At 39.2% G+C, this 110,784-nt stretch overlaps 12 protein-coding genes, 1 long non-coding RNA gene and 3 gene segments (V, D, J or C); 10 read left to right on the top strand and 6 right to left on the bottom strand.

The window, feature by feature from the left end:
- Window positions 1-6,256: 6,256 nt before the first annotated feature.
- Window positions 6,257-11,106, bottom strand: LOC111608916. Of its 3 annotated transcripts, XR_002752892.1 has the most exons (6): window positions 10,857-11,106; window positions 10,663-10,773; window positions 7,351-9,238; window positions 7,085-7,247; window positions 6,698-6,961; window positions 6,257-6,520 (listed from the first exon to the last, which is right to left on the bottom strand). It is a non-coding gene; the product is annotated as an uncharacterized LOC111608916 (long non-coding RNA). The 3 variants fall into 3 exon arrangements; XR_002752890.1 differs by having other exon boundaries at window positions 7,085-9,238; XR_002752891.1 differs by having other exon boundaries at window positions 7,085-9,238; window positions 10,663-10,770.
- Window positions 11,107-22,735: 11,629 nt separating this feature from the next.
- On the top strand, window positions 22,736-23,515 carry LOC111608892. The segment is given in 2 exon segments: window positions 22,736-22,940; window positions 23,033-23,515. Coding segments are annotated over 2 exon segments (510 nt in total).
- Window positions 23,516-24,143: 628 nt separating this feature from the next.
- LOC111608893 lies at window positions 24,144-25,113 on the top strand. The segment is given in 2 exon segments: window positions 24,144-24,576; window positions 24,669-25,113. Coding segments are annotated over 2 exon segments (510 nt in total).
- A 2,058-nt stretch (window positions 25,114-27,171) lies between these two features.
- Window positions 27,172-32,110, top strand: LOC111608887. Of its 2 annotated transcripts, none has more exons than XM_023335395.1 (3): window positions 27,172-27,828; window positions 31,226-31,531; window positions 31,615-32,110. In XM_023335395.1, exons 1-3 carry the CDS (start codon window positions 27,699-27,701, stop codon window positions 31,872-31,874), a joined length of 696 nt encoding a protein of 231 aa, XP_023191163.1. In that variant the 5' UTR covers window positions 27,172-27,698; the 3' UTR covers window positions 31,875-32,110. The 2 variants fall into 2 exon arrangements, with proteins under 2 accessions (XP_023191163.1, XP_023191162.1); XM_023335394.1 differs by lacking the exon at window positions 27,172-27,828 and adding an exon at window positions 30,358-31,092.
- A 2,980-nt stretch (window positions 32,111-35,090) lies between these two features.
- Window positions 35,091-42,672, bottom strand: LOC111608882. The gene is made up of 7 exons (XM_023335378.1): window positions 42,470-42,672; window positions 42,054-42,377; window positions 40,834-40,932; window positions 40,640-40,741; window positions 38,220-38,333; window positions 35,765-36,064; window positions 35,091-35,674 (listed from the first exon to the last, which is right to left on the bottom strand). Exons 1-7 carry the CDS (start codon window positions 42,642-42,644, stop codon window positions 35,499-35,501), a joined length of 1,290 nt encoding a protein of 429 aa, XP_023191146.1. The 5' UTR covers window positions 42,645-42,672; the 3' UTR covers window positions 35,091-35,498.
- LOC111608891 lies at window positions 40,293-41,245 on the bottom strand. The segment is given in 2 exon segments: window positions 40,293-40,741; window positions 40,834-41,245. Coding segments are annotated over 2 exon segments (513 nt in total).
- A 1,765-nt stretch (window positions 42,673-44,437) lies between the features above and the next one.
- Window positions 44,438-47,867, top strand: LOC102236957 (zinc finger protein OZF-like). Its single transcript, XM_005812864.2, has 2 exons — window positions 44,438-44,669; window positions 45,450-47,867. Exons 1-2 carry the CDS (start codon window positions 44,507-44,509, stop codon window positions 46,430-46,432), a joined length of 1,146 nt encoding a protein of 381 aa, XP_005812921.1. The 5' UTR covers window positions 44,438-44,506; the 3' UTR covers window positions 46,433-47,867.
- A 1,218-nt stretch (window positions 47,868-49,085) lies between these two features.
- LOC111608884 (fez family zinc finger protein 1-like) lies at window positions 49,086-54,332 on the bottom strand. Of its 2 annotated transcripts, none has more exons than XM_023335382.1 (3): window positions 53,712-54,332; window positions 51,030-51,683; window positions 49,086-49,325 (listed from the first exon to the last, which is right to left on the bottom strand). In XM_023335382.1, the coding sequence occupies exons 1-3, from the start codon at window positions 53,908-53,910 to the stop codon at window positions 49,177-49,179; spliced, it is 1,002 nt and encodes a 333-aa protein (XP_023191150.1). In that variant the 5' UTR covers window positions 53,911-54,332; the 3' UTR covers window positions 49,086-49,176. The 2 variants fall into 2 exon arrangements, with proteins under 2 accessions (XP_023191150.1, XP_023191151.1); XM_023335383.1 differs by having other exon boundaries at window positions 51,030-51,680.
- Window positions 54,333-68,425: 14,093 nt separating this feature from the next.
- LOC111608861 (zinc finger protein 37-like) lies at window positions 68,426-73,609 on the top strand. Its single transcript, XM_023335306.1, has 3 exons — window positions 68,426-68,679; window positions 69,653-69,901; window positions 71,271-73,609. The coding sequence occupies exons 1-3, from the start codon at window positions 68,520-68,522 to the stop codon at window positions 73,595-73,597; spliced, it is 2,736 nt and encodes a 911-aa protein (XP_023191074.1). The 5' UTR covers window positions 68,426-68,519; the 3' UTR covers window positions 73,598-73,609.
- A 1,322-nt stretch (window positions 73,610-74,931) lies between these two features.
- Window positions 74,932-78,501, bottom strand: LOC111608864 (zinc finger protein 239-like). The gene is made up of 2 exons (XM_023335327.1): window positions 78,220-78,501; window positions 74,932-76,444 (listed from the first exon to the last, which is right to left on the bottom strand). Exons 1-2 carry the CDS (start codon window positions 78,416-78,418, stop codon window positions 74,946-74,948), a joined length of 1,698 nt encoding a protein of 565 aa, XP_023191095.1. The 5' UTR covers window positions 78,419-78,501; the 3' UTR covers window positions 74,932-74,945.
- Window positions 78,502-80,366: 1,865 nt separating this feature from the next.
- LOC106700085 (zinc finger protein 227-like) lies at window positions 80,367-81,985 on the top strand (the record flags this gene model as incomplete). Its single annotated transcript, XM_023335261.1, has 1 exon — window positions 80,367-81,985. A coding segment is annotated over one exon (1,392 nt), but the record flags the coding sequence as incomplete, so codon positions are not given.
- A 1,881-nt stretch (window positions 81,986-83,866) lies between these two features.
- Window positions 83,867-87,196, bottom strand: LOC102236195 (gastrula zinc finger protein XlCGF48.2-like). Its single transcript, XM_023335379.1, has 3 exons — window positions 86,988-87,196; window positions 85,800-85,900; window positions 83,867-85,319 (listed from the first exon to the last, which is right to left on the bottom strand). Exons 1-3 carry the CDS (start codon window positions 87,184-87,186, stop codon window positions 84,540-84,542), a joined length of 1,080 nt encoding a protein of 359 aa, XP_023191147.1. The 5' UTR covers window positions 87,187-87,196; the 3' UTR covers window positions 83,867-84,539.
- A 534-nt stretch (window positions 87,197-87,730) lies between these two features.
- On the top strand, window positions 87,731-92,989 carry LOC106700084 (zinc finger protein 62 homolog). Its single transcript, XM_014474033.2, has 2 exons — window positions 87,731-87,948; window positions 90,367-92,989. Exons 1-2 carry the CDS (start codon window positions 87,750-87,752, stop codon window positions 91,422-91,424), a joined length of 1,257 nt encoding a protein of 418 aa, XP_014329519.2. The 5' UTR covers window positions 87,731-87,749; the 3' UTR covers window positions 91,425-92,989.
- Window positions 92,990-97,499: 4,510 nt separating this feature from the next.
- LOC102235938 (zinc finger protein 778-like) lies at window positions 97,500-100,552 on the top strand. The gene is made up of 2 exons (XM_023335381.1): window positions 97,500-97,728; window positions 99,046-100,552. Exons 1-2 carry the CDS (start codon window positions 97,569-97,571, stop codon window positions 99,945-99,947), a joined length of 1,062 nt encoding a protein of 353 aa, XP_023191149.1. The 5' UTR covers window positions 97,500-97,568; the 3' UTR covers window positions 99,948-100,552.
- A 1,120-nt stretch (window positions 100,553-101,672) lies between these two features.
- Window positions 101,673-105,096, top strand: LOC111608886 (zinc finger protein interacting with ribonucleoprotein K-like). Its single transcript, XM_023335391.1, has 2 exons — window positions 101,673-101,854; window positions 102,874-105,096. Exons 1-2 carry the CDS (start codon window positions 101,692-101,694, stop codon window positions 103,485-103,487), a joined length of 777 nt encoding a protein of 258 aa, XP_023191159.1. The 5' UTR covers window positions 101,673-101,691; the 3' UTR covers window positions 103,488-105,096.
- Window positions 105,097-105,573: 477 nt separating this feature from the next.
- Window positions 105,574-109,552, top strand: LOC111608873 (zinc finger protein 391-like). The gene is made up of 2 exons (XM_023335353.1): window positions 105,574-105,792; window positions 107,035-109,552. Exons 1-2 carry the CDS (start codon window positions 105,633-105,635, stop codon window positions 108,258-108,260), a joined length of 1,386 nt encoding a protein of 461 aa, XP_023191121.1. The 5' UTR covers window positions 105,574-105,632; the 3' UTR covers window positions 108,261-109,552.
- Window positions 109,553-110,784: the final 1,232 nt, after the last annotated feature.

Below are 110,784 nucleotides of genomic sequence, written 5' to 3'. Positions count from 1 at the left end.
CAAAGAAGGAAAACAAGGAAAATAAATGATCGATTTATTACCGAGAATAACCTGAAAAATGATTTACAAATAGAGGAACGAAAAGATTTATAGATCTTATGAACATAAAACAAAAACATCAAACAAATGTTTTTATTATAAGAAATTAAAAAATATTTTAAATAATAAATGATCACAAATCGCTAAAAGTCCTAAAATCATGAAATATTTAAACCTCACCAATAATTTTAGGTTTTCAAAATAAATATTCAAAAACAAATGTAAAAAATAAAAATGATTTAAATTTAATTTGCTTTGATTCGGCCAGTAATAAATGAATCATGTTTGATTTTAAACATGAATAAAACATTGAAGAAAGAATTTGATGGAAAGTGAAACAATAAAATATTTTAAATCTGATCTAAACTAAAACATCAAGTCTGGATTCTGTCTAAATATTAACAAGTTATGAAAACCTCATGAAGGCGATCATATCTAAAACCCAAATTTATTGGCAAAAATAGGAACAAATATCATCACCAAGTTTTTATATCATATAATTACAGAATTGCAGCTTCGACCCAAAAACATAAAAAGTTTTTCTGTGAACCTGGAGCTGCTGCGCTGCTGCCCTCTGCTGGCGGAAATCACAAACTGCGTTCATCTTACGGTAGTTTTTCTCTAAACTAAGGGCGTCAAACTCATTTTCATCTTGGGCCATATAAAAATCTGAATGTTTTTAAAGGGCCGGTTGCGCCAGAATATATTGAAGAAACCAAATGAGCGGTTAAAATGTCAATAAATAGCCCTTCTTCCAACATTTTGTGATTGTTTTAGTTGTTTTTTGCAATCAAAATGACAGATTTTGTAGTGATAATTTAGAAATGTTTGTAAGGAATTTTTATGATGTTAAATGTGACTTTTTATTACAGACTATGACTTGACATCAAGTAAGGCTGAGGTCACTTAAACTCAATGTTTTAGACCAATCTTGAGAAAATTTGCTGTAAAATCAGAAAAAAGTGTGGAGGTTTGTTGATTTTGTGTGAATTTTGCAGATTTGTGAAAACCTGGAAGGATTTATTGATGTAATTTGGAGTCCAGAGGGCCACATGAAAAGGTCTGGTGGGCCAGATTTGGCCCCCGGGCCTCGAGTTTGACACCTGTGCTCTAAACTTACCGGAAAACTATTTAATACAATAAAATTAAACCCTTTATTTGCTCTAATGTTGCAACGGAAAACAGTTTCAATACAATAAACCAGCAAAATGAAACTTTAAATAAACTAAAATCAGATAAATATATTCTAACAAATCGTTTAAATGTATCAGTAAATGTAGCCAATATATTCTGTGAGTGAGGAGCAGCAGGCATGATGATTATTATTATTCTACAGTGTTTTGTATTGTTTCTGCTGCACTGCGCCCCCTGGCGGCCATCCCTCCTCATTACTCCCATTGGTCATCTTATGATTCTGGATGGAGAAAAATATCATGTACACTTTTTTCTGTAATTTCTGATGAATCAAAGCAGATTCACCTTTAATCCTTTATTTTAGGGATAAATCTGTGAATTCTGAAGGCGAAGCCGCTGCGCTGTCGGGTGATCCGAATAAACGGTCTGAACCACGACCTCAACAGCCGTGTGGGTCCGATTCCTGCCTCAAGTTTCCTTCTGACAACCACCATTAAAGAAAACAAGGCAGAGTCTAAGGAAAGCGAGGTTGCAGCTCACACGGACAGGGTTACATCTTTGGTGCCGTGACCCGGATCGCGGTGCTTCAAGATCACCTAGGCAACAACGCCAGCAGCCCGGTTACCCAACGGTTTGGTTCTGGTAGTTTGCTGAATGTACAACAATCTGAGTTAGCGTGTGAAGCTGAAACATATTATTTTAGTGTCACTTTTATTGCAGTAAGGTAGTCCAAAAAACACAAAACAAAAAAAACAACAGAAAAGCTAACGAAGGATTAGTTATAAATGAAAAGAAGTCGGCAGTCTTATCTCAAAGCAATCTTCATGTCAAATCTCCACATTCAGAGATAAACTTCTACAATTTTCTGCTTTCATTCATTTTTATTTCAACAGATTGTGAGAACATCCCTGTAAAAAAACAAATCAAAATGGGCATGCAAGTCCCAGGAGGTGAAGGGAACCAGAATGGATTTAGATGTAGTTTAGTGGTTCTGATGGGTCTGAAGAAAGGCCACTTTATACATTTTCTTCTTTCTGACCTTTATTTTCAGGTTGTCTGATCTCAAATCTTCCCTCAGCAGCAGCGCCTCAGATGATCGAGTTGTAGCGATGCTATGGCGAACCAGTCACCTTATTACAGACGGTACCAGAGTCCGACTGCATCAAGCTGCTGCGCCACACGATGAGACGCTTCCACTGCTCACAGGACAAAATAAAAACCCAAAACAGAAACTCAAATTAATCCTTTTCAGCTGACTCTTTGTTGAGGAGATGGAAAATAAAAACCCAAAGAAGAAGAAAAATCCTCTTCTTCTGGTCCCAACAGGAATTAAAACACTGATAACCTAATAAATAAAATATTTATTTAACAGACGTAAAACTGTTATAAGAAATAAATTACTCGCACGATAAATTAAAACAAGCTCAATTTCCATTGGTATGATTTATTGTTTCTCTTTTCTCTCTACCAAAAACTGAGTCAAGTGTTTTAGTCTCAACTCGCCATTTTTTGAAGGACAATTTTGTATATATTTATTTTGGATATTTAAAATGTCCTCCCTCCATTTCCAGTTTAAATGTTGATTAGAATTTGAACTTTATTGATATTTGAGGATGTGTTCATGCATTTTGTTATTGCCATTATATCAGTTGAAAATGGTATTAAAAGAATATCATGTTTTATTGCAAGAACTTCTGGGATAATTTATTGTCCAGCAATATGTATGACCCTCAAAATCATTTTACTGAATGATAAACTATCCCAAAGGTTATTGCTATGAACCATAATGTTCCTTTTAAATCATTTTCAGCTAGTATAAAGACAAAACAAAGAATGAACAAATTCTGAAACTTTAAATGCTAATAAACACCGAACACTGGACCTGGAAGTCATTTTAAATAAGAAACATAAAAACAAATAAAAAATAAAATGAATTATGAAGTCTCTGTAAACAAAATTGTCCTTAAAAAAAGTTCAGTTGAGACCAAAACACCAGACTGAAGGTTATTCAACTAGTTTTTGGTAGAAAGAAAAAAATGAATCATGCAAATGGAAATAGAGCTCATTTTAATGAGCTCTATTTCATTAAATGTAAATGAATGCAATTCATTTACTGGTTATTGGGACAGAACAAGAGGCGCCGTCATTTTCTCCAACAACTGGGAATTATCCTAAACAAACAAAAAAACAAACAAACAAATCTGAGGATAAAGTATGAATATTGCTGCTGACCGGGCCGGACTTTAAGAAAAGGCCATCCAGGCCTTCGTCCAGGGCCACAAGTTTTGGGGACCCTAAAGATTCAGGATGTTTTGTAATGAATGTATAATTAATATTGTAGCTTACATAAAACTCATTGGAACATATCGAATGCTTTATTATTGTTTCTTACTGTTTAAGGGGAGTTTTTCCTTTTTACTGTCGCCCCCTGCTGGTCAGGAGGAGAGTGGTTAAAGATAGCAGGCTTCCTTAGGTAGTTTAAAAGTTTCTTAATTTGAATAATGACTAATATCAATTGGAATATATGTATGACTGAAATAAAATACCTTTTTTTAAGTGATGCTTACTGCGAGTTAGCAGTAAAGAGATGCAGTAATGACAGGAATTTAATTCTTGATATAAACTGAAGTAGTCAATAATTCTTGGGACCAAACCAACATCAGTTGACCAAGAGTAAATTTAGCTGCATAGTTGTGATAAAGATCAGGATGAGAATGAAAAGTTTGACTGATTCAGTTTCTAATATGTTTCCAGATGAGGTAACATATTCATTTGCCTAAAGCTAAAACCATGTTCAGATATTTCTGCTCTGCTATAAAGCTGCAGCGCCCGACTCCACAGAGACGTCAGGAAGACAACAGGACGAGTGCAGCTTTCAGGTCAAACCCGTCAACGACTCAGAATCAAACCACCACTTTTCAAAAACTCACTTGTAAATATCACTTAAACATGAATACCTGCAGCATTCTTTAAGGAAGATTGCTAAGAAAGTTTCAAGTCAAAATGCAGAAATGAAACAGGAAGCGTCACCGAGGAACTCTTCCAGGGTTTCCTCCAGAAAACCTGCTGAGCCTTGAGGTAGAGCTGGTCATTAATCAGGCCTGGTGTATGTTTAAGATTAAAAAATGTCAAGTTAAAAAAGAAAAGCCAGAAATAGCAGCGTGTGAAGCCAACAGGCAGCTGAAGGGACGGCACTACTGGTTCATAACCCCTCAGTCAGTTCAGTGCCTCAACTATAAACCTTTAGCTTAATCTGACTTTACTTCCTAATAAAAGCCTGACTTCCATCTATAGTTCTAGTCTTAAACAGGAAAGCCGTCTATATTTCCAAGCGATCTTTGGGCTGCTCTTGGTCCGATCCCTCACCGATTGCCACGGTGAATCTGTGGCAAACGGAGCTGTCAAAGGGATGAAGCCTCTGATGGCTCCTAGGATCACTGGGACACTCAAACCCCTCCACCACGATAAGGCGGCAGCCCACGGAGGGGAAAAAGAAAACCAGAAACCGTTATGGCTCTCTGATGTTAAACCAAAGACCTCACAGTATTAACTGGTCCAAAATGGCTCCCTTGAGTCAACTTGGTTCTGGTTCTGTTGGTTTATTCATGTTCCTTTACTTACAGACTGGCATTGTACAATCTGAATTTTAAAGTTTTATTACACATAGGATCAAACTGGACATTGTGTAGGAGAATAACACCTTTATATGAATGATAGTATTGGTATAAACATAGCTTTAGTTTATTTTCTCCACAGAAACTACACCTGGCCTGGCGTTCTGATTGGCTGTGGTTCCTTCCTGGAGGAGGACGTTGGCTGACATGACGCTGCCAGCCGACCCTTCTCCGTCTCCTGCTGCCAACGTTTCCATGAACGTAGTAAGTTCTCCTGAACAGTTGCTCTGTTGTGTTTCTGCTCCGTCTTCTCTCAGCTCCAGTCGGTCGTGGCAGGTGGCTGCAGATACTGAGCCCGGTTCTGGTTCTGCTGGGGGTTTCTTCCTGTTAGAGGGGAGTTCTTCCTCTCCACTGTCACTACATGCATGCTCAGAATGAGGGACTGCTGTAAAGTCAACAACTCAACACAAGCAGTTTGCCGTCGCCCCCTGCTGATCAGGAGGAGTGAATGGTATAAGTAACGACTCCATACAATCTGCTGGTTTGGTACAAACTACTTTAATAATTAACTGAATCTAAAATATTAAAAAAGTAAAATCAACTGGAATCTGACTGAATTGAAATGACTTTATAAAATGCTTTGACAACAACATTGTGAATTAACGTTATAAATACATATTAATTGAGTTTCTTTATTTTATTGTTTAAGTTTAGTTGTTGGTTTGGGGTTTTTGTATTTTGTTTTGAATGTTTTTGTATTTTGTTTTGAAGGTTTTTGTATTGGGTTTTGGAGGTCTTTGTATTTTGTTTTGAAGTTTTTTGTATTGGTTGTTGGTGTTTTGAACATCTTTATATTGATTTTTGGGGTTTTTAACATTTTTGTTATTGGTTGTTTGTTGTGCATTTGTTGGTTTAAGTATTAAATTTTATATAGCATCAATTCACAAAAATGTTGTCTCAATGCACTGAAATAATTTTAGTTCACCCACATATATTCCAATTTCTATTAATTCACAGTAGATTAAAGTTAATTATAGTATAAGAAGTTTGTACCAAAGAAAATCCAGCAGATTGTATGGAGTCGTTACTTACAGCATTCACTCCTCCTGACCAGCAGGGGGCGACAGCAAACCTCTTGTGTTGAGTTGTTGACTTTACAGCAGTCCCTCATTCTGAGCATGCATGTAGCGACAGTGGAGAGGAAGAACTCCCCTCTAACAGGAAGAAACCCCCAGCAGAACCAGAACCGGACTCAGTATCTGCAGCCACCTGCCAGGACCGACTGGAGCTGAGAGAAGACGGAGCAGAAACACAACAGAGCAACTGTTCAGGAGAACTTACTACGTTCATGGAAACGTTGGCAGCAGGAGACGGAGAAGGGTCGGCTGGCAGCGTCATGTCAGCCAACGTCCTCCTCCAGGAAGGAACCACAGCCAATCAGAACGCCAGACCCAGTGTAGTTTCTGTGGAGAAAATAACCGAGAAACAAAAATGTTAACAGTTGAAAAATGACTGATTTATCCTCCAGTAACCTAAACCAGACATTAAATTCTAACTAATATTTAACAATGAAAGACATTTTAAATGTATAAAAATAAAATTATGAAACTTCTAAACAAAATTATCCTAGACAGAAAAGAAAAAAGAAACTGAGTTGTTTCAAGTTCAGTCATTTTCTTTTGTCCGTCGTTGGGAGGCGATGAAGGACGAAATCGGATGATCCAGGAGGATTCCTGAAGGACCACAGGACACCAACTCAGAATGAAAATGTCACTTTTCAAAAGATCACATATCAATATCACAAAAACAACAACAAAAAAAAGCAGAATCCCAGCAGCACTTCATGAGGACGACTGATGAGAACATTTCAAGTCAAAATGGAGAACCGGATCAGGGAGCATCTGCCTTACCTGCTCATCTGGGAACACTTCTAGGGTTTCTTCCAGGAAACCTGCCGAGTCTGGTGATGGGGTCACTGAGGTCATCCATCAGTGGGAGGCGATGAAGGGCTTTTTCGTCCATCCGTCCATCGGTCCTTGGGAGGTGATGAAGGGCTTTTCCGTCCGTCCATCCTTGGGAGGCGATGAAGGGCTTTTCCATCCGTCCGTCCGTCCGTCCTTGGGAGGTGATGAAGGGTGAAGCCAGAGACGAAAACAAGATGATCGAGAAGGGTTCTTGAAGAACAGGACAGGAAGACAACATGATGGGTGCAGGTTTAAGGTCAAACTAACGACTCAGAATGAAGATGTCACTTTTCAAAAAACACATTTATGAATATCACTTAAACCACAAAATACCTGCAGCATTTCTTGAGGAAAACTGCTGAGCCCGACGGTAGGGTCACTAAGGTCAGCCATCAGCGGAGGGGCGATGAAGATCTTTAGACGGGGTATTATCTTTCCATCATCCTGCCGTTGTTCACACACCTTTACACTTTGTTCTTGACTTTCAATAGGTGACCTTTTAGAATGAATTACACATATTTGATTACAGACTAGAGAATACAGGATCTGTTCTGGTTGCTGTACCCAAGATCAGAACATCTTCCTCTCATATAACCTACCGTGTTTTTCCTGCAGGGAATGGATTTACAGTTTTGTTGTATTCCTTCGTTACCAATTTCCTTTAACTCATCCGACAACTTCAAAGCCTTGACAAGTGGCTTCAAGAAGTAGCACGCAACATTTCCTTTTGTTGGGTTCAGAGTCCAATACCATAGTGCCCATCTTGATACCAACATTAACTACCAGTCTGAGGCCATCTGGTGTTTCCAGTCTCCATCTCAACAAAAACTGCTGACTGGCTTATAAATCCCCTCAGTCCACATCCATGTAGTGTTGACAAGACCTTAAACTCTCAACCATGAGCTCAAAACCAGTCTCCGTCACCGTAAGACACATCGAGGATTCAAGTGGTGACAGTGGAGAAGAAAAGCATCCCTTTCACAAGAAGACTTTCAAAAAAAACAGAAAGAAAATTTAAAAAGAAAACTGCAGTTATCAAACATTGGTTAAAAGTTATGTAAGCTAAAGCAATGCCTCATATAGAGGATGCATGCAGTGACAGTGGAGAGGAAAATCTTCCCTTTAACAGGAAGAACCCTCCAGCAGAACCAGAAGTTGGCTCTATAAGAAAGGCCATCTGTCACGACCCCCGGGGATTGAAAAGATAGAATAAAGAGAAAGACAGAAAAAGAGGATCCAGGAGGATCCTATAGGAGAAAAGAGTTGGCTGCAGCAGAAGGTCCTCTGGTGGCTTCATCTACAGAGAAACAGTTTGTGTGATTTTAAAAGCTAAAGGGAGAAAGAAACAATTAGGTGAACCAACAGGTCATCCAGCAGCTTAGTCTAGGAGGAAAACTGGGTTAAAAACAAACTTAACACTGAAAGACGGGTCCAACTGGATCATCTCTGGAAGGAAACCTGAGTTAATCTCAGATTTAAACCTGCAAATAAGAGGTGGTGGATTAGACTGTGTAAACCTCACCTCTGACCTCTGACCTGCAGCTCCAGCAGATCTCTGTTGACTGTTGTTGTCCAGAAGAAATGAAATGAATCCGTCTGCCGAGTCGACGCAGAAATAAATCGATTTTCACGTTTATATTGTTGTTAAACGCGAATAAAATTTGTTGAGCTATTAGATTATTATAGTAATGACGCCATTTTAAGAATATTTAGATTAGATTTCAAACTAAATATTAAGTAGATACAAAAAATAAAAAAAATGTATGTAGAAATGTAAAAGACCTTATTTTTACCCAAAAGTATATTTGATAATATTCACAGAAAAGATAATTATCTTAATGCAGCTATATTAATGTCAACATAGCCACATTAAATTATCACTAATAATATGCAGGTATGTTATCAAGGATTATGATGGTGATATTTATTATGCCTAAGCTGAATCACTTCCTGCATCCTCTAAAGTGTTGCCAAATCTTTGGCAGCCATTTTTCACATCACAACTGACTTTCAGCCATGAACTTCAGATTCCAACATGCTAGTTACACCTAAACCTTCCCGGGTCACATGACCACAGCAGTAAACAGCAAAAAGACCCAAGACAGAAGGATTTTCAACAGCAGAATCCTTCTCAGCGCATAGATTCTCAGCAGAGAATCAAAACAAACCAGCATAGCCAAACGCTTCAGCATCAAACCCAGCAGCAGCTCTTACTTTGAGATGTCTTCTGGACCCGCCATTGGAACAGTTCTTTGACTTAACAAACCTTTGATGGGTTGGGCGGATCCGCCAGGCACCTTGTAGGGAATCCTCAGCTTGAGGGAAGCGATCCTCAGCTTGATTGAAGGGAATCCTCATCTTGATTGTAGTTTATCCATAATCGATCAACTGCTGGCTCCAGACGCCATTTTTTCCCCATATTTCAGGGACGCCAGCACCCAAACAAACCACCGCTGCGATGCCGTGGTCAGGTGGCCTTCTGCTGCTCTGTTTAATCACAAAAAAAATGGCTTCAATAACTTAACCCTCTTATAAACAACCCGTCGCCGCCGTCAGGATTCGGCTTGTGTACTTCCCATTACCATAATTCCTGAACAGTTCAACATATAAAGAAAAATTTAAAAAGGGCAGAAAAGCTGAGACATTGTGCTTTCATGGCATATATGATACATAACGGTAGCCACCTGGGAAATTTTTGATATGAGCTTGACCAATCACAAGAAAGATTCTCCGTCTTGTTTGTCACCCAAGCTACTCTGCATCATAACTCCTGAATGGTTGGTAGCATTCAAAAAAATCCAAAAGTGTTAGAAAGTGCATAAAAAGGGCTTTTCAACTGTGTATGACATGTGCATGTTGCAGTAAACATTACAGAAAATATTTCTGCTACGAGTTTCCCTGCGGAGCTTCTTATTGTATCTACAGAGTAGCGGAGAGAGAGAGAAGACAGCAGAGGACGATTTGAAATCACACATACAACTATGGAAATGTCTAAAAGAAAATCAACCAGACTGATAAATTATCTCAGAAGAGTAATATCTGAAGGCAGTGAACATGAGAGACATATTACCAGCAAACCAGGTTATGTAAAATGTTTGTACAAAATAAGGTTTTTCATTTGAATGCTACACAGCTACTGGCTAGATGTTAGCTTCATCTTGATTCCTGCACAATTTGTACAATAAATATTTACTATGCTGAAAATAAAATCGTGATCTTCCAAAAAGAATGCCCCAATTAATATTTTTACCAAAAGTGATTTTGGTGAAGAAAAAAAAAACAAAACACACCACTTTTTTTGGCCAAAAGATGAATAGGGGGGGAACCTGTCTTTCGCCCTTTGACCCCTGGAGATGGATACCAGCACCCCTCTGTACCTGCAGTGTGCTAGATAAAGTATGGATGGATGGAAATAAAAATCACTTTTGGCAAAAAATGATTTACACTTTCACTGGTGCCAGCTAGAAAGGAACTGCTGCAGAGCCTACCACAAAAAAAATAAATTAAAACACCTGAAATAATTTAATAAAAAACAGGAACAAAAACGTGTAAATTGGAGGCCAGGTTTCAGTTTTCTCTGAATTTATGTAATATAGTTAAAAGCTGAAACTGCTTGCCTCTGTTATCTTAGTTCTTCACTAATAAACCTGGAAATTTCAATTCTGATTTTTTCCTCTTTAAGCTGTTCACAATTTTTAATAGACAGAAATATTTAATAACTATCAGATACTGACAGCTGAGGTTGTTCTGGAGAAAAGGAGCAAAAATACAGACTCCATGCACATTTCAGAATTTTACAATAAAATTTTAAAATAAAAAACAGGCGGCCCAGTTACAATTATGGCCATAAGACGGTTTTAAACAGGGACAAAACAAACAACTTCAATAAAGGTTTCTGCAATATAACTTACCTTGTAACAAACGCAGCGATTTCAAAGATGGCGGCCCCGCGGCCTGCTTGTCTTCATCAGCAGCCAGACAAACCACCGCTGAGACGCCATGGCCGGGTCGGTCCTCTGCTGCTGTTCAAACACAAAATCACCTCCATAACTTAACCAAGGACAAAACAAACAACTTCGAATAAGGATTCCGAAAAATAACTTACCTTGTAACAAACGCAGCGATTTCAAACATGGCGGACCCGCGGCCTGTTCGCCCACTCCACCTGATTCTCAGCAGGTGTGTTTAGGCGCCAGACTAGTAGGCCCAATCAACACGGAGACGATTTCAGGTGAATCCGCAGAAGTTTGTAGTTTTTAGGCTGGACGTCCACTTCGGCGTCTTGGGAGAAAAGGAGATTTTTAAATCCGGGTTCCAGGGCGGATGAATATCAGAAGGCTGGTTTAGTGTCTCGGTGCGGCCTGGTCGAACCGGGCCTTTGAAACGCTCACGTCGAAACGGCGTCATATTTCTATCCAGCACGGCGCATGCGCATCACGCTCATAAAAAAACAAACATGGCGCCGTTTGGCAGTTACCAGATTTGACAGCTTTCAGTCCAAACTCAAAGTAAAACCCGTAAAACCAGCAGAATAGCAAAAAGGAAATAAATCTGATCCTTAGAAGCAAAAACGCTTTTAAAAATATAGACGTGATTTTTAAATCACGTCTATATTTTAAATCACGTGGTTATCATTGTTCAGCTTATTTCAGCTGAACAATAAGCTGAAATTGTTCTGCTTATTGTTCATTATAAGCTGAACAATTTCAGTTTGGATGGAAACTGTGGACATAGAAAGACAAAAAGAAAGAATGTCCTTGGTGGCGCAGTGAGCTGCTGCATGATGGACTGAATGGATCAGGAGAGGAACCGCAGACCCATCAGAACCTAAAGAACCAGAAATCAGCGTCTCTTCATCCTCAATCATCTCCTGATGCTGACATGGTACAGAACATTTAGTTATGATTGATAAAGTTTATTATTGTGATTTTAGCTGATTATTGTGGTTTGATTATTTGGATGTTGAGTTTGGATGATATTTAATAAATAATAGCAATAGCTAAAATAAGTGGCCATTTAAAGAACAAATCACACAAATAGATTAACAGTAAATACATAAATATTTCCTACATTACATTACTTTCTGTGTGTTTTATTCAGAAATGTTGATATATTTTATGAATAATTGTCCAGTGGTCATTTAATGTTTTATTTCACTAATATTTTATTAATGTAGTTAACCAGTTTGGATAATCTGACTTCCTATCAATGAAGAACAAACATGCTAAGCAAAAATGCCTGCAGGCCAGGGCCGGTTCTAGACGGGGGCCAAGAGGGGCTCTTAAGAAATTATACTAAATAAATGTCTTTTTTCATATTCAGTGGTAGATAGTTTTTCTTCACAATTTTCCTTTTACGGTATTATTAAAAATACATTAAAATTATTTTTAATAAAAATTAATTTAATGAATTAAAAATTATAGTACTGCTCTTTTAACTGCTGTATGGAGATAGGATCACACTTTCCATCTACTAAATCAGGATCTGCAACCTGAATCTCTGGAGACACAAGTGGCTCTTTGTTCACATTATTAAATGATGAAATATTAATCTATTTTTGTTCAATTCTTTTTTTAAGTGTCTCCATAAAAACACTGTCTGCACGGCCCTGTGGTAAATCTGGTCTAGAACCAGCCTCTACAGAAAACAGTAAAGACCATTATATACTGTATATACAGTATATATATATATTATATTTTTAACCAACTATAAGGGGCCAGACTTGTATCATCAACACTTTTATTCAGATGACAATTTGCAATGTAAAATATTATGCTTAGTGATTTTTTGCAATGGGCAATGCAGTACTTAATTAATTTAGAATTATTTTTATATTTATGAATGAAATTGTGTACAGCATTGGCTTTATTTATTTGAAGAGTATTTTGTAGTTCTGTGCAAAATATTGTATAAGTGCAAAATATTTGGATAAATAATGTGTTAGTCTGATCCTGGTCCTTAGCTTTGTTAATTTCTCTTATTGGTCTTTTTTGAAGTTTGATTAGTGACTGTTGTGTTTTGTAATTAATTTCCCAAATATCTCTGGAGTCACTTAAATAAGGTAAAACTAAGGACCAGTGCAGAATGTTGGAATTAGGCTGGAAAAAGGTGTTTTGTCCTGAAACTATGACAGACCCACTTCATGAACTGTGAACTAAAATAGTAAAACCCGACTCATAATTTCTACTTTTCCATAGGTGGACATTCATTGTTGTTTAAAGAGAAAAGGCCAACAGCCACATAGGCCTGTCGCAATAACAAATTTTGCTGAACAATTAATTGTCTCAAAAATGATGGCGTGCTGTGGTGGCTCAGCGGGTCAGCACGCCCCACGTTTGGAGGCCTTAGTCCTCTACACGGACGTTGCGGGTTCGACTCCCAGTGATCTTTGCCGTATGTCTTCCCCCCTCTCCTCACCCTCTTTTCTGTCTGCCTACTGTCAAAAAAATACGAGCCACTAGCGCCGCAAAAAAAAAAGATTACGATAATATTGTTTGAAGACCTTTTTACACCGATTTAATAGAAATGACGTAATAATGCAGGCAATATGATTAACATAATAAACAAAACAACCAAAAACAAAAATAAAATGGATTCTCAGTCTCCATGAACAAAAAATGTACTTGAAAAAGTGCGTTTTGAAAGTCTTACTGTTAAAGTGAAAGTTTTCTCTCCACTTGAATCCTAAATATGAGGCATTTCTCTCAGTAATCTTTAACCAATGTACAAAATTTGTGCAGTTTTAGGAAAAACACAGACTACATTAAAGCAGGTGACCTTATTCTTTTTCACAGCAACACAAACAGATCTTGGTTTTGCTGCACGCAAGAAAAACACGTATTGACTGGCCTGGTTTTCCTTCCTGTCTGGTCGGGTCTTTAGTTGGGTTTATCTTGGTTCTGGTTGGCCTTTCTTCCGGTCTGGTCTTATCCAACAGAACCAACACACGGCTCATTGACAGCTGCCATTGTACACCAGCTCATACTGCCAGACCTAACTCTAGTCTGCCACCTTCAGGCTTCTCCTGATCAGTTAATAACAGTTTCGGGTTTTATTTTTCCCCACCTTACCGTGGTGGAGGGGTTTGACTGTCCCAGAGATCGGAGCTGTCAGGGGCTTCATGCCTCTGGGTGGGGTCCGCTGTGTCAAGCGGCTCCTAGGGGAGGGATCGGACCAAGATCAGCCCGAAGACGACTTGGAGATATAGACAGAAGTCAGAGTTTCCCCAGCGCCTTAAAGCTTGGCGCGCCGCAGGGCTTTATGTTGCCCCTCCAGGCTGAGCTATTTGGAAAGTCTTCCTGTTAAAGGGAAGTTCTCATGTCCACTGTGATAAGAATCCTCAATAGCATTGCTTAACGTTACTTTTAACCAATTTGCATAATTTGTGTCGTGTTAGAAAAACACAGTAGAATGAAATAAACTGAAACATCTTTGTTTAAATCCAGATATGAAGTTTTTTTTTGTTGCTAACATGATGCCTTTAATTTAACTGGTCTTAAATTAACAGCAGATGTTACACCTCAAAATGTTAAAAATAAAATAGAGGCTGAAGTTCATTTTACTTTTAAAGAATGATGGTTCTGGTCGTTTGGACCCTGTGTGTCGTCTGTCAGGCTGTGAGTTGAGAAAACTGGAAACTTGAACGTTTTCTCCCTGCAGCTGCAGCAGCAGGTCTGGTTGGGAATATTTTAGCTCATGTTTGGTGCAACGCAGCTCCTCCCTTTATAACCGGACTTTTCAACTACTGAACAGCTTCCTGTCACGTTTGAATGAAACATCTGAGAAAATGTTTGTAGCCAGAATAAATGTAATATTTTGTTCATGTTTACATTGTGCTTTCATGTCAGGACTGATTTCTATGTGGCAGATATATTTTACTCAACTGTTTTGATCAACTCTGATTTATGCATTTCTACTCCACTTCCCAGGATGCAATGGGTAGTTCCTCTGAGTAGAGCACAAAAAATGGCTCAAGATGCCAACCCTTCAAAACAAAGAAGACATTTTGAAAGTTTAAGACAATAAAATTAAAATAAAAGCTGTATAAAGGGAGTCCTGCTGTGCTAATGTTTGAAGAAACTTTAACCTGCAGTGCCTGGTTGAACCAGCAGGTGGCACAGGAGAGCTGAAACCTGAAATGTGCCGGAAAAAATTTCCTCTCCTGGATTATTCCAATAAATTAAAGCATTTCTTGATGAAAGATTATTTTTATATCCTGCTCACTAGCACACTCATCATCTGTGCAGAATCTGATATGAAATAGTTCTTATTCTACAAAAACCCACATTCACAAAACAAAGTTTTCCACTAAAAATGTATGAACAAGTTTGAACTTCAGACAATAAAATGCTGGCAGATTGTTTGAAACTACATAAAATCAGATAAAGTCAATATTTAATATCTTGGTTCACTTTTTAGATTGACATCAAAATGTAAGTAAATGGGTTTGGCTGCTCCATTTATGTTTATGATTTAATCTCTGAATGTGGTCAGACTTTAGTTCAGGTTGTTAAATAAATTTATGCATAAAAGAAAAATGTCAATTTTCTTAGTTTGTTAGAAAACTTTTATGTTCTGTAGATGCTTGCCGTATTTCCAGTATTTAAGATCATTTGTATCGTAGTCAGGCAGTTATATTTATGTGAGTAACTTTTTTGGGGGGAAAATTTTTTTTATGAGTATTTTTACTATGTTGTACTTTTGAAATTCCTCAATCAGGAAATTAAACTTTTTTTTTGTACCCCTCCAGGGGTCTTTTGTGGCTCTAGTGTCCCTTATATGACAGTAGGCTGACAGGAAACTGCAGGAGAGGGGGGAAGACATGCGGCAAATATCGTCGATCCTGGAGTCGAACCCGCGACGGCCTCGTCGAGGATCAAGGCCTCCAAATATGGGTCGCGCTAACCGCTACGCCACCACGGGACGCCCGAAATTAAACTTTTAATAGGAGAACTGAAGTCTTCAGACATCTTTGGAGAAAAATCCAGGCTTTCCCTGCTGCCAGGTGGAAAACGTTTCCACTTCTGCAAATTAATCTACTCTATATTTTAAAATCCCATCACTGAATATTTTAAAACTCCTTCTGCTGCTTTAAAAATCACTTCCACAAAAGAGGAAAAAAAAGTCCTTTGGCAGCCAATCATAATTTCCTGAGTCCAGCCTCAATCCAGAGTCACTCTCTTCACAATAACATTTTCAAGTAAAAGTAGAAAAAAATACTCCCAAATATATATATATTTTTTAATTTTGACTACTTACTAACCAACTCTGAGTTTTTAGTATTTTAAATTTGGTCTTTAAAAATGCACCAATATTTCCACATAAATCTGTAATTTGGTCCATCTGAGTTTGTAATTTTTAAATATTAAATGTTTTACTTTATTGTCACTTTTTATTTTTTACTAAATACACATCCTTTCTTCTTCTTCTTCTTCTGCTCCTGTGGCTCTGCGGTTGTTGCCACGGCGATGCCGGGCTCTCTGCCCCGTCATGCTGTGGGTCAGTTTCATTATGAAGGATAATTTTAAAAATCTTCACCTCGACATCTAGAAGGTTCTGAAAATGTAAAAGATTCAATAATAAATTGATGAATCAATTCTTCATTATTAATCTGAGAACATTTCCAGCTTTCAGAATCATTCTGATTCTGAGACAGATAATCAGTGAAAAGATCGATCTCCCCCACCTGAGCTGGTAACACCATCTGAAGAAATGCACCAACAACCAATCAGAGCCAGGAGGAGGGGCTTAGCACTGTCAATCATACTTGTGTACTTTAGACTCAATGTTCTAATGGTGGAAAAACAATATTCTAGAAATTTTTTTAGATTAATCTAAAATTTTGAGTGTTTTGGTGAAAATTTTCTAGCGGTTTTTATCTACAGTGACCCTAATACGGCGTCATAGATATAAACTATACAAGTAAAAAGTATTTTCAGTTTTTTCAAAGTCTTCTTACTATCCTCATCAGTGTTACACTCTAATAATACCTCTAGAAACACGAATCAGCTTTTATTTCCCCCTTTAATTCTCCCTGTTTGTCTGCTTCTAAATCTGTCATTCAGCATCTACCTGACGGCTTTGAAGCTTTATTACTATAGTTAAACATTATGGATATTTATCTTTGAAGCTGATTTGATTATTGTCTCCACTGATTGTGAATCAGAGGCAGCATAACAGCGCCACCTTCTGATTGAGAGGCAGACACTGAAAGCAGCAGCAGCATCTTCCTCTGATCGTAATTAAAGTGTCTTATAATACGACTGTCCAATATAAAAAATAGAATATTTTAATGATTATGAAAATAAAATTCTCCTATTGGGCCTAAACTGTTTGGGTTAAAAGCCACGGCTCTATTAGCAGCTTCATCTGGGAGAGAAACAGTTAAACTGATAAACTGTGAATGAGCATGTAAAGCAGAAAACACTTAGTGAGCAGTAAAAGGACCCAGGACAACCTGCTGATTGGTTTCACTGTTAAACCGCTGAAAACAGGAGCAGCTTCCTCTGATGATCCAATCAGCATCTTCCTCTAATGATCCAATCAGCATCTTCCTCTGATTGTCCAATCAGCATCTTCCTCTGATTATCCAATCAGCAGCTTCCTCTGATTGTCCAATCAGCAGCCTCCTCTTCTCTGTGGGCTGCAGGGGCTGATGGGAGCTTTGGTTCCTCTGCTAGAAACCACGTGGCCCTGGTCTGATCTCTCAGCTCGTCCTTGTTTGGCCTCAGCTGCATCAGAGCGCCACTTCTCCCCAGGTTCACCAGAGGAAACTCCACTGCACACAATGCTTTTCCTCCCAGCTGCTGCTCTGTGCTGGCTGGGTTCAGGTGAGTGTTTCCAGCCAATCAGGAGCCAACAAAGCCCACCTGGAACAAACACTGTCACACTAACCTTCACCTGTCTGTCTGTGTCTCTACAGCGCTGGCTGTCATGGCAACACAGCTGGTTCAGGACCATTTAACTCTGACCAGGAGAACCGGGCAGAGCATCTCCATCAGCTGTGGAGGAACTGGACCGTGTTATGATGAATATACATTCTGGTACCAGAAGAAAGAAACAGAAACATTTAAGATCATTTTTCGTTACCATAAAAGTAGCTGTGCAATTATGAACAGGTACGATCATCCTCAGAAAAATGATTTCTCCTCTGAGAAAATTCAGAACGGCTGTTCATTGAAGATTGAAAATGTTAGAGAAGATCATTCAGCCTCCTACTACTGCGGCTGTTGGAAGTCTGGTTCTGGTTCCCACAGTGAGAAATGATTCCTTCAGCCTGAACAAAAACCTCCAGATGATCAGATGTCAGTTTGTGACATAGAGAGCAGTAAACCACAGCCCAGGTTCACTGATTTCACCTCCATCTCACACAGAGACTCTCTGAGCTCTGAAGGTTTCTGGTTTCATTCATTATTTTCAGACTTGATAAATTTATGGTTTCTGTCGTTTTAAAGTTAAAGTTAAGGTGATGATTCTCCCTGAATCGTAAATAATTTATTGTAAGCAATATTAATTTCATACAGCAGAACGTCGTCAGGCAGATCTCTCCTGTAATCTGGACGTGTTACAAACAGAGGAACATATTGAGAACAGCCTGGATTTAGTTTTATTCCCACTGGACTGTTAAGATTTACAGATTAATTTCAGTTAATCTTGTAAATTAACAGAATTTATTACTTTAAAGCAGCCATGCTGCATAATTAAATGTCATAAAGCGGTGTGTTGAGAGTGGTGAGGCAGACGCTGTAGACCCAGGATGTGGTAAATTAATGGTTTTAATGATGAATATGTCTGAATATTCAAACCAGTCCAAAACCCTGTCAGCAGAGCATAGCGGGAAAACAAAGCTCAGCACTGGTAGCACAGGTACACGAATGGACATGAAGGAAAAAACAAATGACTGACTGTTGGTAGACGAGGACCCGACGACGAACAGACACACAGGTGACACTAAATACACTGGGGGTAATCAGGGAACAAGAAACACCTGGGAACTAATCAAGGGGAGGACAGGACAAGGAAAACTCTAAATAAATACACAGACAACACAGAACATGACATTAAAGGGCTGATTACAATAAAATCAAAGATATAGAATATCCTCACGTTGCATTTGCTCAGTTTTTATCCATGAAGTATCAGCTGGATTTTTCTAACTCTTTTATAAAACATGTTATAATTTATGTGCCACCTAACATTTTATAAGATAATTTTGATGTCCAACCCATGCTTAGCCTTTTGAGGAGTTTGAAACATTTGCAGCTCATTAAATTTCCTGTTTCTTCCTGTTTCGGGGTAACAGAGTCAGGTGGGGGACAAAGACCAACCAGATGGAGACATGGAGGCTTGATGCCAGCCTCAGCCCCAGAGAGACGGCAGATTAAATCCTCACAGCCAGAAAAACCTTTAAAGCTCCAGAAATACCACAGTCAGTTTAACCTGATGATTATTTCAGGACTGATATTTGATTTTCAACCTCTGGGACATTTAGACTTTTATTATTAACACAATAAATGATCAATACTTCCTAATCATGAATCAATTCTTCAGTTAACAGAATAAAATGTAGGATGAACATTAACACATTTTAACACATTCAGACAGAAACATTGAACATGAAAGACAAAAGGCCATAATCCTTCATTTGACTCTTTATGTCTGAAGATAATAACTTTAGTTTGGTTTCTGTCCAGCTTTAGAACATTATTATTAAAACTGATTGTTTTCTGTGCATATAATTCAATGATTCACTGGGTTCAGATTCACCTGATGACATCATAATGTAGATCTGTGTATCATCTGAGTTTCTCTTCATGATTTCAGAGAAGGAAGATGCTTCAGAGTTAGATGTTTTCTTCATCGTCTCTCTGTAGGTTTTACAATAAACAAGTCAAGTTTCCCACCATGTTCCCTCAGACTTTTGATGAAGATTTATTTCACTTCTCAGTGGTGGAGCAATTTATTATTACCAGAAACAATAACCACTTACATGGGAGCGTCCAATCAGCAGCTTCCTCTGATTGTCCAATCAGCAGCTTCCTCTGATGATCCAATCAGCAGCTTCCTCTGATTGTCCAATCAGCAGCTTCCTCTGATGATCCAATCAGCAGCTTCCTCTGATTGTCCAATCAGCAGCTTCCTCTGATGATCCAATCAGCAGCTTCCTCTGATTGTCCAATCAGCAGCCTCCTCTTCTCTGTGGGCTGCAGGGGCTGATGGGAGCTTTGGTTCCTCTGCTAGAAACCACGTGGCCCTGGTCTGATCTCTCAGCTCGTCCTTGTTTGGCCTCAGCTGCATCAGAGCGCCACTTCTCCCCAGGTTCACCAGAGGAAACTCCACTGCACACAATGCTTTTCCTCCCAGCTGCTGCTCTGTGCTGGCTGGGTTCAGGTGAGTGTTTCCAGCCAATCAGGAGCCAACAAAGCCCACCTGGAACAAACACTGTCACACTAACCTTCACCTGTCTGTCTGTGTCTCTACAGCGCTGGCTGCCATGGCAACGCAGCTGGTTCAGGACCATTTAAGTCAAACTGGAAGAGTTGATCATGGCGTCTCCTTCAGCTGTGGAGGAACTGATCAGTGTGGTGGAAATGCTGTAGCCTGGTACCAGAAGAAAGAAACGGAAACCTTCAGAGCTATTCTCTATATCACCAGTGGTGGTAGAACAGAAAAGCCTTTCAGTCATCCCCAGGAAGATGATTTCTCAGCTGAAAATATTAAGAATGGCTGTTTGTTGAAGATAAATGCAGTGAAACTCACTCATTCAGCCTCCTACTACTGCAGCTGTTGGAAGTCTGGTTCCCACAGTGAGAAATGATTCATTCAGCCTGAACAAAAACCTCCAGATAATCAGACATCGAACAGAGATTATGATGTAGCACCTTTCAACACTTCCAGGTGTAATGCTCACTGATGTGGGACTTGCTGTTTTCTGGGAAATCACCTCAAAGCATCGAGTCGTCACAGACTTGGTTATAGGAATGGAAAGAAAACCACCAAAAACAGCTTTTCATAACGTCGGATCTCCTAAACGATGCGACGTAGAGACACAAACTTTGACATGATTTCAGTTCAGAATTTCTTGACGCTCAAAATTTATTCTTTTCTTTCAGACCTCTTACAGTTTTGTCACAAATCTTGTCTAAGAGTTGCAAATCAGGCATATTTTTACATCATCACAGCTCAAAGACAGAAAAAGGTACATGCATGAAACGAATCATGATTGTTCGCTGATTCTTCCTGATATTTACGGTGAAGGAATCAAATCGATAGATTTTATATTTCCTGAGACATAGGAAACAGTTTGGAACCTACTAAAGATGGAATTCAGTTTTCTTTCGTTGTCAAAACATCAATTTTGACAACATTTTTTGCATTTAATATATTTTGAGAAAACTGAGAAGGACAGAAGTATATTCGTTCTGATAAAAACGGTGTGAATAACATCCGTAGCCTTTACGGTTCCTGAGATGTTCGCTGTCGTTCCAGAGCTGCGTTTCCCATCATGGAGGTTCTGGGTTCTGGAGCGGATCAGAACCCTGCTCCTCCTGGAGCAGGTCACTGATTGTCCAGCAGCTGGTCACTGATTAAACAGAGCAGCTCCCAGCAGAGCTCCCTCTGCTGGTGGAAAACAGAATGACAACATAGCAGCTCTTTGTTTCACATGTTTCTTGCTTATTGTTACACATTTGTCAGTGAGGTGCTGTGTCACTGTGTCACAAACAAAACATATAAAGGTGAGTTAATGTAGGGCCCTCCCATTTCGAGTGTGAGCGCCCTCTTGTGACAGAATTGAGAATTACAACGCATCGTGAGTTGGAGATTTTCATGCTTCAGTCTAAAGTTGGTCAATGTTCAGTGATTAAACGGAGCAGCTTCAAACAGCGCTGCGTACAGCTCCCTCTGGTGGCGGAATGCAGAATGACCACACATTATGGCTCCTCGTTTTAGGTCAGGTTATTAAATTTTTGGCCTTTTTATGTTAGGTTTTTAAAAGCTTTGTCTGCTGTTTACATGTTGTTTTTCACAATGCATTGAAAATGTTACAGTAGGTCAACATGCTAGTGCTAGCTTAGATGCTACCATTAGTATTTTAGCTAGCTTTAGATGTTTGGCTCATTTTAGGGTTAGGGTTAGGGTTGTTGATGTGATTCATAGTTTAGCTTTGTAATCAGTTTCTAATACTCACTCAGTGGGATCTTAGGACTGACTCAAAGCTTTCACTCCCCTTCAACATTTTTCTATATGTGTTTTGCATACTTTTGATACTTTTGACTTTTTCTGCTGCTTCTACCTTTTCTTACATTTCTGCAAGTTTCCTGCAGTTTTCACCCAAAGCATTCAGCTTACAGCAATCACCCTGCAGTTTCTACTTTCTACCTAGAACAACTCAAGCTGTGTGCTAACACTTGATCTTAATTCTTTAGGTTCAGAAATGATAACTTCACTTTTATTTCTATTCATCTGGAGAAAGTTATAGCATCTCCCAGCACTGACTTGTTCTGAGCTTCTGATTAGGGTTGGATGGTTGTGACCCGGACACAAGTCGGACTTCCTGCCTCAGATCGGTCCACTTTAGATAATGACCTATCATTATTACATTTCTGTAATTATAATCTCTTATGATACCACTGCATACCAGCTAAATGAAAAATATAATAGTTTTAATGATTATAAAGATAAAATGTTAGCATGCTTCAGTGTTAGGTGGCATCTTTGTTGCCACTAACAACTTGTTCTGTTGACTATTAGCAAAGGGATTTCACTGTGATCTCCTATTGGGCCCAAACTGTTTGGGTTAAAAGCCACGGCTCTATTAGCAGCTTCATCTGGGAGAGAAACAGTTAAACTGATAAACTGTGAATGAGCATGTAAAGCAGAAAACACTTAGTGAGCAGTAAAAGGACCCAGGACAACCTGCTGATTGGTTTCACTGTTAAACTGCTGAAAAGAAGCAGAATATTCCTCTGATTGTCCAATCAGCAGCCTCCTCTTCTCTGTGGGCTGCAGGGGCTGATGGGAGCTTTGGTTCCTCTGCTAGAAACCACGTGGCCCTGGTCTGATCTCTCAGCTCGTCCTTGTTTGGCCTCAGCTGCATCAGAGCGCCACTTCTCCCCAGGTTCACCAGAGGAAACTCCACTGCACACAATGCTTTTCCTCCCAGCTGCTGCTCTGTGCTGGCTGGGTTCAGGTGAGTGTTTCCAGCCAATCAGGAGCCAACAAAGCCCACCTGGAACAAACACTGTCACACTAACCTTCACCTGTCTGTCTGTGTCTCTACAGCGCTGGCTGCCATGGCAACACACCTGGTTCAGGACGATTTAACTCTGACCAGGAGAACCGGGCAGAGCGTCTCCTTCAGCTGTGGAGGAACTGATCAGTGTGGTAGTAATTATGTTTACTGGTACCAGAAGAAAGAAACAGAAACATTCAGAGCTATTCTCTATATCTCCAGTGGTGGTAGCCCAACAAAACCTTACAATCATCCTCAGCAAGATGATTTCTCAGCTGAGAGAGATCGGAGCAGCAGTTCGTTGAAGATCAACAAAGTTAAACTGGATCATTCAGCCTCCTACTACTGCGGCTGTTGGAAGTCTGGTTCCCACAGTGAGAAATGATTCCTTCAGCCTGAACAAAAACCTCCAGATGATCAGATGTCAGTTTGTGACATAGAGAGCAGTAAACCACAGCCCAGGTTCACTGATTTCACCTCCATCTCACACAGAGACTCTCTGAGTTTTAGTCTTTAATGTTTCATCATTTTGTTAGAATCCACTGTGAAGGTTTCTGGTGTCTTTAGTGTTTATTTGCTTCTTTCAAAAGAATTTGTATATTGGAGGCGTAATTATTGACAAAAAATACTTAAATTCTGCAAGTGCATCAGGTTTCCATGAAATTTGAGTGTTTTAATGGCTTCAGAAAAGTTGCAACTGAAATGACCAACAGCGCCCCCTGGAAACGTTTAAAACCACTGACTCACCAGCTTACTTTATCATACAGACATGAAGTTTGTAAAACTTGTAGGACTTCCCAAAAATTACAGAAAGTTTCCTCCACCATGCTCTACGACTAACAGGAAGTCGGCCATCTTGGATTGCACTAGCGATATTAACCTAATTTTGTCTGTTTGTTGCTTCTGTATTTGATCAAACTTTTAGAAGTTTTGATCAATTAGCTTGAAAATTGGTGAGTTTTCTCCTAAGACATGGAGGATCTAAAGTTATCAAAATCCTGACATTTTTTGTGCTGATTGAAGAAACGTGGCCTGATCTCAGGCTTTGACTACCAAAAAATAAAAGTTGTTATAACTCCTGCAGAGATAAGGAGAGGGATGAAACCGGTTTCAGTTTTCTACAGACGGAGAGGCTGAGCCGACTGATGTTAGTCATTGATTACCATATTGGAAACGTTCTGATCAGTAATACTGGTCCAATAACCCATAATGTCACCAGATGGATCAGAATCAGGACTCATCATTTATAAATTTTTTATTAAGGTTGTTGTTTCCAGCAGAGGATCAGAGCATCAGTGTTCATAAACTCACCTCCTACCTAACCTGCTTTGCTTAGATATTTAAGATGCTAAGAGCAGGAGAATCTTCCTCTGATTATCCAATCAGCAGCCTCCTCTTCTCTGTGGGCTGCAGGGGCTGATGGGAGCTTTGGTTCCTCTGCTAGAAACCACGTGGCCCTGGTCTGATCTCTCAGCTCGTCCTTGTTTGGCCTCAGCTGCATCAGAGCGCCACTTCTCCCCAGGTTCACCAGAGGAAACTCCACTGCACACAATGCTTTTCCTCCCAGCTGCTGCTCTGTGCTGGCTGGGTTCAGGTGAGTGTTTCCAGCCAATCAGGAGCCAACAAAGCCCACCTGGAACAAACACTGTCACACTAACCTTCACCTGTCTGTCTGTGTCTCTACAGCGCTGGCTGCCATGGCAACACACCTGGTTCAGGACCATTTAACTCTGACCAGGAGAACCGGGCAGAGCGTCTCCTTCAGCTGTGGAGGAACTGATCAGTGTGGTGGAAATGTTGTAACCTGGTACCAGAAGAAAGAAACAGAAACATTCAGAGCTATTCTCTATATCTCCAGTGGTGGTAGCCCAACAAAACCTTACAATCATCCTCAGCAAGATGATTTCTCAGCTGAGAGAGATCGGAGCAGCAGTTCGTTGAAGATCAACAAAGTTAAACTGGATCATTCAGCCTCCTACTACTGTGGCTGTAGGAAGCCTGGTTCCCACAGTGAGAAATGATTCCTTCAGCCTGAACAAAAACCTCCAGATGATCAGATGTCAGTTTGTGACATAGAGAGCAGTAAACCACAGCCCAGGTTCACTGATTTCACCTCCATCTCACACAGAGACTCTCTGAGCTCTGAAGGTTTCTGGTTTCATTCATTATTTTTAGACTTGATAAATTTATGGTTTCTGTCGTTTTGTAATTAAACAGCTTTATTATTCCTCTTGAATCATAAATAATTTATGTTAAATAATATTATATGCATACAGTCGATAGTCATCAGGTATGTTTCTCATACAGGCTGGATGTGTTAGAAACAGAGGAACCGTTGGGAACGGCCTTTTTCCAGTTTAATGTTCTTTGACGGACGGTAGGAGTAATTTTACAGATTAATCATGGTGACATCATAATGCAGAGTTGTCGGTGTAGTTATGGTAACTATTCTTATTATCCGTGTCACGTCCAAGAACCTAGAACATCAAATTCAGACACAAGGAAAGACGAGAGAGTTGGATTCATTTTACTCACAGGAGAACGGACAGAGACGTACTCCAGTTACAATCTCTACCTGCTCTGAAAACACGTCTTGCTGCATCCTCTCTCTTTATTTCAATCATCCCCTGGTTATAATGTACATTTCAGCTCTATCAAAACATATGCAGCTGCAACGTGATTCATGGGTTCATAAGAAAAACTAGAACATTTACTACGAACAGTACGCCTCAATAAGGCTAATCAGCACCATTACGCTATAAACTCTTATTATAAACATGAACGGTCAGGATGTCCAGCTGTCCGATCAGAACCAGCTGGTTCCGGATGTCTCTGCATCCTTCAGCAGGGCTTCTGTCAACATACTCAAACATAGTTAAAACAATTCAACATTCAAGATGCATGAACAAAAGAAGCAAATGTTTGCTAACATTTTTGTTTATACAATTTCTCTAACAACCCATCATAATCTGTTCTAACTGGATGATTAAATAGATAGAAATTAATATTTACAAACCGGAGTAGAATATCAAGGTTAACATCCTTAATGATGACTCAAAATGTATTTATGTTTGGCTTTGGTTCTAGATTGATGTGCAGATTTTAAAAAATTTCCCCATAAATAAGTTGGAGTTTAGATGTTCTGATCACAGGCAGGTTTATAAAACCGTGAACTAAATCAAACCAGGCGGGAGTGTTGTTGGTATTGTTCATTAGTCTAACAGGCGCAGTGTTCAGTAAATTCACATCAATCTCCACCTTGTTTGGGTCTTCAATCAAATATCATAGAAGAGAAAATCTAAAAACAGAAAAAGTTGCACTGCTGTCTCTAATGGCGGTCTTTAGTGTCCTGTGTGATGACATAAAACTGACCGCTTGCTGCAAACGGTTTCAACTTTACTCACAGAAAACATGGCAGCTACTAAATCAGTCAATATCAGATCAATATCAGATACATTTTCCATCAGAGTGTCGTCTCTGATCTGGACGCTGAAGCTGCTGGTGATGAGTTGAAGAGTTATGAACACGAACCGTTCATGATTTCCAGAAAGAGAGTTTCCCTTTGTTTAGTTTAGTGTTTAATGATTCGCTGGTTTATTTGCAGCTTTTATAAAAAGATGAAGTTGAGTTTTACATAATTTATGATCCACAGACTTTCTTCATTTTTTGATCTCATTTGACAGGCTTGGTGGGACAAAACTCATGTTATCAAAAATCCAATCATGTTCACATCATCAACTTCCTGGACCAACTATATGGACAGACACACGACCCTCCACATCCTCCAGGGATCCATCATGTTTCCAGCTGCATGGGCCCCATCAGGGCCAGACGGTTCTGCTTCGCTCTGTCTTCTTCAATTGCATTGAGAGACTAACTGACTGATATGCAAAGAGAAGCTGCAAAAAAGACAGAAAAGCACAAAGATGAAAAGCAGAGCAGATGGAGAGGAAGGAGGAGAAACAAAGTGTCTCACAGAGAGAGAGAAGTTCCTGTTGGGTTAGAATCAGAACATCGAGTCAAAATGTTCACGAGTCAAATTTGGCTGGAAATACATTTTACAGTTTAATTAGTGATGCATCACAGGACACATCCATCCAACCTGTGTGAGTCCTGCTCCGTTTCCCTGCTGCCTCCATCCCAGCCTGATGTGTCAAAGGTCATGACCTCTGCTGCCTCCATCCCAGCCTCATGTATCAAAGGTCATGACCTCTGCTGCCTCCATCCCAGCCTGATGTATCAAAGGTCATGACCTCTGCTGCCTCCATCCCAGCTTGATGTATCAAAGGTCATGACCTCTGCTGCCTCCATCCCAGCCTGATGTATCAAAGGTCATGACCTCTGCTGTCTCCATCCCAGCCTGATGTATCAAAGGTCGTGACCTCTGCTGCCTCCATCCCACCTGATCAGTGTGAGCTTCATGACTCCATCAGCCTCCAGGAAACCACAGACCTCCATGCTGCATTCATGATCTCAGGAGATCTCAGCAGCTGCAGCTCAGACTGAAACACTGAAGACTTTCAGCAAGACGACGTCCCAACAAACCAGGAGACCCACTGGGAGAGATGGGAGCTTTCAGACATGATGTCTGCAGAGCTTCCTTCAGACCTACTTTGGACCTTCACAGCACATTTCTGATGGTTCTGCCAAGGATCCACTCAGAACCTCACAGCAACTTCAGCAGCCATGTTGATGTGAACATCAGAGAAACTCATCATGGAGCTGAAATCTGATCCTGCTGCATCATCTGGACCGGTTCCCCTCAGCCGACCCGTTCAGCAGCAAACTGGTTTCTGTGGAGGATACTGGTACCGCTTTGGTTCTGGAACCAGACTGGATGGAACCGGTAAGAACCAACATTTACTGGTTTCCATTAGTCCAGGTATTGTTGTGAAAATATCAATGATTTAGGAAAAGAGGCTAACACAGCTAAAGTTTGTTTTCATTTCTGTAACTCTGTGATTTTAAGAATCTAATAACTGGAAAACAAACTTTACACTTTTAACATCGACTAAAACTCAGAGTTACACAAAGTGAACAGAGAAACTGAGATAATAAAAGCAGAAAACATCAGAGGGGTTTTTGTATCAGTCTGTCTCACTGTGTAGAGGATTCTCATATCTCTTTGGTTCTGGAACCAAACTGTTTGTAACTGGTAAGAATCAACATTTACTGGTTTTATTAGTAGAAAGTTGTATTATAAAATGTGGACATTTATGAAAACAGATGTAAAATTCACAAACAGCTAAATGTCTTTTTTCAGCTGTTGGAGGTGATTATCTTTTCTTTCTCTAAAGCTGGGATTTTATTATTAAGTCTAATAACTGAAAGACTTAATTTAATATTTTATTTAGGACTAAAACTCAGAGTTACATGAAGCAAACCGAGAAAAACTGAGATAATAAAACCAGAAAGCAGCTCATGGGTTTTTGTATCAGTCTGTCTCACTGTGGGATGAATGGATCTTTGGTTCTGGAACCAAACTGTTTGTAACTGGTAAGAACCAACATTTACTGGTTTCACTGTAGAAGCTAAAATGTGTCTAAAGTCACTTTCTGCTGATTCAGGAATTACATGTTAGTTTCTATCGTTGGTAAATAATTCATCAGACATATCAATAATAAATGAAACATTTCCAAAATTTACTGTGCAATTTTGTTTATAATACCTGAAAACTGTCAGTAACTCTAACCTGGTAACATTTGCTAATATTGCTGATAAATGTCTAATTACTGTAAAATATTCACCATACATTTAATACCTGCTGGAACTCAGTGTTACATTAAACTGACTGTAGTAAGAACAGAAAACAGCTGATGGGTTTTTGTATCAGTCTGTCTCACTGTGTAGAGAATATCTCTTTGGATCCGGAACCAAACTGTTTGTAACTGGTAAGAACCAACATTTATTCATTTCACTGTTAAAATGTCAAAATGGGTTTAAAAATCACGCTCAGCTGTTTTAGTTTTAAAGATGTTTATTATTTTAGCTTTTGATCAATCACGCTTAATCTGTTGAAAATGCATCAAATGAAAATTATAATATAGACAGAAAATGTATAAAACATTTCAGAATTGATCAAATGTTTAAAACGTTAGAAAGTTTACCGATAAAACCCAGAAATAATCTGATCAGCAGAGATGTGAGTCTGTCAGATGATTAAACTTTTAGTTTCTGAGCCTCGTTTTAAGTTCAGAGCAGCAGAAACATTTTCCTGACATCAATAAACTGATTTTACCGTCGCAGCTGTGAACAGAGTGGATCAGCAGAGCAGCTGCTGCATGTTCTCTGTTCACGCAGCTGCTGGGGGAAAAATCCGATTAATGCAAAATATTCCTGATTCATTTACTGGCTGCTGAAACCCAGCGAAACGTGAAACTGATAGAGGAAAACTGGAAATAATAAGACCAGAAACCAGCCGGCAGGTTTTGTGTTTCTCGCTGTTTGGATCTTTGGTTCTGGATCCAAACTGAGGTAAGAAAAAATGTTTTATTGTTTTATTGTAGAAGTTAAAATGCGTCCAAAGCCACTTTCTGAGTTGAAATGTAATTTTTTTCATTAGTAAAAAATTCATCATGAAAATAATTTTTGAAAACATGCTCTTTGAACAACTTCATAAAATATTTACTTCTAGAAGTATTTTAGAATAAAATCATTAAACTCTGTGATATGTTCACAATTTACACCAGTTTTAATTTAGTGAATCTAAAATCTTTCTGTGAAACTAAATTCAGTTTTTCAGCTTCTGAATGTCATTAAAAATATGATTTATTTTTAAAAACTGGTTTTTGTTTTTGCTTTCAGGATAAAATTTAATAATAAATTATGACGTAAAAAAAGTAAAAAGGCTTTTACATTTCATTTAAAAGTAAATTAAATACAAACTTTTCAAAAATGTATGGAAAAATAATCTGGAAAAAATAAAAAGTATTAATTATTTAAGAAAGAAACAATTTCTATAGCCGTATATTGATCAGATATTGATCGGCATTCAGATCGGCTCCAGCCGTAACGATGGATTAACCCAGTTAAAATGTTTCTGTGGAGCCGAGTCCAGGTTCTGTAGTGGACTTTGTTCTGGACTAACGAGTAGATTAGTAAAAAAATTTACATTTATAAATAAAATCTGGGTTAAGAAAAATTCCAGCTTTCGAATAGAATAGAATAGAATATAAGTACTTTATTCATCCCAGCAGGGAAATTAGTTCGCAGTTACAGCATAGAGACACAATAACAACCACTGAGTAGTAGTAGTAGATAAAATAAAAAATAAAAATAAAATATAAAATGCTGTTAATATAAGAAACAACTTAGAGCAGTCCTTGCAAGATTAAAAAAATGCAGATATGTATCTGTAAATATATGTACAGAAATGTGCCACAGTGCAGTTGTGCAATAATTTTGATCATCAGATGAATTTATTGAGACAAAAATACAGAAACAGTTTTAAATGATGATCTTAGTTATTCAGAAGAAAAGCCGTTAATTGAAACCGTCTGTTTTTCCCGTGAGAAGAAATATTCCCACCCGACCCGATAACCGGGTTCAACCAGCAGAACCAGTAAAGAGTTTTAAATCCCAGTGGAGGAACTCTGACCCGCTCTGCTTTGCTGAATTGATTTAATTCAGACACATAGGGCGGGTTTCCAGTAGGAATGAACAGATGAAGGCCATGGTAGAGTCCAGGCTTTGACTAGGCCGCACCTACACTTTTTTCATTTCATGAGCCATTCAGAGCTGAACTTGCTGGAGTTCTTTGGATCGTTGTTCTACCAGGTACAGCAGGTTCTCCAGGTCCTTCAGCAGCTCATCAGTCCCAGAGCATCACTCTGCCACCACCGTGTTTGACTGAAATGTGATGTTCTGGTTCTGACCTGCTGTCAGTTTTACAGCAGATGTAACGGGACGTCCAGGTTCTGGAAGGTTCTCTCCCGACTCATCAGATTGTTTCAGGGATCATAAATGTCAGACGGGTCTTTGTGTTGTTTTGGGTCACATCATTTTTATTCAGCCTCTCCTTGTTCTGGAATCATGACCTCTGACCTCAACCGAGACAGTGAGGTCTGGAAAGGTTTAGATGTTCTGGATTTTTCTAGGACCTCCTGGATGGGTCGGGTCTTTTATTAAATAATAAACAGTTAATAAATGAAATCTTTTATTTTCTCAGTTTATCGTTTCCTGACATTAAATGTGTTTGATGACCTGAAATATTTCTCTGTTCTGTTTGTTTCTGCTGTCTTCAGGTAGAGCAGTGAAGAAACCCGAGGTGACTGTGTGTCCGGTGAAAACAGAAGGCCGTGTGGAGGGAGACACGGCTCTGATGTGTCTGGCCTCGGCCATGTATCCTCCTCTGGTCCGGATCTCCTGGAAAAGACAGAAGGGCAGCAAGGAGGAGCCGGCCCCCGCTGAGGAGAAACAGCAGGAGCTCAGCGGGTCAAAAAGTTCTGCCGTCATCAGGCTGGTTAAAAACGAGACTCTCTACAATTATGAATACATCTGTGAAGTTCAGCATGAGGGCGGCAGCGTGACCAACCAAACACGGTTCCAAGGTACGAAAAGCAGAAGATCAGTTCAGGAGAAATGCAGCTTCAGATTCAGTGTGACTGGAATGTTGGACTTCTCTTTGTTCCAGAACTTCCAGAACCTCCAGCACCAACAAGGTCTGGAGCAGCAACAGATCGGCCAGCAGCTCCTGCGCCGCCACCAGCAGCGTCTGTCCGTCCTCAGCTCCCAGTGAGGCTCCCAGTGAGGCTCCCAGTGTCCTTCCAGTCTCGCTGCAGGGTGAAGCTGCTCTGCCTGCTGTACTCAGTGCTGATAGTGAAGAGTCTGGTGTACTGCAGTGGCCTCTCTGTGCTGATGGTCCTCAGGAACAAGGGCCCGGCCCCCAGCTGAACTGCTGCAGTTTATCACATTCATCAGCTTTAAGAAACATTGTTCAGGACAAACTGTGGAATGTACTTTTGATTTCATTTTGCTGCATTTTATTATCATTTAATTCTTTTTGCTTTTCACTTTTTACAGTGTTGTAGATTCTACACATTTATTCATTCTGTATTTGAATAAACTCAAACATTTTTTGTCATGTTTTTCACTTTTTATAACTTTTAACTGACCTGAATGTAATGAAATTAAAACAACAATAAAACCATTTTTCCACCATCAACATGTATGTTATTAATATGAATTATATGTAACGTGTCAGTAAACCTTATTGGTTCATCTGTTTGTCGTCTGATTCTTCAGTTTTGCTCTGAATCAGTGAGAACATCAAACTCTACGCCGATGACGTCGTTGTTTCCACTCATGAACAAACAGCAGAGCTGCTTTAAAAACTAACATCCTGACTGTTTATGAGTTATTCTAACATTAGCATAATAAAATACATTTCCTGTGTTTTCTTCACTTTGTAGGAACCTTTCTGTTTCACACAGTTTAGTTAGCAGTAGCTTAGTTAGTTCAGAAGGACCAAAGCTCTCTCTCTCTCTGTCAGATGTTTAGCTGCTCTGCCTCCATTAGTGATAATGTTTTATGTTTTTTCTTGCTTTGGGGCCGATTGGCTGACGGTATGCAGGAGCCATAATCCTGGAAACCAGCCCACTGGACTCCATCAACTTGTCCTGTTGTAAAAGTTTCACTGATAACCTGCTGGGAATCAGCAGGTCTGTAGTCAGAAACGTGGAATGAGAAACACGACCATGATCAAATGTTTGCCAGGACCAGAATGAGCAACTTTACATCCTACCTGGCAACAAACGTCTGGTTAGGAAAGTTCAAATACAGGAAAATTGACACATGATTACAGCAATCAGTGTCACTAAAGTTGCATTGCCTCAGTGTGAAAGTTTGCCAAAACAATGTTGTAGTTTTCTCTGGTCCCTTCCTGATGTGACGACATGTTTAACCGTTTGCTGTCATTCAGCCGCTGCTTGTCAACGTGGCGTCTTCAAAACAGGAAACTCTGATAATTGGCAAACATTTTGGAAAAAACCGAAAGACGGCATCATCCCACTGTGGAGGGAGAAGCTCTTCTTTCAGGAAGACAACGAACTTCTCTGCTAAAACGCTGACAGATCAGGGAACCAGAATCGTAGTTCAGCACCTCTCTGTACTTTGACTGATCCGTTTCGCCATTAAGACAGCGTCAGATTCCAGTTTGTTCATGTGAACGATGAATCTCACTCCGTATGAAGGATTGCTGTAAAGACGACGACACAAGTGATTTCTGCTTCTCTGTCTGCTCATCTGGGACTGAATGCTTCGAATCAACGACTCATTGATGCATTTTTTGATAATTATCAATAATTAGAATATGTTTGAATTAAAATGATTTGTGCTTAAAGGTGTTTGTTGTGAATTGGTTCTATATAAAGAAGCTGAATTGAACTGAGATCAGTGATTCAGTGATTTAACAGGAGACTGAGAATTAATGATGATGGTCTAACTGGACTAATGACCCAGTTAACATTATAATCTATCAGCTCTGATGTTGATCTAAATAAACACAATGAAAATGTTTCCAGGAAGCAGAACCAAACCACAGAGACGGAGCAGATGATGAGTTTGTAGAGCAGCAGATATGAATCTGTTCTCAGTGGTTATTAGAACCGACCAAACTGCTGGCAGCCAATCAGACTTGGTTCCTGCAGCTGTGTGGGTTTGTGCTCTGCAGCCTCCACACCGTTAGCTGTGGCTTCTCACCTTAATAACACAATGACAGTTACAAGCATCGACTGAAACAATCGTTCAGGAAGCACCTGTTTCTTCATCTGAGAGAGAAACAGCTCAGAGCTGAACTCACAGCTCAGCAATCAGCTCTGATCACAGTGAATCACATCAGTCTGTTCAATGGCTCAAATACATTCTAATAATTATCAGTAAAGACTGAAACACCAACAGCTGAATCTAAACTCTGATCAGTTTTTCTGTGTTTCTGTTGATGCAGCAGGAAGATTTCAGCTCACAGGAACAAACAAAGCAGCAACAAAACCACCGAGACAGAAACTCAAACCACTGAGACAAACATTCACCTTGTTCTGTTCCTGTGACCAGGCGGCCATGTTGGTTCTGATCCGGTCTGGTCGATCAGAGGAGTCTGGACGTCTCCATCCCAGCTGACCTTCTAACTGGTTTGGTCTCTGAGGAGCAGCTCTGCACTGGTTTCCATCAGACTGGTCACACAAACTGCTGGCAGCTTTACAGCGGAGTCCCTCAGGGCCGAGTGCTCGGTCCTGTTACCATGGCAACCCCCAGTCCCAGCACCGATCCTCTGATGACTCTTTCTGGGTCTCATCAGAACCATCTCCTGTCATTCAGAACCAACTCCTTGCAGAACTTCATGAAGGTTCTGTTGATGACGTTGAACTGCTGCTTGGTCTTTATCTCTGCATTAGATATCAGAACTCTGAACCCGTCCTGCTGGACCTCTCACCATGTTCTTACTGTTTTATCTTCAGGAAGGTGGAGCAGACCAGGGAGAAACCAGGCAGGTATCAGGAGAAGATTTTACAAAGGTTTCAGGATTATCCTCATTCGCGGTGCAGCAACAGCTGTGATGATCCAGGTGGCTGCATGTTGACTGTAGCTGCCAGTTCTGGGATCCCGTCTCACTTCCTGGGTTTTCATGTTGTTAATATGTTGCTTTTTCTGTGCAGACGGTTTTTTACAACCTCACACTGTGTCCTTTATGGATACAGGGTGAAATATACACTAACTTCATCTCCTGCTGTAATGTTGTTCTCATCTAACTAAAGGGCAGAACCAGGCTGCAGCCTCAGGGACCTGAAACGTTCATTTAATAAAGTCATTCATTCATTCATTCATTCATTCAACAAATCTACCCATTATAACTGTGTCTGTCCAAATTGGATCATTTTGTCAGTAAATGTTTAAACTTTCAAACTGAACAGAATCAAAGTGTTTCTGATCAAAGTCTTTGATTCCGACGGTTCAGTTAAAGTCCAGCTGATCGTTTTCAGCTTGTTGCTCATCAGCTTCAGGGAAATGAAACATGTTGGGACAAAAACTCCTGATTTGATGGAGAATTTAGGAACAAACAGAGAATCAAGTCATTTAGTCCCAAACAGATCTTTAATAAAAACATCAGGGATTTTACACAAAGTTCTTACTATGAAATAAAGATAAAACTGTTAACAACAAAGGATCAAATAAGAAGCAGAAAGAAAAAAATCTGAAAAGATCTAAATCAATCTATAAAATTATAACATCACAGACTGACAGGAACAAGTCATCATCTGGATGGAAATAATTAACAAAATCTGAAAAACTGGAACAAAATGATTCTCTTAATGTTTGACTTAAATGTAAAGAAGCTTTAAAACAATAAATCAGCAGTGATCTGACAGGAAAGTGAGTTATGAGAGAGGGGAAAAGATATGCAGCTCAGGTGAACAGGCAGCGTCGAGAACTGAGGCCTACGTTGATCAGTTACACATTTTACTCCTACACCATCACCACACCTGTGAATCAAGGCCACTGGAGTCAGAAAACCCTAAAAAATCACTCAGCAGCGATGAAGCAGGAGAAGCTGCAGCTGGGGGCCGGGCCCTTGTTCCTGAGGACCATCAGCAGAGAGAGGCCACTGCAGTACACCAGACTCTTCACTATCAGCACTGAGTAGAGCAGGCAGAGCAGCTTCACTCGGTTCAGGATCATCAGGATCCAGGGACAAACCTCTGGAACAGAACAGGAGGAAAATGTTGCAGTGAATCATCCTCTGTCCTCTGCTCCACCTGAGCCTCCACCTGGTCTCCCAGCTTCATCACCTTGTGTTGTAGGGGCCTCCACTGGGCCCCCCTCATGCTGCACAGAGCAGCGGTATCTAGATGTGCTGAGAAGATCCCGGTCCACCAGTAAGATGGAGGCGGTGCGGTTCGGCTCTCTGAGCTCCAGCTGCTCTCCAGAGGTCAGATCTTTCTCTCCATCGTCCTCCAGTCTTTTCCAGGTGAACTTGACCTCAGGAGGAAACATGCCTGAGGCCAGACACAGCAGGAAGCCCCTCCTGCCCCGCCGGGCGCTGGATGCTGCTGGGTACACGCTCACCATGGGCTTCACTACCGGATCACCTGGAGGTTGGCAGCAGAAACAAGCAGACAGACACACATCCAGCCAGTCAGCAGCAGCTGCAGCTCTGCACTGCATTCAGTCTGATCCTGGAAACTACATGGACTCTGATACCTGAACTGCTGACCAGCACAGAACAAAGTTACCTGCAGCCTCTGGACTCACCTTCACATCAAACACTGACTCAGCCAGATTCTCTGCAGGCTTTTATTTTGAAGTTACTCTAAACAGAGATTTAAATCTCTTAAAGATATTCATTTTAAATGTGGCTTTTATTTCCACAGCACATTAAAACTTTAGTCTTTGTTTCTTTTATACTTTCAAAGGTTATGGTTTTATTTACTGGCCACTTTGTATTTTATGATTTAGCCGTACAGCATTTTGGTTGACTTTAGTTTTTAAAGGATTTTATAAATGAATGAATGAATGAATGAATGAATGAATGAATGAATGAATGAATGAATCTGACTTGAATATGTTTATTTCACTGATGGAAGAAAACAGTTTGAACCCAAAATATAAAAGCTGACAGTTTATATGAAAGTCAGATTTCTTCTACACCAGCATCATTGTTCTGTTAAATTTGCATTCAAATAAATGAAGTTTTCAATAATATTCTCATTTATTAACTATTACTGTTCATTAACTAATAGACCTTCTTTAAAGCTTTAATGTTTTAAAATGATTAGATCTGGAGATGTTTGTTTCTTCTGCCAAAACTTATTTTGTAATGATAAACTTTTATTTATTAATATTTTTTAAACACCAACTGATTACCTCATTATGTAATTTTCATTAATTAAATCAGATTTTTTTAATCCACCTTCTATAGAGAACCTGAGTTGCTTTTTACCAAACACTTTTTCACGAGTCGTTTTCAGGCTTTGAGCTTCGCTTGTATCATCATAAAATGTCAGATAATATCTTTCTCTAATTTTCTATCATTCATTTTTATTAAACATTTTTCTTTAGAAACCATACTGATGGTATACATTTCCTTTTTGTGGGATTTTTTTTCCAAACGAATCAAGATTGTCTAAACCTTTAACCACATAAACCTCGTTCATTTCTTCTGTAGAAGATTTTTCTGTTGTTGAAATTAATTCTTTAATATTTCATTATATTATCACCTTCATTAAATAACAACCCAGATCAGTTTCTGATAATTTTTCTAATTATTTTTTGGTAAAAAATGACTTATGTGATTATTATAGAAAATATATTGAAACCTGAAAGTTATTTATAATTTTTTTCTACATTTAAATAAAATCTTCCACTTTTTACAATAGAATATTGAATATATCAACCACAGTGGATCTAATTAATAATTTTAAAAGTTTTTGTGGAACATCTTTTCTTTCTTTGAGATAACTGATCCAGTCAGAGGAAAGGCGGTTCTGCAGTGATCGGGTCGGGCTCAGAGTTCAGCAGAATGAGAACCTGGAGAATTTCTCTACTGATCCACACAGAACCGTTTAAAACCTCGATGCTAAAATTGATTTATTTTATTTCAGGAAAGAGTTTCTATTTTCTGAACTTAAACGAAGCTCAGAAACTTTGGAGGTTTTAACTCATTTAAACAGATTTATATTTTTATCTGCTGATCAGATCATATTTAGGAGATTTTACCTGGTATATTCACTAACATTATAAAATTCTTATGTTTCATATCTTCAGAGATCTTTAATCCTTTTTTGCCTAAATTACATTTTCATCTGATGCATTTTAGACACACTAAGAATTATTAAAATGATAACATAATGAGTAGTTATAGAAGCAGAAATAATAGAAAGTCACATTAAACCCATTTTAGCTTCTACAGTAAAACCAGTAAATGTTGATTCTTACCAGTTACAAACAGTTTGGTTCCAGAACCAAAGAGATATGAGAATCCTCTACACAGTGAGACAAACTGATACAAAAACCCATCAGCTGTTTTCTGCTTTTATTATCTCAGTTTCTCTGTTCACTTTGTGTAACTCTGAGTTTTAGTCGATGTTAAAAGTGTAAAGTTTGTTTTCCAGTTATTAGATTCTTAAAATCACAGAGTTACAGAAATGAAAACAAACTTTAGCTGTGTTAGCCTCTTTTACTAAATCATTGATATTTTCACAACAATACCTGGACTAATGGAAACCAGTAAATGTTGGTTCTTACCGGTTCCATCCAGTCTGGTTCCAGAACCAAACAGTACCAGTATCCTCCACAGAAACCAGTCTGCTGCTGAACGGGTCGGCTGAGGGGAACCGGTCCAGATGATGCAGCAGGATCAGATTTCAGCTCCATGATGAGTTTCTCTGATGTTCACATCAACATGGCTGCTGAAGTTGCTGTGAGGTTCTGAGTGGATCCTTGGCAGAACCATCAGAAATGTGCTGTGAAGGTCCAAAGTAGGTCTGAAGGAAGCTCTGCAGACATCATGTCTGAAAGCTCCCATCTCTCCCAGTGGGTCTCCTGGTTTGTTGGGACGTCGTCTTGCTGAAAGTCTTCAGTGTTTCAGTCTGAGCTGCAGCTGCTGAGATCTCCTGAGATCATGAATGCAGCATGGAGGTCTGTGGTTTCCTGGAGGCTGATGGAGTCATGAAGCTCACACTGATCAGGTGGGATGGAGGCAGGAAGACAACCTGACGAAGATGAAGAATCTGCTCCTCTTAATAACCTTAGTTTGATCAAAATTACAAGTTGGGAGATCATCTGAATATCAGGAATTAATATCCAAACAGCTTTCAGTCTCTGTCAGTTATTGTTCTATGAATATCTGCCTGGAGAAGCAAGTTATTATAGAACCATCAATAAAGAAGTTAATTTGTGCACTGACTTCTTCACACGGGTGTCTCTACACACACGTGCGTGCGTTTGTTTCTAATACCTTGTGGGGACCATTTTCCTGACATATACTAGGCACACAAACTGCTTCTCTACAAAATATAAAAATCTACCAATACAATGATTCAAATTTCAGTTAAAATATTTTGGTAAACAAGATATAACTAGATTCATAACATTAAACTAAACAACTAATTAGAAAACATGAAAAGAAACTAATAAACTCATAAGTTTACAAAGACAAAGAACAATAACTGTGTTCACTGCTGAGTTAACCAGTTAATATCATAATGCAATTCTTAGGACAGGAGTTTTCAGTCATGGTTCTCAATATTATATTATATTATATTATATTATATTATATTATATTATATTATATTATATTATATTATATTATATTATATTATATTATATTATATTATATTATATTATATTATATTATCTGCCACTGAATCTGGCAGCTGCCACTTCTGTCTCCCAGTAGTTGGGCAAACAGTCCAGCAGAACCCAGTGAGGTGGGACAAATCAACGTCTGTAAAGCTGTGATTGAAACCCAGGAACATGAAGCAAGGCTCCATGGCAGAAATTCAGTCAGAGCCGGTCAGGAACATGATCAGGACATCAGACATGAAGACTCCAGGCTGTGAGAGGCTGAAGACAGAAGATTTCACACTGAGTGAATTCAGGGCAGCAGCTGATGTCGGCCTTGTTTCAGTCAGTCTGCTCCAGAGCAGCTGTGGCTACTATGTAGCTACCCATCGTAAAAATGGGTGAATGAAAAGATGTAATGTAAAACACTTTCAAGTCAGAGGACTTTATGGATCCCTGTCCACATGCTGATCATTTTCTATAGATTTTATTTTAGACAAAACGTCTGACTGTAAATCGTTCTGATTAAAGTTCTGATGGGTCAGAGAACCGTAGCAGCGCTGAAGCAGAACTGAGGTTGAAGTGCTATTTGTCCAGGTGAAGCAGGATGTGGGAGCTGCTCAGTGTCTATTATTCAACAATCTATGCTCAAATAATCTTTTCACTGAGTGAACGGACACATACAGCTAGTTTTTATCTCAACCTGCTGAGAGCTTGCTATATTATAAGATTAAAATAAATTGGATAATTATTGGAAATATTGAATAAAATGGTTCACAAGACAAAGTGTTGGCAGAACTGAGATCAGATTTGCTTCTAAAATGACATAAAGTGAAATTAACTGCTGAAATCTGTTAAGCAACAAGAACTAATGGAAGAGTTTTCATGAAGACTTAACAGAAATAAGGACTAATGGATTTTATTCCTGCAGTTCTTTAAATCAGCTGAGTTATTCAGGACACAAAGATAAATTCAGACATTAGACTGAAAGTCTGAAAATAATGAATGAAACCAGAAACCTTCAGAGCTCAGAGAGTCTCTGTGTGAGATGGAGGTGAAATCAGTGAACCTGGGCTGTGGTTTACTGCTCTCTATGTCACAAACTGACATCTGATCATCTGGAGGTTTTTGTTCAGGCTGAAGGAATCATTTCTCACTGTGGGAACCAGAATAAGAATAACAGCTGCAGTAGTAGGAGGCTGAATGATCCAGTTTAACTTTGTTGATCTTCAGTTTACAGCTGTTATCATTTCTTTCTGCTGAGAAATCATCTTGCTGAGGATGATTGAAAGGTTTTGATGGGCTACCACCACTGGAGATATAGAGAATAGCTCTGAATGTTTCTGTTTCTTTCTTCTGGTACCAGGTTACAACATTTCCACCACACTGATCAGTTCCTCCACAGCTGAAGGAGACGCTCTGCCCGGTTCTCCTGGTCAGAGTTAAATCGTCCTGAACCAGGTGTGTTGCCATGGCAGCCAGCGCTGTAGAGACACAGACAGACAGGTGAAGGTTAGTGTGACAGTGTTTGTTCCAGGTGGGCTTTGTTGGCTCCTGATTGGCTGGAAACACTCACCTGAACCCAGCCAGCACAGAGCAGCAGCTGGGAGGAAAAGCATTGTGTGCAGTGGAGTTTCCTCTGGTGAACCTGGGGAGAAGTGGCGCTCTGATGCAGCTGAGGCCAAACAAGGACGAGCTGAGAGATCAGACCAGGGCCACGTGGTTTCTAGCAGAGGAACCAAAGCTCCCATCAGCCCCTGCAGCCCACAGAGAAGAGGAGGCTGCTGATTGGATAATCAGAGGAAGATTCTCCTGCTCTTAGCATCTTAAATATCTAAGCAAAGCAGGTTAGGTAGGAGGTGAGTTTATGAACACTGATGCTCTGATCCTCTGCTGGAAACAACAACCTTAATAAAAAATTTATAAATGATGAGTCCTGATTCTGATCCATCTGGTGACATTATGGGTTATTGGACCAGTATTACTGATCAGAACGTTTCCAATATGGTAATCAATGACTAACATCAGTCGGCTCAGCCTCTCCGTCTGTAGAAAACTGAAACCGGTTTCATCCCTCTCCTTATCTCTGCAGGAGTTATAACAACTTTTATTTTTTGGTAGTCAAAGCCTGAGATCAGGCCACGTTTCTTCAATCAGCACAAAAAATGTCAGGATTTTGATAACTTTAGATCCTCCATGTCTTAGGAGAAAACTCACCAATTTTCAAGCTAATTGATCAAAACTTCTAAAAGTTTGATCAAATACAGAAGCAACAAACAGACAAAATTAGGTTAATATCGCTAGTGCAATCCAAGATGGCCGACTTCCTGTTAGTCGTAGAGCATGGTGGAGGAAACTTTCTGTAATTTTTGGGAAGTCCTACAAGTTTTACAAACTTCATGTCTGTATGATAAAGTAAGCTGGTGAGTCAGTGGTTTTAAACGTTTCCAGGGGGCGCTGTTGGTCATTTCAGTTGCAACTTTTCTGAAGCCATTAAAACACTCAAATTTCATGGAAACCTGATGCACTTGCAGAATTTAAGTATTTTTTGTCAATAATTACGCCTCCAATATACAAATTCTTTTGAAAGAAGCAAATAAACACTAAAGACACCAGAAACCTTCACAGTGGATTCTAACAAAATGATGAAACATTAAAGACTAAAACTCAGAGAGTCTCTGTGTGAGATGGAGGTGAAATCAGTGAACCTGGGCTGTGGTTTACTGCTCTCTATGTCACAAACTGACATCTGATCATCTGGAGGTTTTTGTTCAGGCTGAAGGAATCATTTCTCACTGTGGGAACCAGACTTCCAACAGCCGCAGTAGTAGGAGGCTGAATGATCCAGTTTAACTTTGTTGATCTTCAACGAACTGCTGCTCCGATCTCTCTCAGCTGAGAAATCATCTTGCTGAGGATGATTGTAAGGTTTTGTTGGGCTACCACCACTGGAGATATAGAGAATAGCTCTGAATGTTTCTGTTTCTTTCTTCTGGTACCAGTAAACATAATTACTACCACACTGATCAGTTCCTCCACAGCTGAAGGAGACGCTCTGCCCGGTTCTCCTGGTCAGAGTTAAATCGTCCTGAACCAGGTGTGTTGCCATGGCAGCCAGCGCTGTAGAGACACAGACAGACAGGTGAAGGTTAGTGTGACAGTGTTTGTTCCAGGTGGGCTTTGTTGGCTCCTGATTGGCTGGAAACACTCACCTGAACCCAGCCAGCACAGAGCAGCAGCTGGGAGGAAAAGCATTGTGTGCAGTGGAGTTTCCTCTGGTGAACCTGGGGAGAAGTGGCGCTCTGATGCAGCTGAGGCCAAACAAGGACGAGCTGAGAGATCAGACCAGGGCCACGTGGTTTCTAGCAGAGGAACCAAAGCTCCCATCAGCCCCTGCAGCCCACAGAGAAGAGGAGGCTGCTGATTGGACAATCAGAGGAAGCTGCTGATTGGATCATCAGAGGAAGATGCTGCTGCTGCTTTCAGTGGCTGGACTGGAGTCTGTTGTAAAAAATCAGCCTCTCTACCAAAAGATGGCGCTGTTGTATTGCATTTGATTCACAATCAGTGAAGCTATCATTAGCTTCAAAGATAAATGTGATTGTTTAACTGTAGTAATAAAACTTCAAAACCATCAGGAAGATGCAGAATGACAGATACAGAAACATTAATTATAAAGAAAACACAGAAATACATTAGAATTAAAGGTGGAACTAAAAGCTGACTCACTTGTCCCCAGATATTAGCTTGTAAGCATATGAAGACAGAAGTAATAATCTATAACAACTGAAAATAACCTTTTCTGGATACGTTATTTTTAGTCAATATCTACTCCTTATAACTGTGGAGCAAAGTGATTAGATGAAGCTCCATGAAGCTTCATTTGCTCTACAGCGGCATCAAGTGGACAATAGATGTAAAACAGGTAAAGTGATTTTTATGATTCTTCTGCAGCTTTTAACTGAATAAATAATTAAATTATGTTTATTATGCTAATACATAAATGCTGAATATTGTCTTAATTTGTTTTATTGATCAAATTAAAACTGGAAACAGATAATAGTCTTGGACTTTTGTTACTTTTTAACCATGTTTATGTCACAAGAGACAAAATTCTATTTGTTTTTTTAATTTAAAAATAAAACGTTTTCTCTCTTCTTTTTTTTTTACTGCTACAGAAAATGCCCTTTTATAAAATGCAACCAGAAAATCATCAGCAAGTTTATACAAGTCAGGATAAGAAATGTTCTGTCTCCAGTTGTCCAGTGTTACCATTATGATTTTATTTGTGTGGTTTCTTATTGCGTCCTATACTGACTTGGCTGAGATCCATCCACTCGGTTGGTCTCCTGGTTTTCATGCAGAACCTCAGTATAGATGAGGTCTTTATATTTCATGAAAGTTCAGTTGACCACAACATATCATTTCTTAAAACACCAGAAATTAGAAGGAAGAAATTCAAACAGGGACCACGGTGCAGTTTATGACATTATTAGTGATGATTTATTACCAGATAAGTGAAAACTTATTAGACCTGAATAAGACGATCACGTTACAAACACAACTGCAGCAAGATCCTTAAACAACAAAATGTGTTGAGGCCTCAGCAGCATTTTGGAGCTCATGATGATTCACAGGCAAACCAAGGAGACCCAGTTCATAAATCAGCCTTGTGGTACCGCCGGCTTTCAAGGCTTCAAATGTCACCATCAGCATCATCAACACAAGTCTCCAAACGAGCTTCATCACTTATAACGTACCTCAGAACCTGCAGGAGAATCACTGCTGCTGCATTAAGTTTAGAAATACTGATAGAGAAATGAAAGTGGGAATGTTGGCAGTTTAGTATATCTGCAAGACTTTGTATAAACTGTGGAAATAATGTATCATTGTCCTAATATGTAAAACATGTAAAGACACAGAGAGTCAGATGATGAACAGAAAATTAGTTTTGCTTTTGGAAAATAGAAGATTAAATGTTTGAAAAGATTTTGTTGAAAAGGAAGAATTTCAACAGATCCATATTTCTGTTTACAACATGAAATAAAATGAATTCATGTGAATAAATACAGTTCAGCAGCTCTGTTGTTGTTGCCACGCTGCGGTTCTTCTCCAGCCCAGCAGGGGGCGGAAATGGAAAAAAATCATCTGCGGTTTTCTCACTGTGACCCTGAGCGGAAGTAAAACCAAAAGGCTGCAGCTGCTGCTTGTGTTGTGTTTTCGTGTTTCAGCTGAATATTTCAGTAACAATGTCTTCAGTTCAGCAGCTGAGGGATTTTATCAGACAGAGACTAACTGCTGCTGCGGAAGAAATCTTCACTCAGGTAGAAAAAACCATCTTCCGCTACGAGGAGGAGATTAAACTGCTGGAAACCTGCTGGAATAAACCTCAGATAAAAACAACCAGAACCGGTAAGAAGCTACAACAGTCACTGATAAATCAGTTTATAACCTGAAGTCTCAACTTTACGCTCCGGTTTGTTCTGCTTTAAGTTTTAACCCGGAAGTCAGACGATTTGCCTTCAGTTTGCACTAAGCTCCGTTTCTGCTTAAATATTTGATCAATATTAAGTTTCACACCGGATGATAGTTTCAGGTTTTATGGCTTTAAAATTATAATATTATTCGGAGCTTCCTGTTTCCCCCTAAACCCGTAGTTATATTTCCGTTTTCCTGGACTGTTGCTCACAGGTCCAAAGTTCTGTTTCAGATGGAAGTAAAGTTTTCATTTCAGTTGGAGGTAAAAGTTTCAGAGTCTGAAGGAGGAGAGGAGACCAGAACCGAGCTGCTGGAGGTCCAAAGTTCTCCAGAGAGTTTTAGACTCTGGTGTTTTGATTTAAGGTCCGGATTTAAAGATCTTTGTTGTAGAAAAACAACCTTCAACTTAACAGATTGTTCAAATCTAATATTATCAATTAGTCTTGAGCAGTTTTACCTGCATACTGCCAAAAATATACCAACGTGAAAAGATGTTTAATTTTGAGAAGGGCTTGTTGGATGCAGAAGCAGCTATTTATTAATATTTTATCTTTCTTTCATGATCTTGACATTACCCAAAATGAAAATGAACTAAACTTTCCTCCTGTAGAGAATTTTAGACAAACCAACAATAAAACCTGCTGTTATTTTACTGTTTATTAACAGGATGGATCCAGGAGACCAACTTTAATTATTGATCTGTTCTTCCTTCAGATCCAGACCAAGATGAACCAGAACCTCTGCAGATTAAACAGGAGGAACCAGAACTTTCACTGATTGAAGCGGGCCTGGAAGAACTTGGACCAACTAAAGGAAACCAGAACCAGAAGGATCCGGTACCTGGAGGAATCACAGGGGAACCAGCGCAGATTAAAGGTGACCTCACAGAACCACAGCGGCTGTACGTCCCGGTGTCCAACAGCCAGGAGGGACAGCAGCTGGTACTGAAGGAGGAGACGTCAGTGGACCCGCTGAGTTACCAGCAAACTGAAGCAGAACCAACCGCTGAGCAGCTTTACAGTTATTATGGTTCTGAATGTCAGACCCAAAGTTCAGAAGGAAACGTCTCCGCTGTGTCCCAGAGTCTGTCTCATAGAAACACTGATTCTTCTCTGAAATGTGACTTCTGTGAAAAAGTGTTTAACTACAAAAACAATCTGGTTCAGCATCGCAGGACTCACACAGGCGAGCGGCCATTTTCCTGTAAAACATGCGGGAAGAGCTTCTCCAAAAGCAGCAATCTGAAGGTCCACATGAGGTCCCACACAGGCGAGAGGCCTTTCATCTGCAGCATCTGCGGCAAAGCTTTAAGTTCAAACAGACATCTGTCCGATCACATGGTCACCCACTCCAGCCAGAGGCCCTACGGTTGCTCAGTGTGTGGAAAAACGTTTTGTCATGAGAGTTCCTTCCAGTACCACATGAAAGGCCACAACGGAGACAGGCCGTATTCTTGTGACACGTGTGGAAAAAGGTTTATTCTCAGTTCCAGCCTGCTGACGCACATGAGAACCCACACCGGGGAGAGACCTTTCTGCTGCACCACGTGTGGAAAACGGTTCGCTCAGAGCAGCAACCTGAGCGTTCACATGAGAATCCACACGGGAGAGAAGCCGTACTCCTGCCCAACGTGTGGAGAGAGTTTCTGTCGTAGAGCAGGTCTGCTCAGGCACATGGAGACCCACAAGCCCGTCTGAAAACCGAAGAACATTCTTTCTAACGTGGATTTATTTTACAGTCAGTAGCTTTTGGTTCCTGCTGCTCACACAGTCACATTACAAACCATCAAACACTGGAAGGGGTGCACTTATTTATCCTGCAAAACTGTACGACCAATATTTTAGAATCCGAAGAGGAAATATTTCAGAGTTGGGTTTGGTTGAGGTTTGAACCAACAGGGGAAACAAACTGATCCGTTTAAAGCAGCAAATTAATCAGGTGTGAATTCACCTTTAGGGTTTTAAAGAAACCCTGACACAATATCTGAAATATTATTATTAACTAATTACTAAGGTAGTTATTAACTAGAGTCGGTTTATTTTCTGAAGCACTGTTCAGTGCATAACTTCCTCCAGTCATAATGAAATAAATATCATATTGACATCAGTCAGTGGTCCATGCTTATCCAGCACCAGTTCTTTGTTTAGCCCAGAACCAGCTCCCTGCTCTGGACCAGAACCAGCTCCCTGCTCTGGACCAGAACCAGCAGAACTGCTTTTACCAGGAAGTGAAGGTGGGATCTTGGGAAACAGCTGGCAGTGCCTTACTTAACAATCTGGACTTTAAAACTAGGAAACCAAAGGAGAGGAAAATATTGGCTCAAATTCAGGACAGAAGCTGATCTCTGATCTTCCTGCAGTTTGTTTTGAAATCACTGTCAGAGGTTAAGTAGATTAATGTTCCCCTGAACACTGAAATATTATTTCTGACTCGGTTCTTCTATTCTCCAGCTGTTGGTCCTGATGAGAAATCAGCTGATTAGAAACACAAACGCTGCTGGTTGTTTCAAATAATGATAATTAGAATAGAAACATAGAGCAGAATGTTCACTGCAGAACATTTAATGTTTAACCTGCAGAACGTTTCATATCCGGAAATAATAAACAGCTTTTAGTTTCTGCAGCTGAATCATAAATTCTGAGGATGAACGATAATCTGTGTTATAATCTGAAAACTTAATTTCACACCCATGACCCCTGACCCCTGATAGCTTAGTGACCTCCTGCTGGTAGAGAACAGTAGAGAAATGTTCATCAGCTGAAGTAAAAGGTATGAAAGATGAAATGATCTCCTTCCACTCAGCAGGTGGATCTGATCTGCAACAAATATAAATATATAGAAAAACACCTTAAGCTTCTGTAAAGTAAGGTGGAGGTTCTGTAGTACTGTGGGCCTGTTTCTCTGCCTTGTTAGATTAATTTATTGTGAATTCTGCAATAGGACATTTGAATAAAGATCTGGTCCAGGTCAGTAAGCTGAAAGCTGCTTCCATTATATAAATCCTACTTGAATAAAATATATTTTTCTAAATTATGTTAGCGGCTATCAGCCTCCTGGGATGGAAACACCATGATCATTTATTCATACAACAATCAAAACTCATTTGTTTTTACATTGATTGCTGTTTTTTTCTTGATGTTTTGCTTTAATAATCTAATAAATGTAAATGTGGAAAGAACTTGACTCATCATAATAATTTGTTACTCTGCCTATAACACAACATGCTGGACAGATTATGAGTCTGGAAGAAAATCACTTTCTGAAAAATGGAAAAAGGCTTCTGGAGTTTCTAGATGTTCCCAGCAGGGGGCGCCAGATTCAGACTGAGCTGTAACAAAACTGATCATTTATTTAGTTTGATGTTTTTAAACTGTAGAAAAGCATTTAATGCCACTAAACATCACAGGGAAACTTTTTTATGTGGAGCAATTAAGGTTCTCTGTTCAATTTGAAATGCTTTGCTAAACTGATAAAAATTAAATATATTTAGAAAACAGAAATTTAGAAAGATCTGGAAGTTCCTGTTTAAGTAGAAACTGCTGTGACAAGATGCTGATGAAGCTGGGAGAAAGTCTGGAGATGAACTTGAAAACAAAATAGTCTGTTCCTCGTTTTATTGCTTCTTCAGTCTTAGAGACTTTGAAAAAACCTAAAGATCTAATTGACCAAACCGGTAAACATCAGTTTATCCTGATCCAATTCTGGTCCTTTTCCGGATCATTCTTAAGTAACAATGATCCGGACTGTAGCGTCCAGTCACAGATAAAGGCAAGCAATGAAATATTAGAATCTCCCATAAAATTAAAGTTATTAAATAAAGGAACAATAAACAAGTTGGGAACTATTAATCAAACTTTATTTGTACCTTTCAGCAACAAGGAGCTTCAAAGAGTTTTACATCATAAAAACAAAATTACAAAGTCATAAAACAAACAGTCAACATTACATTCTGCAGATTATTGATTAATGTTTCATGATTAGGTTTCAAAAGCAACTTTGAACAGCTGAGTTTTTAGTCTAGATTTAAAGAAACTCAATGTTTTAGCTGACTATCCTTAGTTTAGAGCAGGGGGCCCACAGTGGCCCCTGAGGGCCCTGAGGGCCGGCATCCTGGATGTTTTAGTCTCTCCCTGGTTTAACACACCTGGATCACATCATGGCTCGTTAGAGGCCTAAGAAGAACATTGACCTCCTGAAAAGGTTGTTGGTACCAGGGAGAGAATTAAACATGCAGGATGCCGGCCCTCAGGGGCCCGGCCCTCAGGGGCCCGGCCCTCAGGGGCCCGGCCCTCAGGGGCCCGGCCCTCAGGGGCCCGGCCCTCAGGGGCCCGGCCCTCAGGGGCCCGGCCCTCAGGGGCCCGGCCCTCAGGGGCCCGGCCCTCAGGGGCCCGGCCCTCAGGGGCCCACTTTGGACACCACTGATTTCAAGAAACTTAGGGTTTCAGCAGCTTTCCAGTTTTCTGTAATAAACTTTCCAAGTTTGTTCCAGAATAAAAGAACATAAAAACTGAAGCTGCTCCTCCAGGTTTGGTTCTGGGGATAAAGAGTAAACTAGAACCAGGTGGTAGGAGCTTCGTCCAGTTCGGAGGTCTGCAGAGACAAAGGAAGATATTAATATAAATGAATTGATGACTCTTTTATGCATCAACCTGGTTGTTCCTGAACTGTAGGAATTACACAACTAATCTAAAATGAGTTGGCACCGTTTCATTTCCTCCACAATAACTGGCAGCCTTGGTAATGATGTTCAAAAGCTTTAAAATAGTTTCTAATTTATCCCAACAGCGCAATTTTACACAGAAAATTTTAATAATCAAACCTTTAATTTCAGGACATTTATTCAGTGGAGAAAAAAATACATGCTTCTGGTTAACTCTGACATAATGACTGAAATGTTAATATGAACCGTCCCTGTAATAAATAATTACAAATCAAGAAAATATGTTTCAAAATCAACACTGCAATTGGTACGAGCACCACAACCAAATCCCATCAAATAAATATGACTCATATTTCAGACCTGGAGTTTTAGTTGATCAAACTGAACTGGAAGTTCAGTCAGTAAAGAATCAGAGTTCAAAACTAACCTGCTGCTCTGGTTCACTAGCACAAACATTAAGAGGGAACATGTGGGAACTGTAATCCTTCACAGCAGATCATGTGTGAGTTTTAAATAAATCAGAACCAGAGGTGGCGGGTTGTTCATTTATGTGTTTTGTTACGTCCCAACAGCAGACATGGGGCCACGCAGCAAACCTGCCAGGTCTGTTTATTATCCAAAGATGGGACTGTTCTCTACGACCAGCTGTCCCTAAGATGGTTTCATCAAAGTAAAATACATTGTAAGTTTTCTAAAGGTTCAGTAGAGTTTCTCTGGATGGATCATCAAAATGAGCTTTACCTGTTGAGACTTTCTTTAATGTTCCTGGACACCAGGAACATGAAGAGGCCGAGGTTAAACTCTGGCTCCTCATTAAACATGATGATCTTTAGTTCAGAATGAAAACATCATTTCACATGAAAATCCTTCACAGGTTGGAGGTACGGCTGAATATATCAAATGCAGTAAGATTCTAATTACATTTCTGGTTTATTCAACAAAAACCATGAATAACACAAAATTAACCACAAAGGAAAATATGATTTACATCAGATGTTAGCATCAGTGCTAACGTCCCCGACTCACTAAAACATGAACAGCTTTACAGAAAACAATACAGAGCATCTGTACAGCAAACATAAGATTATAAATTACTTTAAAAAGTCCAAATATCAAACAGTGAACATAATAAGTTCTGGTAGAACCTGCTTTTCCCATCAGCCACTAACCAGCCTGGGTTCTCCAGAACATTTGACTAAACTACTAATTTCCTGATAATTATGTTAACTGATCAAATTATTGATGTTATTTCTGATTTAAAGTATTTTTCTGTTTTAAATCATAATTTTTTTTAATTCTGTTGGAGTTCTGTTTTACTGTTATAAATGAGAAAGCTGATTGTCCAAATATTATTTATCCTTCAGGAAAAATCCACTGCAATTTCAGTGGTGAACATTTTCACCATCAAGAAAATGTTCACCGTGGTGACAATAACTAAATTACCAAATGTTTATTTAATCCATTAGTGTGGATTATGGCTGCCTACAAAACCCCATTTAAAAAACAATAATTCAGTCTTCCTGAACATTAAACCAGATTTGTTTCCTCGTCTTTATGTGATTTTTTATGGCTGTACATTCCATTGGCTGTCCTGAATTTAATTCCACATACTGTACATGAGAAAGGTTTCTCACCTGTGTGTACCCACATGTGAGCTTTGAGGGAAACTTTGCGGGTGAATATTTTACCACATGTTGGACAGGAAAATAGTCTCTCTCTGTTGTGTTTCCTCAGGTGGGAGTTCAATGAGCTCAGCAGGGTGAAGCCTATCCCACATATTTCACAAGTAAATGATTTCTCCCTGGAGTGGGTACGCATGTGATTATTCAGGCGCCGACGGTCAACACAACCTCTGCCACATATTTTGCAATAAAAAGGCCACTCGCCTGTGTGGATGCTTATGTGGCCCTTTAAATGAGTTTTTTGAGAGAAACCTTTTCCACATACTGTACAAACAAATGGCTTTAAACCCAAGTGCATTCTGTGATGCACCTGAGAATTATACTTTGATTTAAAGGTTTTTCCACAAACATCACATGTTAAGGATGAGTAGTTATGACAGAGTTTTTTAGTGTTTGGTTCTACTTCATGGAAATCCCTGTCCTGACCACTGGGTTTCTCCAGAAGGTTGACAGGCTCCTGTCTGCTGCAGAGTTCCTCCGGTTCATTTTTAATCTGTGAAGCTTCTGGTTCCTCCCGGTCCAGACTGGACGTCCCCTCAAAACGCTTTTGGACCTTCTGCATCGGATCTTTCTCATCCATCCAGACATGTTGCTGTAGGACGTCTGCTAAACAATAAAAACACTATCAGTTCATATTATATTTAGGGAAACAGCCGGAAAACATATTACTAAAAATAAGTAGGGATGCACAAAGTAAAATCCATGTTTTCAATAATTAAAACCCATCAGACAAACAGGTTAGGATGAACAAAAGGCTTTCAGCTGTTATGAAAATACTGCATAAAAGAAAAAAACTTTAAACAAATTTTCCTTTGCATCACAGCCATATTTGAGGCCTTTAACTGGCCTCTGTCTCTTTAAGAAGCTCCTACTCTTTCTGACAATCCCCCTTATCCATGTGATCAAACAATGCTTCTCCCTGCTGCCATTTAGGACCATTCTTAGGAGAGGAGTAGTGTGTATGATGAGCTCAGCAGACTCTCAGACAGAGGCTGAGTGGGGAAGAAGCTTGTCAGGAGACTGCAGCTCCACGGCGGAGCTGTGGGTGAAACGATGAGGGAATCACAGAATTTAATAAACAAAATGGAATCCACAATAAAACGAGAAGTTTCACAGAATTAGCTGGTAATACAGGAGAAAAGGGAAGGATATACGGTAGTTTCTGTAGTTTTGGCTGCTGTTACCGTCACGCAGCGCTGCAGCTCCTCTCCACATGGACTGAACTCTGAAACACTGACGTCTCCCAAAAAAGAAAGGTGAGCACAAGGTTGGGGACCAGCAAGTTTTAGGACGCGCGAGAAAACTTTTCAGTACAGTTTGTCAGCACACGGTTAAATAGATACAATTACTGAGAAACAGAGAATAAGCTAACTAGCAGCAGCTAGTTAAGCCTGCTAACCGGAACATTTACATAAATCAGTGGAAGTGAGAGTTGAAGGTTCTTGTTTCTCTCTGGCTGATATCAGATGTTCCTGGAGGGAAAATAAAGAAACTTTGCTCATTGTTGGCAGATCAAAGCAAACCGACGGTTATTCCTTCAATGGAAACGTTTGAGTCAGTTGGAAGAAATAAAAATGAACAGATTCTGATCAGATCAATATTTATGTTAAAAACAAGATCTGATCATAATGTTCTTTAAAACGATGAAGGAAAAACCTTTTAAAACTTGAGCTGTTGTTCCACATCAGTCTGTTATATGAACAGAACAACTGTTGACCTCTGACTCCTGATTTCATTCATTCACAACATCATTACATCCTTTAGTTTTTGGTTTAGTAATAAATATAATGTCCTTTCAGAGAGTCAATCTCCTTACAGCACTCACTTTGTACTAATATTCACTTTTTGCTTTATTTATTTTGTTTTTATTCTTCTGCTTTATTTCCTGAATTTTCTGATTTATTTCTCAGATAAATAAAACTATGTGTAAAAATAGAAACAAATATAATATCTAACGTTTTGTTACATCATTTGAAAGCAAAGATTGTAGCTGAAAAAATAAATCATCAAAACTGCATTCATGTTTTGAATTAACAAATGTTTCAAATGTTTTTATGGGTGTGACTTGATTTTTATAATAACTCATTTCTATCATTAACAATTTCTTCTGTTTTTACCATTAATCTACCAGCTGACTGTTGACAACAATCAGTCCTTGTGGTTAAATGTGACATATTTAAAAAGTTGTTTTAATGTTTATTAGTATTTACTGTCTCGAACTATAATTAGTTTAAAGGAACTTAGCAGGTTTCTAGTTTGATCCAGATCAGAAGAGCATAAGAAGTGAATGTTTTGGTTCTGAAGGTAAAGAGTAAACCAGAACCAGAACCAGAACCAGATGGTAGAATCTTTGTCCTGTGAAATAAATTTAAATTCAAATCATTTCTCGCAATTAGAAACTGATTTTGCTCTGTGTCGTGTAAACTAGAAGGCATTTGTTGTAAATAAACTGAATAGAATAATGAATCCTACACGGCATGATGTCATCTGAGTTTATTTTCTCTTTCAATTGTTGATACAGTTTGAAAAATAATCGTCTGTTGCATCCGAGCTAATAACGGTTCGTGTTCAGCCCAGTTAGCAGCAAATATCTCTGTCTGCATTTAACACATCAGCACCTTCATCCAGACCCACCAGAACTTTGTCTCTGCAGCTCCGAACCGATTCTGTTGAGTTTTATCTGCGGTTTCCAGTTGATCCCCATCATCCTGCGCTGAGCATCGAGCTGCTCCTCGTAGCAAATGATGGTTTTTTCGACCTCAGTGAAGATTTCTTCAGCAGCAGCAGTTAGTCTCTCTCTGATAAAATCTCTGAGATGCTGAGCTGAAGACATGGTTGCTGAAATATTAGCTGAAAAGATAAAACAACCGTTTTCTAACTTCTAACTTTGCTATAATGGCGGATCGCAAGTCCGTGTTGCTGCTTGAGCCGTTTTTCTTCTACTTCCGCTGGGGGTCACCTGAGGTCCGTTTCCGCCGCCTGCTGGGCTGGAAGGGAACAGCAAAGCCCGGATTTTAGATTTTAGCAGCCCGGGGCCCCGGAGCTTTGGGGGCCCCGAATGATGCTTTGAGAATGAATGAGGTCAGAGTGCCTTAATTTTATCACTGGCTAAGAGGATTTTGACGGTGTTGTTGAAAAACTGTCTGTTTTGTTCTGGCAAACGTCCATATTGAATGCTTGATTATTATTGGTCCAAGTTTGACGTGTCTTTAGCATTGGGGCGGAGCATCAGGGAGTCATTCCTCACGTTTTCATTTTCTCGTTCCAGCGCAGGGCTGGAGCGGTGATGAAGAAAATATTCAACAGGATTTTTAAAATCTCATATTAACATGGATCAGAACCATTGTTACCCTCCACTTCTCAAAACGTTAGCCTTGCTAACAGCGGCTCTACGGTCCATCAGACCCCGCAGCTGTGTCTGATCTGGTGCTTGCAGAGTCAGAGGCGGTGGAGCGTTCGGGTTCGGGCCTTCGGCCTGAGCAAGAAGCAGGGAGCTGTCAAAATATGGATGTTAATTTTAAAGCATCGGAACAGGTTGTGTTTGTAGTAATGGTCTTCACATTGAATGGTTATCAACAGTTCTACAGAGAAATTGCTATTAAAAAAAAACAGCAGCTATTCACCAATTGCAATTTTTTTGGCAGATCACCAATCTTTAAAAAACCTGAGTTGCTGATTTTTGGTGTGTCTGTGTTGCACTAAGTAGGTAACCATAGCATTTCTGTTGTAAACGCTGCAAATGGAGAGTTGACCTGGGGGCAGAACTGTCCTTCGCTCTCTAACGGCAGAGCAAAGGAGGACAGAGGCTGACTTTTAGAATTGTGTAGGTAGATAATGTTGGTATCATGTGTTAAGGAAAAATGATTATTTTTAGTGCTTAATACAGTTAATCTTACGACATGTGTAAAAGGTATATTCAGCACTCTTATTTGGAACAGTTTTGTGTCGAGCATTTGGGGTTGAGCAGATGAGCAGGCATTCAGGCAGGCAGGAGCTCCCCGCTGTGAGGCGAAGCCATAAAATTAGCATTCCTTGGGAGACAGAGACTTTAGATTTCACAGGTATTTGTGAGATTGTATCTCAGGTCGTTCTGTACTCAGAATGACCGTGGGAGCCACGGGGGTCAGAGCGCAGCGGTTTGCTCACTCGAAGACAGATGGCCCTTTGATCTTTGCCGTAAATTAAGGGGAGTTCCAAGTTTCTCTGAGTGCTTAAGGGAGTTTCCAGTTGGTCAACAAGAGGAATGCCTAGAATGCATAAATTAAATAGAGAAACACCTCTTTAGTATAAGATTTAGTGTCGGGAGAGAAAATGCAGAAAGTTGCCACTATTTTGCTTTTTTGTGGCGGCTCTCTCCAAAGACGCGTCTTTGCTTTTTGTTTTGTATTTGTTTTGTGTTTGTCTGTCTTCCCCTTGTCTGTCTTTATTTTTATGAGAAAAATGCATATCTCTGTTCCTCTGCAGCTTTGTTGTTGATTGCTTTGTATGAGATTAAACTCTGTGATCTGTGACGTCAACGCGCTTTGTTGTTGTTTCGTTTTAGCAGCACGCCGCCGCCACTCGCTGAGGATCCCGGGAAAATTAAAGAGGAAAGAGCCAAACGTTTTGTCCAAAGTTAACGTTAAATTACCTCTTTTTTACACATGGTTATACCGTTGTGCATAACATGCAGTTTTAGGTTACATGACAGGCAGTTTGTAAATTTATTTATAAATTTTAATTAATTTATAGTTTGCCGTCTGCAATGTTGTTACTGTAAACAAGTTATTATTTGGCAGTTAATCAGGACAAAATACGTTGTTTTGTGGGATTTTTTGTCCCTATACTTTAAAATATTTTAGTTTAATAACGCTCTTTATTACTAAACCTTGCTAAATAGATGTTAGCGATACTATGTGGGATTGAAGCAGCGTAATAGCTGTGTAATATTAGTGTATACTGTCTTATGACTAGACGTTTTAGCGATTTAAGATATCTCTAATTACATTCTGACTAGTCGAAATGACGTCAGATTTACCATTGACTTGTATGGAGACGTCAATTCAAGATATCTACAATGAATTATTGACTATCTGAAATACGCATTTAAGATATCTACAATTAAATTATGACTAGTCATAAAGTAAATTCAAGATATCTCGATTTTAGTTTTGACTAGTCATAATTCTAATTAAAGATATCTTAAATGTATTTTTGGATAGGAGAAATGTAGTTTTGACTAGTGAAAAGTAAATTATAGATATCTTAAAAGCAAATAATGACTAGACAAAACTAAATTAAAGATATCTTGAATTGTAATTTTGACTAGTCAAAATTCCTTTTAAGATATCTCTAAATGAATTAGAGATATCTTGAATTATTCAGCTTTTCTATTTAAGATATCTTAAATTGACATTCTGACTAGTCAAAATGACATTATTGATATCTTGAATTAGCATTCTGTCTAGTCAAAACGTCACAGATTTATGTAGCATTTTGGCGGGCAGGCCTTCTAGCCTTAGGCTACTTTATTGTGCTAGTCCATGGTCCACAATGAGAGGTCAGTCCAGCTCAAATGCTCGAGTTTTTATTACAATATTCAGCGCTGCAGCTCGTGCTCGACATAAATTAAGAAATACGGATAATTTATTCTCTGCCACAAGAAAACTTTTTCAACGTCAAGTCAAGGTAAGTGGATGTTCAGATGTCGGTTCGTATAACTGTAGCTTACGAGGCTACGTTAGCTTCGTGCTAGTGGAATAATGAAATATTAAATGGGAAAATTTAAGTAGCCTATTTAGTTAGCACTGGAGTTGCTATTCGCCCTATAAAATATGAAATAGTCCAGTATTTTGCGTCCCGTATTGAAGCGATTTGTTGTGTGTATGATTTGTTCCCATCTCGCACCAGCAGCGGGCGAGAGGCGGGTACACCTGGACAGGTAGCCAGTCCATCGCAGTCTTTGTTCATTATGAGAAATTACATTATTGGCTTTCACATTTTCATTCCACAATTTTCATAATCTACACGAGAAGCCGTGGTGGGCGTTCCTTATTGAAACTTATGAAAGGTGGCAACCCCTTTTTTAATTTAGACATTAATTCAGTAACGGAAAATACTAAAACATTGAGTCGCTGCGAATCCTCATATTTGGTTCAGAAATAAAGCCAAGTTATCAAATAATTTAAAACTATAGAGGCTTTTCAAACCTCAGGAATGATAAACTGGCCTGCGATCAGCAGCAAGTTGTCTCTAATCAGTATTAAAAAAAAAGAGGATCATTTAATGCTAGCTTTGGACAAAACGTTTGGCTCTTTTCCTCTTTAATCTTCCGAGTCCTTGGCGAGTGCAGCTCTCCCAACGTGTAGCGACCGCGTGCTGCTAAAACGAAACAACAACAAAGCGTGTTGACGTCACAGATCACAGAGTTTAATCTCATACAAAGCAATGAACAACAAAGCTGCAGAGGAACAGAGATATGCATTTTCTCATAAAAATAAAAACACACACAAGGGGTAGACAGACAAACACAGAGACAGACAAAGGCGCCCACGTGGAGAAAAGATGAAAAAACTCTAACTCCGTTTTCTGGCCTGGAATTTTTAAACAGAAGAGGAGTTTCCCTATTTAATATATGCAAAAAAGGCGCTCCGTTCTTTGACCAATTAGAAACTCCCTCAGCCCTCAGAGAACTTGAAAAAACTCCCCTCATTGTGGCAAAGGTGTCTGTTTTTTGTCCAAACAAAAAAGGGGGGGGGGACCACTTCGTCTTGGGCCGTGCCAGGTACGGGGAGAGGCGCCAAAGAGTCTCCTGCTCTATCGGAATTTAAATTTTATTGCTCTGTCTGTCAGAAGGGGGAGGAAAAAAAAGGGCCCTGCCTGCCTGTCTGCCATTGTCAGCTCCCACATGCTCCACAGAAAACTGTTCCAAATAAAAGTGTTGGCTATACCTTTACACATGTCGTAAGATTAAGTGTATTTTTAGCATTAAATAATCATTTTCCTTAACAATCCCCCTTTTGAGGTCTTAATCAAAAGACCTCAATAAAAATTGATTAAGCCTTCTAATACAGAACCAAAACTATGTATGAAAAAACGAAAAAACCGAAAAATAAAAAGACAAAAGAGTGACGTACCCTAATTACATACAATCCCCCTTTGAAACAAAACCCAAGGTGTAGAAAGACTTATCCTTAAAAATGTAAAATCATAAAACAAAATTATCACAATACAACCAAAACACAAGACAAACCAAAAACCCAAAGTATACAATAAAAAATAAAGCAGGGACATACATATAAAAAACTAGTAAGAAATGCTCTGCAACTTCAAAGACAACATTCATCACAAAATTACAAACGTCGAACCAAGAAACACACAAAATTACAATCTGCTGCACGTCTTTTCTGTTTTTTTTTTTTTTTTTTTTTAAATGTCCATCGACAGTCTCTCAAAAAAATATGAAGTCTTCGTCAGGAATTGTTCAAAAAATGCGCGCAAAAAACAAAACGACAGTCCTTTCCAGAGTTCACAAAGAACGAAAAAACGCAATAAAAGTTTATGATGATCCTCATGCAGCCTGATCTTCTTCGGTCGGAAACCTCAGGTTTCCACCTGAGCATCCGTTGCTCACTGAAAATTGGATTATTATGCCAATATAACCGTGAGTTTCAAAAAGAAAGTGAAATCTCCTCGTGAGGAAATTAGATCTTAGGAAACGACCTGTCACAGGTTAATAAAACAGACATTTTGTTTCAACATGAATTTCATTAGCATCAGAAACACAATTACAACATTCTTTAATATCATCTGCATTAATGTCAGCATAATCAAACGATGGTTTCACCCAAAAATAAATTTGTTTTGTCACTTCCCATCAGAGGAACTATTTTAATCCTTTTTATCAAAGAACGCAGATTTTGAATGAGACCACATCCACAGGGCACCAGGAGAACAGCTGCAAAACTGTAATGACAAAACAGAGATCAGATTTGTCCAAGGGCATCATTCATTTGTGTAATCATCACAAACTTCTTCAATTCACTGTGTGTTCGAGTGAATCCTCCAACGCTCGTGGCTCTGTGGCTGCTATCTTCGAAATAAGTGTGAAGCCGCTTCTCCAAGCAGCCCCACCCCCGCCTCGCATGACAACAGCTTGTGTGACAGAGTCCAGAGTCCCACCTGGAGCTCGGAGCTCCAGGGCAATCCGTGTGCAAAAACCACGAGCAACTCATCCCGTGAGGCCTTATCTCCTACTTTGTCCAGTTCTGTTCATCAAATGGTGGATGTGATCCCTTCAATTTACGTTTCTATTATGTTAAACTATTGTTCCTACCCGATGGAAAACAGCAAAACCTTGTAATCACCCGCTTCAAAAGACATGTTTCCAAAGTAACGTTTTGCCAGAATATTAAACAAATGCAGATCTTTTCTTAAACCAATCTTGTACCAATAGGATCAAACAAACGAAACAAAACAAACACAAAAACCTAAAAATGTAGTTGTAAAGCTTACAGTTACCACCAAAATGAATAACAATGTGAATTAAACAGTCCAGGTCAAATTACTTTTATAGAACAAACTAGATCTTACTGGTTATTTGTCTAAATCATTTTACATGCGTTCCTTAAACAAAATTCAAAAGAGTTAGAGCTGGAGAAATTATAATGTAAATGTATGCCTTAACAAAACCAAACATTTTCAAAATATACCAATTTTTACCTCGGCTTTTACTTGTCGTCCAATTTAAAGTTTTATTCAAAATCGTTTTAAATGGATGTAAATCAAAACAAAATCAAGTTTAGAAAAATCATTATAATCCCACATCTCAGACCCACCTGAGGACTTTTCCCGATTAGTGATAACTTAATCAATGACAGATTCTTCAAAACATTTCTTAAAACATTCATGCTCCATTAAATTAATGCTCTGAAAATGGCTGACACAACAATATTTGTAATTTCTATAATTATTTTCCCAAGTTAATTACCCAAAATATGCTTCATTATCACTATAAATTTTTCTATTGATTTCAAAATACTTTGGCCCATAATCAGAACATCTTTTAATGGAGAACAACTCAAATCCATTTAAAATAAGCACATATTTCACCAGACAATATCTTTCCTTTCACTTTTATGTGTAGCACAGATCAGACATGTTCTTCAAAAATTTGTTCAAGTATTATAAAAAATGAACCCATACATCTTCTCCCCCTTTGATACATTACTGACTAATGTATCACTATTTCTAGTATGTGAAACAACGATGTTGATGAAACAGGGTTATTATTTTAGCTGAGAAAAATCCACCCATATTCAATGCTGCCCCCGTCCTAACAGGCAAACATTTCAAAACAAACAGAACAATTTATGTTAGCATGCTTCAAACCTTCAAGATTGCTATTTTCAAAAAACATTTCACATTACAGTTTTAAAACTCAGTATTCAATTTTACTCTCATGATTATCAAATAATTCGTTGTAGAAAACTTCTCAAAAATTTTCAGCAGTGTTTGACAAAGCATGTGTACCAATTAAGACTCTGCGAAGGTTTTGCATAAACGAACCAGAGAGACGTTGAAGAAAAAAAAGTCAAACACAGTTAACAAAGAAAATCCAAAAATAATAAATTGGGCCCCTACTGAAATCAACATAACAAAAAACAACACAGGTAGTAACAGAACGACGTAAGCACAAACTGACCTAACAAGACATGAGGGGAACTTAGATAACGGCTGATCAGACCATTAACACACTAAGGGGTAATTAAACACAAAATCCTAACAAATACTGGTCAGTATATCACTAAATCTACAAATGAAAAGAAAGTAAACTAAAGATCAAATTTCCCCCTCCCCCTTTCGGAACAAAATAAGAGGAAACTGGTAACTCAAAATGAATTCGTGATATTTAACAAAATATAGAAGAACTGACACTTAAAGTTAACTAAATGAGTGCAGAACAAATAGCCAACTAAAGAGTCAGACTAATGAAAACAAATTTAAAGATATAAATCTAAACTACTCACTACTCACTATATAAAAGTAATAAGAAAGGAAACCAGAAAATCATTACCAAGAGTGTCAGCGTGTGACAGTTGACTCAGTGTTTTGACGCTAAAAACTTATATTTAACATTTTCCACATTATTCCTTACTCACTATGTATTTGCTTGTTTAAACTATCTACTTTAAAGAGAAAATGTTTCACTAAAGCTAGGAAACCAAACTGCATCAAAAATCCTGTCTTATGTGATGAGAAAAGACTCTCTACTCCTTCCTATAATCTATAATGTGAAACAATACCCTAAAATTTAAACAGCCAATCTCTATGTTCCTTAGGAAAAAGAAAAATTAAATCCTTTTGTATTGTTAAATTTTACAAGTTGTATTTTTAAAGTCACTACACTTATCCGAGCAACCTCTTCTGCCAGAGCACAAAGCAAATCTATAACCCCACCATAAAACCCCTCCCCCACCTCTTGGAGGGGCTGATTTTATGGCAGAAAGAGAGCCGATAAGGATTTCAGGAGGAACACCTAATTCTTTATTAGGCTTTGGCACTGGAATCATCAGATATGTTTTAGTTCCTTCTACTTTTAAAAATGAACTTACATGCAGATATTTTGTCAGGAAGTACTGTAAACGATGGGAGAGAGTATAATTTGCCTTACAGCTGCTGGTGCTCCCTTGCTGAACTTCTGTGAGCAGAGGTTGCTTCGCACTTAAAATTAGTGGTATACAAAGAGGCTTCACATGTTAATTAGTTGAATCTAGTGGGGGTAGAGGTTACAGCACAGCTGTAGCTTGTTCTCCCGTGCTGAACTTCTGTGAATGGGGTTATAACTCCTCCTTGAGCTCCATTAGTCTCATGTCTAAATAAACATACTTGTCGCTTCTTCTTGTTTTGTTCTATTTATTTATTTTTCTTAATTTTCTTATTTTATTTGCAGCCCTCTCGTCTGTCAATAGGCACTATTTAATCATCTCTTATTACAGTTTAATATTGATTCTCTACAATAGTTCCATATAATGTTTTTTATTAACCAATAAGTTATTTCAAACTTAATGTTATCTTCAACAACAAATCTTGTAAATTTTAGCAAACTTTTCTATATTTAACCAATTTCTATTTAACAAGAGAGTGACTTCTAATTTATCCTGTCTAATTATCCGTAAGTCCTGTAGATTTAACAATATTTTATCTATCTTAAAGTTTTGGTCTGTTTGAAAAAGACTGATTGTGAAAATATCTAGAGTCAGTTGCATATTGCAGTTTGTTGTTATCTGAACAATTACCTCTTACAGTTAGAGCCTGTTTCTCTAAAAATCTTCGTTTTGTCTTATCCTCAACTCATGAAAAAAGTCCTATTTTACTCATTGTAATTTATTCCATTTTACTACTTCCTCGTCAGCCTAAAAGGAATACTTAACATTTAAGCTAATATTTTAGTTGTCAACGCTATATACTTTTTAGTTTATTTATTTCTCTACCCAATCATGTGTATTTATCTATTAATTTGCCAAGACAGCATTTCTACAATCCTCTGTGACTTAATTTTCTTGGCTTATTCTTTCTTATTTTATTTATTTATTTATTCATTTATTTAACCTTAGAACCCATAATTTATTTTCAATTTGTTCAGATGATTTATTTTATCAAAATTCTATCCTTTAAACACCTTCCAAACTGTACACTGCAGGCCACACTGCTGTTAATGTTTAATTTTAATAATTTAGTCCAATTTAACACAGAGGATGTTTGTAAAAACTAGAAATTTTGCACCCTCAAACAGCACTGAGAAATTGCTCTGTATTTATATGACATAAAATACCAAATGGTATCTTATCTCCAATCACACACTCTTTCAGACCAACACGAATGACAACACAAACGAAGACAAAAAACACAAAACACAACACATCTGGCCAAGTTTTATAGTCAGTCAAAGTTCCAGTCAGTCATTATTTTATCAAAGTTTTACTGTAATTTATATCAAATTTACTGAATTTTATATCAAATTTACTGAAGTTTATATCAAATTTACTGAAGTTTCAGAAATTGTCCAATGTTTTATTAACATATTTTCATGTGTCAATTTAATTAATTTTAAACTCCAATCTTAAGGAACCTTTTAATTCCCCGTGCACGTTTAAAAAGAGAGATCTCAAAGTTATGTTAAAATCAAACCACAACCAATAATTTTGTTTCCTGGTACCAGTTTTATGTACGTAACTCCTATTTTTATTTATTTATTTTTAAACTAAAAGACCACGTTTCGCCATCGTTCTACTTTCCCTGTTAAGACTCTTCTACGAACCCCGACCATAAAATAGCGTACAGCACGTGTCGCAACTCAGTGTCCATAATAACTTTACAATAAAACGCAGCAAAAGCGACTCACATTCAAGCAAACAGCGCTATTCAAACAACTTAACACTCCGCTCAAACACACAGCCAGCCCGAACTCGCGCACGCGCACACACACGGCCACACAGATACACACGCACAGACACATACAGAGACACACATACACAGTTACAAACAAACGTAAGAGACAAACGGGGGAATTAAAAATAAAATGCCGGCTTCAAAAATGCATCCATTTTCCAACTTGCAAAGTTAGTCCTCTGAGTGATTCAACTCGAAACCCAATATAAGTCCAATAGAGCGATTCAGCTCGAGTTCAATATAAGTCCAACAGAGCGATTCAGCTCGAGTCCAATATAAGTCCTATGTCAAGAGCGATTCAACCCCTTTTTCAATGTTTGACCAGAGAAAAATTAATTTAACATACTTTTCAAGATGTAACCGATGAATAGAGCGATTCAACGCGAAACCCAATATAAGTCCAATAAAGCGATTCAGCTTGATTCCAATATAAGTCCTATTTCAAGAGCGATTCAACTCCTTTTCAATGTTTCACCAGAGAAAAATCAATTTAACATACTTTTCAAGATTTAACCGATGTAGGCCAATATAAGTCCGCTGGAGCTGAGTCAAATCTCCGGGCCGATTCAAGCCCAAACTACCAAATTGATACACAATTCCCAAATTGCTTTTTTAGGGACCCAGTAACGAATTCCCAGGGCACAAGAACATAATGAAGAAACCCAGCATTTTGACGATAGAGGCAACGTAAACTCCGTCCATCTGAATCCGCCACGATTCCCTGTAACGTGTACTTTTCCTGTCAAATTACTAAACAGACTCTTTTAGAGACAATCTATATACTCCTGCAGCTTCGAAACACCGCGTGTCTACACACAACAAAAGAGTAATTAAAAAAACGTCTTACCGCACGAGCCGGACGGATCGGGGAGAGACCGCCACCCGCCAAGATTCCAGAACCGGACGAAGCCCCCAATTATTAAAAAAAAGAGGATCATTTAATGCTAGCTTTGGACAAAACGTTTGGCTCTTTTCCTCTTTAATCTTCCGAGTCCTTGGCGAGTGCAGCTCTCCCAACGTGTAGCGACCGCGTGCTGCTAAAACGAAACAACAACAAAGCGTGTTGACGTCACAGATCACAGAGTTTAATCTCATACAAAGCAATCGACAACAAAGCTGCAGAGGAACAGAGATATGCATTTTTTCATAAAAATAAAAACACACACAAGGGGTAGACAGACAAACACAGAGACAGACAAAGGCGCCCACGTGGAGAAAAGATGAAAAAACTCTAACTCCGTTTTCTGGCCTGGAATTTTTAAACAGAAGAGGAGTTTCCCTATTTAATATATGCAAAAAAGGCGCTCCGTTCTTTGACCAATTAGAAACTCCCTCAGCCCTCAGAGAACTTGAAAAAACTCCCCTCATTGTGGCAAAGGTGTCTGTTTTTTGTCCAAACAAAAAAGGGGGGGGGGGACCACTTCGTCTTGGGCCGTGCCAGGTACGGGGAGAGGCGCCAAAGAGTCTCCTGCTCTATCGGAATTTAAATTTTATTGCTCTGTCTGTCAGAAGGGGGAGGAAAAAAAAGGGCCCTGCCTGCCTGTCTGCCATTGTCAGCTCCCACATGCTCCACAGAAAACTGTTCCAAATAAAAGTGTTGGCTATACCTTTACACATGTCGTAAGATTAAGTGTATTTTTAGCATTAAATAATCATTTTCCTTAACATCAGCTAGAAAATAAGAAACAAAATACAAATAAACTAAATAATCTAAATTCTAAGATTTAACTGAAAATGGAGAAGTAGCTCCTACAATGTCTTTAAGAGTACCTGCTGGATACCTTATAACAAAGGTAATAATTGCAACATTTTGCCTTTCAGAAGGAGAATGCCCTGGAAATGATACTGGAGTTTGCTGGAGCATCCACGGTGCCTCCACTGGGCTTTCTCCATCGTCCACAAATTGAATTCCTCCATGAGGCTAACAAAATCTTCCCAGAAGCAAATACTTGCCTTATAGTACTCCACCTTCTTGTACACCCAGATTATGAGTCTTTCACAAAGTATATGACAGACGGGATGCTGCAGGCACCTACCTTTGGTGTTGCATAATCAGCTAATAAGTGTAATAAGCAGTTCTTTTAAAAAATAGTTATGTGTTTTAAAGCAAGTTATAGTAAAGGTAATGTAGTGGCCTAACTTGGAAAATATTGAATTGTAAATGCAATATTTGCTGTCTTTTTAACCACTTTTTTGTTTCACAATTTAAAGGTGGATGTTTGAGTCACACTGCAGAAACAAAAGGTCTTATCAAGTATTTTTGGACTACTTTCTAGTGCAAATTTCTTAGTACACTAGAGATAAAACTAATATACATGTAACTTTTCATCAAGATATGAGCTTGTTTTAAGTCTAATTATTTAGCATTGTTGAAAAAATAGTTACATTGGCATATTAATTATAACTGAACATCTTTCCTTGCTATAAGTGAAATAATCTGACAATGTAATAAGTTCTTCTTCATCAATATTAAGGAAAAATGACTTAAAACAAGCTCATATCTTGATGAAAAGTTACATATATCTTACTTGTGACTTATTTGAAGTGATTTTTGCACTGGAAAATCTAAGGTAAGATTTTTTTTTTTTCTGTGTAAATGGGCATTGTAGTTTAATCTTTTGTAATGATTGTTCTAGTTCATGTAATGAACTCGGCTCATTTGGATTAAAAACAAAATCCAATTCTAAAGAAGCTCAAAGGTTCCAAAAGATGCATTTGAAAAGGGGGTTGGGATATACTAGTTATTTCTACATGAACATTTCCAAAAGTAGAATTTTTATTGTTCTTTCCCTCTCCAGAATGTATATTTAATTTGTCACGTCTTTAAACACCTTAACATTTTATAATTAAATTTGTAAGGTTACCTACTCATATCAGTTCCGAGTTTTATTTGTAGTAATTGTATCTTTATAACAATGCATTTGATCAAATGTTCTTGATGTTTGTCACTCCTCAAACATAGTGACATGTACTTAAATCAATAAAGCATTTGGAATTTCTGCACAACAGGCCTGGTATTTCTCCTTCAGATCTGAAATATGATTGACTGCAAGATTAACTGATTGAAGTTGCTGCTGAGCCTGGATTGGTTGGTTCTACAACTACACTAGGAACCTCTTCAGCATCAGTGGTTGGTAGTGGCCAGAGGACCACAAAGCCCCACCTTGGGCCAAAAGAAAGTCGATCTGCTCTCTTATAGCTAATATGAATAGCTGGTCTACCTCGACCACCTAAAATAGAATCATATTCAAATGCCTTAGCATAATGTTTACTTTATACATCTGTTTTTCTCTGTCTGTCTATATCTGTCTATCCTCTACAGGTGTCCCTGTGTCTCCTAAGGGTGACACTATGCACTTCACACAATGTATACATTTATTTTGATATACATAATTTCCTATTGCAAATGCCTGAACACAAAGCTTTAAACTTTTATAGACGCTGGAAAGCAACTTAAAGTGTGAATCAGACATGAACCGGGGCTGCGCTTTTATTTTCAGAGGAGCTAAAGGAGGGAGCTGTAGTTCCGTGTAGCAGGTCAAAATCAAGAGCTGGCTGGCTTTACTATCGTTTCCGAAGAGGCAGATAGCTTTACCACAGTATAAAAACTACATCTGGTTATTACCTGAACTGGCCCGGGCTGCGGAATATTAATATTAATATAATAAAATCGCGCTCTCCGCATATCCCATTCTGAAGAACTCTTTCTAATTATAGCAATTTCTTACAATTTTGTCCAAAACTGCCAGCGCCATTGAATGTTCAGGCAATTGTTTGGACAGCTCAGTACAGCCAAAGAGAGGCTTACATGCAATTTCTTACTTCAGATATCTAAAATTGTAATTCTGACTAGTCATAATTACGTTCGAGATATCTTAAATTATAATTACGGATGTATGACCCTTCCGATTGCTAAGGAAAATGATTATTTAATGCTAAAATACACTTAATCTTACGACATCTGTAAAGGGATAGCCAACACTTTATTTGGAACAGTTTTCTGTGGAGCATGGGGGAGCTCACAATAGCAGATATTCAAACAAAGCAGGGCCCTTTTCCTCCCCCGCGGACACAGAGCAATAAAATTTACAGTCCGAAAGGGGTCAGAGACTTCTTGGCGCCAGGGATCTTCCGTATCAGGCAGAGATGACCACGGGGTAGTCCGCCCTCTGCTTAGATAAAAAACAGGCACCTTTGCTATAAATCAGGAAGTCCCAACTTTCTTTGGGGGCCTGAGGGAGTTCTAATTGGACGAAGAGCAGAACGCCTTTTTTGCATATATTAAATAGGGAAACACCCTTTTGGTTTATAGTTTCAGGTCATCACCGGAGAGAGAGAGTTTTTTTTTTCATCTTTTCTCCACGTGGGCGCCTTTGTCTGTCTTATGTGTTTTCGTGTTGTCTGTTTCATGTTGTCTGTATAAAATGTATATCTCTGTACCTCTGCAGCTCTGTTAACGGATTCATGCGGTGCTTAGTATGAATTAAACTATGTGATCTGTGACGTCATTGTGCCTGCCGTTTCCTTGCCAGCTGTGACGAGATCCGCTCGACCCGGCTAACAGGAGGAAAAGGAGAGCCATGCCTTTCCAAAATTTAAGCTAACATAATAACTTTTCTCCTTAACACGATGACGAATCCAGTTATTTGAGATATCTTGAAAGGAATTTTGACTAGTCAAAATGTAATTGAAGATATCTTGAATTATTATTATTCCTAGTCAGAATGTAAATACAGATATCTTAAATTACCATTCCGGATAGTCAAAATGTAGTTTTGTCTAGTCAAAATCCAATTTTAGATATCTGGAATGTAATTACGGATAGTCAGACGAAACCGAATTTATGTTAAAACGGCTTGCCACAGTTAGTCAGACGAAACCGAATTTATGTTAAAACGGCTTGCCATAAATCAGCTGCTGTGTTTCAGCGTGACGCTCAGCGGAAGTAAAACAAAACGGCTCCAGCAGCAGCTTGTGTTGTCTTGTTGTCTTTTAGCTAAATATTCAGTAACAATGTCTTCATTTCAGCAGCTGAGGGATTTTATCAGACAGAGACTAACTGCTGCTGCGGAAGAAATCTTCACTCAGGTAGAAAAAACCATCTTCCGCTACGAGGAGGAGATTAAACTGCTGGAAAAATGCTGGAAACCTCAGATAAAACTCACCAGAATCGGTAAGAAGCTACAGAGACCAGCTAGTTCCGACCCAGAAAATAAAATACAAAATAAAATAAATAAATAAATGAGAAATCAGCCGTTTGGTTGGGATTTTTCTTCCTGTTACCATGGCAACTGTTACCAACCGCCCAGTTGCTAGCTTTAGCAGCTACCATTTAGCTAAATTTGTATTCGGTTCGTCCGTGTTGCCGAGCTAATTTGCTTCATTTAAGTAGACTAGAACTGGAAAATAAAACCATTTAAATGATTTCAGAGGAAAAAGAAAACGCCAACAATAGTTATAAAGTTAAGTTTTAAAAAATTAGAGACAATACATGGGACCTAACTGGCAGGTTCGCCATTTACACGTTTTTACAGAGAAGAGATGGGAAACTGTTGAGTGAAGTTGATTTGCTTTGTTTTCTTTCTCTACCTTAAATGTATTTGCTCTCTTACTGTAAATTGAATTTGTACATCATATAGCTGACCGAGGAAGCGTGATTATTAAATCATAAAGTCCTTCAATTCCAAAGAGAAATCAGTGTTTAGTTCGTTATTTTTGGAAATAAATCTCAATTGTTACTAATTGAATTTAGTTGTTCTTTACGGTTGTAGTAAAACAGAAATTATCTTAGAGTGTAAACTCATTGGATCATTTGACAATAACTAAATATTTATTCTATTTGCAATAACTCATAAAATGGACTTTTTACTCCAGTTCTTAACGGTTCGACAGCTGAACTCCAAATTAATATCAACATCAAATCTGAATCTGAGATTAATAACACATTACTCATCTTTTAAAATGGTAATATTAATTTTGAGAGGTGTTGGCATTGTAAGTGGATCCTTCTGAATTTTACAGAACCTAAACATACTTCACTATCCGGTTCTTCAGAGGAACAAACCAGGATGTCTGGATCAGAACCAACACCGGTTCTGGAGACGGTCATCGTGTTAATGAGTTCTTGTGTCTCCTTGTTCCTACAGACGAGCCAAAGCAGCATGTCACCAATACGAAAGACCCAGAGCTTTGGGTCGGTCAGAACCTCAAGAAGAAACCAGAACCTAAAAAAATTAGACAGAACCAGCAGGAACCAGAACCTCATTGTATTGGAGGGAAACATGATCATATTCAGATTAAAGACCAGAAGGAACCAGAGTTTGGAGAAACGGTGATCCAGTACCAAGAGGAGATCAGAAAGCTGGATATCTGCTGGAATCAGCTCACCGGAACCGGTATGAAATTCACCAGAACCAGTATGAAATTCACCAGAACCGGTATGAAATTCACCAGAACCGGTATGAAATTCACCAGAACCAGAATAGAGCTCATCACACTCAAAAACACAACATCTTACCAAGTATTCTTGGTTTAGTTTCTAGTGCAGATATCTTAGTACACTTAAAATAAGACCAAACTAACTTACAAGTCATTTTTCAGCAATATTTTCCAAATTGTTTAGAGTCAATAATTCCTTAGTATTGATGAAAAAGTAATTGTTACGTTGGCAGATGACTTCATTTGTAGCATGAGAAAATATCTTGTTTTATAAGTGAAGAAAATCTGCCAATGGAACAATACGTTTTCATCAGCATTAAGAAATTATTTACTTAAAACAGGCACTTATATCTTACTGAAAGATATAGGAGAAACAAAACTACTTGCAAGTTAGTTTTGCCTTGTTTCATGTTTCCATCCATCCATCCATCCATCCACCCACCCACCCAGACCTCCAGCTCCTCTGGGGGAATCCCGAGGCGTTCCCAGGCCAGCCGAGAGACATCGTCCCTCCAGCGTGTCCTGGGTTTTCCCCTCCTCCCGGTGGGACATGAACTCCTCACCAGGGAGGCGTCCAGGAGGCATCCTGACCAGATGCTCCTCCACTGGCTCCTCTCGATGTGAAGGAGCAGCGGCTCTACTCTGAGTCCCTCCCGGATGACTGAGCTTCTCACCCTATCTCTAAGGGAGAGCCCAGACACGTTACGGAGAAAACCCATTTCGGCCGCTTGTATCATGTTTATTAAGATATTTTCACTACAAATTAGACCAAAATTACTTGTTAAGATTTTGTGTTTTTGCAGTGCAGAACAGGTGAAGATGCTGAGCTGCTTTCTGAGCCAGGAGCTCAGGTTTTAGACCTGTTTTCAGAACCAATAAATAGTTTGGATGGATAAGAGAGACAAAATAACTGAGGAACATCCTGCTTCTAGATATTCAAGGCAAAGTTCCAGTTTATTTGTGCAGCACATTTCAGCTACAAGGCAGTTCAAGGTGCTTCACATCATAACAACACAAAGTCATAGAACACAGCCAACAACTGAAACATTACATTTTGCCAAGTGCCATCATTAGACCTCAGATTGTTGATTAATGTTTTAGTATTATTACTATTATTGTATTGTTCATTAGGGATCAGAGCAGATTCTAGAAAATATATTAAATCTCCAGTTATTTTGCTTCATTCTAAAAATAAATCAAATATATTTGGGTCGAAATGGACTTAATTTAGACCGATGGTACCAGAGCAGCTGGCCCACACTCTGTGAATCACAGCATCAGTTTCATTCTGGGAAATTATTCTGTTGTTCCTTTCTGTTCCTCCAGACTTCCCAAAGCAACAAGTCTGGAAGGAAGAGGACGTTCTCAATGACCAGAGGGAACCAGAACCGCCACAGTTTACAGAAGAACCAGAAAATGGACCGTCAGATTCAGATTATCTGCAGTGTGAAGAGGACCAGAAGAATCCAGAAGGTTTGGGTGTGAAGGTGGATGAGGAGGATGTAGATCTTCCTCAGTTTGAGGATGAACCTCCAGAACCTCCAGAGTTTGAAGATGGTGAAATAAATTCAGAGTTTATGGATATTAAAAAGGATCCGGAAGAACCTATGAAGATCAAAGAAGACCAAGAAAAACTAGAACCTCCAGAGTTTGAAGAGAAACTAGAGAACCCAGAAGGTTTAAAGGTTAAAGCGGACGAGAGAGATCCAGAACCTCCACAAATTAAAGTCAAACAGGAGGAACCAGAACCTCCACGGTCTGACGGTGAACATGAGCAACCAGAACCAGAACCTCCACGGTCTGACGGTGAACATGAGCAACCAGAACCAGAACCTCCACGGTCTGATGGTGAACATGAGCAACCAGAACCTCCACGGTCTGACGGTGAACATGAGAAACCTCAGTGGCTCACTTTCCTGATCCAGAGCAGCCAGCAGATCCAGCAGCTGTTATCGACGTGTGAATCCAACGCCTTTATGGACTCGTTGCCTTCTGATCAACCAGAACCAGACAAGGAACAGCTTCACCATCAGAACCGTCCAGAACTTCAGCACCGTTTCTACTCAGGTGCAACGCTGGATACTGAGCAGATCACAGAGGAACGTAATGGATCAGAACCGCCACCTGTCCAGCAGGAGAGGAAGAAGCTCTGCAGCGGCTGGGAGGCAGAACAGTTTATGGCAGCAGGGTCTCAGGAACATGGCTGGATTGGACCAGAACCAGAACCAGAGCAGTTTCAGTGTCAGAACCCTGCAGAGGAGCAGCAAACTTTTATCGACCTTAAAACTATTTATTCATGCGATTCTGAGCAGATGCAAGAGGAACCAGAACCTCCACGTTTTCAGCAGCAGGAATCAGTCAGGAGTTGGGAGGAGAAACTTCTAATGGCCTCAACTTGTCAACAACATGGCTGGTTTCAGCCAGAACCAGGCGCTGGTCCGCTTCACTGTCAGAACTCGCCAGAAGATCACCACAGATTCATGGAGCTTTACGGTTTCTACTCCGGTGTGATACCAGGTCAGGAGCAGTATGGATCAGAACCTGTCCAGCAGCAGCAAAAGAACCCAGACTGGGAGCAGCAGGTCGCTCCGACCCGACCTGCAGCTGAGGACCAGAACCAGGAAGGAACCAGCTCTGCAGGGTCAGAGCGTCGTTCTCACACCAACACTGTGAAGTTCAGTAAATGCTACGTGTGCAGTGCCGTAGTGAAATCTCAGAGTTTGAATCAGCATCTAAAGACGCATCCGGGTGTGAAACCGTATGTTTGCAAGCGCTGTGGAGAACGCTTCGCCCAACATGCTCGCCTGAGGGACCACAAGATGACCCACCTGGTGGACGACCTGAAAGCTCGGCAGCTAGCCGGAGTCAAAAGCAGACAGAAGAACTTCTTCTGCGAAATATGCAAGCGAGGCTTTGCTGAACTTGCTTTTCTAAAAAATCACTACAAAGCTCACAAGTGGGAGCAGCCATTTTGTGAAACCTGTGGGAAACATTTCACTTCTGAATATTCACTCAAGTCTCACCTGAAAATACACCAGAGGAAACGTGCAAAGCCATTTTACTGTGGGTTATGCAAGAAAAGGTTTGCTTGTCATTCAACCAAGAAATCCCACATGAAGAGGCACAAAGAACAGGAACCCATATCGTATAAAACATGGCGGGAAACGTCCAACACCACAAAGCCATTAGTTAACCACCGAGAAACTTCCTCAGCTGCTGAGACTTTGTTTTGTAGAATATGCAAAATACTTTTTCTTTATAGGACTTCTTATATTGCCCACATGAAGTCCCACAAAAGTCCGGCCAACAAATGTCGCAAATGTGGGAAAAGTTTTAAAGATAAACAGAAGCTGGCAGCCCACAGGAAGTCCCACAAGAAGAAACCAACCTTAAATTGTAGCAAATGTGGGAAAAGTTTTAAAGATAAACAGAAGCTGGCAGCCCACAGGAAGTCCCACAAGAAGAAACCAACCTTAAATTGTAGCAAATGTGGGAAAAGATTTCAAGATAAATCTGAAGTAGGTGCCCACATGAGAAGCTGTGGAAAGCTCTATGGATGTGAGGAATGTGAAAATAGGTTTTCCTCATGGAAGGGAGTCAGACGCCACCAGAAAGGTGGACATTGCAGGGGAAAAGTTCAGTCTGTGAACTAGTTTGTTTATGTTTTTCTTCAGTACTAGTGATGTTGCAAAGATGAGAAATAACTTTCTGTAAAATATTTGGAAGGTTGTTGTTTGATTTTTGTTTCGTTTTTAGATGTTGTGTTCACTGATTTACTTGCTGAGAGACCTTGATGGTGCTCAGCCGTATTTAGAGGTCTGAGGCTCTGACCTCATGTTGCTTGTTGGGACGTCCATTCCTGGATTGGAGGCTGGTTCAAATCTGAATTTCTTAACAATAAAAAGTTGCATATTTAACATTCAAATCATCAGCCAATCCTCACAGGATTGGAGTTTATAATCTGTTATTTAGATCTTCACCTTCCAGTTCATCTTTAGAAGCTTCTGCTGTGACCGACGGACGGAACAAAAGTCTGACAGAGATGGAGGTCCGACCCGATGAACTCAGCAGACGAAGGAAACTGCTTCAGGATGATAAGCGGTGACAAACTTCTGGTAGCGTTGTTTTATTTTTAAGTTATCTTTATTGAACATTTAAACAAGCAAACAAAGAACAGATAGTCTTTATCACAAAAAAATAGTCTGAACCCATTCAACACCACACAGTCAGGGCATAAAAAAGTAACTTCTGTAATTCAGAATCAAAACTATAATGGGTTTTATTACTGCGGCAGCATCACTGAATACAGGTGAACCAGCTTTTTGTGTTTATCAGAACTGTTGTGCAGTTAATGATTCAGACTCTCTGACTCCGACATACGGCCCTAATGTAGGGGTAAAACTAGCAGCAGTGAGCAGGACCGAAGACATTTGATTGACAGCTGACTGCATTCGCTGATTGGCTCCTGCTTTATCTGACAACAAACAGCAAAGTATAGTTTAGCTGCGGAGCGCAGACATGAAGTCTGCTGTCAGAGACCTGCTCAATATGGAGGATTGCGAATTTTTGTGTTGATTCACAGCAGGGTGCCAACATTTGTGTCCAGGTGTGTATGAAGCCTCTGCACAGGATGTTTAATATGCAGGTCACTTTACACACCAAACTGTTGATTTTCTTTTCAATTCCTTCTGTTTAAAGTTTTTATGACACCAATGTTCTGATCAGTTGTATTTTTGAAAGTTTTGATTCTGAAATAAAAGAAAGTGTAACGGACCTGAAGTTTGATCAACTTTTAGTCCTTTTAGTTTGCAGCTTCAGGATCGTCTCCAGTCAGAATGCAAAACTATTAATCAACTTACAATAAATTGTTGATTAATGGCTTATTATATTAAAATATGTGCCACTTAATAACATCTGCTTAGACCTTCTTTCACTGTTGTAGTTTGGCCACTGTCCAGAATAAAAGAATATGTAATGGTACATCGGTCTGAGGTCAAATGACTACTTCTCACTTATGTGTTTTTGTTTCATGTGAAAATTCAGTTTTCTACTTTCAATGAAGCTTTTCCCACATACTTGACATGAAAAAGGCCTCTCACCTGTGTGGGTTCTCTGGTGTACATTTAAGCGATTGCGAATACTAAAAGCTTTCCCACATGTCTGACATGAATAAGGTCTCTCACCTGTGTGGGTTCTCCTGTGAGCATTTAAATTTGAACTATGTGAAAAACATTTTCCACATGTTTCACAAGAAAAGGGCCTCTCACCTGTATGAATTTTCTTGTGAAGATTTAAATTATCAAGTCGAGAAAAGCTTTTCCCACATGTCTCACAAGAAAAAGGCCTTTCACCAGTATGAGTTTTCATGTGATGACTTAAATGATCCATTCTAGACAAACCTTTACCACATATGTCACAGAAAAAAGACTTCTCACCTGTATGACTTTTCTTGTGAGCCTTTAAATACCCCATTCGAACAAAGGATTTTCCACAAGCTTCACAAGTAAAAGGCCTCTCACTCGTATGAAGTTTTTGGTGAACTTTTAAATAGCCACTTCGAGAGAAACTTTTTCCACACGTGTCACAAGAAAAAGGCCTCTTACCTGTGTGACTTTGGCAATGCTTTTCGAAGTTGTACTTTTTATTAAAAGATGTCCCACAAATGCCACATTTTAAAGACATATTCTTGGAGCCAGTATGAGACTGACTCTGAGACACAGAGGAATTGATTTCTTCCTGATCTTTTGTCTCATCTACAGTAGAGATGTAAAAGAAAAGCTGCTCAGTTCTTGGTTCTTCACTGAAATCACATTTTTGAAGAGTAGAAGTCTCAATCAAAGCAATGGACTGCTTCTGGACTAGCTGCTCTCCATCCCGACTGCTCTGGTCCTTCTGCTCCTGTCGAACTGGCAAATATTCTGGTTCCTGCTGCTCATGCTTAAGCAGTGAAAAATCTAGGTCCTCTCTCAGTGGAGATTCTGTTTCCTCCTCTTCCTTAATCCACTGAGTTTCAGGTTCTTGCCTTCTTTCACTCAGTATCACCCGTTTCTCCCTTGAGAACTCAGATTCCTGACTTTCCTTTGTCACAGACGCTTCTGGTTCCATCTCTTTGTCTTTAATCCATGGAGGTCCTACTTCCACCTGGTTTTCAATCAGTGCTGTTTCTGGTGCTATGCATTCCTCTTTAGCCCAAGAAATCCTGAATTCCTCATTTTCTTCTGTCAATGAAGGTTTTGGTTCCTCTCCTTCCTCTTTGATCCATTCAGTGTTTAGGTTTCTCCGTTCAACCAATACAAGTTGCATATCCTCCTCTTCCTCTTTGATCCCTGGAGATCCTGGTTCTGTCTGTTCTTCAATCAGTGGAGATTCTTGTTCCATATGTTGTTCTTCACTCCATTGAGGTTCTGCTTCCTCTTGGTCCTCACTGGAACTCTTCCCTTGGTTACAGACTTGGTGGATGGCAGCAGCTTCCTCTTCAGTGGAAACATGTGGCTTCAGGTCTGCAGGGACAAAGAGATCATTGATACAGATTAATTGATTCCCATCTCAGTCATCAGCCCGGTTATTCTCAGACAGTCTGGACAGTAAGTGTCACATGGTTCGTAGGAAATTAGTGCTGCAGAATCCTATTAATCACACATTCATTCAAGTCAGAAGTGTGACAGAAGGAAAACACCTAAAACATGCAGGGCAATGGATTCTGACGACTGGAAATGGGAAACACTGCTGTAGAGGAAGACTTCAGAAATGGTCTTATCCTAAAATATGTTGCATTTACACCAATGCATGTTGGCACTGTAGTTTGTAAATGCTACCACTGGAAATGTGGAAATGTTAACAGTGAGGGTATTTGGTCCTTTGCTGTGCTAGCACACCTGGTTTGGGTTGTTAATGGCCCCTCTATCACAGTAGGGAAAATTACAGTCATGTTAGTAGTTCTAGCCAAAATGCTGATTAGGCAGTAAAATCTAGATTTTGTTGAGCACCTGAGCAATGAGCATGCAAGAGATGTCTCTAGAAAAAATGTCTAGAATATGGACAGTTCAGGGACATTGTGTCAAAGTCAGTCCTCAACAGTCACATGTCTTTTCATAAACATGGAGTAAGAAGGCTCAACAACAAGCAGAGGGAACAATGTCTTCAGCATCAGTTACTCTTTGAACAACTCAAAGAAATTGGGTATAATGTTAGTGTGGAACTGCATTCAAGAAATTTGTACAAAATCAGTTGGAACATAAGGAAAGAAACTGTGTGGCATACAGCACTGTCATCTCATGTCCGGTGGAGGTTCCAGACCCAGAACTGGAAGGAGGACCACCAAACATATCGGGTCAGAAAATTTTACATCTGTTTCTTCAGTCTCCTGCAGGGCTTTATTTTATTATTTTCTACTTATCTGCTTTTTAGCTTGCTTTTGCTATTACTGTAAGCTAATTAGACACATTAAATGTTGCTTATAGCCTCAGTGATTGACAGGAGATGATCCAGGGAGGAATGAGACTTTGACAGAGCCAGCCAGGGAAACAGAGCTATGCAGGTTCATAGGCTTCACTCAGAGAAAAATCTACTACAGTTGATAGCAGGCAGTCATGTTGATATCTATTTACAGATTCAATGTGACAGCAGGAAAACGGCGGCAACATTCACAATGCAAATCCAGTACAGAAAACAGAAAAGACTGGAACTGCCCTTTGTGTATTTTATCGTTCTTTTAAGCCTGGATATAAAATAGATATTTTGGTAACAGATGGGAAACATGAAATGATGATAATCTGAATAATCTCAGACTGTACATCCAAGTCTTACTACATTTATACACTCACCCAGATCTCCAGACTGCGTAGTAAAATTATGAAATATGTATAGTTTTTTTGGTAGAGTTGATCATTTAACAGAAAATAAAGAAAGATTATTGTCACCTCTTTGGTTTTGAGAAAAAACATAATCCTGAAAATGACAAACACGTTTCCTGGGTAACCATTGATCACCCATAATATTACGTCTGAATCCATTTGGTATTAAATATTTATTTTGGATGTAATATATGTATGTAAAAGTAAAATGTGTGTTATAAATATACATTTTTGATGTCTAAGCCTCACTTTCTCTACAGTTCGAGTTGTTTCGCATGAAATTGCGTCCCTCTGTTACCGTAATGCACCATGTATGCACGAAGCTAATCTTTGACAGAGAGCTACGGTTAGCTGACTTGACTGCAGTCCTGTAACGGATCTCTGTCTGCATTTAACACATCAGCACCTTCATCCAGACCCACCAGAACTTTGTCTCTGCAGCTCCGAACCGATTCTGTTGAGTTTTATCTGCGGTTTCCAGTTGATCCCCATCATCCTGCGCTGAGCATCGAGCTGCTCCTCGTAGCAAATGATGGTTTTTTCGACCTCAGTGAAGATTTCTTCAGCAGCAGCAGTTAGTCTCTCTCTGATAAAATCTCTGAGATGCTGAGCTGAAGACATGGTTGCTGAAATATTAGCTGAGAAACGATAAAACAACCGTTTTCTAGATGAGTCCACACAACCTGATGCTGGAGCCTTTTGTTTTACTTCCACTTGATGTGACGCTGAGAGAAAACAGCAGCTGATTGGTTCGTTTACAGCCCCTGCAGGACTGGAGCAGCAGACCTGACCTGACCTGAAACTGTCATTAATTGACAGTTAATCATAAAGTAGCAAATGTTAACTAATAATATTCATTGAGCTTTTGCTCCTTTCCTCCTTGGTGCTTTTATTGAGTGAGACTGCTGGTAAGTTGGGTGTACTGTAATTTATATTATATTACATTAATTTATACATGTTACATTTTTAATAAATCTTTAGATGCATTCGATGTTTAAATTAAAAATGATAAAAAATCATTGATTGATTGGGAGGCTGCTGCTGTTATGTTGCTCCAGTCCAGCAGGGGGCGGAAATGGACCAACCAGCTGCTTTGACTCGGTGTGACGCGCAGCCGGAGGAAAACAAAAAGACAACAGGAGCAGCTTGAGGACGCAGCTGGGAGACGATTGTGTTGTCACGTCTCAGCTGAATATTTCAGTAACAATGTCTTCATCTTCAGTTCAGCATCAGTTGTTCACTGCGAGGAAAACGATCTGATGGAAACTGCAGATGAGACCAGAATCGGTATGAATCAGTTTGATCGGTTTCCAGCTTCAGCGTCAGCATTACTAACAGACTCCAGGGTTTAGGGTCCGTTCAGATCGGTGTTACGGTTTAATAGGTTTTCATGTTAACTGGTGACTAACTTCCGGTAGCGTTGTTGCTACATAGCCGAAGGACCCGCTTAGCTGCCCTAGTCAAAGCCTGTCTCTCAACGTACCAATAAGGAATCGGCAGACTGGACTTCTGACAGTCTTCTTGTGGGTCCAAAACGTTTCTTCCAGAATTTAATTAGTTCTGTTCCTTTTTTTAAACGTCAGGAGCTGCTTTAAATACTCATTTATCATTTTTCAGTTTATGTATTCTCAGTTAACATGAATATTAAAGGGACATAAACCCCAGATTAAAATAGAAAACATGAAACAGCTTTGATTAAACCTTCAGATTAACGGTTCGTTCATCCTGTCAACTTGTTCAGGTTTGGACTTAAACACCAAATTAACTTGCTACTATTGTTAGAAGATAGGCAGTATAAAAAAATTAATTTTATTTTCTAGATTATCCTGACTTCCTTAGTTTTGAGCTTTCTTGTTATGTTTTCATCTATGGCTGCGTTATTACACTTAGTATTATTCAGATTATAGTGTTTCTTTATTCTGAGGCTTCAGTTTCAAACCCTTCTCTTTTTATGCATTCTGTCTTTATGTGACTTTTTATGTTGTATTAGTGTTAACTTGGAATACAAAATCTTATATCAAATAAATAACTATATTTTATTTAGTTTCTTTTCCTCCTCCAAACTGCATAGAGCGGCTGTAACGTTACTTGTCCTTGTGATTGTTTGCGCTGACGCTCAGCGTTATCAACTCGCTGTCACATCCAAAGGAATCCAAAGCGAATGCTGTTTCCTGCCGAGTGCTTTCCTGTGTTAGTGTGTCACAGAGTTCACATCTGTGCTCTCTTACTAGGCAGGATGGACAATGTTTCCCAAATTCCTCCCAAATATCCAGTTTTAATGAAGGTGGAGTCAGATGGTTCCAATGAGGTTTTAGGCTGAAGAATGAGATGATCATCAATTTAAATTTATTAATGATGTCCTTCTTTTTCCCTACAGACCTTCAAAATTCACGTCTCCATTAAGAAGGAAGCTTCTTCCATCCAACATCTCTGTGCCCAGAGCAGGCGGCCTTACCACAACAGGATGGAACCAGATCCAATACAATGGATTAATGAGGAAGAGGAGGACACAGCACATCCACTGATAGAAGAAGAAAAGGAGAAAATAAAGTATTCATGGGCTAAAGAGAAACAAAAGAAAACATTACCTTCACTCATTGAAAAACAAGAGAACCCAGACACTCATAGGACTAAAGAAGAAGAAGATCCAGAATTTCCACTGTCAGAAGAACAGGAGAAACAAGAAATACAATGGATTAAAGAGGAAGACCAGGACACAAAACACCCAAGTTTAGAGGAGGAAAATGAGGAACCAACATCTTTATGGGCTGAAGAGGAACAGAAGAAACCAGAAACCCCACTTATTGAAGAACAGGAGGATCTAGAATCTAAATGGATTAAAGAAAAAGAAGAACCAGATTCAATATTGATTGTTGAAGTAAAGGAAGAAACAGATTCTTCATGGATTAAACATGAACAGCAGGAACTGGAACATTTTCCAGCTGGGCAGGACCAGAAGGGCCGCTGGAGCAGTGAGGAGGGAGAGAAGCTTGTCCAGGAGCCGACTGTTGCTTTCCTGGAGACTTCTCTTCAGGAAGTCTCCAGGAAAGGTGCTGGAGAAGCAAGAACCAAGCAATATTTACCTCATATTTCTCCTACAGACAGCAAACATCAGGAAGGAAGCAGCTCCACAGTGTTAGAGAGTTTGTCTCATGCTGACACAAAGAATATGTCTTTAAAATGTGAAATTTGTGCGAGAGCTTTTAAAAAGAGGTTTAACTTGAAAGAGCATTACAAAACCCACACTGGGGAGAAGCCTTTTTGTTGTGAAACATGTGGGAAACGTTTTTCTCGATTTGGTATTTTAAAAGTTCACAAGCAAACTCATACAGGTGAGAGACCTTTTTCCTGTGAAACATGTGGGAAAACATTCTTGCGAATTTATAATTTAAATCTTCACAAGAAAGTTCATACCGGTGAGAGGCCTTTTTCATGTGACATGTGTGGGAAATCTTTCTCTCGTATTGATAATTTAAATCTACATAAGAAAAGGCATACAGATGAGAGACCTTTAAAAACTCAGGCAAGTGAGAGGCCTTTCTCTTGTGAAACATGTGACAAACGTTTCTCTCGAATTGATCATTTAAAAGCTCACAAGAACATTCACACAGGGGAGAGACCTTTTTCTTGTGACACTTGTGGGAAAGGTTTTTCTCATATCGGCAATTTAAGTATTCATAAGAAAATCCATACAGGTGAGAGGCCTTTTTCTTGTGAGACGTGTGGGAAAGGCTTTATAAATAGTTCCAACTTGAATGTTCACAGGAGAACTCACACGGGTGAAAGACCTTATTCATGTGAAGTATGTGGGAAAGCTTATTTCATCCGCAATCACTTAAATGTACATCAGAGAACCCACACAGGTGAAAAACCTTTTTCATGTCAAATATGTGGCAAAAGTTTTATTGAAAATAGGAAACTGAATTATCACATGAAAAGAAAGCACAGAAGTAAGAAATAGTCATTTGACTCTCACTGGTTTACAATAAATAGTTAGAATTTTTTTAGTAGTTTATTTTTTAGTAGTATATTAGGAAAGGAAAAATAATAATTAAGCTTAAACATGAGTGGGAGTGAAGTGATGTGTTGGACGGGTTTAGCAGAACCTAAACCCGTTTTGTGAGGTGATTCTGGCTCATTGGGTATCGCAGGTTTTTTTGTTTATTAAAGCTTCAAGTTGGAATTTTATAATAAATGTTGAATTTAAACACTTGAAGACAATTTGTTTTTATTTAAAACTTTTACTGATACAGTTTTAGCTTTAATGCAATAAAGATGAGAAAAATGTAACCTTCCGGTGTGTTTGTTAGGAAAAGATGTTTTTCAGATCTTCGGAGTTTAAAATGATAAACTCTGCAGTGCAGAGTTTAGATTCTAGATTCTCCAGATTGATGGAAAGTTTTTGGCCCAATTTTTGTTCAGATAGTTTACAGATCAGAGGTATGAACAGGTTTAAGCTCATTTATGTTTATTAAATGCCAACATTTCAGTCTAATAACACAATGACGGTTACAAGCAGGCCTGGATTGGCAAATTGGGAGAACTGAGGACGCTCTGACATTCTGCCTTAAGGTCTGGTTTTCTCTCTTTATTATTTTTTAATTGGGTCAGTATTCAGTGGGTTGACCTGGTGCGCCACTACTGCAACCATCTCTACTGGACTAACAGCTTTTGTTTTTTGTTTTTCAGAGACGTACCCTGACGTTTCATGTCAATGGTCTCAGTCACTGGTTTAAAAGATGGAAAGTAGAAAGAAAAGATGGTGCAGAGGCTCGAATTAAAAAGACGAAACTCTGGAAACATTTGCAGCTAAAAGTGCGAAACTGAGCAACTTTTAATAACGACCATGCTGTTAGTAACGTCAAATGTGGACGAAGAATCAGGTAAGGCAAGTTATACTAGTACGTATTAAAAATTTGAATATTATGTGAAAATGCAATATTTCTTGCCAGTCATCTCAGAAAGGGAAACATTGTATGAAATCTATAGTGATTATTCCAAACCTTCGTTTTCTGTAATTTTGATGATTATGGCTTCAGTGCCTCAGAAAATCAGAATATGGTGAATAATGTCATTATTGAAATCGGTCATATCCTAATCAGATAATTAACTCAGAGCACCTGCTGACCTGAGTCTGTAAACGGTTCCTCAGTTTGGGTCAGCGGGATTCTGACTGGACAGATGGACCAAACTATAGATCATATGCTTCTGTCATTTAATATTAACAGAAATATTAGTCTGTTCTGAAAGCCAATGCAGTGAAAAAAGCTGCTTTTTTGTTTATTTTATCATTTTTATTATATAATTTTTTTATAATAAATAAAATTCATTCAATATTGTCAAACACTAGTAACAGATCTACTTTCTCATTTAATGTTCACAAGTCTAACATTATGAAAATCATCCTTAACACTTTGAATTATTTTGTCAATTATATTAGCTAAAATATTTTACTCAAATTTTAGGTTTGCATTTAAGAGGCTAATTGAACCAAATCTTTCATTTCTACTGTTTGGTTGCTCTTCTCAATGTTGCTGGAAGAATTTCACTATAAAAAGTTTAATTAAAAATGTCTAATAGTATCAATTTGTATTTAAATGTTTTATAAACCTCAGTGGGAATCCCGTTGAGCACAGGAGGGTTTTTCTCCTTTGATTCCATCTATAACTGTTGAATTTGAATGTTGATGCCAATATTGTGTATAACAGTTAGTTGGTTTCAAACTGATGTGAAAAAGAATCTGAAGACGTTCAGTTGAACAGCAGAAGCTTTATTTAAAACCAAGAACACATCGCAGCACAAAGATTTGTGGACAAATTAGAATAAATCTCATCCAGTCCATAGAACTATTACAACTAGATCTGTAAATCCAGACAGCACTTCTACATTACCATATCTATACTTCATCATATATGAACACATCCTTCACATCTACTGTCCTGTAAAAACCACAGCAGCAACAATTACAATCAAAACAAATTTAATTCCTGTTTAAATTCAACATTATGAAACCAAATGTTTATCTTATTGAAAAACAAAGTAAAAAACTGATAAACTATTCAGACATTTTGGTTTTCACAGTAAAAGTCTAAAATACATTTATCAATAAATGGAATAAACTCAAAAGTTCTTAAGATAAACATTGAAAAATCAAATGAACAATGTTGTCAACAGCAACCATCAGTAGTTTATGAACTTTAAAACAAAGTTTTAAAGTTCAGTTAAGTTTAAAACTTAACAAAGTTTTAAAGTTATGAAATTAAACTTCAGATTGAGGAAATCAACCAAAAGTAAGTTTAACATCGTTGGTGTGGAGAAATGTTTCCTCTACAACCCCACTGTAGATCATTTATTTACAAACATCCAATTCTGCACATCAGGTTATAATAAGGTTGAAGTCCAGCCTTTGATTAGGCCATTCCAACTCTACAATACATTAGTTTGATCCTTCCTGTTGTAGATCTGCAGTTATGTTGATGACGGTATTTGGACTAAACTTCAGCAGCTGGACAGATGGACGACCTCTCTTCACCTCTGGGTTTTTGTTTCATGTGGAAATTCAGCCTAAAAGCATCTAATAAGCTTCTTCCACCTCTGTGGGTTTTCTGGTTCACATTTAACTTGGAGAGCGATTTGAAAATGAATTGTTGGAGATATTTGGATTGAGTGAAAACATGTTTACTCCAAACCTACACAGGAAAGGCAGTGTGACTTTCCCATGTTGATCTAAACATGTTTTATTCTAGAAGCTTTTCATAAAGCTCTCCCATGAGAAAGGCCTCTCACCCATGTGGCTTCTCCGGTGAATATTTAATAAATAACGTCTAGTAAAACTTTTCCCACATGTTTCGCAAGAAAAAGGCCTCACACCTGTATGAATGTTCTTGTGGACATTTAAATGACCAATTTGAAAGAAACTTTTCTTGCATATCAGACAAGTAAAAGGCCTTTCTCCGGTGTGGGTTCTATAGTGAACATTTAATTGAGAACGTCTAGCAAAACGTTTACTGCATGTTTCACAAGTAAAAGGCTTTTCTCCAGTGTGGGTCATGTAATGCTGTTTTAAGTCGTATTTATTCTTCAGTAATCTCCCACACACACCACAGCTGAAAGGCCCGGTTCTGGTGTCGGTGTGGGACTGATTCTCTGACACGGTGGAGCTGCTTCCTTCCTGGTCTCTGCTCTCGGCTTCAGGAGAAAAGGAAAGTCGCTCACTTGGCTCTCCGTCACTCAGATCCCGTCTCTGAAGTGTGAAAGTCTCCATCAAAGCAGCAAACTGCTTCTGGTCCAGCTGTTCTCCCTCCTGACTGCTGCAGACGTGCTTCTGGTTCTGCCTGGTCGGTAAAGGTTCTGGTTCTGGTTCTGGTTCCTGCTGTTCAAAATTAAACACCGGAGATTGTGACTCCTCCTCTTCCTCTTTGATCCATATAGATCCTGGTTCCCAATGTTCTTCAGTCAGTGGAGGTTCTGGTTCCATCTGTTCCTCTTCAGTTGCATTGGAAGAAATGACTTTAACAAGAATCTGGATGAGAAGAAATAAGAAATATATTAAAACTTTGCAAGGTGAGAACAGAAACACAGAGTCAAGTCTGCTCTGCCTCCCGGTGGATTCTGGCTTCCTGTGATCAGCAGGTCATTTAGCAGCAGGGTGTCACCGGCTCTGGGTGTTTCCCAACAGAGAGAAGAGAGGCCTGATTGGGTCATAGGTGTGAATCCTTGATTGTTAAGCACCAAGGATCCTGTGGGGCCCAACACAGAGGGTCCCACCATTTGTCTATTGTTAAGCCAAGGGGCGTTGTTACTTAATGCATAAAAAGCAGCCTCAGTTCTGGGTCGGGGAAGTAAAACCCAGATGGTCTCCTGGATCACAGACATCTCCTGCTGTTATATGACACTGTGGACGTTTATAGGACAGCAGCTTGATAAATCTCATGATGGGATCATGCAGACATGATCGAAAGCACAAGAGGGACGAGGGTCACGTTATAAAAACTAACATTACATCAGTAAACTGAGATTCAGCTTCGTCCTCCTCATGACTGGACCTTCTCTCCTGGACGGTAGCAGCTTCCTCCTTAACCGACACATGTGGGTTCTGGATGTCTGTGGGGACAAAGGATGGGATCAATAATATTGATCGATTGATGACTGTCTCGTCTATCAGGTCAATAAGTGACCAACAGCCTCCTGTTGTCACGTTTTCAGCTCAACACATCTGGAGAGAAAAAGTGTGTAAATGAAATGCAATATTTTAGGTCACTGATATCTCTGGTACAGAGCAGCTGGTGATGTAATATTAACACCACCGTTACTTTAATTAATGATAAATGGAGTTAAGGTTTAAACCAGCAAACTACCGGTGACAGGATGACCTCTGACCTCCTGAGCCTCTGCCACCCATTAAAGAACACATTCTGTTTTAGAAACACAGAAGTAAGAATATTGTTTCAGTTTAAAGTAAAATAAGCCAACAAATACTTAAAGTATTCCACATCAGAGTGAGTTTAGGAGAAACTTAATTCTTTTGGGGCCAAAACTGAATCAGTTAAATCATCATTATATCGTCTATCCTGCAGTAAAACCCAGGATAATTCAGGCTGCAGATGTTAGTAATGAAGTTCTTTGGATTAAACAGAAACTATTTTGTTTCACTTCATCAGGTCACATTTCTTTTCTCACTCTACAGTCACTTTAGGATCATTTAAAATTCACTTTCTGTTCCCAGGACGAGCCCTGGTGTGTGCCCCTGGTATGGCTGTCAGTGTAGCGCATCTATAGCAGCTTTGTCTATTGGTTGGTGCTACCCTTCTGTTGTCATAGAAACTATAACAGTTAATGTTTTACCCTTCTGTTGTCATAGAAACTATAACAGTTAATGTTTAATGTTACTTCAATAAGACTCTGAGGGGATTTAAGTGGCAGCTTAGCAGTTCTGTGGAAAAATGGAGCAACGGGAAAATCAAGTAGCAGGAAGGAAACATCAACGACCTAGAAAACATCTGAAGTGGAGAAATTACTCAAATGATTTTTGTCTTTTCTGATCTGACGTCAGATGTAATCTAAACTCTTTACATCGCTATAATTCATTTTTGATTTGCATCATTAATCTTCTTCTCTTCTTTCTCCCTCTGTCTCTGTTTCCAGATTAATTGTCTGCATTTAACACATCAGCACCTTCATCCAGACCCACCAGAACTTTGTCTCTGCAGCTCCGAACCGATTCTGTTGAGTTTTATCTGCGGTTTCCAGTTGATCCCCATCATCCTGCGCTGAGCATCGAGCTGCTCCTCGTAGCAAATGATGGTTTTTTCGACCTCAGTGAAGATTTCTTCAGCAGCAGCAGTTAGTCTCTCTCTGATAAACTCTCTGAGATGCTGAGCTGAAGACATGGTTGCTGAAATATTAGCTGAGAAACGATAAAACAACCGTTTTCTAGATGAGTCCACACAACCTGATGCTGGAGCCTTTTGTTTTACTTCCGCTGCGGGTCAAACTGACAGAAAGCAGATTATTGGATCATTTCCGCCCCCTGCTGGACTGGACTGGAACAGCAGAAAATGACTGTTCTCTGAATCAGACCTGAACTTTTTCTTCATTTTTATGGTTTACGAGCCTTTAGGACATTTAATTCTATTCACTGAAGAACTGAAATATTTTTAAGGGTTTCACAAAAACACAGCTAACACTTGTGATTATTTTGTTGTGTTTTTGTCCACAAATCCCATACAAATAATTATTTGGAGCACAAAAAATGTAAAGAAGGAAAAAGTTCAGGTATGTTCCAGGTAACGTTGAGCTGTTCCGCTCCAGTCCAGCAGGGGGCGCAAATTGACCAATCCGCTGATTTGTGGTGACCCCAGCAAAAGGAAAAATAAAGGATTTAGCAGGAGGTTGTGTGAACTCGTCTAGCAAAAAAAGGTGTTTTATCTTTTCAGCTAATATTTCAGCAACAATGTCTTCAGCTCAGCATCTCAGAGAGTTTATCAGAGAGAGACTAACTGCTGCTGCTGAAGAAATCTTCACCGAGGTCGAAAAAACCATCATTTGCTACGAGGAGCAGCTCGATGCTCAGCGCAGGATGATGGGGATCAACTGGAAACCGCAGATAAAACTCAACAGAATCGGTTCGGAGCTGCAGAGACAAAGTTCTGGTGGGTCTGGATGAAGGTGCTGATGTGTTAAATGCAGACAGAGATCCGTTTCAGGTTTTAGCTCTGATGCTACATAACAAAACAACAGATTTCTGTTCGAGTCTCTGAAAACCAGATGATCACTTAAACCGACTGACTAAAATATTAATGTTAACTATAAACACAATAAATAAATAATGTACCAAACAAAAACAATAAAAAATAAAACTGTGGTGGTTTAGCGCCTCTGTGTGAATAAAAATGATCTAAAATAATAAAGAACATTTTAGATCCCAGATGACATTTTGATTATGGATGCAGAATATTGACTAAAGATTTAATATAAAGTTGACTGATCATATTGATTGATAAACAGTTAATTGATAAATGATCTTTTTCTGAAGAACCTTGTGAATGCTGGGAGAAGGTTACAGGTTTTATCTAAGAAATCATTGAATCTTTAGTAGAATATTCTGAAGGGTCCAATTTAGAATGGAAAGCAAAAACTTTCATAGTTTTTGGATTTTTCTTGATCAGTAGATTTGTAATAATATTTCTCTGCTGTCTACTTTTCTCCAAATGACAGAAATATGAAGAGTTTTTTTTCACCACCTCAATCCATTTAGCTGCTGATTGTATCTAGTGACCTTTTCTCAAGATCTAGGTCATGTTAGTTAGTTAGTTAGTTAGTTAGTTAGTTAGTTAGTTAGTTAGTTAGTTAGTTTACATCTCCATCAGTTTCTTTTTCCTCTTTCACATTTAGTTGAGTAAATCAGTGAGTGATCTGGACTAAATTACTTTAATCTATTTCTATCTTTCTTCAGTAATGGTAAGATGTGGGAGCACTGACTGACTGACTGACTGACTGACTGGTTGACTGACTGGTTGACTGACTGACTGACTGGTTGACTGACTGGTTGACTGACTGACTGGTTGACTGACTGACTGACTGACTGGTTGACTGACTGACTGACTGGTTGTGAGGTATATCTTAGAAAACAACCATTTTCTTGGCATATGAAGTTTGTTGTGTGTATCTTACAGCTCCTGTTCTTTGGTAACTGGAACACAGTCACTGTTTATGGATGTTAGACTGAAAATGTACTTTGGATCCGAGGTTTTTAAAAAGAATCAGTTCCTTTACTCAACATAAGATGATTTCTGCTAAATGCTCGGGCGCCTGAACCTTTTTACATCCTGTTGTTTCCTGATTCTTTCCCAGGTAACTGAACCAAAGTAACCAGAGCAGAACCAGGTGCTTTTTCTATGGGGCTGGACAATATCTTAAAATGAATAATGAAATAAACTAACAAACTTCAAAACAAACTATGGACATTTTAGCAAAAATAAACTGAAGTAGAAACTCATCTAAAATAAGCTGTTCTGTTAGAACCAGATGGTTTTCTGAATACTGAACTAAAGAGACAGACACAGGTTTTTATTTGAGTAATTTTTTATCTAGATTGTTAGTGGAAGATGATAAAACTGAGATATAATTTAATTAAGATTGGAATAAATGTTAAGACTTGGAGTGAAATCTAAACCAGTAATGTGTGTCTGATCTGAAGAAAGTTGATTTATTTTCAGTTGGACGTTAAATCAACAAAACATTTGATGTGTAAAAGCATCTGATGTCTTTCCTGCTCCAACATGGCCTCCAGCAGCGTTAGCAGCAGCGTTAGCAGCAGCGTTAGCAGGCCAGGAAGCAGCGTTAGCAGCAGCGTTAGCAGCAGAGTTAGCAGCAGCGTTAGCAGCAGCGTTAGCAGGCCAGGAAGTGATGACTGATGCAGATCTGATCAGCTGCTGTCACATGAAGCACCAAACAGCAGCAATGGGCTGTTTTCTGATCAGCTGTTCATTTGCAGTTTGAGCTTAAAGAAAATGTTTGGGAAGATTCATTTCACCCAAACTGATCACATTTTTATGAATTTCAAAACTTTATTACCAAAGTGCAGTGAAATGTCAGAAGTGTCTTGTTGACTGATCGTCATGTAGAAAGATTTTCAGCTGCTTTCATTCATTGTGTCTGTATTTACTGCAGCCACAGCAGATATTAGCCTACATACATAAATCATATCTCAGTAAATGTTTGCGGAGAAACTTATGAATGATTTTCTGCAGATTTATGTTTTTGAAATGTGATGATGAAATATTCCCAGGTCACAGTTAAATATGTGACAGACATTCCTCCCAAACATCAAGCTATAAATGAAGATGGTGTCCAACTGTTCCCATGGAGACGCTTGGCCCTCCTCAGTGCAGCTCTACTCAGTTATTGGGTTTTCCTCTAACAGTCATGTGACACCAGCCCATTTTTTAGTAATAATTTTGCTGCATTTAAACTGGGCTGAGCTGACAAAGCAAATTCAGAAGATTGATGCATAAGACAGTCATTGATATATTAATTAATATCAATGATCTCTTCCTTTGTTCCCACAGACGTCCAAAAGCTAAATGTCTTCACTGAGCAGGAAGTTTCTTCCATCCAACTTCTGTGTAACCAGGGGAGGCGGTCCAGCCACGAGGAGGAAGCAGAACCTCAGTGGACTGGAGGGGATCAAATGGAGCCGGATCCTCCAAGACCACCTGAACGGACACTGATGGAAGGAGAAAGTGAGAACGCCGAGTCTTCATGGGATAAAAGGCCACGGAAAACATCAGAGCCTCCACCGACTGAAGAATGGGAGGAATCAGAAACTGACTGGATGAACGAGGAAGAAGCAGAAATTAAACCTTCGCTGTTTAAAGATTGGCAGGAACCAGAAACTCAATGGAGTAAAGAGGAAGAGGAGGATCCACGAAGACCACAGAATGAAGAACGGGAGGATCCAGAAACTGCATGGATTAAAGAAGAAGTGGAACCACTGATGGGAGTGAAGCAGGAAACAGATTCTCCTGTATTTAGCTGTGAAGGAGAGCGAAGACCTGAGCAGCTTTCTCGTCATATTTCTGCTGTAGTTGAGAGCAAAGATCAGGGAGGAAGAAATATTTCCACCGTGTCAGAAACTCAGTGCTTTACTGACAAGTGTGATATTTGTGGGAAATCGTTCAAGAAGAAGTTTAACTTGAAACAGCATTACAGGATCCACACTGGTGAGAGACCTTTCTGTTGTGAAATATGTGGGAAAAGTTTCTCTCAATTTAGTAATTTAAAAGTTCACAAGAAAATTCACACCGGTGAGAGGCCTTTCTGTTGTGAAACATGTGGGAGACGTTTCTTAAGAATCGATCATTTAAATATTCACAAGAAAATTCATACAGGTGAAAGACCTTTTTCTTGTGACTTATGCAGGAAATCTTTCACTCGTATCGATAATTTAAACAACCATAAGAAAATTCATACAGGTCAGAGGCCTTGTCAAACATATGGAGAAGATTTCTCTCTTTACAACAAAGTGAATGCAGGTGAAAGGCCTTTTTCATGTGACACATGTGGGAAAGGTTTTATACATAGTTCATATTTAAATGTTCACAGGAGAACCCACACAGCTCATTGATACGGCTACACAGATTTCAGTCTGTCTTGGTAAATTATTTTGAAAATACGGATGTTGTGCTTGTGCATTTTCCTGTTGTGAGATTTTAGTTTAGCAGTAACGAGACATGAAGTTACTTTTAAAATGAATCATACATGTTATAGATGCAGGTTAGATTAAAATATTTGACTTTTCTTACTTGATTATTTCTGTTACTAGATTAAGCTGTTCTGACCCTTACTAATAAATATCAAGCATAAAGAAAAATCTAAAACATGATGTGGACATTGACTTACTGAGTCCTGATCATTTATGTGATTCAGTGCATGATTCTAGAAATGAAAGGTTTTGATAGGTTTCTTTGGCCTAAGCTACATTAAAACATCTTTGGGTTTCGCTGAGTCACTAAAACTGACCAGGTTCAGAAACAAGAACATGATGCAACAAAGATGATGTATGGGAAACAGAACATATTTACTGGTATCACATTTTAAAGTGAGTTTTAAGTTTTTAATGCAAAAGAGATGAGAAGACACTAAATGAGTATCAGTATGAATCTGATACGATCTGGGTTCAGTTTCTGTTTGCAGATCAGATGGATGAAAACAAGGTTAAAATAATCTGTTTAATAAATGGCAACATTTGGCTCAATGTTACTGTAACACTGATTTATTGATTAATTTGCTTCATTGTTAATATTTGCATCGTTCCACTGTTTCACAAAGTGAGATAATTTCTGCTGAATTATTTTGATCTGAACTGGGAGGAAACAGTAAAAACAGCAACATCTTCAGGTTCTCAGTATTTACAGCAAACTTAATTCAGCAGTAAATGTTGCAGTGGTTGTTTTTTATTAATAACTTTAAACTGGAATCTCATTATTCTGCATGTCAACATACAGCCCAGTTTTAATAAATGATTAACTTTCTGTTATAAGATATATGAATTATGAATAATTGAGGCCTGGAGGCTGTAAATGAAACAGATTGTGGTCAGAGAGCAGATATGAATCAGTGGTTATTAGAACCGACCAAACTGCTGGCAGCCAATCAGACTTGGTTCCTGCAGCTGTGTGGGTTTGTGCTCTGCAGCCTCCACACCGTTAGCTGTGGCTTCTCACCTTAATAACACAATGACAGTTACAAGCATCGACTGAAACAATCGTTCAGGAAGCACCTGTTTCTTCATCTGAGAGAGAAACAGCTCAGAGCTGAACTCACAGCTCAGCAATCAGCTCTGATCACAGTCAGAAACCTCTGATGAACTACAGACCAGTTAGGATGGATAAATGAAAAACATCATCAGGATCATCTGAATAATAATGACAGCATCAGAACTGAAGAGAATCATACTAGCTTATTATTTCCTGTATGAAATGTTTGTGCTGCATTTGATTAAAAACTATTTAAAAAGAACCAAAGCAGCTGAACTCAAACCACTGAGACAAACATTCATGTTGCTTCGTTCCTGTGAACCAGCAGCAGGACCAGGCGGCCATGTTGGTTCTGATCCGGTCTAGTTTCTCTTAGCTGTTGGTAAAACCAAGATAATCCTGTTTTTACAAGAAAGTGGAACAAATTCTTCATCAGCATCAGAGCAGCTTTAAAGATTTTAAAATAAAAATAATTTATTTTTAAATAAAAATCACTCGGTTCAGGATCATCGGGATCCAGGGACAAACCTCTGGAACAGAACAGGAGGAAAATGTTGCAGTGAATCATCCTCTGTCCTCTGCTCCACCTGAGCCTCCACCTGGTCTCCCAGCTTCATCACCTTGTGTTGTAGGGGCCTCCACTGGGCCCCCCTCATGCTGCACAGAGCAGCGGTATCTAGATGTGCTGAGAAGATCCCGGTCCACCAGTAAGATGGAGGCGGTGCGGTTCGGCTCTCTGAGCTCCAGCTGCTCTCCAGAGGTCAGATCTTTCTCTCCATCGTCCTCCAGTGTTTTCCAGGTGAACTTGACCTCAGGAGGAAACATGCCTGAGGCCAGACACAGCAGGAAGCCCCTCCTGCCCCGCCGGGCGCTGGATGCTGCTGGGTACACGCTCACCATGGGCTTCACTACCGGATCACCTGGAGGTTGGCAGCAGAAACAAGCAGACAGACACACATCCAGCCAGTCAGCAGCAACAAGCTGAACCTCAGAAAAAAAATATTCATTTTGTGTAAAACTGTTTTTGTTATTATTCTGTTTAATTATAATTTTGTATACATTAATTTATTCCTGGTAAACAATTTTTTGCTTTGAGGTTTTTAGATAATAAATAATCTAAGTTTAAAATAATTGAACACAAATTATTATATTTCCTTTGATCAACAAAAACTGTTTTAAATTTTGATTGTTGCTGTAATTTATTTGCTATTATGTTGACAAAAGTATCTTTATTATTATTATTATTATTATTATTATTATTATTATTATTCACTGTTTATGAACATTAAATGTTCACCATCATTTTTCATCTTAACTCTTTAATGTTTTAATTTCACTAATTAATAACAGAAAAATATGTAAAACATTTAGTAATTCCAACATTTATTAGTAATCTGGAATATAAATCCACGTTTGATCTGAAGTTGTGTTGAAGTTTCTGAGTGAAACTGAATAATCTGATCCACCGACTGATCAGATCAACGCGCCGCGTTAGAGAAATAAAAACTAAAGTTACAGAAAAATCTGTAATGGTTTTAACAATAAACTAAAGTAAAAATAACATCTAATTTATGTAAAATTATGTAAGATTATGTAAAAAGAATGGAGTGTAAATTATTGTAGATATAAAATTAAAAAATATTTTACACATTTGCTTAATTAAAGAAAATGGATCCAGATAGCAGACTGCTTTTGGTTTCAATTAAAATAATAATAATAATAATAATAATAATAATAATAATAATAATAATAATAATAAAATATCAATTCTCAGTAACAGGAACTAAATTTGTGTCTCTATTTAAAACAATGAAACCAGTCAAGTTAAAAAACGGATTAAAAGCAAACCTGGATGTTGGAGTCGAGTTTTAAATAAAAGTCACCAGATAGATGGGATTTTTTTAAAACTTTGAAATGAAACAGAAAAAAACATTTAAAAAGTTTCTAATTTATTGGTAAATATTTTTGTTCCTATTAAAACAAAAATGTCTCAGTTTATGAGTCACATTTATATATTTTATAACTACAGTTGGAGACGCTCAGCTAGATATTATATTATATTATATTATATTATATTATATTATATTATATTATATTATATTATATTATATTATATTATATTATATTATATTATATTATTAGGAACAAATAACAGCCTGTCAGTGAAAAGTCGTCTTTCTCTCTTTTTATTTCCCAAACTAATAACTTTTTAGATGTGCAAATAAAATCTAAATTAATCTCCATTTTTATACAGTTTTTTCTAATTAAATGTGTTTTAAAATCTTTGTAAATATAAAAACATTTTTAGACACTTTTGTCATCCAGACTTTACATGTTTACAGAATTCATAAAAATAAAAAATAGAATTTTCTGAAAAAAGATTTGAATTAATTTGTCAGATTTTTTTTTTGCAGTTGAAGAAAAATATATTTTACACTGAATGAAATAATAAGGAACCAAAATAAATGTTAAAAATGAAAGAAAACAATTTTTGTTTTGCAGTGAAGATTAAAGATGTTTTTATTTATTCCTGATTTTTTCTGTTTACATAATTAATTATCTTTTAACGACCAAAAGCAACATAAATCTGAAGCAGCAGAAAAGATTTAAACACGTTTCGATTCTTACCGGTTACATCGAGTTTGGATCCAGAACCAAAGATCGGGTTAGATTAGACTGAGCCGTCGCTCCGACACACAAGCTGCAGAAACCTGTCTGCTGCTGACCGGGTCAGCTGAGCAGAACCGGTCCAGATCTCCATGTTTTCCTCAGAATCAACTGATGACTGGATGCAGATTTAAAAAGTGTCTGAATGAGAAGGAGACGGTCATAATGTCAGCAGATCAGAACCGTCCTGCTGACGTTGCTGTGAGGTTCTGAGTGGATCCTTGGCAGAACCATCAGAAATGTGCTGTGAAGGTCCAAAGTAGGTCTGAAGGAAGCTCTGCAGACATCATGTCTGAAAGCTCCCATCTCTCCCAGTGGGTCTCCTGGTTTGTTGGGACGTCGTCTTGCTGAAAGTCTTCAGTGTTTCAGTCTGAGCTGCAGCTGCTGAGATCTCCTGAGATCATGAATGCAGCATGGAGGTCTGTGGTTTCCTGGAGGCTGATGGAGTCATGAAGCTCACACTGATCAGGTGGGATGGAGGCAGCAGAGGTCATGACCTTTGATACATCAGGTGGGATGGAGACAGCAGAGGTCATGACCTTTGATACATCAGGTGGGATGGAGGCAGCAGAGGTCATGACCTTTGACACATCAGGCTGGGATTCATTTCTGTCCAGCATATTAGCAACAACACGACTCAAAGTGCTTTACATCATAATATAACCATTTCTACCTGCAGTGACCTTTGACCTGCTGTGTGTGTGTGTGTGTGTGTGTGTGTGTGTGTGTGTGTGTGTGTGTGTGTGTGTGTGTCCGTGTGTGTGACACACACCCTAAGAGCTGAGAAAACCTCCAGCTCAGGACAGAGTTGAACATGTTTGAGGACAGAATCTGAACCGAACAGGATCACTGGATCACATTGGATCAAACTGTTTCTGTTTCTGTTTTCATTTTATATTTTATATTTTTTGGGCTCTTCTGTTCAGAGACGCATCAGAAACCTGAATCTTAATGTTTACGGAGGAAACGGCTGTTCAGCCTGATATTCCAAACGAAGTGAAGAGGAAGAGATGTGGATCCAGTACCGGCGTCCAAACCAGAGAACAAAGTACCGACTCAGCATCCTGTCCATGGGCAGAACCATCATCACTGCAGCGCTCCAGTTTCAGTCCCAGTTGACTAAACTGGGACACGATGACTTCCCAGTTGGAAAAATCTTTCTGTAGATTTCCTATGAATTGTTAGGTGAACTTTGCATTGCAGTAAATGTTGTTTGTTTGTAGTTTTATCACTGTTTGTTTGCTAATTGTCTTGTTGGAGGTGAATAAAGTGTGAACCAGCAATCCAAGAACACTGACCTTTAGATGCTACAATAGGTACAATGTTAGCCACCTAGCGCATCATAACAAATTAACTACAGATCAGCACTTCACCAGTACAGTCCTGGACCAGCCAGTTCATGGAGGATCAGCTGCAGTGGAGGAACAGCAGGACGGCTGGGAAGAACCTGAAGATGATTTCAGGCCACAAAGGAGAATTAGAGAATTTGGCTTCGTTCATATAGCAGGAAAATGTGACTAATTTTCAAATTAAATGAATAGTTACTGTTCAGAAGATATACAGCAGCTAATGTGGAACCTCGTATTTCATGAGTGATATTAAGGTGGAAGATGTGAACCTGGGCTGTGGTTCACTGCTCTCTTCCTTCCTGTTTTACCTCTGGAGGTTTTTGTTCAGGCTGAATGAATCATTTCTCACCGTGGGAACCAGAACAACAGCAGGCTACTGCCTTCAATGAGTTCAGATTCTTCTCAGATGAGAAATCACCTTTCTGAGAATGGTTGAACTTTTCTAAAATCTCACTCGTACTCTTCCAAAAATGAAATAGTACTTTACATTTTTCTGTAACTTTCCTCTGGTAGCAGAAAGTAATCAGACTGAGGAACACCAAACACCTGGCAGAAACACTTACTGTAAAAGAGTGACTCAGATATAATAGTAGAAAATTTACCTTTGGATGTTTTTATTTGAAAATGTTTATGTAAATCTGTTTTACTGACAGAAACATGTAAATAAAGTATTACCTGGCTCAATTCTCCACAGAGATTATTAGAATATAACACGTTTAAGGAAGACTTGAAACAAATAATACAATATTTACTTTTATTCTTAGTTAATATCTGCTCTATTAATAACAGTTTAGAGAAGTTCTGTTCCGGTCCAGAGAATTTAATCCGTTTGGCTGCCGAGCTGTTGTTCCCCTCCAGTCCAGCAGGGGGCGGAAACGGACCAATCAGCTGCTTTGTTTCAGGGTGACCCCCAGCGGAAGTAAAACAAAACCAAACGGCTTCAGCAGCAGCAGCTTTGTGTCGTTTTATCGTTTCTCAGCTAATATTTCAGTAACAATGTCTTCAGTTCAGCAGCTGAGGGATTTTATCAGACAGAGACTAACTGCTGCTGCGGAAGAAATCTTCACTCAGGTAGAAAAAACCATCTTCCGCTACGAGGAGGAGATTAAACTGCTGGAAAAATGCTGGAAACCTCAGATAAAACTCACCAGAACCGGTACGTTAGTAAATCAGCGCTGAAGCTCCGTAAACAGAAAAACTTCCAGCTGAGATGTTTGGAGATAAATGTTCGTTTTTCGAAAAGTTTTGCAATCAGAGCTCGATGGCGACACCTGCTGGTCGAAGTTAGGAATCAAAAAACCGATCAACATTAAACATGAATTAAATTCTAGAGGTGACTTAATAAATGGCTGAAGTTTATTATAAAGTGATAATGTTTATTTTAAAGGATGAAGGATGATCAGCTGTAGGAGGTTCGGATCTTTTTGCCTAGTCAAATCCAGGAGGTTGTTTTTGCTTCAGGCCTTGTTTTTAACTACAGTCATGATTAAGACAGACAGGTTTGATCACCGGGACAGGCTCTCTGTGAACTGAAGGTGTTTTTGCTGGATTGGACTTTTTATTTCAATTCGTTTTATTTTCAAGCTTTGTAGTTTGAAACATGTTCTGTTTTCACCAAACATCACAAAACATCCAGAACCACAAACCGGGACGTCCAGGCGGATAAATCACAGAGTTAGCAAATTATGGGCTGTTGTAAAGGATTATTTTAATAATAATCTTTATATTATTCTTACAACTACAATAATCAAATAAAAATTTCCCTATTTTGTAGCAGCTATTTAAACTATGAAAGAAACATTTTATTAAAAAAATCTGTTCTTTTTAAATGATATTGGAATTTATTGATTAAACTACAATATGATTCAAACGTAATGTTTAATTTCAAGTTTGAAGTACGTAAAAGTTTTTTATAGAATAGATATTTCTAATTTATTTTTTCCTGTTATTAATCTTATTGATAGAGAAAATGGAGCTTTAAGATATTAGAGAAAATCTAAAATGGTTCCAGTTGCTCTAATAAACCAGCAGAAATAAAGTCAGAGTTATGGAAGGAACTGGAAGCAGTTTCAGTTAATATTTATTTTGAACTCGGGTCTGTGGAGTTTATCAGACGGGTTGGATCAGATCCAAACACAAAGTTTATGGATTAGGTTGGGTTGGATTTTATTACTGTCTAAACTTGAATGATTCCTGCTGAGGTTTTGCCGCATCGACGACGGGCTGCTTTGAAACGCCAGGTCTGGTTTACTGAACACACTGAGTGAACGGTGACTTTTTTTGTTGCTGTTTCTTCCTTCATTGCTGCTAATAACAATTAGCTTTCATCAAAAGCTCATTGGTGGAAGTGAGAACATTAAAATATTAAAACTTGATTTAGTGGATCTTTGAGGCAGATAATTTGCCTCTGGGAATTTAAAAAATTGTCCTACTCAACCAAATATTTGATCTTTTATGTTTTCTGTTTCTCTAGTCGTCCCAAAGCAACATGAAGATGAGGAAGAGGAGGTTCTCACTGACAGCCAGCTCTGTAGTCAGATGATGAATCTGAATGAGGATCAGGAGCAAAAAGAGGCTCCACAAGAGAGCGACAGCAACGAGGAGCTGGAACATCAGCTGCTGAAGGAGGAACCAGAAGCTCCTCGGGTTAAAGAGGAACGGCAGGAAGTCTGCTGCAGTCAGGAGGGACAGAGTCTTGATTTTACTCAGACTATGACTCTGCAACAAACTGATTTCAGTGAAGAAGAACCAAACATTGAGCATCTCGACTCCAACAATGTTTCTGCTCTAGAGAACCAAGATGAAGCAGGAAGCTACAGTCCTGTGTTAGCGAGTTGGGCTGAAACTGTCCCAGATGAGTCCTGTGAATGTCATGTCTGCGGGAGAGTCTTTAAATCTCAGTACAACATGGTGCGACATCTCAAAGACCACTCAGGGGAGAAGCCGCTGTGCTGTCAAATATGTGGAAAAGTGTTTGTACAGACATGTCATTTGAAAGAGCACCTACAAATGCACACAGGTGCCAAGCCCTTTTCCTGTGAAATCTGTGGGAAATGTTTCACCAGGAAATCTAGCCTGAAAGTTCACAGAAAAACTCACACAGGTGACAAGCCTTATTCATGTGAAACCTGTGGGAAATGTTTTAGCAGAAGTTTTTGTTTGAAAGTTCACAGAAAAACCCACACAGGCGTTAAGCCTTTTTCATGTGAAATCTGTGGGAAAAGCTTCCGTGAAAAATGGTATTTGAAATTCCACAGGAAGACCCACACAGCTGAGCGGCCATATTCCTGCCAAACATGCGATGAAAGCTTTAATAGTATGAATGAAGTGATTTGTCACCAGAAAGTCCACAAACCTCTGAGGGAGTTCTGGTGAGATCTGAAGGTTTGTGGGGAGCCGTTTCACGTTTCCCAGTTCTGCTCCAGATGTTTCCGTCATCCAGCCGTTCACTTTCACTCTGATGAAAAGGCATTTTTTAAAGCTGCTGCAGAAGATAAATTTTAACTTTTTGAACATAATTCTTACAGCAACATAACCAAGAGGTCCATGCAGTACAATCTTAATATGTTAAGAAATGTATGTGAATCAGGAGTCGTCAAAATGGGATAAAAGGAAAGGATGTTACCATGGCGACTCCTTATCATACATAGAAGAGGTTGGATGAGAGCAGACTTTAACTGGACCATAATGGTCGTGTTCCCTGTGGTTGATGTTCTGATGTTGACTGTTACCTGTAGGATGAAAACATTTGTGTTTCCTTCAGCTCTGAATGAACCGTTTCTCCTGAACACTGAGGGAAGTTTCAGACTGAAGGTTAAAAATGTTTCAACATTTATTTCTATTTAATTGATTGCTAAATGTTTGACATCCTGAACTTGCTTGTAAAGCAAAGTTGTAAATTTTTGATTTTCCTTTAATGTCCTGTAAAACATTTTGGATTGCCCTGTAACTTCTAACTGAATAAAGTCGCCTTGCTTTGGGCCGTCTCACACCGCTTCATTTATTCCAACATGAGTTCAGTCGGAGTTCATCAGTCCCACATGTTGAATCCTGATGCAGAGAAACCAGTTCGTCCCGCTGATGTTTGACCGAAATCAGAACCAATCAGGTTCTGGAGTCAAAATATCAACAGCAACTGGAAAAAACTGCTCAGTGATCAGCAGAATGGTTTAAATAATTATTAGTTTTCCATTAATAATCAATCAGTTCTGTAACTTTTGATATAAAAATTGCCCCTCAAAATTGATTCTTATCCTGAAAAGATGTCTCTCTTTTTTAATTGGCAACAACCTTCTTCACTGAAAATGATTTCAAATTCAAAGCTGCCAGCGCTGTAAATACTTTCCACATAACGGTTAAACAGACATTGTTGTGTTGACTTAATCTGTCAACAGACAGTAAAAACCTGCCTGCTCAGTCATATTTTGGTGCATTTTGTCATCCGTGCTCTGAGTGATGTTCCTACAACAGAGCACACAAATATCTACAGGTACTTTGACGTAACACCTGAGCTGAAGCTGGAATGTTTCTGTGCATTGCTGTGACACACAGACTCACAAAATGAAAAGATGTCTGTCTTTTCCCTGCCACAACTGCATTGTGTGGGAATTTGAACAAGACAGATTCCAGAGCGAGCTGCATGGACAGCACAGCTTGTTTTTATTTAACCTGAACCCAACCTTGGTTCTGACCCTCTGCAGGCCTGAGCGGGCCGGGCCACTGGGAAATGTCTGGATGCCCCTGATGGCCAGTCCACTCTGGTTGGAATGACAGAAACTTTACAAGCTGTAAATACAGGCAAGGTCTAAACCTTAACGTATTATCGGACTCACGTTTCCACAGGTATTATTAAAAAGTAACACGTATGAGGAAGCACAGGAGGAAATGAAAATAACTTTAGTTTGTATCGTTGATTAATTTCTGGTTGATTAATAGTTTACAGAAGTTCAGAGAATCTGATGTTTGGCTGCCGAGCTGCTGTTCCCCTCCAGTCCAGCAGGGGGCAGTAAACGGACCAACCAGCTGCTTTGTCTCAGTTTGACCCCCAGCGGAAGGAAAACTAAACAGCTCCTGCAGGTTTTGTTGTGTTTTCGTGTTTCAGCTGAATATTTCAGTAACAATGTCTTCAGTTCAGCAGCTGAGGGATTTTATCAGACAGAGACTAACTGCTGCTGCGGAAGAAATCTTCACTCAGGTAGAAAAAACCATCTTCCGCTACGAGGAGGAGATTAAACTGCTGGAAACCTGCAGGAATAAACCTCAGATAAAACCCAGCAGAACCGGTACGTTAGCAAAGCTGCGATGGAGAAACGGATATGTGTTAATCATTGAAACTTTGAGTTGAGTTGAAATAAAGGCTCGTTTTATGAAAAGTTTTGCAACCACGGCTCGATGGGGCCCCCTGCTGGTCGATTCCTCATTTATTGCTCATTCAGAAGCAATTAATTTTCTCCTGAATGAAGACCAGCAACAAATAAATATTATAAATATATTAACCAACTAGAAAAGCAACAAATTATTGCCCCTAAAAACGTATGTAGTTTTAAATGCTCTTACTTTGTAGCACTTTGTTTTGCTGAAAATGTGATATATAAATTAAATGACCTTTACTTCCTCTACTAACCATTCTTCGGGTTGATTTTTCTCCAGCCACATTTCTTCCTCAGTCAATGGTTCTCCAGTTTCTTTCCAGCTTGGAACAGTTCTGACCCAGTTTAAGAAGTTTCTGCTTTTCCTTTAGTATTGTGACATTGTTTTTTTTCATGACCGCAGGATGTATTTTAACAAGAGAAACGAGAAGCTTCTCGTTGCATCTGATGGGGATAAATATGTTGTAACAGCAGAAAGATAATCAGATCTGCAGTAATAACCCAGTTGGAGGCTCAGACTTCCATCCATCCATCCATTTTCTGTTCACCCTTTGTCCCTAATGGGGTCGGGAGGGTTGCTGGTGCCTATCTCCAGCTACGTTCCAGGCGGGAGGCGGGGTACACCCTGGACAGGTCGCCAGTCTGTCGCAGGGCAGGCTCAGACTTATTGGCTGAATTAAATCCAGGTGGCTTTTTTTTACTTCTTACGTTTTAAGTTATGTGTTTAAATACAGTGACCAATAAAACCGACACGTTTGATCACTGGGACAAGGTTTGTTGAATTAAGGGAGTATTTGCTTCATTGTGCTTTCAGCAGCACATCCTAGGTTATTCAGTTTGTTTTCTCTTTTCACTCAAGATGCCCAAACTAAACAACTGATGAGTGACTCAGTTATTAAATATTTGATCTTTTATGTTTTCTGTTTCTCTAGTCGTCCCAAAGCAACATGAAGATGAGGAAGAGGAGGTTCTCACTGACAGCCAGCTCTGTAATCAGATGATGAATCTGAATGAGGATCAGGAGCAAAAAGAGGCTCCACAAGAGAGCGACAGCAACGAGGAGCTGGAACATCAGCTGCTGAAGGAGGAACCAGAAGCTTCACTGGTTAAAGAGGAACAGCAGGAAGTCTGCTGCAGTCAGGAGGGACAGCAGATGGACAGGGTTTATTTTACTCAGACTATGACTCTGCAACAAATTGATTTCAGTGAAGAAGAGCCAAACTTTCAGCATCTCAACTCTAACAATGTTTTTGCTCTGGAGAACCAAGATGAAGCAGGAAGCTACAGTCCTGCGTTAGGGTGTCGGTCCAGAATGGTTCCAAGTGAATCCTTTAAATGTCATGTTTGTGGGAAAGTCTTTCAATCAAAGTATAACACGTTGCGACACCTCAGAGTCCACTCAGGCGAGAAGCCATTCTCCTGTAAAATATGTGGAAAAGTCTTCACACAAAACTCTCACTTGAAAGAGCACATGAAAAGGCACACAGGTGCCAAGCCCTTTTCCTGTGAAACCTGTGGGAAATGTTTGCCAGACGTTTTAATTTAAAGGTTCACAGAAAAACACACACAGGCAGCAAGTTTATTCCATGTGAAATCTGTGGGAAAAGCTTTCAGGAAAGATGCTACATTAGATTCCACATGCAGACCCACACATGTGAGCGGCCATATTCATGTCTAACATGCAATGAAAGCTTTAGCAGTCTGAGTGAACTGAACTGTCACCGGAGAGTCCACAGAGCTCTGAGGGATCTCCAGTGAATGAGCAAAACGTGGGAAAAGCTTCAGTCTTCAGGTGATTGGATGAGAGCAGACTTTAACTGGACCATAACGGCCGTGTTCCCTGTGGTTGATATTCTGATGAAACACTGTTGAGGATGAAAACATCTGTGTTTACAGCAGCTTTCAGAAACTCTGATGAATGAATCTTTTCTCCTGAACATTGATGATGAAGGTTAAACCTTAACCACGCTGGATTACCCGCCTGCTGTTTTTCATTGTATTTTCTGGGGCTGCTGGAGTTTAATCTCTGCCAGTGTCCATTATGAAGGTTTTATAGTTCAGCCTACAGCCCCCCTTTTTGATTGGCATCGCATTTGACCAATGCTATGAAATGGCTTTTTCTGAGCCAATAATATCCAGGGAACGACTGGAGCTGGTTTTGACATGCTTGTATTCTTTCTGGAATATTTCTGACTGGTCAACTCGGAAACTAAATCTAAAGCCTCCGATGTGTAGCCAACGTGTCCTGTCATAAGGATATCAGGTATTTTGGGTTTGTTTTGACATGAATCCACCAGCTGCAGGCCTAACGACGCGTAATGTGTGAGTCTTTGCTGCGTCAAAGTCAGGCTCTGTTAACCCTCGTGTGTAACGGTGTTTACAGGCAGAACAGAGAGACACGTTGTCAGAACGTGTCAAAACTGGAAGTGTTTCTTCAGCAAAACTTCACAACTCACGGGAGTGGATGATTATGGCCGTAAGACTGCTGACAAGTTTTGGATCTGAGAATACCGGAAGCTTTTAGCCGGGCGCTGCTGTAGTCAGAGTGAGGTGGGTAGAGTACCGAAGAGCGAGAATGGGGGTCCGAGGGAAGGGTGGTGTGGGAGGAGCGGGGCAGGAGGGTTCAAAGAAGGAGAGATGGTGGCAGACTGGGGGTCAGCTAGAGTATCGTTAGAGTGTGAGGAGGGGGGTGGGTAACATACTGCAAGGAGGAGGTCTGGCTGTACACTAACTCCCCCTGATATGGTATTTTATTTATATAATCATAAGTAATTTCCACTATCCGTAATAATGTGTCTACCAGAGGATTCCTCTGCTCATCATCTTTCATTAGAGCCTCATTAATGACTGTATGTTGTTACAGTTTGTATATCAGGTGTTGTCCAGGTGGCCGTTTGGAGACAACACCTGTACATCCTCAAAAATAAACATGTCCAAATTGACATTTCTTTTTTGTGCTATTTTGATCAGTCTTGAAATCCACGAGCAGAATACTTTATTCTACAGAGTTATTGTAAAAACAGAAAATTTAGCCTGTCATCTTCATAAAGAGACCAAGATTTTACTCTAAATGGTTCAACAGCAGCTGATGTCATTTATGTAAACCTTTTCAGTTGTTTTTGTGATTTGGGGGGTGAGCGTTACCCCGTGTAAGAATTGTTCTGTATAAATAAAGTTGCTTTGCTTGTTTGTGGTCATCACACAGCTTCATGTTATTTGAACATGGGATCAGTCAAAGCTCAGCTGTAGTTCATGTTGCTGTGATGTTAGATCATTTTTTAGTTACTTTTGAGACTCGCATGTAGAAGCAATTTTTCAAATGAAATGAAGATAAGAATTAATTATTTTCTCAGAACTGATTCTCCTTTGCATGTGTTGTAGGATAACTTTAAAAGATGAATCTCATTTTTAATCAGAAACAAACTTTTCCCTTGGATGAAAGTGATTTTAAATCCCATCATGAGAGAGTTTTAAATACTTTTTGCCTATTTCTTTAACTGTTGTAATATAGATTCAGATTTAGAAACATTCGTTGTGTCTGCGTTGCTGTTCCCCTCCAGTCCAGCAGGAGGCGGTAAACGGACCAATCAGCTGCTTTACCTCAGTTTGACCCCCAGCGGAAGTAAAACAAAACGGCTCCAGCAGCAGCTTGTGTTGTCTTGTTGTGTTTCAGCTGAATATTTCAGTAACAATGTCTTCAGTTCAGCAGCTGAGGGATTTTATCAGACAGAGACTAACTGCTGCTGCGGAAGAAATCTTCACTCAGGTAGAAAAAACCATCTTCCGCTACGAGGAGGAGATTAAACTGCTGGAAAAATGCTGGAAACCTCAGATAAAAACAACCAGAACCGGTAAGAAACCACAGAAACACAAACTAACAAACACTAAATTAATCCGCGTGCTGAAAATGTTTCCTGCGGCCATTTTGAAGAATAAATAGTTGTAAACAAAGATCCGAACATTCAGCAGTTTCTTCCAGCTCCAGGCCCAACAGTCGGTTCCGATCCGTTCAAATAAATAATCTGAGAACAAACTCCGAGTTTCAGTCCAGAAACACTGATATCAGGATCAACTGATGAGTTTTAACCTGAGTTTTAACCTGAGATTTAACCTGAGTTTTAACTGTTACCGGGCAGAGAGCCATCATCAACACAGCGCAGAGTCACCATGGCAACCAGTTAAAAAGCCCACATGCAGCAACAAGAAGTGTTTTTAAACAATAAACGGTTATAAATAAGTCAGAAAAGGAGATTAATTAAACACTTTTACTGCACCTCCACTTTGGATCTGATTTGTTGTTTTATTTACAGATAAATAAATAAATATGTAAATAGTTATTTACAGATAAATATTTGTAAATAGGGGAATATTTATGTATTTATCTGAATTTTCCCTCTGCGACTGATTCAGGACTATAAACCATGAAGAAATGAATGATCCCTATTGATGCATTATTAATGTGTCACATAATGTCATAGGAAGTATGCACTTTCTTTGGTTGATGTGTTATAAACTGTAATGAGGCCAGTTTTTAGCTTTTGGAGCGTTTACTAAACGGTGGAAAAATAAAATGTTTCAGTCCCAAACCTGCTGATTAGAGATCAGATCCAATCAGAAGAAAAGCTGCAGACTGATTGGTTCAGAGAGTCTCTGCTAAACGAGAGGAAAAGAGCCACTAAACTACATCACAGTATTTAGCAACATCCAGATTTCCTTTATTTTTGTTTACTTAAATGTCTCAGATCTTCAAACTGCCTTTGATATCATAGATAAACGGATTAAACTGTTTTTAAATGGTGGTTGAATTATTGAGTTATTTAAAACAAATTTCACTCATGTTACGTCCTGAACTAAACTTATTTTTGATTCAGTTTTACTTTCTAAAACCAGACCTGATCACTGCCTGACTGGCAGTCATTAAACCTCTTAAATCGAACCCGTCTGACAACACGAAGTAGGCTAAAAGTTCTCAGAAACCAGAAACCAACATATTTAAAGAAATGAAAACACAGGTGATAAAGTCCTGAGGAGAAACGGCTGCAGCCCCATGATGGTCTTCACTTAATAATCTCCATCATTAATTTTCCCTGCAGAGTGCCCAAATCATCGTTTCCATGGTGAGGAAGGGGTTCAAACAGACCAGAGCGCCAGTGAAGACCCGGGGGAACCAGAACCTCCACGTCTCCAGAGGAACCAGCAGGAACGCAGGCCTCCCCATCATCCAGACAACCAGAAGGAACCAGAATATTCCTGCTTGAATCAGAACCAGCAGGAAGCAGAACCTCCACAGGAGGAGCCGCGGTGTGCAGAGGTTAAAGAGGAGCTGGACGAAGCAGAACCTCCGACTGGACCGAACCAGGAGGAGGTTAAAGAGGATCAACCGGAGCTGCTGCAGATTAAAGAGGAGGAAGAGGAGGAGGAGGCATGCGGCAGCCAGCAGGTGGAGCAGTTCATCCTGAAGCAGGAGCACTTCGACTTCACCGAGCCTCTGAGTCAGGAAGCCGACCTCAGCGAGGGAGAACCCAACATTCAGCGTCTGTACGCCGTCAGCTTCCCTTCGGCTGGGAACCAGAACCACGAAGAACGCAGCTTCCCCACGTCTGACGCGACGGTGTCCACCGCCGATAAATCGGTCAAATGCGACGTTTGTGGGAAAGTCTTTAAGAAGAAGCATCACTTCAACCGCCATCAGAGGATCCACTCAGGCGTGCGGCCGTACGCTTGTACGATCTGCGGGAAAGGCTTCACGCAGAGCGGCCACCTGAAGAACCACATCAGGACCCACACCGGCGAGCGGCCCTTCTCCTGCGACACCTGCGGGAAAAGCTTCTCTCAGGTGGTCAGCCTGAACGTCCACATGCGGATCCACACCGGAGAGAGGCCATACGCCTGCGAAATCTGCGGCAAAAGTTTTACGGTGGTGACCAACCTGAACTTCCACAGGGGAACCCACGCGGACGAGAGGCCGTTCCCCTGTGAGACCTGTGGGAAGGGCTTCGGGAACTACACGTCGCTCAAAGCCCACCGCAGGATCCACACGCAGGGCCGGATGCATTTCTGCGAAACCTGCGGGAAAAGCTTCACCAAAAACGCAGCGCTGAAGGTCCACATGAGGACGCACACGGGCGAGAGGCCGTACCTGTGTGAACGCTGTGGGAAATGTTTCATCAGTAAAGGGGATCTGAAAGCTCACGTTAGAACGCACACCGGTGAGAGGCCATTCACCTGCGGGACCTGTGGGAAAAGTTTCATCCAGAGAGGAACTCTGAACGTCCACATGAGGAGCCACACTGCAGGAACAAACGCCAACGCTGACTGAACAGGGATGGTCATATTTACTCTGCTCTCTTTACTGAGCAACTTATTAAACTGACTCATCCAGATGTTTCAAACAGCTGGACCAAATGGAGATGAGGAGAATATGGCGGTTCTTTCAAGAGTTGCAGACATGAAGGATTCTTAAACATCAAAACTCAGTTATCTGAATGTTGATTTGGTGGAACCTGGAAACGTTTCATGTGAGGAACCCGGACCAGTTCTGGTGGAGATATCAGGCTACGTTCTCACAGCTGGTCTTAACGCTTACCTCCATTTTTAATTCCATTTTCTGTGTGGTTGCTCATGCTGCTCATTTAAATTCAAACGCAGACTTCTGCGTGAACCGTTTACGACCCCAAAGCGACTCGCATGCATTACATTAGGATGACAAACAAAAGGTCTCATTTGATAAACTGTTGCCTTTTAGGTTAAAACATGTTTTTCTTCAGTCAGTGAAGCACCAGAGGAAAGAGAAGTGAAGCTAATTTTAACTTTGACCACAGAGGAGCGGCCTTTGGATGTACCGTCCCAACATGGAACTAAGATCCCAAAACCGGCACACAGTTACGATTAGAGGTAGAAAGACAGGCCACAGTTTGATGTGCCAGTTTATTCATCAGAAGCAGCTCTAAACTACTGGATTTTTAGCTTCAGTTTAAAGTTTTATTGCTTGGATCCAATGATGTTACTGACCATAAATCTGTTAGATTTTATTGAAGAAATATTTCTGATCTTGGCCGGATCGCAGATGTTTGCTGTCAATGAACTGAAATCAGTTTCAGGTCCAGATGAGATCCTGGACTTTTGTGGATAAACTTGTTAGTTGGAAACATGCAGAGCTGCAGAGTCCAGAGACATTTCTTCTTCTTTTAAAGTCGTCTGCATTCAGAAATACATAAAATAAGATTTATTTGTATTTAATCAGTTTTTTGTTAAACTGAAGGTCTTGGCTGGGAGTTTAAGTGAATGGGTTGTTGTTCAAGTAATTTTTTTATAATCCCATTGTGACTTTCTGAGTTGTAATCGAATCATGAAGTGTCCACTGATCTCCTCCCATACGTTGCCATGGAGACTGAATTGTGTTGTTTTCATGTTGTTTCGTTGTTGAAGCTGCTGGACATGCAGAAGCAGATCAACCAAAGACTGAGGCTCATTTAACCTGAAGGTGCTTTAAGTGTGAACATTTCTACCAGCAGCTGTTGCACTTTTTTATTTTTGTTTGTTTTCTACCTGTTTGCATGTTTCTCATTGTATTAAAGAAAATATACACCTGTCACATTAAACGTTACATTAAAGATCTGAAATGATTTGTCATGGTTTGCATTACTTTTCATACATGAGGACTGCTGTGCATTAAAACTCAACATGTCTGTCTGGAAACTGAGCTGTTAGTGGGAGAAACTGGAATAACTGGGAGCAGAAGAACATCCCATAATAACGCCGGGATCATTTGGTAAGATGAGGCTGATGTTTAAAAAATGAAATATAATCTTAGATCCAGTTCTGGGAGACTTTCTGAGTCACCAACAATTAATTAGTTCCATGTCAAAGTATTTACGAAAATGGTGATTTAGATTATTGTGAGAATAAATATTTTTATGCATAATTTGTACATTTTTTAAATTCAGCAAAGATAATTTAGGAAAACAGACTTAAGGATGAAATTTCTTGAACTGTGGTTCAAAACGTCCACAGAGGATTTAATGATATTCTGCCTGTTCAGTAGAAATGTCTCCTGAGTTCATAAGCTGGACGTCATTTGTAAGTTAAACAGTAAACAGAAAAAATATGAATCAGGAAGGAAAACAGACTGTCGATACATTTAATCTCTGAAAATAATTTCTGCCATGTTTTGTCTTCACTTCTGAAGATTAACAGCTCAGTTCAAACTGTTGTTATCCTAAAGAAAAAAACTAATAATATACTCCAAGCCATCAGTAGGACATTTAAATGGTTTGTTGTTGCTGTTCCCCTCCAGTCCAGCAGGAGGCGGAAAACGGACCAATCAGCTGCTTTGTCTCAGTTTGACCCAGCGGAAGAAAAACAAAACGGCTCCTTCAGGTTTTGTTGTGTTTTCGTTTCTCAGCTAATATTTCAGTAACAATGTCTTCAGTTCAGCAGCTGAGGGATTTTATCAGACAGAGACTAACTGCTGCTGCGGAAGAAATCTTCACTCAGGTAGAAAAAACCATCTTCCGCTACGAGGAGGAGATTAAACTGCTGGAAACCTGCAGGAATAAACCTCAGATAAAAACAACTGGTACGGAGCTACAGAAAACTATGAACTAATAAATAACTAATAGCAAATAAATTTCTAATTCAGTGTTTTAAGGAATCAGACCTTTGAGCAGCTTTATTTAAAAATGATTCTGGTGTAAAAGGCCTGATCTGACCTGGTTGTTTTCTTCCACGTATTTAAATTAACTTCTTATAATTAATCTGAGCTTTACAGAATATATAATTAGTTCAGGTTTGACCTATTTAAGCTATGGTTCATATGGTGAACCAAATTTAATTAGACTTTA

The sequence above is a fragment of the Xiphophorus maculatus genome, chromosome 6, assembly GCF_002775205.1.
Source record: "Xiphophorus maculatus strain JP 163 A chromosome 6, X_maculatus-5.0-male, whole genome shotgun sequence".
NCBI lineage: Eukaryota > Metazoa > Chordata > Actinopteri > Cyprinodontiformes > Poeciliidae > Xiphophorus > Xiphophorus maculatus.
Note: the sequence above shows the minus strand (reverse complement) of the source record. Positions and strands in the feature narration are given on the sequence as shown.

What these genes read in the sequence shown, in the direction of transcription:
- LOC111608886 (XM_023335391.1), top strand. Translation starts at nt 101,692, where the DNA reads ATGTCTTCAGTTCAGCAGCTGAGGGATTTTATCAGACAGAGACTAACT. An exon ending in GATAAAACCCAGCAGAACCG is followed by an intron (nt 101,855 to 102,873) that starts GTACGTTAGCAA and finishes CTGTTTCTCTAG; the next exon opens with TCGTCCCAAAGCAACATGAA.
- LOC102236195 (XM_023335379.1), bottom strand. Translation starts at nt 87,186, where the DNA reads ATGTCTTCAGCTCAGCATCTCAGAGAGTTTATCAGAGAGAGACTAACT. An exon ending in GCTGCAGAGACAAAGTTCTG is followed by an intron (nt 85,901 to 86,987) that starts GTGGGTCTGGAT and finishes TTGTCCCCACAG; the next exon opens with ACATCCAGAACCCACATGTG. An exon ending in CTGAATCTCAGTTTACTGAT is followed by an intron (nt 85,320 to 85,799) that starts GTAATGTTAGTT and finishes CTTCTCATCCAG; the next exon opens with ATTCTTGTTAAAGTCATTTC.
- LOC111608873 (XM_023335353.1), top strand. Translation starts at nt 105,633, where the DNA reads ATGTCTTCAGTTCAGCAGCTGAGGGATTTTATCAGACAGAGACTAACT. An exon ending in GATAAAAACAACCAGAACCG is followed by an intron (nt 105,793 to 107,034) that starts GTAAGAAACCAC and finishes TTTTCCCTGCAG; the next exon opens with AGTGCCCAAATCATCGTTTC.
- LOC111608882 (XM_023335378.1), bottom strand. Translation starts at nt 42,644, where the DNA reads ATGGGAGCTTTGGTTCCTCTGCTAGAAACCACGTGGCCCTGGTCTGAT. An exon ending in TCTGTGCTGGCTGGGTTCAG is followed by an intron (nt 42,378 to 42,469) that starts GTGAGTGTTTCC and finishes GTGTCTCTACAG; the next exon opens with CGCTGGCTGCCATGGCAACA. An exon ending in GGAGGCCCCTACAACACAAG is followed by an intron (nt 35,675 to 35,764) that starts GTGATGAAGCTG and finishes GTTCTGTTCCAG; the next exon opens with AGGTTTGTCCCTGGATCCTG.
- LOC111608887 (XM_023335394.1), top strand. Translation starts at nt 30,945, where the DNA reads ATGTCAGACGGGTCTTTGTGTTGTTTTGGGTCACATCATTTTTATTCA. An exon ending in TTCTAGGACCTCCTGGATGG is followed by an intron (nt 31,093 to 31,225) that starts GTCGGGTCTTTT and finishes TGCTGTCTTCAG; the next exon opens with GTAGAGCAGTGAAGAAACCC. An exon ending in CAACCAAACACGGTTCCAAG is followed by an intron (nt 31,532 to 31,614) that starts GTACGAAAAGCA and finishes TCTTTGTTCCAG; the next exon opens with AACTTCCAGAACCTCCAGCA.
- LOC106700084 (XM_014474033.2), top strand. Translation starts at nt 87,750, where the DNA reads ATGTCTTCAGCTCAGCATCTCAGAGAGTTTATCAGAGAGAGACTAACT. An exon ending in GCTGCAGAGACAAAGTTCTG is followed by an intron (nt 87,949 to 90,366) that starts GTGGGTCTGGAT and finishes TTGTTCCCACAG; the next exon opens with ACGTCCAAAAGCTAAATGTC.
- LOC111608861 (XM_023335306.1), top strand. Translation starts at nt 68,520, where the DNA reads ATGTCTTCATTTCAGCAGCTGAGGGATTTTATCAGACAGAGACTAACT. An exon ending in GATAAAACTCACCAGAATCG is followed by an intron (nt 68,680 to 69,652) that starts GTAAGAAGCTAC and finishes TTGTTCCTACAG; the next exon opens with ACGAGCCAAAGCAGCATGTC. An exon ending in GAATCAGCTCACCGGAACCG is followed by an intron (nt 69,902 to 71,270) that starts GTATGAAATTCA and finishes CTGTTCCTCCAG; the next exon opens with ACTTCCCAAAGCAACAAGTC.
- LOC111608864 (XM_023335327.1), bottom strand. Translation starts at nt 78,418, where the DNA reads ATGTCTTCAGCTCAGCATCTCAGAGATTTTATCAGAGAGAGACTAACT. An exon ending in GCTGCAGAGACAAAGTTCTG is followed by an intron (nt 76,445 to 78,219) that starts GTGGGTCTGGAT and finishes TTGTCCCTGCAG; the next exon opens with ACCTGAAGCCACATGTTTCC.
- LOC111608884 (XM_023335382.1), bottom strand. Translation starts at nt 53,910, where the DNA reads ATGTCTTCAGCTCAGCATCTCAGAGATTTTATCAGAGAGAGACTAACT. An exon ending in GCTGCAGAGACAAAGTTCTG is followed by an intron (nt 51,684 to 53,711) that starts GTGGGTCTGGAT and finishes TTTATTGTTTAG; the next exon opens with CAGACGTCCTACAGCAACAT. An exon ending in TCACATGTGGGTACACACAG is followed by an intron (nt 49,326 to 51,029) that starts GTGAGAAACCTT and finishes TTGTCTCTGCAG; the next exon opens with ACCTCCGAACTGGACGAAGC.
- LOC102236957 (XM_005812864.2), top strand. Translation starts at nt 44,507, where the DNA reads ATGTCTTCAGTTCAGCAGCTGAGGGATTTTATCAGACAGAGACTAACT. An exon ending in GATAAAAACAACCAGAACCG is followed by an intron (nt 44,670 to 45,449) that starts GTAAGAAGCTAC and finishes TTCTTCCTTCAG; the next exon opens with ATCCAGACCAAGATGAACCA.
- LOC102235938 (XM_023335381.1), top strand. Translation starts at nt 97,569, where the DNA reads ATGTCTTCAGTTCAGCAGCTGAGGGATTTTATCAGACAGAGACTAACT. An exon ending in GATAAAACTCACCAGAACCG is followed by an intron (nt 97,729 to 99,045) that starts GTACGTTAGTAA and finishes CTGTTTCTCTAG; the next exon opens with TCGTCCCAAAGCAACATGAA.